This window comes from Melopsittacus undulatus, chromosome 7 (genome assembly GCF_012275295.1).
Source record: "Melopsittacus undulatus isolate bMelUnd1 chromosome 7, bMelUnd1.mat.Z, whole genome shotgun sequence".
Taxonomy (NCBI): domain Eukaryota; kingdom Metazoa; phylum Chordata; class Aves; order Psittaciformes; family Psittaculidae; genus Melopsittacus; species Melopsittacus undulatus.
In genome coordinates, this window is record NC_047533.1 from 59945938 (window position 1) to 60084359 (window position 138422).

The following is a 138422-nucleotide window of genomic DNA, read 5'->3' on the forward strand; positions in this document are numbered from 1 at the left end:
TGTGCATGCAGTGCAGAGGACGAGGGACACTGCACCCCGTGACTCTTTGCTGTTCTTCCAGCAGTCCTGGAGCTCTCTCATTCCGTTTGGAGGAGTCAAAACCGCTCCCGCAGCTTCAGCTCCCAGTTCTCCCCCGTGTGTGTGCGCTGGCTGAGGCTGCCCCAAAGCGCTCGCTCCGCTGCGGGCTGCACCCGCCCGGCTGCCCGAGCCCGCGCGGCGCCGCTTCCAGACCTCGGGCGCGCTCCGTAACGCCCGGGCACGTTCCGTACCGGCCGGGCGCGTTCTGGAAGCCCGCGGCGTGACGTAGCTGCCATTATTCGCTCCCGTTACTCGCTCCCCCTGCGGCGGTACGGGCCGGCTTTCCGCGTCAGGCCGGGGCACCGGAGCGCGGCCAGCAGCGGCCTCACGGACCTGCGAGCTAACGCGGACGGGAGCAGCTTCCGGCGCCTGCCTGCGGCTGCCGGGGACAACCCAAGGGGAAGGGCGGGGCGGGGCGGCCGGGGCCAGCAGCCCTTGGTGCTCCCCGCAGCCCATCTCGGCTGTGGGCGTCGCTCGGCGACCTGAGCTCCGCCACCTGCCGTTGGCTAAGGTAATAAGAGAACAGGTGCTTTAGAGCAAGACAGGAGCTCCTGCCTCCAGTAACCATCTAGGCCAGAAGACATCGGGGACGAAAGCTGGTGGTTACATACACAGCTGGTTTGCACAAAAGAAAAGCAAAGGCGTTTATAACTTGTTGAAATAGGTTACATCAGTAATGCCCATGCACCCTCAAATCCATGCTGCGGCAGTACGGTTGCAAAGCTGGCCCTGTCAAAGGCACCTGCAAAACCTGCATTCTTCAGGGAAATGTAGATTTTACTGCTGGACACTCACATGCTTCATAGCCCTGTTAAGGAGAAGTTGGGACAGAGCAGGCTCCCCCAACAAACAGCCTGCTTAGTCAAACATGGGCATGCATCTCTCTGCATATGTTACTGCAATGGGACATCCATGCAGCGGCTGAACCTTTGGAGACCAGCAATGGAGAATTAAACAGACATGAAAAAGAAGTTGGAATTCTTTCCAACAGGAGTGTTTATGGGAGCATTCCCAGCATTTACAAGCTTTTCCAGAAGTCAGTGTCTTGAACTGTAGGTGTGTTTGATGCAGAGATCGTGCCTCAGCCTGTCAATATTGAGGATTGTGCAGACATCTGTCAAACTAGTGAGCCTCGGAAATTCAAATGATTTCTTGACTTGGGTAAGAAAGCTGTTCTTTAGGTTACATTTAACCTTCCTGTTGTGTAGTGTTTCACACCATCATCCTGAACGTAACTGCAAGACGATTTAGACTGCTAGGGAGAATTGAGGGATTCACACACCTCTGAAATCCCTGCAGGAGAGTGCAGAGGGCTGAGTGTTGTGTATCTCTTCAAACTTTGCAGTGAAAAATAACTTTGGAGACTGTGTGCAGAGACACACACAGACAAAGGAAATAAACAGTTGGGGTTTATGTTTTGTTTGCTGTAACAGGCATTCTGGACATGGCTGTACTGTCATGAGTCGCTGCTTTGGAAACCAAAGATTTGCTCATTTGACTTTCTCTTTTTTCTCTCTGCTGACTCTGAGGAAGGACGTTCCTGCGTTGGCCTTTGAGACTGTTGAAGCAAAGCTTGAGTGACATCTACTGAGTACAATGTAAAAAAGATGTTCAATATCCTGTTTTCCTCTTCCAGTTGAAGATACTCCATTATTATTGACGTGACTCACCTGAAGGCGTCATAATGGACAAGGGCAGCAGCGATAGGTATGGACAATCTGATGTATTCCTGGCTTCCCAGGTGCTGTGACAAATTCTGAGAGGTTTGAAAACAATCGTCCCCCCCATCAACGCAAGCATCATAATGACTGAGTGGGAGAAGAAGAGTTTCCTACCTAACATTCTGTCTTTACAGAAGGCATCAGTTCTTTGGTGAACCAGAATCCGTTCCAAAACGGACACTGTTTAACACTGGATATCAAAGTGACCCTCATGTAGATGTAGCGCTTAAGCACACCTTTAAGTGATGGACATGGTAGTGCTAGTTAATGGATGGGCTGCATGATCTTCATGTCCGTTTCTAACCGAAATGATTCTGTGATTCTCACTGATGAGAGCAGTCCCTTGTTCCATGGCAACTGCTCATCACAGGGAGTTGAGTTGCTTCCTTACAACAAACTTTACCTTGATATGTAATAAGTGATATGCTTAAAAATGGGCAGCAGGTATTTCTGTGCCACAGTTTTATTGGGTCATCCTTTTGATGATTTGCAGCTTTGCAACCTCTTCAGAGCCTCAGCAGAAGTCTCTGCTCTGTGCTTTGAAGAAATTGATGGTAGGCAGTGTGAAGCAGCGTTAGACTTTTTAACTGTCTCGCAGGGTTTCATAGGCGTTGGTGAGACAAGCACTGAAATACAGAAGTTGAAAATGGCATGGAGAAATAAGAAATGTAACTGCATTCAGTATCATATTGAAAAGCCTTCTTTTCAATGGCTTCTTCAATGACTACAAGATTGATCAGGCAGGAAAACTTTCAAGCATTGACTCCTTAACAAAATGTGTGTTTAAACCTCAGACCACAGAGCAAATGCAAGACTGCTGCATACATCTGGGGGGTGTAGATACAGTTTGCTCACAGCATTGCATTGCACGTCTTAAATGCCATGATAATGGATAATGTTATGTCCACGTGTAGCATTGGAATATGCTGCAAGCCTTGTGACAAGTCACACCCCTTGAAATTCCCTAAGCAGGGTGTCTGTGTAGCCTGCACAGCAAAAGCTTTGCTGCCTTGTGCTGGGGTAGAGCCTGCAGGGGTGGCTTTGGTGAGCAGGTGCCCGAAGCTTCCCCCATGGGCAGTGTAGTCAATGCCAGCTGGCTCCAAGACAGACCCACCAAGGCCAAGCCCATCAGCAACAGTGACAGCACCTCTGGGATAATGTATGTGACAGGAAGGGGCAAAAGAAAATCCTGGCCACTTCAGCAACCTTCGGGTTTGCTGGCAGGACTGGTGACCCTATGGGGACCCCACACTGAAGCAGAGTGTTCCTGAAGGACTGCAGCCCATGGAAGGGACTGATGCTGGAGCCGCTCCTGAAGAACTGCCGCCCTCCACTGGGGGGGAGTCACACTGGACTGTCTGCCCTGGGAGGGACCCCACGCTGGAGCAGGGGAAGAGTGTGAGGAGTCCTCCCCTGAGGGATCTTTCCTTCTGGGGCAAAGATGTGGAATGGGAAGAACCCAAACATTTTCTGATTGTTTTTACATTTTAAACTATGTACTTAAGATTTTGTTTTATGCAGCTTTATGTAGAAGCATTATGTAAATGGATTTTTAAAAGTGTAATTTCTTCTTTGCTTTAAATGGGATATAAACTGTTCCCTGGTTCTCTGCCCAGTGCTTTGGTGCAAGTTGTGCTCTGAACCAGAAAATGAGGAGTGTAACCTTGTTTCAGTGTTGGTTTAAATCTCAGCTGTGCTGAAAGAAGTTGAGGGGATGTTGGGTAAATGTCTGGTTAATTACTGGTTGAAAGGAATTACAGGAGCAGTTTGGTTTTATCATTGTGCCAAGGAACACGCAGAGCAAAGGACAGGCCTTGCTGCTTTCGAGGGAGTCTACAGACCGCCACCAGGCCTAGGGCCCAGCAGCACTGGTGTGAGAGCTTTCATTTTCCCCACGTTTCTTACCCTGCAGTTTCAAGTACTTTTGCACTTGCAACTTTGGCAGCAGCCTCAGCTTTTCAGTCCCTGCATCTGCGCAGCCACGTGCTTTCTGTACTTGCTTTTGAACACGCTAAAAGCGACGGCTGCCCAGTCGAGGTACAGCGGTAAAGAGCTTGTGTCGCTGTTGGTGTGGTAATGATGCCTTCACTCCTTGCCGGGCAGCGGTTGCTGTTGGCGCAGTGTGTGTGGAGAGGCGTCCTGGCTGCATTCCCTTGATGCGTTTCGCTCACTGAAGTGCCGCTGCCTCAGCTCAGCATAAAGCTTCTTTTAGCAGGAAACCCAACCTCTTAATTCTGGCTGTCAGACCTCTTCCCACCAAGTTAACAGCACTTGGAAACTGATGTTCTCCTGCCTCGCGGCCTTGTCCGTATCTGTTTTGGTTGTTTCCTCCTGTAGCCAGCCCAGCCTCAAGAGGTTTCCGTGACTGCCCGCAGCGGTGTTTGAAGAGGTGGTAAGTGGTTTATGTTGGATTGGGTTGGAGAGCTGGCTCCCATTGGTAAATGGGAGGTTGCGTCTGTCTGTGTGCAGGTCTGCTGGGTAGGTGGGAAATGGTTGTAGAGAAGAGTAGGAAAAAGAAGGGTCCGATGCAGTTGCTGTCAGGCAGTAGAATGCCGCAGCAGTTGCGAGCTGAGGATCTTCAGATTTGTTTGCCTGTGAGTATGGTTTATGCACATTGATTTTTGAAAGCTCATCAGTTTCAGCTCTTCAGATGCTCTGTGTCTCAGAAACATTTAAATGCAAAGCTTTGGATTTGTTTTCAGGTTTTTTATTTAACCCATGGTATTCTATAACTTTAATTCTGGAAGCAAGATGAATGAGTCCCTAAATATTTAAAGGGAATGTGATGGCTCTGCTGAGGTTTTGGAACCCCATGAAAGATGTTTATCTGTTTGCAAAGCCTACCCATGTTACATGGGCTGGCTTTAGCAAACTACTAGAAGGTTTTCTTTGCTTAGCTATTTTCCTGAGGAGGCATTTTTCTCATTGCCTTCTGCATGGAAAGTGGTTGACTGAGGCCAGAAATGAAAGGACACTGAGGCCTGAAAGGTAATAGAGAAAAAAACCTCTTCTAAGTTGACTAACTTGTTAGAAATCAGGAACTCAGTGTTTCACCTTTGAAAAAAAGACTTTTGGTCATTTAGTCAGTTAGGTGCCACAAAGCTTTCCTTTGCAGTTCTCTGTTTATTTGGAACAAAAGTGGCACCAGTACTCCCAGCATTTTCTGTTAAAGCACCTGCTGATAAAGCAGTGCCTGTATGGCTTTTGTTGGCAAGCTATTGGGATAAAAATGTTGTGACATGTGAAGGAGCTGGCAGAAGTTCTTCCTAGCTGAGAAAACCCAGAGTTTGTAAGTTAGATGGCACAATGTAATGAAGAAGTGTCAAGCAAGAAAGCTGAAAGAGAACACGGATGACACTAATAATGCTGTAAAGATGTGCGATCTAGCTGAAAGAGTGTGTTTTTTTCCCATAAGTTACTTATGGAAAAGCCCCTTATTTTTAGCATATCATTCAGTAAGTTTCATTTGGGGAAATTGCTTTGCTTCCTAGGCTTTCCTAGCAGGAGCTACCAGTGTTTGTATTGAGCAGTTCTGTAGCTTACTGGGGAACCATTAATAACATAAACTCATAGGATGGTTAGGATTGGAAAGGACCATTCTGTCTTCCTACCTTAGCATGTAGCTGAGCACAGCACTGTGTGTGGCGCTGTGGTGCACAGACAGTGCAGCTCTGCACAAGCAGCACCGCAGCGGATTACAGCAGATGGATAAAGTGATCCACGGAAATGATAACGTTAAAACTTGGCTCTCAGGCTGCTTCTTCCGTTACTGAAATATGAGTCAGTCTGGTTCCTAATTATTTGGGAAGTGTGTTTCTTTCCAAGTCAGTCAAGTAAACTGGATGAACTGACCTACAGTAGATAGGTTTCTCTCCTTACACATCCCTTTTTCAGATACGGTTGGAGGGACAGACTGAATTGATGTGCAGGGAGCTTATTGCTGTTCCTTTCTCTTCCAGCATAGAGAGCTGATGTAGTCTAGCCCTGCTTTTCGCAGCCAGAACCTTCTTTCTGTAATTCTTAAACAAACAAAACATCCCAAAACAAAGAAGAAAAAACCCCACATGAGCACACACACAAAAATACCCCTATCCTGAAACGTTTCTGAAGCCAGTTGTGACCTGGGTTAATCTTGAAATCTGATGAGCTTTTAGTTGACATTCTGTCCTTTGGACTGAACCTTGATTTGTTCTGAGGCTAAATAGAGTTGTTTCAGTCCTTACCCTAAGAACCAACTTGGTATCTGTGCTGCACATGTATGGAGCACAGGGTTTCAGTCAAGAATCTTGCATTCAGTGCATTTCCACTCGGCTCCCTTAGGAATACTTATTGCTGTAGCTTTCTGATCTGGCAGTAATCCTTTTTGCTAGTAGGGAGGGGAGGAAAAGTCTCCCTTTTTTTTTTTAAGCTATAGCAAAAGAAACCCTCAAAAGTACAAATATTTAAAAAAACTCCTCCCTTGAAAACGTCTTTTTCCTCTGTTTTTTCATTCCTGTTTTCTTGCATCATTTTTCCATTACAATTTTTCAATTGCAATTACAATTTTCCAATACATTGATGTGATTGCTTTAAATGCAGCTGCATGGTTTGGCAGGTAAGCAGCTTTCAGACTGCCCATTTAAAGCAAAGACTAAGTTTTCAAGCCTGTTTATAAAGCTGGCAATGTTCAGTCTCTGAAAGTGGCAACACCATCAAAACAGTAGATTCCTTTTTACTCTTGGGTGAAGAGTAACACAGAATTGGAGAATCTTGAGGCTTGGAAGGGACCTCTGGAGATCATCTAGCCCACCCGCCCTGGCAAGGCAGGGCCACCTAGAGCAGATTACACAGGAAAGTGCCCAGGCAGGTTCTGAATGTCTCCAGAGAGGGACACACCACTCGTCTCCTGGGCAGCTTGTTCCAGTGCTCTGCCACCCTTAATGTAAGGAAGTTCTTCCTCGCACTGGGGTGAAACTTCTTGACTTTTAGTTTGTGGGCATTGGTCCTCGTCCAGTCATTGGGCACCACCGGAAGGTCTGGAACCAGTGTTTCACAATTCAGTGGATGGATAGCTTTTCCCTTCCCACTTGTCTTGGTGTATGGTATCAAGAGTAGAAACCACTGAGAAGGATGCTTGCTGTACCTTGTATGCATTATATTTCCATGGGGTAACATGACATAAGTGATTTGTCAACTCGAAGCATCCTGTTCAAAATGACTTTCATGCCGGACATACACTGTTGTCTGGAAAGCAGAGCTGGTACTTGTTGATAACAGTGGTGTAAAGTGTTAACCAACCTTTCTTTCTCTCTTTCCTAAAGCTTATACAAGGAGGTCAGAAACCTGCTGCGTGCTAGAGGGAGACTCATTGGGGACAACACAACTCCCCTCTTTGCAGCACCCTATAAGGTAATGGTGGAGAGGGAGTGTGGTGGAGGGAGAGGAGGAGAGATGGTTGGAGCATAAGGGCAGAGCTGTGGCTTCTGCATAGGGTGTAGCAGCCTTGAGTATGATACGTACAGAAGCAGCATCTTCCCATCTGAAGAACCGATACTGAGTAGAGCAGTCCCACTTGCTTTGGAGGGAGTGCACTGCAGGATCAAGATGAGCTCTCATAACTTTGCTTGTGGTGATACACGGTGATGAAATTAAGATCCTGAAGCATCTCTCTTACAGAGCTGAATCTCTTGAAGTTGAGGGTGCAAGCTTTTTCCATCTCTGCCTCTTTTGTTGCAGACTAATAAGAGAGATGACTTGTCAAACAAAATTCAGAACGTGCTGGGCAATTATGAGGATGTCATGGGGTTCATCAACTCCAAAAAACAGCGGAATTTCCTAGGGCTTCAGAGAGTTCTTCTTCCGGCCTCACATGCAGCACCTCATGTTCCACACTCCTTTGACAAAAATACCTTTGGAAAGAGCTCAGATTCGAAGGTGAACGCCAGAGCCCAACGATCCAAATCAGAAATCCCTTCTGGGCCCATAAAGGTGAGTGCCATTGTTGGGGGGCTCTGTTGCTGGCAGGGTAAGCTCAGCTATGGGAGAACAGGTCACCAAAGGGCAGAGGCTCCGAGCAGCGTTGATGGCTGGGCACACCTTATCATTTTTAGAAGGTGTATTTTGAGATTGCCTTTTGCCAGTACATCAGGGGGTGATACCTGGATGGTGAAAATGCAGCACTCACCATGATTCTGTGTCTTTTTTATCAGTGAGGCTGCAGCAGGCCTTATGGTTAGAGCGACTGCTTCTGTTGCTATGACTTCTGTTTTACCTGTCGAAATTGTTTGACAGAAGAAGGGGGGAATGATACACTGAGAAGGTCAAGGGGTGATGTGCCTACAGTCAGTGCATGCAGAGCATCAGTACTCACTCTGAGTGCTGGTGAGTAGAAGTCCTGTATCTTCGCTGGGTACTGGGACAGCTGACTGTGCAGTGAGTTCTGTGGTCACCTGGTAGGTTGAAGGTTTTGGGGGTTTTGGGTATTTGTCTGTGGACACCCCAGGGTTCTCCTAAGTGAGTTTGTAAGATGTAACTGTAGACCCTCTGGAAAGTATCTATGTAAACCAAAAATGTCCTGAAGATTTCTAGCCGATGGACTTAGCCCTTGGGAAGTATGACACCATTCTGTTTCCTGCTCCATCAGATGCTTTTTTGAGCAATTTCTTGAAGCAAATTTAGTGCAGAAGTGCAGTGTAGAAGAATTCTGAATCATAAGCAAGATCCTGTAAGCCCTGTAAAGTTCTGCATTCAGGGCAAGACTGTAGGCTCTTTCTTGTCCCGCAGCTATGAGCAAAAGGAGCAGAACTCTTTTGTGTTTGTTGTTGTCAGTCGAAGGCATCGTGGCCAGCAAGCTCGAGCATATCTCCGTTCTAGTCACTACACTTGTGCTTTCTCTGCCAAGGACTGAGACCTACGGCAGCTGAGCAAGGAGAGAGGTGGAGATAGTTTTCAGATTGTATATTGCCTTGGTCATAGAAAGGGAGAGCGTGGGAAAGTGAAAGTCTGCCTTTTGTGGAAGAGGGTGTTGATCAGCTGCAGTCGGCTGTAGGCAGTTTCTTGTGGGAAATGAGAGGAAACTGGCAAATGACATTGATGAGAAGTTGTGAAAATCCTTTAATGCAGACTTTATTTGCTTCAAAGGAGGCTTGGCAGTGCACATTCTACCTCAATGTAATAGGGGTTTTTTTGGTGAAAGCAGGTGATTTGAGAACCAAAGTGTATCCTTTGTACTCGCTTGTATTGTTAACAGGTACCTTCATGCACAGGTTCAAAACCAAACAAGTAAAAGACACCAGTAAACCCAATCAAACAGTAGCTGTGCTCAGTTTGGATCTAAGTGAATTTAGTTGCAAAATGACATTTGCTTTTAATAGGCTGATTCCTGCTGACCTCCAACAACACAGAAACCCTCAAATGGTTAAATCACTTTAGGAAGTAAAGCTAGAGCTTCTGAGAAACTTGAAACCTCACAAGTGTGTACCCCATCATTTGAATCATCTGTAAATTCTGATATGTCAGCAGAGCAGTTTTATTTGATGTATTCAGCTGACAGATATGATCAATAAGAATCTCCTGTGACATGAATTTTCTTTAGCTCTGCTACTGGTACAGCTTTCTCTGTACCAGTTAGAGTGAGCAGCTTTTTTTTCCTGGAGTAGGCAAGGAGTCAGCTGTTCAAAGCACTCTGAAAAGTATCTATCCAATGGACAATGTGGTATTAGAAAGGAGAAGGTACCTGAGATCGTGGCTTACTGCTCTCACTCAAATGCTTTTCGTACCTTCAACACTTATGTTGCAACCCCCCTTGTGCATGTTCTGAAGGGAATAAGAGGACACAGAGTCAGCCTGTTACTGACAGAATCTTTCTAGATTCACATGAAGCAGTATTAGGTATTTACTGGAGGGAGCTTAAAGGGGGCAGTAGGTAAGAATATTTTGCTGAAGTAAGGGGTCAAAATTGGGTGTTTGGGAAGGGAGTGGAACGCCTGCCTTATGAGGTTCACCTAAGTGCTTGGTGGTGCCAGATCTGAGCAAGTTGCATTCTGTTAGAAGGGGTGGGTGCTGATAAAACCTGTGGGCTGGAAATGAAAATGTGGGTTTATGCCCCTGAGAGCTGTTGAGGTTCATAAGTTCCAAGAGCATGTCCTGCACTTCAAAAACAAGTCACCACTTTCTTTTGTTTCCAGTCTGTTTAGCTATAAGCAATGAAAAACCCCTGCTCCATAGTTCAGAGTACTGAGGCAAAACCAGTGCCGTGGGCTAGGTTCATGGATGCGAGAAAATGGAGCATCATGACACAATCTTACCTGTTTGAGTGCTTTCTAGGGAAAAGACAATTTGCTGGTAGCAAAGCACACATTGGTTGCATGTTTTTCTTTGTGTCTTTTTGAAAATCTGAGCTCCCCAGTTCAGAAATGTTTTCAATGATGATGTTAATGCAGGTATATAAGAGGCACTTGAGATTTGTAAAAGGCAAAGAATTGTAACATTTTCCACTGCAGTTCGTGGGACTTTTAGCACTGCAGGAGCAGGTTTGAGCTGTGAACTGTGTCTTCCAGAGACAATTTTGCCCACAGGTGGTTGGCTCTGGGTCCAAAGGGTTGACCAACCATGGGAAGCTGTGTCAAATGAAGACCTTTGCTCCCTCGAGGTGTGCTAAGCTTTTGTGGGAATGCAGTCTCCATCCTCCTCAGCTGCACCACTTGTGGTGTTCGTGGTGCTGTGGCCAGGTGATCAAAGGAGTTGGATTGAGAGCCAAGGAATGCCCTTCTGCCAGGTTAAGTCCTGGACTGTGTGAGTGCAGGCTCAGGCCAGTGCCAGGGGAAGGGCACGGTGGCAGAGGTGTGCCTGTGGCCAGGGAGTGTGCAGTCACTTGTTCTGGCAGCCACTTAGGGCTGCATTGCCTTCCCTGTGCTGTCAGACCTCATCGTAGGGGTGAAGTGAGGCCAGGATGGTAGGTTTTGCTCTGATCCTGCCCCGCCTGTTCTTTTCAAACTAACTCTTCATTCATGCATATGCAGTTTTGTGATCCCCATTGCATTCACGTGGCAAAGGCCCATGCAGTTGGCATGGAAAAATAAATTTATAACCAAATATATATATTTAATTATAGTAGTAAATTGGAAGCAGCTGTTCCCTTGAGTCCAGGACCTGGCATTTAGGAGTCTGGCGGGTTATTCTTCCACTTACAGCCACCTTTACTTTGCCTTCTCCAAGCTTAGGGCTTTATGCTGGCTTCTTATTTATGCTGGCTTCTTATTCTGCTGAGTGCACGTGGGTGCACAGGAGAGCACAAGTTATGAAACAAGGGGAATCCTGTCAGCTGAACAAGCACCACTGTTTAATGAACTCTCTTTCACTTTGATTCTTTCTCATCTTTATTAGAATATATCTTCTACTAAAGGTTTGAAAAGAACAGGCTTTGTAGAATAAACTGCCCTTCTGATGGGGCTTTTTAGCCTTTTATTATTAATGGACTCCCATGGCATTTGCAGAACGGTTGGTAAGCAAATGTTTGATGAGTGCAGCTGTTTATCTCATGTCAGTTGGTAAACAAACAAACTCATGCTGCTTCCTTCTTTTTATTTCCTTGTAGCGAACCTTGCACTGTGATGCCCAAACCGTTAATGAAATTTTGAAGGTAGGTGCTCTTAAAGAATAGATCTACGTGTTTGTATTTTGTACACATTAAGGTAATGGGGGGGGAGGAGGAGGAATATCCCATAATGGGAAGCTCCCGAACTTTGAAAAAGCCCAGAGCTACTCATATACAGGTTTTATGTACTTTTCCCTTTGCTAAATAATCCTGCAAACATGGGAAGTATTTAGCTCCCTACAAGCTTCACTGAGATTGCTGCTAATTGGGCAATGCAAGTGTGCTTGGAGAAAAGGAGCAAGTCCTCATGATGGTCTGGCTTGCTGAGCTGAAAGAGGGCTTCATGCTGTGATATTGCCTCTTGGGTTTGTGATGGGGTCAGCTTATTTTTTGTACATGAATGTAAATCTCTTAAAGGTAAAACTTCAGCTGCCTGTATCAGCAAAATACTGTAACCCGCTTCTGTCATTCGCTCTCCAGGAAATGACCCAACCATGGCTACCTCTTCTGACAGACATTCCTTCTCCTCCTACTGCAGAGCCTTCCAAATTTCCATTCCCAACAAAGGTAAACACCCTCTTTCTGCCAAGGCTTTTGATAAACTAGAAGAGAGTTTTCCATCTCTCGCCCGTACTTTCATCTGATTTTGTCCTCCTGTCATAGGTAAGGGCTTTTAGGAGAGATTATCTTTAGAAGCCGCAATGGATTTTGAATTGTCACTTGCAGTGCATCATTTTACTTGAGTGATTTTGCTTCTGAGCAATTGTTTTGGCGTTGGCTATATGGTAGCATCGTTATCTTTAGTCTTTCTTATTTTTTGAGCAAGCTTTGTATTTTTAGACTCATAAGATGTTTCAGAGGGGACGAATAAATGATGTTTCAATGACTTAGGTAATCGTGGGCTTCAAATGTGACTGCTTGTCAGAAGTATTTGAAGCATCTCATTTTGTTACCAAACAAAGCATTTTTTGGTTCAACAGAAGTGTTTGGCAGCTCTTGTAATTTCTTTTTTTTAGTATTTCTTCAAAGATGCACATACCACTAATGGGCTAGCAGCAGCAGCACATATCATTTCTGTCCGTGCTAAGCTCCGTCAGGCCAGCTGATGATTTTTCATCGCTTGTACTTTTCCACCTATGGAGTGTAATTGAAAAGTAGTGTTTATTACCTCTCTACCTTAATGGTTCCTGCTGGAAAACACTGGCAGCAATTTTAACTGTCTCTTCAAATTTCATCTGTATCATAGTTTTGGTAATAAACCCCAAAAGCCCTGCACATCTGAATGCAGTGTTTTCCTTGCCTTTGATAAGACTTATCGAAACCCACAATTGTTTGCAGTTCATGCCTACATCAGGAGCAATCTGAATTCACTCCTGTATAATTCCTACCAAGTAGAAGAAGAAAAGCCCCTCCAGAACAGATGCAGAGCTTATTTTGAGCAACAGATGTGCCTTAATTTTCATGACTATTAGCAGCAAGAGACTGAGCAGTTCCATCTCTGCCACTAGAAAATATCCAAGCAGAAGTAGATAAAACATTATTTTAGGATACTGGTTAGTGAAGCTGAAATCTGTATCTGCTGTGGTCTGGGTTTCCCCTTTGTTGGTCCCAGTATCTTTTCAAGACTTTTACCAGGAATTGATCAGACTTGGCTGTACTGGTTTCTACTTTACATGAACTTTAAAACCCTGAGTGATTTGGTTTTCTTTCTTCCCGTTAGAGGAAAGCAGTGGACGAAGAGACAAATAGGAAGAAATTGAAATTGGAGAAAGAACAAAAATCCCTGAACTCTTCACCTAAGAAAGACTCCAAGGAATTGAAGTGAGTATACAGTGGTGGAATGGCAGAAAGATGCAGGCAAGCGAGTCTGTCCTAAAAAAGGAACTGTGCTTATACATTTGCTTATAAGGTAATGTGCTTCCTGAAGCTTCATCTGCTGAACATTTGTCTTTAACTCCTGGAATCGACCATGTGGCATTCCAAATGTAATTTGTTCACCTTTTTAATTGTTGCAGATGCGAAGTGATACTTGGGTGTCACCTGTTTCTGATCCCTTCTTAATGCTGAGGATTATGGTTCTAACCATTCAAGTATAAGCTGATGTTTCAGTGGCTGGTCATCCTCCCATTCTTGCTTTACAGTGCTGCACAAGTGTTGAATGTTGTGGCATTTGTCAGATTTCTAACCATTGAGATGGACATGATTTTAAACGCTTCTCCATCCTGCAGCTTACATTGCGGCATGCTCTGATCCATACGCGTAGCTCAGGAAATCTGTTCACACTGCAGGAAATGTAATTGCCAGTTGCGTCCATATTACTTATCCTTTTAAGGGGGTAGGCAACCATTTGCACTGCTGTCTTTTGGACCAGATGCAGGAAACAAAGTTGTGCAGAACAGATTTGCTGGTCGAGTTGCATACAGTGTGGTAGGCTGCCTACCTGCTGGGATGCAGGAGTCATTCCTCCTCTCCAAACCTCAGTGGAAGCAATCTGTCAGCAGGTGATTGCTCTAGACAATCTGGGGTGTGGCAGCTGTTCTGTGGAAACTTTGAGAAGCTGAGGAAAAGTGATGGAAATGAGCAGTTATGAAACAAGGTTTAGAGTTATTTGGTGTTGCTTAAAGCTGCCAGAGTTCCCTTGTATTCCTAACTTCCGATGATCAGAAATCTGATATGCCACCATATTATTAAATGTGATAGTCCCTGCCCTTCAAAAAGCGCTACATTTTAAATCTCTGACTTGAACCCTCTCAGTCTTGATGTCTAGTTGAGCAGGCAAGTCTTAAAGGAAGAACTCAGTTTAATTCTATCCAAGTATGTATAGGATCAAGTGTCAGGGTGAGTATCTGTAACCGTAGAAGACACCTTCTACCGTAAATGGGGAAAGAGAGGCAGTGCTGCAGTTTGTTTGCCTTGTTGGGTGATTTCTCGCAGAGAATTGACGGTCTCTGTCTTTAAGTGAAAGGGGCTGTGTTGGAGGGATGCCTTTTTGCAATATCCTGCCATCCTGGTTCTAAGTTTTCGTTCCAAGGACAACTCCCGGGGCTTAATTCTACTTGAAAAGCAACTTGCCTGCCTGTTGTTAGCAGCTGAAGATGTGGTATCTAATGCACAATGACTTTCATTTTGCTTTTGTTGGATTCTTCATGTCATTTTCGCTTCCAGAGAAGCTGAAGTGTAACTGGTGCATGTTGCAAAAAAGTTTGTAAAAAATCGCTACGTTATTGATGCACCCCAATTCATTCATCCCAATTGCTGAATTCTCTTCCCATCTCCAGAGCATCAAACTCCAGGGCTTCAACTGAATCCCAGAAGAAAGGTTTTCTATTTCCACCACTGCCACCAGTGTCTGCCATACAACCTGCACCAAAGTCAACCAAGGTGGCACAAAAGAGATGCAGAAGCGAGAGTGATGAGCTCTCTGCCATTGATTACACCATCAATAACAAGAGGGACTACAAGGATCCTTTGATTAACAAGTACCGCAAAGTGGAGAGTAGCCAACCTGAGCTGTCAAAGGCTATCAAAGTAGGTATCAATTATAAGTAGCAGGAAGTTTCCTTCAACCTGTGGGTGCTGCTTGACTCTCTTTAGAAACATGCTCTGAGGGTATTGAAAAGAAAGAAGATAAAGCAGCCACCAGCGGAAGCTCTTTGAGGCATTTTGCCCCTTTCACGGCTATCTGTAACCATACGTCACTAGCCCAGAAGCCCCCATTGTAATTCCTCTGCTGACTTGCCATCATTTGTTTTCAACTTATTTAGTGATGCATAGTGAGAAGAGGTGCCCATGTAAAAACCAAAGGCATCATGCTGATGGCAGTAACTGTTTCTGACTGTAGGCAACTGCAAGTACAAGAGTGGTGTAAAAGAAGGGTGTTTACAAAAGGGAAAAGTGGGCTGCTTAAAAATAAGAAACATACAAGCCGGGTATAAGGTTTTCATAGCATCATGGACTGGTTTGGGATGGGATGGAGCATTTACCACTTCTTTGGGCAGCCTATTTCATCCTCACAGTAAAGAAATTCTTCCATCTCTCTAACCTGAATCTCCCCTGTTGAAATTTGGTTGATAGTTTGCTTATGAAATTGTTAGTGATCCTTGCAGCTGGATCTTTGCCATTTTGGGTTGTAAAATTCAATTATCTTGGTATTTACTAGCGGTTGGGTGTGTGTGCTCTAGCATATTGTGTGAGTCATGCCCGAGTGTGCTCGCTCTATGGGCTGGCTTCTAACTGCTTGCTTTTTCCTTATGATGTAATTGGCAATGGAGAAGGAACAATTGTGTGGTTAAGCTGGAAATAAGTGTGAATGGATATTACCTATTGCTGCCTTGGTTAGTGAAAGGTTTCCTGAAACACCGTGAAAAATGTGCTGCTTGCAGCCTTACTGCTATCTTAGCCATTGTGCAAGGAAAGCTGCTACTTAATTTCCCCATGCTTGGGCAAAGTATTAATGATATGAATGCCTTACTAGCAGTCAGGTAAGAAGCCAGGTTTCCATTTCCATTATTGGAGGAGGTGCTGGGGAAGTAGGTAAGAAGACAGGTAGAGCCTGGAAGACAGACTATGCCTGGGACAAAAAAGTGTTTCCTACTGCAGTTTAGGCAAGGCAAGCTTTGGAATCGTTTTTGACATCTCTCTAACCGGATCTGTCCGTATTCTGTGATTTGTCAGGGATCTGCCGGACACGTCACAAAACTTCTCCCAGTGCCTTCTTTGCCAAATGGTGCCTCCCAGCCAAAGAGACCTCAACTCAAGTTTGAAAGGTAAAGTTTTTGTTTTTACACCCCTCTTCTGTACTTTGTAAAGCCACCAGGCCAGGCTGGCCCTGCAGCCAGCCTGGCTTCTGCTTTAGTAAGCACTTGTTTGGGGAGGAAAGAGAGAAGGAGAGGGGTCAGTGACTTGCCCTGTACTGTCTTCTCATGGCTGGGACTTACCCCACCTACCGCAAAGCAAAAGTCTAATGACAACATTTCTTGTATTAGAACCGCTACTCTACAAATCAGTTACTGTTTCACTCTGAGAGGAGGTACCTCTTGTGCCTGCCTACAAATGATAGCTTTTGATTTGCCTCATTCTTGGCAAGTGGTAAACTAGTGTGTGACAAGGTGCTGGGCAGGCAAGTAACTTTTTCTGAGAGGGCATGACCCTTTCCTTGCTCATTTTGTTAGCGCAGAAGCGGCTGTGTGCCATTGGCACGGTGAATAGATAATCCCACTGCACGGAAATGTGTGTGTTCCACGTTATCATTGTTTATATGTTGATGTGTGATATATGTTGTGTGAAACCAACCAAATGTTTTCTCTCTTTATTTCCAGAGGTTTTTGGAGAATTTGACGTGGCATCGGGGGAGCTGTCACTGACCAGCAGCTTGATCAGACTGGTCCACTATGTTAGACAGGGTTTACACTGGCTGAGACTGGAAATGGAAATGGTTTAACTGGTGCTCAAGTTAGTTAGTTAAGTTGGTTCTTCTTCTCCTTCTTAAGCAGCTGGATCAAGTTCTTCAATAATAAATGAAGTAGCCTGTTTGTTAGGAGTTGTTGCAAGCGTCTTCATGCTTCTTGTAGAGAAGTTGCCGTTGGCCTTTTCTCTCTGAATGGTCTTAGTGTTTCCCTTCTGAATGAGGTTTAAGTATGAATTCATGTACAAGAAGTCTCCGTTTCAATTGCTCCCCTGTTTGTCACCCCTTGCCCTTTCCTTTAGGAACAAGAATGTGTGCAAATCTAGGTGCTCAGAGTGGCAGGAGTGCCATGATTCAAGGCATCAGGCTCTTATCGTCCTGAACTGGATTCAGGGAAGACTGTGCCGGAGTCAGCCGCCGGCAGCCACCAGAGCCTGGCTCTAAGCATTCACTGATAGGGAGATCCCATTCCCTCAGGGAATCTCACAGAGTTCCATGCCCCATGGTAGCTCTGCTTCTCGGGGGCTGTGTGAGGTGAGCTCTTTGCAGTGGCCTTAACAGTTCTCGTTTGGGGCTTTTCCCATTATTTGGGTTTGTGTTGGTCAGTGTAACTGTGCCTTGGAAGAATGATTTCTGCATGTCCCCGTGCACTACTGTGATACAATTTGTGCATTATTCAGGTCCTTTGTGTACCAGAGACTGCGCCAAAGATGTTTGCTGACCATGCATGTGGTTTGTCTAATGTAGTCTGTAAACCGTAGAGCATCTGGTGGGAATTTTAGTTACAGGCTTAGACAGGAGGAGCTTGGTGGTGCCTTTGCTCAGGCAAGGTGGGACTGGGACTCAGTTCACTGCCATCCATCAGTGTTTCAAGTGGTGTGACAGCAGGTCTCCCCCAGGCCCACTGCAAGACACATGGAAGGTAAGAAGAAGAGCATGGGAAGGCAGCAGTGGTTGTGGCCATACATGTGTGGGTCTTGTTCTGGTTCTGGTGGGGAGCGAGGGTGAGTTGAATACAAGCTGCCCTCTCTGCTGGCCAGGGTGCAGCTGCACCTGTGTCACTCACATCCTCTGTTCTATCATTTCCCTACCCCTTGCACCCCAAAAGGTTTGTTTGCTACAATCCATGCTTAGGGCTAAAGCGAGGAGGGTTCATTTTGGAGGTGGGATGGAGATGGGCAGTGGAAGAGGAGGGATGCAGCAGGAGGAGGAGGTGTAGGGGCAACAAGAACAACTCCTATGGGTGTGTCAAGGATAAAAGGAAGCCGAGGGAAAGCGTGGCCCCCTTGCAGAAGGAAATGAAAGACCAAGTTACCTGGGGCATGGAGAAAGGACACTGAGGTACTCAATGACAGGTTTTTGCTTTGGTCTTCACCAGCAGAGGCTCCAGCCAACTGCCCAAGTCACAGAAGGCAAAGGCAGGGACTGGGAGAAATGTGCCCATGGGATGCTGTGGTAGATGCCCCATCCTTGGAGACGTTCAAGGCCAGGGTGGCTGTGGGTCTGCCTGGGCAGCCTGATCCAGTTGATGTCCCTGCTCATTGCAGGAGGGTTGGACTGGATGGGCTCTGAAGGTCCCTCCCAACCCAACCCTCCCCATCCCATCCCAACCCATCCCATCCCAATCTGTGATTCAGAAGCCAGGCAGGCAGCCGCAGGCACACATGCGTTCTCTTCAGCACAGCCCAGTGCACGAGTGTCTGATCTCTGTGAGGACACTGCTGCCCCAGCTACCATAGGTTGTGGGTACTCATTGGAAGCCTGAGTCAGTGTTCTGGTGGCAAACTAGGGCAGGTATGGATTGGCATGGGCTTTTGGCCTGGAGTGATGGAGCACCACAACCCCTGCACACCAGGCAAGTCAGATGGCAGGAATCACACAGCTTCCTGTTGGCATTTCTTGTACTGGACAGCTTTGAAATGCAACAGTCCAGAATCCAAGGAATTGTGTTGGAATGCCACGAAGTGGCAGCAACACCACCAACCTTGCTGCCAGAGCCAGAAAAGAAATGCGAATCTAAGTGTCATCTCTTGGCTAGAAGCGCTTTATTTGCTGCCAGCTCCAATCCAGAGAACATGCAAATGTTCAGAAAACAAATACAGATGTGGTAACAGCAGCCAGCAAAAAATGTAGGTGGAGCATCTGGAATAAAGTACTTGGGTTTGCACAGCTCTGCACTGCAAGCACTGCTGAGAACAGTTTTGAAAGCAGCTTCAGCCTAATTCAAGATAGAAAGCCCCATTTAATGGTGGGAGTCATGTGGAGTTAGGGGCTTCCCAGCCATTTGTTCTACTTAAGCCTGAGCAGGTTAATTGGTTGAACCCCTATCACCTGAGGACAGTCTGTAAGATGAATCTCTTCCCTTTGGTGCTCCCATCACATAAGATCACACAGAGCATCCAGCAGCTGTCTCAGCTGACAGAGCAGGCACACAGAGAAGGCTGTGTTATGTGCAGGGCTGGATCCCCCTCTACAGGAGACATTTCAGCGAGCTCATTTTCTACCAGCTGGTGTTTCACCAGGAGCAGCCTGCACTCTTTCTGATGGAACTAACAGTGCATGCATATGTTTGGTTGCCATTGTAAACTATGCAGGTGGCATGTTGTTTAAGCTCAGTCGGCAACTTGGGCACACAGACACTTGCTCACTCACCCCTCTTTCTTCCCCTGGCTCCCAGAGGGATGGGGAGGAGAATCAAAAAATGTAACTCACACGGGTTGAGATAAGAACTGTCCAGTAGCTTAGGTATAACACAAATCACTACTGCTACCACCAATAATAATAATGATAAGGGAAATAACAAGGGAAAAGAATACAACCGCTCACCACCCGCTGACTGATACACAGCCCAACCTGAGCAGTGATCTAATCCTTCCTGGTAACTGCCCCCAGTTTATACTGGGCATGATGTGCTGTGGTGTGGAATACCCCTTTGGTTAGTTTGGGTCAGGTGTCCTGTCCCTGCTTCCTCCCAGCTTCCCCTCCTCCCTAGCAGAGCATGAGACTCAGAAAGTCCTTGGTCAGACTAAACATTACTGAGCAGTAAGTAAAAGTATCGGTGTTATCGTGCTGTTCCCAGGCTGAAAGTCAAAACCACAGCACTGCACCAGCTACTGAGGAGAAAAACAACTGCTACTGCTGAACCCAGGACACACGTACATCACCTTCTGGAGTCTTTTGTCCATATCTGAACGCTGCAGCAGGATGTTTACTCCTAATAGAGCCGTGCTTGCTTTGCTTTTGGCTGGGTGGCACAGAAGATGATGCACTACCCTTGGCAGCGGTGTGGTTTGGGAGGAACTGGGGAGCCACAGTTGGAGTCCTGAGGTGAGGAGCAGTGAGTGCATGAAGGCTGCTGTGGGGCAGCAGGAAATGGAAGGGGCACATCCCAGAAGCTGGGGCAGCAGTGGGACTCTGAAGTACTGACAACTGGTGATACACAGCCAAGGGGGCTAGTCAGGAGTGGTCCAGAGCCTGGTCTTGCTCCCACTGGGAAGCCCATCATGTGGTTCAAATTGGCAGATCCTGTTCAGCTCTATACAGGGTACCTGGACCTTTTCTTACCACCTCTCTTAGTCAGATCAAGAGCCACAAGGGTGACCATGTCCTTGCACAGGGGCAGGGCAGAAGTAGGGTAGTACAGTTTGAGGATGTAACACAGGATATTCCCTACTAACAAAGGAACTAACTATTGGGAATTACAGAATCACAGAATGGTTTGGGCTGGAAGGGGCCTTACAGATCATCCAGTTCCAAACCCCTGCCACGGGCAGGGACACCTTCCACTAGGTAAAAATACTCAGTAGTCTAATGTTTCCCTGCAACAGGACACTCTGATCACACTATAAACAAGGTGCTTTGAAGTACAAACATTTATTGCAATGGTTCATTATTCACAGTACCGTTCGCTTTGTCCCTGGGTGCTACCCAAGTGCAAGCCACATGAAACAGAAAAGCTGAATGACAGTAACTGAACAGCAAAACATGCCTGTGCCTTACACTCTTGATGTCCTGCCTCTGTCATGGTACTGAATGCAGAGGAGTCTGCTGCTCTTCCTGGTCACTTGGAACAAGCTGGTAAGGTGAAAGTTTGGTCACAAAGGATTGTCAATTGTTCTGTTCAAGGTGTTGCAGGAACAGGAATCTGCTGTCTTTCCAGGTGTACTTCACTCAGAATGCAGGATTTCTGGCTTCATGCAAGACACCTTTGTACACAGGACTGCTGAGTTTCTACTTAAAATTTTTATATAAGTACTGGTTTATTTCCAGTTCTTTTTGTCGATTATTGTCTTTGGTTTATGTAAGCTTTAAGTCATCTACCTGTTTTGATGCTAAGCTTCCTGATCTAACTCCCTTAAAAGAGCCAGTACCTTTAGAGTTACAATTACTGGATACTGAAACTGGACATCTCACTGCCTGGGGTTGTATTTAAAGGTCTTAACAGAATACTGCAACTTTTAATAGGTGTTTCCAATTGTTTAAAAATTGTGATTCAGACACCACTGAGGCCTATTAAGACAAATTACACTGCTTACTTCAGGAATGATATCTAAACAGAAACTTGCCTTGGGTGGGGAGGGGCAGGAGTTACTACAAATTTGATTGAAGACTTGTGAATTCCAGTACTCCCATGGCTAAACTCAGGTCAAGGATCTTTTCAGCTTTCCAGCAAATGTATTAGCTTGAGAAAGTACTTGGAAATACAGGTTTCAGATGGAAAAGATGCAATTTCCATTGTTGCCAGCGGCCCCTTGGAAGGTGGGCAGTTACTTTAGTGTGTAATAGGGATGTCGTTACCTTCCAAAATTTGAGATGCTTTGTATTACAAAGATCTTGTAATTAGGAAATGTTTAAGACTATATTCCTGAAAATAGGTTCTATTAAATGTTACTTAAGTCCTTCAGAAAACATTTGGCAGGGCTGTTGGGTAAGGCTCAGCAGTACTACCTGCTGCCCTCTCTCCTCACTCACCCCATGCCTGGTTTACAATTACAGAGTTCCTGCAGCAGCTGCCTCAAATGATTCTAAAATTAGAGCCTCTCAAAAACAAATGATTGCAGCTCTTTGCAAGTTCTCTCCTGTGAGTCACTCTTGTATCCTATGTTTTCACAGGCTTTTCTGTATCACTGTTGGCAGACAGCCACCAAAAGCTTTACAGTTGCAGAAGGTAACATTTTCACAACAAGAATGTATTGGTTTTATTTCTTAAGCTACCATACAAAACACGGTGTTTAAAAGCTCTGCAGTGCCTCCCTGCTCGCATTCCTCTGGAATTCGGAGGAAGCAGCAGAGCTCACATGCAGTCAACAACGTTGCTGGATCCCTGGCCCACGTCCCGGATCTGGCTGCTGAAACAAGAGCACACAGCCACGCCGGCCCCTGCCCTGCAGTGCGACACGGAGCCGACGAGTTCCCACCTGAGGAAGATGGCAGAGGAAACAAGAAAAGTAAGCTCCTGTCCTTTCTGACTGTTTCTTCTCTGTATCGGAATCACAGAATAGTATGGGTTGGAAGGGACCTTCCAAAGTCATCTGAAATTCTATTATACAACCTAGCTGTTTACTCTGCACAATAATAAACCCCGCTGGTTTATTCTTATTATTTCACTAGTAAATTTAGTGTGAAATCAGACTGAAACAACCCGAAGTACATAGATTCTTACTGAATGAAGGGAAGAGGACAAGGGGTGGAGAAAGAGGTAGAAGGAGGAGGTGCTTAAGTATTTACAAGAAGAACCTAGTGGCATAAATGTAGCTAGTCATGGATATTACTCAATTACTACCAGGAAACAGCAGCTAGACTCCTGCTGCATGCTATTTCTATTATGTTATGTTTTCATTGTCTTAAGCCAAATAAAGCATTTTAAGTTACCTATTCACTATGGGATCAAATGCCTCCACTGTATTCAGGTACACGTTGCCATTATGACCTCCAACTGCAAAGATTTTACCCATCAGTGTCGCTATGCCAACACCACCCCTCGGAGTTGTAAGCTCTGCTACATATTCCCATTTGTTACTGCGTGGGTCGAACCGCTCCACTGAGCTCAGGGGAGAGTTGTCATCAAAGCCACCTGCAAAGAATCATCACATTGTCAGTTTTAAGCCACTTCTAGTGCCAGAGATATCCAGGACTGGCATTATCGAGCTTTTTTTGGCATTCAGTGGGCTAGTGTCCAGCTCCAGCTCTTTACATGAATTTCACAAGCTTCTAAAAATTAATCTAATGGCCCTCCCTCTGTCACCATGTAAGCATCACCCAGTGTGACAGTGCTCTACTCAAGCTGCAAGGACAGGTGTTTCTATTTTCCTCCTTAAATGCATTTAACACATCATTACAATGAAACAACTTCTCATTTGGAATAGAAAAAAACTAAGACAAGTAGAAGGATGGGCCTGATTTATTTGGGCTTAAGCAGCACACCCTCTTGTGGTGGTTTCAAATTACAGCATTGCTGAACACTTTAGGGAAAAATCCTCAAATTAGACTTCAGCACTGCATTCCCCTTGCTGGGGCAGGTGGCAGAGGAGCATTCTACTCAAAGCTTTTTTTAATCACTTATGATGATACACTAGGCAGAACACTGCAGCTATCACTATGGTGTATCTGCCTGGCATCTTCTTCCCTTAGGAAAGCAGGTAAATGCAATGTAGGGCAGATCAAGACAGGCCTAGGAAAACAGGCTGTGGAGTAAGTGTAATCACTTTGTGAAAAAGCTACTATTTAAGCTCAAAATAGAAATAGAGTGCTTTGAAAGTATGTGAACTTAATAATTTTCCTAAAGGAAAATCTCAAGAGGATTTCTGTATGGACATACTGTCCTGAACAGTATAGGCACCCTGAAATGTAGGTTAGGACCTGCTTTTTATTTCCTCACTAACATCCTTTCATGTAAGTGTGCCCTGGTTGTGCTTGCTTTCTTTTCCTGCCCAAGAATACAAAGTACAGGTCAGGTCTACCTATCAGTTCCTCTATCAACAACAGCCTTTTCCAAATGCCAGTACTTGGCAAAAAGAGCACTACAAAATACCACATCTCTACTCACCGACAACGTACAGGCAGCCATGGAGCTCACTGACCCCATTGCCAGCTCTTCGCTGACCCATTTCTTTCACTTCTATCCACTTATCCAAATGGGGATCATATTTCTCCACACTGGAAAGAGATGCTACGCCATCATTGCCGCCCACAGCATAAACATGGTTCTGGAAAACAGTTGTGTAATGAAAGATTATGTGTAATGTGTATCTATTTACTCAGCTTTTCATAAGCCTTGTTACAATTACAGGCAAATGTGGTATATCCATACAGCCCCAATTATTTACTTCTATGTCAGAATTCTGGCAACAAACTTAATTCTCTAACGATGCTCTCTTGCAAACAAAGAAGTGAAAAAGGTACGTAGTACTGTATTTTGCACAGTATACATAGTGGCAGGGGGATTTAAGTGCAGATGTGTTCACTACCTTTAAACATAGTAACCATGACAAATCAGTCTTCATTAGCCTGATGTTAGAATGGTCTGGCTACTTGCTCCCAGTACCTCAAATACTGCTGAAACTGGGCATGTAGATCAATTTGACATGAGTATTATCCTAAATAGCCTCACCTTGTGCACGGTTCCATAGGATTTTGATGACTGGAGGTGCTCAGACCCACCAGCTGCATTTTGGTTTGTGTTCTGCTTTGTAAAAGATTTGAAAAGCTGGTCAGCTCCTTGGTTGGCCCCACTTTGGGAGGAAAAAGTCACTTACCACAAGGGCTACAGAGCCAACTCCTCCCCTGGGAGTGTTCATTGGGGCAACTGCACTCCAGCAATCGGAATCAATGTCGTATCTTTCCACATCACTGAAGCAAGTGTTGTCATCCAAACCTCCTATTGCGTAAATGGGGCCAACCAGAGAGGCAAGTGCGATTCCTCTCCTAAGAAAACCATAGGATCAATATCTCAGTGCAAATCCTTAGAAAAAGGGAATGGAAAAGACACATGAAGTGCAATGTTACCTGACTGGCACTTGCTTCAAACAATGGAGAAAAAGTAATGAAGTTTAAAAAAGTGCAGTTTGTAATAAACTACGACCAGTCACTGTGGCAGGCACACCTGTGCCAGGCTTGCAGCTTTATCCTCAAAGTCTTTTCTGTTTGCAGCCTCTCATTGAGTTTTATCTCACCTTCACCTCAGCTTTCCCATGTCCCTGTATGTTACTGCCTGACCCATGAACAGGACTGTTGCAGCTAGAATATTTTTAGACTGCAAAGAGACAAAGCTCCTGTTTCAAAAATAATAAAAACCTAAAGGCAGGGAGGTATGGAATACTGTTTTGACTGCATGTCACTTACAGCCCAAGTCCTCTACTTATATGCTTCGATATATGAGATGTCTTAGTTACCTGGGTTTCTCTATGCTGGCAGTGAATTTGACACCTCGTATCTTTTTTTGTTGTATCTGATGGGGAACCAAAACCTGATGATTTTAACTTTGTTGGTATAGCTGCTGCTACTCTTTGGGATGATTTTTGGGGGGTGATATTGATACGTATTAAAATGCAAACCTGTGCCAGGTGTTCGATGACTGACCTTTAGCAAGATTTAATTGCAATTTCTTCCATTCTATTATTTTCCAATAGGTCTGTCTTAAAGTAGTTGTCAGATTTTTATTCTTTTTTCTACTGAATGTACCAGTAGGAGCGTACAGTCAGTGCTACAAAATTAAAAGCATGGTCTATAATGTAAGCAGGAAGTTTGCTGAAAATATGCCCTGGGTGGTGGCAGAAGGGAGGAAGTGAAGCAAGAAGCCCCTTCTAGGAGTCTGGGTCTTGTCTTTGGTCAGGTCACAGGTTTAGAACTTAGCCATGCTCGGTATTTCAATCGCGCTTTTACAAACAACAAATAATAAAATGGAATGCAGAATTAAGGAGGCTGATTTAAATGACAGCAGAAACAAAAAATTACACATCTGTGAGTCCAGTAGCTCCTTAAAAGAATCTTAAATGTCAAAAGGCAAGAAAAACCCTCAGGCTGACTTTCAATGTTTTAGTTCTTCTGGCCTTTTGTGGCAAAAGCATAGGCAGCTATTTGTTTCCTGGGCATGAAGTATCCCACTGTGCATGTTCTGCTGGCACTTGTCTTGCTCATTCTTAAAAAGAGCAAAAAACCCCCACAGAACCAGTTAGTCAGTTTTGAGTTCTTTACTGGGCATAGCAGAAAGGCCCCAGATACCAGAATGTAAGCACAGCTGGACTGCAAAGAGCTAAGTGCTCCAAAAGCCAGCCCCCCAAGAAAAGGAAAAAAGAAAAGGAAAATAGAACAATAAAAGAAAGCCAAAGCAGAAACCTATTCAGGGATTATGCAGTTTTGCACTGAAATATTTACAGTATGTTATGCACAACTTTGTGCAAATATGTGATAGATGCAAGTGTGATGCAGATTTGTGTTTGCTTTACAGCTAGTAAATCAAGCTGTGTATTAGCATGAAGCCCCAGAATAAGAAAAAAAAATCCTAAGAATAGCAAAGGTTGGAAACAAAAAGGCAGGACAGACGTGATTATTTTCAGCATCAGCAAAAAATCATCTGTCACAGACTAGGGCTTAAATTTTGGATCACGGGACCCATACCTCTTCGTGTTCATTGATGCCTTCATCATCCATTTGTTTGTGAGAGGATCGAATACTTCCATGCTTCCCAAGTGTTCATTTCCATCATGTCCACCTACTGCATAGACTTTACCTGAACACATAAACATCTTTTGAAACACATATTGCTTGGCAATGTGTCACTTCTCATTTATGTAATATCTGCCTATCTGGAGACAAAAAGCTCAAAGGTTAACGTTTTCAAATGTTTTCAGTATCAGGTTTTTAACAAGTATGGACTTTGTATTTTTAAATGTTGTATTCAACCAGAAATCTGCTCTAATGTGGACTGTTATACAAACCCTGAGGTTATGTAGACAAAAAACAAAATCTCTTGAGTACTGGAGGTCAGATCATTTTTGGACATTTTTATCAGTCTCACCAGATTTTCTAGGGGGTTGTGGAGGAGATTGCTGTTCTGCTGGAGCAGCACAGGGGCTATCGTGTACAAGGAAAAATTGCATCATAAGCCCAGCATAAGAAGGATATAGACCTGTTGGAGTGAATCCAAAGGCTATGAAGATAGTCAGAGGGCTGGAGCATCTATCCTATGAAGACAGGCTGAGCTGGGCTTGTTCAGCCTCGAGAAGGCTCAGGGGGAGACCTTAGAGCAACTTCCAGTATCTAAAGGGGGTCTTACAAAAATTCTGGAAAGGGACTTTTTACAAGGGCATGTAGTGACTGGACAAGGGAAAATGACTTCAAACTGAAAGAGGGGAGATTTAGATTAAATATCAGGAAAAAATTCTTCACTATGAAGGTGGTGAGGCACTGGCACAGGGTGCCCAGAGAAGCTCTGGCTGTCCCATCCCTGGCAGTATTCAAGGCCAGGTTGGATGGGGCTTTGACCAACCTGGTCTAGTGGAAGGTGTCCCAGTCCATGGCAGGTGGGCTGAAACTGGATGATTTTTAATGTTTCCATCCAAATTCTGCACAGTAATACACCCCACTAGTTTATTATTTCACCACTTCCAACCCAAACTATTCTGTGATTCTATGATCACAGGTGTTAAGCTGCCCTGGACTTCATGGATCTGGCTTCAGAAGATGCAGACCCGAAAATAAAGGTAGGTCTCTCCTTGGAAGAGTTATGGTCTTAGTGACTTGACTGTATAGATTTAAGTATGAAGGGAGCTAATATGGGCACTAGCAAATTCTGGGCAACTCTGCTGTGTAAGGCCATTTCTTTGTAAATGGATTTATAAAAATAAATCACATATTAAGGCAAGAGGCTGTATACAGAGGCTGTATATAGAATCACAGACTAGCTTGAGTTGGAAGGCACCTTTGAAGGCAATCTAGTCCAACCCTCCTGCAATGAGCAGGAACATAGAATCATAGAATAGTTACGGTTGGAAAGGACCTTAAGATCATCTAGTTCCAACCCCCCTGCCATAGGCAGGGACATCTTCAACTAGATCAGGTTGGTCAGAAAGCCTCACTCAGCCTGACCTTGCTACAGGGACAGAGCATCTTCTGCCTTGCAGGACAACCTGTTCCAGTGTTTCACCACACTCATTGTAAAAAAAAAATCCATCTTCCTTCAGTTTCTTTAAAAATAGGACCCCTTGTCCTATTGCTACAGGCCCTACTATGAAGCCTACCCCAATCTTTCTTGTAAGTCCCCTTTAAGAATTGAAAGGCTGCAATAAGTTCTGCCTGGAGCCCTCTACAGGCTGAACAACCCCAGCTCTCTCAGTTTACAGTAATGCTTTTTTCAGTAAGCCTGCTCTCAGACTGTTTCAGAATTAAAACCTCTTAATGGGAAGAAGCTTTACTAAATTGAGGAACATTCAAGTTAAACAAGTGAAGTAGTAGAATTTCTACAAGTACAAGTAGTAAAAGTACCAATTCCACCAAACAAGTGCCTTTTGATCAGGGTTGCTTGAATGGTTTAACTGACCTCCCACAGAGATCACACCCACATGCCTTCTCCTGCTGTTCATTTCGGGGCCGAAGAACCAGCTGTTCTTACTGACAGAGTAGCATTCAATGCTGCGAAATGGGTCGCCTGATCCACCTCTGCCACCAACACAGAACAACACACCTGAAGAAGACAAAACGGGTTTCCAGAAAACTAGCAGGAAGAAGGGGGATAAAGTTGTAGAGCAGAGTGAACTGAAAATTATGCAGTTTGGGAGGAGTTGTATTTCACTCCAAGGGGTATGGTTGCCCTCCGTAACTGGATGCTGGATTTTGGACTTTGCTTGGCATGCTCCTATGCCATTTATCTGTGCTCTTGCAAAAACAATGCATGTTTTAAACATGCTTTTTGTGATTCTGCTTAGAGAGATAAACGATTTTGTTAAACATAACAATTAGGATTTGCAGTCTAATATTCATCACTTACTTTTGCTGTAGGTTAGCCCACGAGTTTAAAAGTTAGCTCAACCTTTTCACACCAAAAGGTGTCTGTTGTTTTCAGTATAGTTTTGAGCATACTGCCTGGTCATACCATACTTAACAGTTCTGGCTTTAATGCAGATAGAGCTTATTAGGATAAATAACGATTTAAACAAAGAAAATGACTGCTAAAGTTCTGCTAGCAAAATGCAGCACATTACCTAATTACCAGAGAGGTAACCAATGGCTTTGCCAATTTTGCATTGTCATTAACAATCATTTACACCAAGCCACCTAACCCTGCACAGATGTGCTGCCTTTTTTCCATACCACTTCCTACTGGATAATCAGACACACATTTAATTACCAGCAGTCTGCTTCCTTGGTGTTGTGCGAATGGAGTACTCAAAGTCTGGCACTGCCCTGCTGCTCAGGCGAAGGTGGTAGTTTCTTGCTTCATCCAGCAAATCCCTACATTTTAGATTCTGCTTGACAATCTCTTCCTTTGCCACAACACCCATAAGGAAACAAATGGGCAAGAGAGGCAGCCGTACCTAACAGAAATGAACACAGTTGAAGTAACTGGCTGAACTGACTGAGTCTCACCATTTACAGTGACACATGCGTAACAGATGGAGCTTCTGAGTCAGCTTGCAGCCCCATGCACTTCACTAAAAAGAGAGGTTTTCATATTTTTTCCCCAGAGTAAGAGCAACAAGAACAGTTCTTTTTTAGTGACAAGCGCTTGCTACGACCATTTGCATTTAAGCAGCAGTGGAGAACTGTCCCATGGGACAGGCACCTGCCCTGGCGTGATGCAGGCAGTACCTGTGACTCTACCAGGATAGCCCGTGTCAGGTTAGTCTGCGGAGGTATTGATTTCCAGCTCATTGCTATGCCAGCAAAAGAGGCCTTCTGTTAGAATGGTTCCTTTTCCGTGGGTGGCAAGTCAAAAAGGAAACATTATCAGCATGATCTAAGTTTCTATCAAGGAGATATTGCTAGTGTAGTAACACCTTTCTCTGGTATGAACTCGACTATAGGATTTAAAAAACAAAACCAAACAAAAAGCCACCTTGAGAACTAACTTTTTGTTTCTCTGTTTCCTTCCTGTAGTTTCCCAGAAGAAACCAGGTGGAGGAATGGAAGAGTCTTTCTGGGTGCAACTACAGGTATTTACTGCCCAGAGCAATCCCCAGTGACAGGGCAGATCTGAAATAAGGTCAGCTTCTCCAAGACTGCCTTGAAATGTCCTTTTCCCTTTCCATTTATTTCAGCAAAGCTTTCATTTATCTTCACATTATCGTGTGAAAGAAACAGTGAGGACTATGAAGTACAATCAGGCACAAAGGTGGGATGTTTATTAGTAGGGGGAACTGAAGTAAACCACCATCTGACTTCCTAAGGTTTGGAGTAACTGCTGTCAAGCAGCTCCCAGTCAGTTCAGAGGCAATGGTGAAGAAATCCAGTATCTGCGGTGCTTCTCAGAACAGCAGGATAATGCTGTTATATGGCTGGCAAATGTCCCTGTCTTCAAGTAAGCAAGTGTCTATACCAGTTCTTCCTTGCCCAGTTGCTTTCATTTCCACTTCTTCATTTACTTTGGCTCAGCTTATTTTAGGCTGATTAAAAGCACCACCACAGCCCTGGTAACAGACTTGTGAGGTTAGTGGTATGGTAAGAACTCAAAGCTGACAAATTCAGAGCCTCATTATAACAGCAAAACCTGTAAGGCTGATTATGATGTGGATAATAATTGTCAAGAAACTCTGTTTTCTCCTAGCAGTAATGTTCAGATCAACTGATGGCTCCATATACTCTGGCAAATAACCCATATTTACAGAAAGGGGCTTACTTTTTCATTACTTTGTTCTAGACTCTGGTTTTCATGACTAGAATAAAGCTGTAAATTCCTTCTGCTAGCATAATCGGGTAATAAAAATTGTTATTTTTTAAGTCTAAAATTATATTGCCTGTGAACTTAATTACAGTGTACTAAAGAAAGGGTTTTTGTACAAAAAATCTTATGCTTGTCTAGATGAAACTGAAAGGCTTTGGGAGACAGTTAATATACAGCTGTGATCTTTTTATCAGGAAATGTGAAAAATGATGCATGAAGACAATGACAGCAGTACGTCAGTAGACCTCTCATTATTCATGTGGCATCAATATTAGCAATTCTGTCAAATACAAAATATTCGAGTTGGAGTTCAGTGACTCCTGAAACAGCACAGTTGATCTTACCTGCTAAGATCATAGCACATTTTGCAGCACATATCATGTACCTCCCTCTGCCCCAGCACAGGTTCTCCATACCTGTCTCAATTACTGTATTTTAAACTCCCATAACTAGCACACATAGAGCTTGAATAACTGAGGGAGTTTATGTAAGTTCAGCTGAGTGACCTTTTGATCTCCGTGTTTCTTTCAGAAGAAGCAGAATCATATCAAGTCTAGATGATTAAATTGCCAGCTCCTTTCAGATCCTACAGTTAACCAGTAGTGCTAGTCTACTGAACCCGGAAGGGTCAGGAGCACGTTTCCTAGGCTGCTCATAGGGCTAACACATCTTGGTCTTTCGTTAATTAAATATATGGAATATTCTAGAAGTAGCAAAACTTGATATGACACATCTCGATTACAGCTTTACTTTCCTAGCTATGTAAAAAACCTCAACAGCTTTGCTCTCCTCTTTTAAGTACTGATTCTTACCAGCAGAGGAAGTGAGTATTTCAGGCTGCAGTAGTATCAAACCAAGTGAAGTGATGGCTTTGCTCTCCACTATGTGTAAATCTGAGGAGTTTCTGCTCTAACAAAGAAGCAGCTTTTTGTTGGCACCCCACCTCGCAGCCATGAGCATAAAGTGAATACTCTTCTCTACAAAAACTGGAGAATACAGCTTCTTCCTGATACTCAAGAGATTTAACCTCCTTCCACTGTCAACTCACAACTGTAAATACCAGATGAGTCACCAACTGGTAAGAACATATTTAATCTTGAGATCTACCTTGGTACAAACAGTTGATTATAAATATAAACCAGTGACAAGACAGACACCAGGAACCTTGGTCTGCCTTACCTGGGCAAGTATTACATCCAGCCATGTAGCATGATGCTGTGGATTGGCTAGCAGCCACTTGATAGCAGCATTGTATACTTGCTTTTCATTTTCAATATTCAGGTCACTGGAGGACAGGAGCTTATGAAGGTGCTGTGGTGACACACTGACAAAGTCTTCGCACTCCACCACCTCTGTGAAATGTTGGCAAGCGTACTGATCTGCCATTTCCATCAAGTCAATGCGGTTGTGGCTTTCTGCAAATGCCCTGACTGCCAGGCAGTTGGAGGGATGGAAGTGCAGCTTCATGTATTCACAGCACGCCTTTGCTACCAGTTCCACCTGCAGAATGCAAGCAGCGTACAGGAGAGACTGGACGTTATCCACCGTCAGAGTAAGTCGGGAGGAGTACACAAACTTCACTAGGTCTTCTATTGCATCGCCATCAAAGTCCCTGATCTCGATCACTGTCTGCTTGGCTTCAGCCATTTCTGAAAGGAACATGGCTCTGAAGTAAGGTATAACACAAGCTAGCACCAGTTTGTGGCAGGAGATAAATTTTGAACCAACCTGAAAAAATAACACAAAACAAAACAAACCTCAGTCTTTTATGGGAATGTCAGTTTCAGCTATGAAAGCATAGACAGTTAACCTGAAATAAGAATTCTGAGTTCAATATGCATTGAGTTACTGTATTTTTTTCAAACAAATTAACTCCATTTGCCCTGTACTTCTGACACAGATCAATGTATCCCAATCTGAGTTGTAACTTGGCTGCCTGAGTAGGGCAGGGTGGTAACACAAGAAAGCAATAGCACTGATGTGCTAAACTTTTCTTTAAGAGCTGTGTCCTATTTTTTAAACTAAACATCCTTAGAAACCTTATAGATGCATCTTGGAGACAGAAGACTGCTAGGCTCTTGTTTAGTTTATGTGTATTCATAGACAGAGGGATTGTAAAGTGATATTTTTAGACTAAATTTAACCCTCCGGACTTGTATTACTGTTGAGGAATTGATAAAGCTGTTTAGAGAAGCAAATTCCTGTAAAACCACTGCAGTAACAGCTATTACAGGAATTGATGAAAGTTACCAATCACTTCAAGATTTTTAGAAGGTGTTTAGCTACAAAAGATAAGGTATTCCCCATAAAGACAATGTCTTTTTCAAAATTCTGATCAGAAAATGTGCAAATTAAGCTTTTCACTAACAAAATTATAGAATTCAGTTACACTAAAAGGGGAATGTAAACACTTAAGGTAAATGAACAATCCACTACTAACTTGTATTACAGGAGTACTTTCCTACAGCATGTCATTCTGCAGTCTGCACTAACATAAGGGGATGGGTGACTGAAGTAACCAGTTTCCCTGACAGACTTGAATTACATGCTCACTTTCAGATGAAGGTGTTACTGAGCCATCTTGCAATTTCAAAAAAAAAAAATTATGCATTATACAGGATGATCTAGAGGTTTTTTCTAGCTCTAATTCAATACACAGTAACTCTACCCTTAAAACTATATTATCACACGTGTAACCTGCCTGGTGAGTAGTAAATCGAGTACAGAAAGCAAACACATATGAAAGAATACACAGATTAAAAGAGAGGAAAAGATAGTTCAGTGTGAGTTAATCAGATCAGAAGGAGCAATTCATAGTCCTACCAAGTGAACAAAAACCCAAACCAACAAGAGAAAAGCAGATAGTATGTATCTGCCACTCTTCACCTTCTAACAGGGAGCTGTTCATATGACAGTAGCATTACAGTAGGTGAAATTCCAGTTTTTAAACCTTTGGAGAAGAGGAAGTCTCCCTGTGTGCCCCCCACAGTTCGGCACTGTTACAGGAGCACTCCAGCTAATTACAGTTCTGATGCAAAAAGATGCTAGCAGCTGGTCTGCTGTATCAGGGAAAGCTCCAAGGCCATTTTCACCTTCAGAGATTTTTATCTGCCCATCCTCCTCACTCTCTAATTAGATCTTTCCTTTGAATTTTTGAATCTGTTACATTTAAAATATCTAGCATGTTCTTGGTATTTTGAAATTGGACTTCCCCTCCAGTTAGTAACTATCTTATCAGCCAGCAGTTAAATCAATAATTGGCCTGACAACATCAATAACAGAACTGCTCACTATCAGAGGTCATGCACAAAAGCAGAAAGTTCAGTGGAGAAATAGTTATTCCTAAAACATGAGAAATGTCTGAGCACTACAGAAAGAAAAATCAAGCCCTCCAGAAAATTCTAGCTCCAGTTTTATTACTAGTTACTTGAAAATCACTGATTTCAGAAACTTTATGTAAGATGTACACAGCTGCTCTAGCCTCCATTAATCATAGGCTCCACTTGTAGACTGGAAGTCAAGTCAAGCAATCTAATTCTCTTAAATTACCGAAGTAGCTCCACACAAATAATACAAATGGACATTAATATAAGCCTAACTTAGTGAAAGTTAAAATGCAGCCACAGTAAAGTGTGTTTTACAAGGCAAGTTTCCCTAGCAGGAGCATACATTTAACTATGTTTATAAAATAAGACTTTCTACCTTTTTGGCAAGGGTGAGCGGGAAGAGAGAAAAGAGATGAGGTCAAAAAAAGGTAAGAGGGTTGTTAAGAGTTGTGACATGTACCTTCTTCCCCAAACCACCTTTTAAAATGACATATGTAAAAAGACCTGACAATGAGCAGTCAGGCCAGTTCTGTTTCATGGCTCTCATGCTGTCTGGAGCAGCTTCAGTATTGTCATTCCATGTCCTATGAGGATTATCTGAACTGTTATGAGCCACTGCACTTATTCTAGTGCCTGCCCAGTGCTTGTGACCTAATACCTGTTGCAAAGCAGAACAGAACAATGCTCTTGCTTATTCTACTCCTGTTGTCTGCTGGAGCAGGAGGGAGAGATACCCTCTTCCTCTCACATACTCCCATTGTCTCCCAAGCATTTTAGAAAGATGAGCTGACTACCAGGGGAGGACCAGGGACACACATCTGTCAAGGGTTTTCTCTGTTAATACCTAATACTAAAAGTGGCAGACAAACGATTTCTCTTGAAGGCATCTGTCATTTGCTCTTGAAGCAAATCTCCTTCATCTCTTTTTCTTAAATAACTATTTTGCACTACTAAGATGGCCAGCTAACTAGTACTTCATATTTGTAGGCACTAGCAACCACTGTTACAGATGCTAGATATACATTTATTGTGATCAGGATACAAATAACATACAGATGACTTACAAAGAATGCATTAAAGAAATGTTATGCAAGAATCATAAAACTGGTTTCCTCTTCCTCCTTTAACTCTTTCCTCAGCTGTAGAACATAATTGACTGTTGGCTTTTTTTTCCCCCCTTTGAGAATGCTGGAAGCTAGATTTGTTACAGAAATCCTCTTTGTCAGGAAAGATTTAGCAAAGCAATGCAGAATGCAAAAATAGACTTAAAATTGTGTATCAAAGTGTGTCACAGCAAGGAGGCTACAAGAAGCCGAAACTTCACAGTAAAATACTGATCAACTGTGGGAACTTGTTTAACAGGCAAATTGGGTCAAAGCCATGAACTTCCTCTCTCAGACTGTCAAGAACTTAAATGTTTACATTTCAGTTGTAAACTTCCTAAATAAGAAAAAAACCCACAAACACATCTAGAGATGCATCAGATTCAATAGGTATTCTATGGCTTCCATACCCATGCCCAAATTCACAGCCAGCTCCAGCACACTTATTCACAGCTTAATCATCAGACTGTTAAATGCAAAGAATGTATCACAGTATCACCTTCAGTGTAACATCGCAGAGCTCTCCAGCTTCAAAGAAGTGAAGAAGAGAGCTGTGAAAATCCTTCCAAGCCTCATTTGCTTCAAATACAAAGATGTCATCTTCACCATCATTGTTGGAAGACCTAGTTTGCTGCTGCTGCTGCCGCCTTTTTCCCTTTACCAGATTTTGTTTTCCCTGCTCTGGGACCACGGATTCTGAAGCCATTGGCTGTTTCTTCTTTCACTGCATGAATCTTCAAAAACTCCTGTGAAGACAAAAATCCAGCCCATCAGGAATCAAGTCCTAAAATGCAGTTAAGTTCTGCTCATTTTCCTGTTTGAAAAACCCCCACAAAACCAAAGCCAAAAAACCCACCAAAAAAAAAAGCAGATGAAACATTAGGTACTGCTGGTACCTAACACTGTAGTTACATATTACAAATATGTACCTATAATCTTACTTAGGAAGGTGGGAGAAGGGGGAAGAAGACACACAGTCAGGAATCCTATGCTTGTAGCTTTAGGAAAAGCCATTGTTTGTGAACTCATCCATGCTTCTTGAAAGAGACTATACTAAGAGTGTAAGTGACCATCAAGGAAAGTGACTGATCCCAAGGAAACTAAAGGAAGTGCCTCAATCATAACATCATCTGTTATTCCTTGCAGACAGCTGCTTGACACTTTCCATGAAGGGGCAACTGTCTGAATAAAACAACAAAGCACACATTGTTTATAGCTCACCATTGTTTGCTGAGAGCAAGCCAGCAATCTTCTTGTTCAAATTAAACATTTAGAAATATTGATATGTCTGCTGTTCCCAAAGTGCAGGTATTTCAGACGGCAGAGTTGGTGTTCTGGTCCCTAGCTATTCCTCACTATCAAACTTAGAAAAGCAAGCAGGGATGGGAGGTCAGGGCACAAGCATGTTATATCTCCAACAATTCAAACAACAGTAAAATCCTAAATGAAACAGTTTTGATTCTACCTAAATCTGAAACCGAATTACATGTAAAATTCCTCAAGTACTTATGTTCAGCTGAGGTAAAATGCTTCAAATAATTCTGAAACAAAAAGAAATAGAAGACATTAGTGGCAGGCCTGTAGGACATGAATGAACACTACTCTGTTTTCCCCTGTCATGAAATTAAACACCAGGAATCTTGGCCAAAAAGCCAACCTAGATGCTGGAGTATATGGCCTCCTCCCCTGTCAGCCACCTTGGGAGACAGTGTCCCAGAAAGAGAGGATCCTCCTTGTTCTTTCACTGACACAAAGGAGGAAGATATTTCAGTGACACAGAACAGAAACAAAACCAAGAATCCCTCTATAACCGCGACTAGGAGGTGTTCAGATAGGTAGTACGATACCTATAAATCCACTGCTTTTTACAAGCAATGGTACTGAAGTTGGAAAAAAAGAAATCAAAAACCCAGGAGAAATCAAGATACAGGTGAAGTTTCACCAACTATCCTGTATGTAATTTTGTTTACCCACCCATAAGATGAAGAAAAATCACATCATGATCTGTGCAGGGAAGGGCAGACAGTCTCACTCAGGAAATAAAAGGGCCTTTTAATTGAAGAAGATGAGATATTTGCCTTCTATAAAAGCAGAGTTTGTAGCTCTGTGAGCAGGGAGGTTTTGGAAGCGACTCTAGTACAAACAGATCGCATGCATATAAATCTATACAAGTTTGTTCATGTGACTGAGTAAAACTAACTTGTCTAATATAGAGCCTGACAAGTCTCTGAAGGTAATTATGTGCTGGTCCTGCTGACCACAAGATTAGATAAGCATATGTAGTGACAAGATCTTCTCCAATTTAATCTAGCTAACAGAACAAGTTGAGCTCTTGTCCTGTGTTGTACTAAGAAAACTTGAACATTTGAAAAGAGCGCAGCTGGCAGAGCTAAGGAATAGACAGAGGGAAGGAAGTGGGAAAGGCAGGAGGCAGCTGCACTGCAAACTGCAGCCAAGCAGCAGCTCTGGCAGGGACTGTACAAGCAGCTGTTTGCTGTTCAGTCTGGTTAGAGCTGCATCACCAAGAAGGAACATAGGGGAAAAAACTGATAGATAAAAACAATAGTGTAGAAAAAACACAGTACTCTTCCCTTCTCTGTTCTCCAATCCCATAATAGGAGTTATGGAACCCTCATGCAAAACTGCTCAGATGCCCATGAGATCAAATTAGATCAAAACAGACAAGTTTTGAAAACATGGGGAAGTTCAAGCTTCAAGCCTAAGCTGTACTTTTCAGCAGAAAGATAATTTAACAGGGAAAAAAAAATCAGAAACCACACATCTAACTACTTTAGCTTGTTTAAAACTACCAGGCTTTCTTCTGCAGAAATTAATTAAATATTTTCTTAAACAACACTAATATAAAATTTCTAGATCCTTTCAGTATTCCAAAAGCTCCTTGTAGCAAAGCCTGGTATGTATTACTGTTCCATGTTACTTGTCACACAGTTAGTTCAGAAAACAGTGAAATGGGTACTGCTGGCACCACCTTTCATCTGCTTCCATAACCAAAACCCCATCAGTGCTGTAGACATACAGTGAATGAGGACTGCTGTTTCTTGGAAAAATGCAACAGTAAAAGGACCAAAAAGGTGTTTTGTAGAGCATAAAAACCCACAGTCAGATAAAATATCAGTTTGGAAAGAATTCTGCCTGACAATCCTTTAATCCTGTTTTGGAATAGCTTCTTCCCTGCTTCCTTTGATCCAACATGGATACGCTCAACAAAATTCTGATGAGGTTTAATCCCAGTTTCCACTGAAGCGATATGGCATATATGGCATGGCTATATGTCTTCTGGACTTTATGGGATGACAGGTTGACAATTTTGATCAATTTTGCATAATCAATATCAAACTATGCCATGATTTACTTACACTTGACTTTTGCTTCAGAACAACCATCAAAAAACATCAGAAGCCCCAAAACAGTGAAGGCCTCTGCTTTACAGATAAAGGTATCACTTCACTTAAGAAGTGCTTTATTTATTTAGGGTAACCTTGAGAATATCCACAGAGTAGAACATAAAACCACTGCAATTCTAGGGAGCATAGGGAAGAGTTGATAGTTATATAATAAAACTTTTATTTATGGCTTTACATTCCTAAGAACACAGAACAGGCCCTTACCAAGGAGACGCACTGTTGTATTTTCTGAGGAACCTGATTAAAAGTAACAATAGTTTAATGGTCTCCATAGCAGTGTTTAGCTCAGCCCTTCCTGGGAAGTGTTAACAGAGTGTAAAATAATTTTTAGGTAATTTACCAGCTGCCCTTTATTCTAGACATGTAAATCAAGGCATGGTACCCATCAGAGCATCCCAGAGCTGTAGCCCAACACCTCCCACACACCAATCAGCCCCATCCTCTCAGGGCTCTCTGCCTTATTTGCCAACCATCTATGTATTCTCTCATCTAGAGTTGAGGCTGCAACCTCATGTTACATTCACAAATCAAACAACTCAAACCATGAGGCAATACCATCTTTCTTTTATCCCAGAGCTGTAAGACTCCTTAAAAATCTGTTTGAAATCAGGAGGGGGTAGAAGTAATACAAGATAAAAGGTTTCACAACCCTTTTGAAACCCTTAGAAGCAGGAAACTATTATTACAAAATCTGTTGCTGCAACCTGCTGAGGAAGAACTAAGATGTTGGCTAACATCGTGCTACGCTGCTTCACATCAAATTACTGGCAGTAATTACACAACAATTGTGTCCTCTTGTGACCACACTGATTAAACTTGTTTTTACAAATAAGTGGCCAACTTACCATTAAGGTACCAAGGTACCATAAGTTACCATGCACAAAACTGAATGCTAAGCTCCTGATATCTTATTAACCATTTATAAAATAAACCAGATCATGAGTACACTGCTAAAGACGTGCTGCACTGAAACTACAGGTACAATCTTGGCACATTTCAAAGTGGACACATCTTCTTACATAGCACAGAAAGGTTACAGGGGAATCAGCCCAAACTAACTCAAAACCCTCAGAATCAATTGTGTAAAGAAGGTGTCTGAACCTTTTGCAGTTTACTCTCTATTACAAGCAACCAAAGCCTGTGTAACACACGTTGTTATTTTAGCTTGTTAACATTTGATGAGCTCTTTAACTACTGCGGTACTTTTCTACAGTCACACATGTGAATAGTTTCTTGATTATACTGCCAAAAGCCTTTGCAATAGGCACAGAAAGTCATCTTTGAGTGTTGTAACTTTTACTACAGCAGAATACATGGGAACGACTAGGAAAAGAAGGAAATGCAGATCTATGAACTATCAGGCTGTATTTGGTTTGTGAACTACCTCCATACCCCTTATAGGTAAGAGCCTATTAACTGATACTTCCCAGCAGCCAGTAAGCAACTGGCTTGAGTGGAGATGGGTAATTGGCACCTATCAGAGCAGGAAGGAAACTCAAGCAGGCAATATAAAGAGCTGGTGGAGTTGTGCATCTGAGATTCTTATTTGAGAAGGAAGAGAGGGAAGGGGAGTTTAGGAACTCCTAAGGCTCTCCCAGGTGGCAACAGGTAATTTCTTTCTGTTTTTTCAAAACAAGGAATATTTGGCTTGGGGTAACTTAAGTAATTCTGCTACAAGATGTCAGCCGTAACTTCATCAGTGTACTAGTTTCTTGGGCTGCAGTTTCCACAGCAGTGAATTACATGCAGCATCCTGAAACATGTGGACTGGCTCGGTTTATTTGTGTGGTTTTGTCTCTGTGCTGGAATCTTACGGCAACCATACGATTCAAGAGCTCTATAAACTCAGTACTACATGTGTGCCTCCCACAGAATAAGCCCACTGATGCTGAGGAGACTAGCCTGGGCACCGTGATACTCTTGCAAGGGACATAACCCAGCCCCGGGTGCCTTGAATCAATTCTAGGTTAATTCGCAAGAACCCACGCTCGGTCTGGATCTCTGAAGCCGGTTGGGCCAATACTTGCAGCGAAAGGGGCCCGGGCCGAAAGAGCGGGGTCCGCCCAAACTACCGCGAGGAGAGATGGTGGGCGGGCAGAGGTGCTCCAGGGGGCTGTAAGCAGGAGTAGGGAAAACCATCCCGACAGCCCCCCGCGCCACTGCAAGCAGGACCGCTTCCCCCTATACCTGAGGGGCGTGAGTTACATAAAGGCAGGGGCACCCACCATGGCGGTGGTGGGCCCTGACGGAGAACGAGCAGGGTGCGACTGCGAGGGGCGGGAGCGCGGCCGCGGGGGAAGGGCTCGGGAACGTGGGGTGCAGCCCCGCCGGGTGGGACGAGAGACGCGGTTCCCTCCCGCTGCCCGCCCCGCTCACCTGCCGCGGCCGCGGGAGCCGGGTCCGGCGGAGTGCCGCCCGCCCGGGGGAGGGAGGAACGGGGACGCGGCGCGGCGTGCCGGGGCGCATGCGCGGCCGGGAGGGCGGAACGGGGGTTGGGGCTGCCGCGAGGCGGAGGGGGAGCGTTTAGACTGCGCGGTTCGGCGGCGCTCGCCGTGGCCTGTGTGGGTTTCTTGTCGGGCCTGTGAGGTTGTGGGATACCAGCGGTTCCCACACACCCCTCGCCAGCCCCGTTATGAGAATCATAGCATCAGATGGGTGGGAAAAGGCCTTTAAGATCATAAAGGCCAGGCGTTGCCCCAGGATTGCCGAGTCCACCGCTAAATCGTGTCACTAACGGCTCTGTCTGCGTAGTTTACGAGCACTTCCCTGGGACAGTGATTCCATCGTTTCCCTGGGCAGCCTGTTCCAATGCCTGATTGCCCTCTCTGTGAAGAGATTTTTCCTAATAATCCAGTCTAAACCTCCCCTGGCACAGCTCAAGGCCATTACCTCTTAGACTTGTTACCTGGGAGAAGAGACCAACCCTATCTCACTAGATCCTCCTTTCAGGTAGTTGCAGAGAGTGATAAGGTGATAAGTTGCAGAGAGTGATAAGACCTGAGCCTTCTCCAGATTGAATCCCTCAGGTCCCTCAGCCCTTCCTCATCATACTTGCACTCCAGATCCTTCACCAGCTCTCTTCTCTGGACACACTCCAGCACCTCAATGTCTCTCTTGTGTGGGGCTCAGAGCTGAACACAGGATTCAAGGTGCGGCCTCCCCAGTGCCCAGTACAGGGGATGATCCCTGCCCTGGCCCTGCTGGTCACACTATTGTTGATACAGGCCAGGACGCTGCTGCCCTTCCTGGCTGCCTGGGCACAAGCTGCTCACCTTCAGCTCTGTCAATCAGCACCCCCAGGTCCTTTTCCTTTGGGCAGCTTTGCAGCCACTCTTCCCCAAACCTGTATCATTGCATGGGGCTGTTGTGGCCCAATTGCAGGACCCGGCGCTTTGCCCTGTTGAACCTCATACCACCTACCACAGCCCACGGATCCAACCTGTCCAGATCCCTCTGCAGAGCCTTCCTATCCTGCAGCAGATCAGCACTTCTGCCCAGCTTGGTGTTGTCCACAAATTTACTGAGGGTGCGCTCAATCCCCCCAGTCCAGATCATTAATAAAGATATTAAACAACACTGGCTGTGATACCAAGCCCTGGGGGACACCACTAGTGACTGGTCACCACATAGATGTGAGAAGGAAGGGCTTGGTCTGTGTCTGAGCTGATACAGCATATCTTGTTTCTCCTGGCATTTCACTGCAGCTGTACTTTATCTGACCAGGCAGGAGTTTGGTGCTGTGAGGGCTGGAGCATGCTGTGGCACCTCTAGTTCAAGGGTTGTCTTTGAACAAATATGGGCAAAAAAACCCCACATTGAGGGAAGACAGCTGCATGTGGGTGTTTGGAGAGGGGAGAACGCAAGCTCTGCAGTGGAAACAGGAACATGCACTCCATTACTGTCTAACAGTGGGCCAGCAGCAGGGTTTATTTTGGCTCAAGCAGTTCACGGTGATGGCACAAAGCAGCTGCTGCTGCTCCAGGGAGAGGCTTTGGTGCAGCATTGCTGACAGGAGTTGTTCTGGCTGTGTTTGGTTTCATCTTGTTGGACAGAGGAGAAAAGAGGTTGGTAAGAGGTGATGGCTGCATGGGGTATCTAATCCTCTGTGCCAGCTCCACTTGTAACAAGTGCCATATGAGAATAGTTGCTCTTCTTGCTGTATTTGGTCTCTGACTATTCTCCTTCTATTAGAGAGTGGTTTCTGTGGAAAATACATTTTTCAGGCCAATTAAAAAAAAAAAAAAAAAAACAAGATTTGCACATGAGTAAAGGCACACGAATGCTGCTGGATCACACACTCTGCATCCCAGGACAGGCTCACTGTGAAAATGGGTCTGCTGGCTTGCTGTTTTCTCATAAATGTGTTTCCCTTTTCTGGTTCAATGCTATGTACCAAAGCTTATCTCCTTTCCTCTTGGCATGTGAAAAAGCTGCCATTCAGTGGCAAGCAGAGGCAGGCAGAACAGTTCCCGATAAATACCATTACCCTGACCCTTCCAAATCCAAACTAGTGCAGTTTCTTAGGTAATAAGGATCAGAGCGATCCAACTTCAGATTTTGGAGGAGCTGCTCTCTATGAGTTCAGAGAGCGAAGGATCTAGGAGAGAGGGGAAAAAGCTGTACCAGCTCCTTCCTCCCCACCTGTGCACCCAGTATCTCACACAGTGCTGCCTTACACCCCCTTCAGTGCAGGAATATATTTCCACATTAAATGCTTCCCCTCAGGTTTGTTTCAATCTCTCTTTGTTTGTAGTCTCTCTCTCTGCCTGTGGAGCAATAAAGGTAAGCCTTGGTCCACTTTTGCTTAAAGCTCAACTTAAGAACTTGAAAAGAGTTAGTTAGGAATATTTTACAGGCTGTTAGAATCAAAGAAAGACCTTATTAAAGAAAGACATGCCCTGGGAGGTACATTCTTCTTAAATAGCTGCCTTGCACAAAAGCAAGCACAGTTAACCAACTGAAAATGCCCTCTGCCTCCAGCGCCGCAGCTAAATAACTGCGTAGTTTTTCCAGCTACATACTGCAGACTTGGCAGCTGGAATCTCATGCTTCCGTGCCAAATTCACCTCTATAGATACACGTAATAATCCTAGGATTTGCTTTTTTCCCAAATACAAAACAATTCTACTGAAAAGCCGGAAGGTGTTTTATAAATCTATGCTTATCTAACAATGAGTAGACAGAGGTTTACAGTTCCAAACAGAATACACATACACTATGATTAGGAGGAGATGCACCTTTCTTTTCGAGTTTTTAAAAGCAAAAAATGTTCAATTAAATAACATTGCTATTTGAGCTGGCCTATTAGAGAAAGAACCAGAACATGATCCATGGGAAAATGGGGATAATCATTACTATCTAAACCAGAACTATTTAATGAGTTTGAGCTTTTATTCCCCCCCCCCCCTTTATGTATTTCATAGATGTCAGAGGTGGTGAAAATTCTCTAGCAAACAGGTGAAATAATTACATGATGGGCTGAACTGCCCAGAGTGCACCAGTTTTGATTAACACAAAGCATTTTAGGTTTTGCATAAATGCATCACAGAAAATTAAAGTTCAGCAATGCCTTAGGGGCTCTTTTCCTGAATACAAAACCCCAAGCAGTCCTCCCCAAACCTGTCCATGTGTTTGAAAGGTTCTAACCTGTATGCACATGGCAGAGATACTGCTAGCCATAAGCAGACAGACCTCTGGTCAGAGGTGGCTTCCCAGCAAGCCTTGGGAACCACAGGCACACAGCTGATGGTCTGGTAGGAACATCAGTTTGTCAGAGCTTTGTGTTTTCCAGTTTTCTTCTTGCCACCTATCCTAATGTAAACTATTATCTTTTATTGGCCTCATAGCTGCTACATTGTATGTCCATGATGTCCAGCCTGGCAGCTGCTTTACTTCCCCAGATTGGTTCTCTTCAAGATGAAAGCTTGACATTTAAGAAGTTGTAGGAAATCTCACCTCCCAGCTTCCTGAGATGAACACTGGGGACTGGAGCAAGGTCATTGCTGTGTTCTGTAAAAAGGTAGGAGGAAGCAGTGGGGAAACTGCTATTCTAAATGAGAAACTATTGCTTTTGTGCTCTTATTTCTGGTTAGAGTGTTAGTGATATTGCTTTGTAATGTATTGTATCTCTCATCCAGCACCCCTGGAAGTCATCAAAAAGGCTCCCATTGACTTCAGTAATAGTTTGATCAGGCCTTCATCCACAAAGACACCATTGTTTAGGTTTGCCACCCTTGAGGGCTTTGGCACAGTACTCCCCTCCTGCCCTCAGATACATCTATCTACGAAGTCCTTGCAAGTAGTGATTTACATGTGTAATGTATAATCCCAGAAGATAGAAAGAGGTTACCTTATCCTGAAAGGGGAGAGACTTTGAGGCAGGATACTGGGCGATTTGTTATGACTGTTCTGGTAAATGCTTCTCCCCTCTTTTGTTAGTAAATATAAAATAAGTTACATCATTTGGTTCTCTTAAAGACCTGAGTTTAAAATTATATGGGCTTGTTGGGTTAGCAACTGTAGAATCAGAAAACATCTTCTAGAAAATACAGTTAATGCTTATAAAATTGCACTGGCCAGAAATTACATTTTAGGAAATGGAAATCTGATTAGGGATCTAATGCATTTAAGCTTAGACAGCTGTGTCATTTGTTCTGCAACAATAATTTTAGAAATCAAAAGACTTGCTTGTGTATGCTGTGCTGCATGATGCATATTAATAGTGAAAGGGACCTCAGACTCCCAAGGTTTGGACTGTATCTGAAGCTGGGTAGTGTAGAGCCTATGGAATTTGAAGTTTCATAGCAGGATTAGTGATAATTTAAAATAATCTGCAACAAAAGAATAAAGTCTAGATGGTTACTAGGCTGCTTTGTTGGTTGGTTAGATTTTAAGAGATCTGTAAGACTTCGATACTTTATCTCCTTGCTGTAAAGGCTCACTTATTAAATTGAAAAAATCAAACACAGATTCTTAAAAATGGCCCTTATTGTGATGTATATTTCTGCCATCTATGTTTAATACATCTTGTATCCAGGATTAATGTTAACAAGCTAAGAAATAGTTTCCAACTGTGCCCAGTCAGGCAAGGGATAGAGACTGTTAATCAAACAGGGGTGCTTTAGGAACAGGAGTGCCCTCTGAAAAACTAAGTTTAAAATATTGCTGTTCTTTAATAGTTCTCACAGAGAGAGAGAGAAGCAGATACTTAAGAGTAAACTGTGAAAGCTTAAGTAGCTGGTTTTGTTGTTTGGGAATTTTGGGGGTTTGTTGTTGGGTCTGGCTTTTTGTTGTTGTCTGGTTGTTGTTTTTTTTTTCCCCCGGTGTTATGCTTGCGGGGGAAAAGGAAGTTCAGTTGGTTCAAAAGAGAAATCATGATCTGAGAGGTCGAAAACAGGACATAAGCTTGTGTGAAAAGGATCTTTGGGTGTTGAGTAACTGTGGCTTTGTGTGCTAGGCTTAGATAAATAGCATGTATCAGATATGCCTACAGGATGAGATCCCACAGGAGCATAAACACCTACCTTGAACAGGCTTTGGATACAGACTGAATGCCAGATAGTTGTATCTTGCCAAGAAGGTGTCATGCTCTGAGTATAGGTTTGCAGTGTGTCACCTGGCATCGTCCACAGATCATCAAGTTAACTGCTGAATGAAGAGCATTCCCTTTCCCAAACATGTTACCAAAGAGTTGCACTAACACAGCTGCACCACTGCTGGCCTCCAAGGCAGCAGATAAGAACAGAGCTATCTGTATGTGCAAAATATTTCATTCTCAGTACCTTTGATCACTGACTAAGCTCAGCATCACACAGCACAGACATAATCTGAAAGTGCCTTTAGAGTTTGGAGGATCATGCTTTAGGATTTGGTTGTCTGTGAGCCATTTATGTTTTTTAAGGACTTGAGGGAATCTGTGCTTCATGTAACTGTGTATGGAGCATCCTAAGTTTCATAACTTCTGAGGCTGCAGATGTAAATACAGCACTGTATGCAACAGGGCAAGATTGAAATAATCCATGGTTTGAAAAATAACTAGCTGAAAAATTTGTGCTATTGCTTTGTTATAGGTCTGGGTTATACATGAACTTGTGTCATCCTGCTAAGGGAGAATACAACTCTTTTTGGCATATGCTGCCATTTCTTCCTTTCTATCTGTTCCTTCTGAGGACAGAGAGCATGAAATGAGCTACAGCTACTCCTGCCCCTGCATAAGTTACTGATTAGCCGTATGGGTTAGGAACAAAATAATCCTTATAGAATCACAGAATCATAAAACAGTTAGGGTTGGAAAGGACCTTAAGATCATCCAGTTCCAACCCCCCTGCCATGGGCAGGGACACCTCACACTAAACCTTATCACCCAAGGCTTCATCCAACCTGATCTTGAATACTGCCAGGGATGGAGCATTCACTACCTCCCTGGGCAGCCCATTCCAGTGCCTCACCACCCTTACAGTAAAGAACTTCTTCCTTATATCAAATCTAAACCTCTGCTGTTTAAGTTTCAACCCGTTACCCCTTGTCCTGTCACTACAGTCCCTAATGAATAGTCCCTCCCCAGCATCCCTGCAGGCCCCCTTCAGGTACTGGAAAGCTGCTATGAGGTCTCCACGCAGCCTTCTCTTCTCCAGGCTGAACAGCCCCAACTTTCTCAGCCTGTCTTCATATGGGAGGTGCTCCAGTCCCCTGATCATCCTCGTGGCCTCCTCTGGACTTGTTCCAACAGTGCCATGTCCTTTTGATGTTGTAAATCAAAGACTTCAGAAAAATGCAGCAGAGGCAGTCTCTGAAGAAGTATACTCAGACTTAGCTACAGGCTCAAGTGCTGTGGAAAGTTTTAATCTATGCTATCAGAAATTCAGTAAGACTTGATGTGACTAAGGTGAGATGAAGCCACTTAGAGACTGAAAATTTCACCTATCATGATGAAGACAGTAATTGTGTTAAATATTGTCATTAAATGTTGTTTTTAAAAGCTGAATGAACCTCTCAAATTTCTGGCCAGTCATGCCTGCATATATAGTGGGCAAAGAGAAACTATCACAACTGCTCATTTATGTTATTCAGTGTTGATTTGGATGGTGTCCTTGGAAGGCTTCTGTGTCCATAAACTTCCACTCCTCTTCCAAAGCAGATGGTCTCAACCGCACTGTGTGTCCAGCAGTTCATAGCCAGGGATGCATTGCTTCCAAACTATGCCACGGCATGTACTGCCAGACACAGCATAAGGGCCCCATAAGGACCAAAACTATGCCAGGAAGCATGCTAACACTTCAACAGTATCGATGACAGCAAAGCAGTTGATGAGTGTGGTGCCTGGCCATATAGCTTACAAATACAGCAATAGGGTTTGTGATAGTATTGGTTCTGTTTCCTGCCTTCTGTGCTGAGGAACAGAGCCACTGTCAGCTATCAGGGCAGTCACAACAGTGGCAGCTGCATGCTGGGAGCTCATGGAATATGTAGTGCATCTGATACACAAAATCTCTGTGGGATCCTCTCATGCCTGTGCTTTCTGAAAAGGGAACAGCTGCAGGAGCTGGAAGGATCTCCACAGGCTTCTGGCCGATGTGCCAGTGCTTTAGTTGTGCTGTTGCTCATCTTGTCTGCAGGAGACTGGGTCAGGTCCAGCAGAGAGATTCAGAGCAAGGCACTCCCTACTTTTCTCTTGGAGCTTAGCTCTGCTCTTAATTAACACATTGGTGTTTGGGCCAGACCCCAATTGCATGGCTCAGTGGTGCTCTTGTTTTCCTGGCAGGGGGCTCCAGTCAGTGCTATGGCCAAGGCAGAGGAGGCAGAGAAGCACTGACTCCAAGAGATATCTCAGGGAGGCAGAGCACGAGGCCAGAGTCACCAACTGACTCATAACAAGTCTTAAGCCATGATGTGAGGTTCTGTTCTTCAAATCTGGGACCTAGCTGTGGGGAGCTATCTAAAGCTTACTTGCATAGGTTCCTGCTAGGCAGCCATAATGACCAGATTCTGGGATAAGCTTCAGTTGTCTGTTGTGACCAGAAAGAGAACTGAAGAGCCTAGGAGGCTTGATAATTCAGTTGTCACTGGTATTCAGGAGATGAAGGCTTAAATCCTTGCATGTCTCTGTTTCTTTGTGCCAAGCAGGAGACTGAGAGTCTCAGGCAACATTCAGAAGAGCAAGAGGCTTTCAGTTGTGACAGGCCTGACCTCTTAGCAAGAGCTTTATATATAGCTCAAATAGAAACTGCATAAAACAAGGAACTTCTTTCAGAGTAGACATTAAATCACTGCTCCTGATTTGGGAGATGCCTCTGAGGCAAGGAAAACAGACTTACAAAATAACTCACTGAGTGTGCAGGTCAATTGGTGTCCTTTATCCTTTGGGACTCAAACCATGCTTCTCTGTAATGTTTTGGGGTTTGGAGGGTCTTGGTTTTAAATACAAAACATGTCTAATACTCTTTAATTGACTTTTAATTTGTTTATTTTTTCTCATTCCCTGAAATTAGCAAAACCCTTTGCATTATTGGGTACAGGAATCTTGCACTGTAAAACAGAAGTTCCCAAGCTAGGAACCTGGGCTTTGACAAAGCCTGAATGTCCTGTTACATGAATGTTCCATGAGGAAAAAGGAACCTTTTTGTATCATTTAGCAACCGTTTGTGCTGCTGGAAGCACAAATCTCCACTTGTTGCCACCTAAGAGCAACAGGAGCTGGATGACAAGGACTCTCCCCTTCCTGAAGAACTTTGATTTACAGAACAACATGAAATTCACAGGTGAGTGGGTTGGATTCTACTGGAAGCCACCCGTCTCATCTGTGCCGAAGGTGGCAGCGTGTTGAGGCCTCCTTTGCATGGCTGTGAGCCAGCAAGTGCCTGGTGCAGCTGGGAGCTGCAAAAGTAGGTGGAATTCTAGTCTGTGCTCTGAAGAGATGTTTGACCTATGTTTTATCAGGTGCTGTTCTCTTGTACCGCAGGTCACAGACCTCTGGGGTCCTGGTCAAGGTGGGTCCTACCAGGGCAGGCCACTGGCTTGTGATGTGGAGCTGTGAAAGGGCTCATCTGGAGCCTTTCTCTGTGCTCCTCTGTCCCCAGCCTGAAACCCACGTTTAAGCCACACTGTTGGTGTGGCATGCCTGGGCCTATATCTCACTGATCCTGATGTGCCTTCTGGTGTGACAGGGGACCTGCCTGTCCCTGCAGCCTGGTAGTGTGGTGGGCAGACTCTGGCTGAGCCTTTCACCTTGTGGCTCATGCTCCACCATCCTTGATTGCGAGCAGTGGGGCAGTGCCCCATCAGTGAGGTTTCTGCCTCACCCCAACCTGTGGTACCTGATGTACCTCCTCCTGCCAAAAGTCCCTCCTCCAATGCTTCCATGCACCTGTAATGTGCAGAGCAGGGGTGGGAAGGAAAAGCTGGGGATCACAGAGGGATGTTGTTGCTATAGCATCTTTTCTAGTCAGTGAGACAGCATTTCAGGATTGGAATATATAAACCCTCTGTCTGGTGCATGCTTTTGTACATGAAAAACACATGCAATATCCAGTGTCTGTATGGGTATAGCTTTGTATTATGAGAATGTGTTAGATGAAATGAAGACGTAATCAGGCCTCTTGCACTGTACACAGACGCAAAGGCTCTGTGGACTTCAACTTACACTCAACTGTTATGTGTGAATGAAGGATTTCCTGGCTCAGCATAACCCTGTTCTTTCATAGATGAGTCTGACTTATGAATACTGAAGCAGATGGTCTGCAGAATTCTTACTAGGTTGGATTATTTGCCTTGTATTGCAAGGAGAAAAATAGTCCAAATTGGTCTGTGTTCTCATGTAAAAAATTGTATTCATTGGCATGCATGAAATGCAGGAAGGAACTTAGAAGTTTGTAGAGCAATACTGCACTGTTTTCACAGGAAGACGTTTCAAAGATGTCTGGGATTTGCAGGTGAACAGTGTGAGAAATGATACCAGGAAAGGGTGTGTTATTTCATACTGTATCTTAAGTGCACCTCCAAGACCTGGTTATGACTTTGACTGCCAAGAGACACCTTTGGGCTGGAGAACTGTATTTATTCAGAATAAGGCATATTGATGGTGCTATTGCAGAATCGATATTCAATGTAATTAGGTAGTATGTTGCAAACAATGCTGTATTAATTCATGTACTTGCTACAAAAGCACATGGAATTCAGTGTGCATTAATCGTTTCTTAAATTGAAAAAGCTAAATTGAGGTCAAACAGGCCACCCATATCCTCCATAAGCTTCTACTTCCAAGATCCCTCTGATCAGATATGAGGCCAGATGAACATACTCTAAGGCAATCCCGAGAGTGCACTGTAGTAGTGCCTTTGTGGGAATTTCTGTCTGCGTCAGCTCTAGGAAACAGAGGTGACATGATGTACAGCCAAAGCAGCCTTTACACTTCTAGAGCTGCTTTGCTTTGTTAACACTCTGAGTTACGCAGGTATGTCCTTGCTGCATGTGTGGGATAAACACTTGGGTGTGCTTGGAAGTGGTGGCCTGGAAGCATCTCTCTTAGTTCTGCTCTGAATCAATGCAGCTGAACTACACTCTCAGCCCATGTTCTGTTTTCACTGATGCCACTGGGAAGTGAGAATCAGGTTTTGCTTTTCACTCGGTGCTTCTCTGCCCAATGACTGCATCAAATTTGACAGTGGTGAGCTTTTTCAGGACAGCCAAGGCACGTTCTGGAAGCAACCTGAAAGGAGTAACAGGAAATTTAATGTAGGATAAGAAATTGTAGAAGTTAACTGAAAAATTAATTCAGTTGTTCTGATGTTAGTTCTAGCTTTAAAATGATGCTCTGGTAAAAATACTGCCTCAGTACAGCTGCTACACTGGATAGTAAAACCATGTGAAAGGACAAATTTTGCTGTATGTGGCAGAGAGAAGCAGTAGAGCCTTTTGAAGCCACTTCCCCAGTCTCTGACACCTCAGTCTTTGGTGTTTACATGAAATAACAAACACTAATAAGTAGCAGGTTCTCAGCTCTTTCTGGAACTATTTTGGGCCTCCTGGTAGATAAAGTGTTTCTGGGCAAAAGGGAAACAGCAATCTGGAAAGAAAAAGTAATCTTTTATTCTCTCCATTGCCTCCCTGTCAGCCTGCAGTGTGTTTGAGCTGTTTGGTTACATTCTGGTGCATTTTAAGCATTTTGATGTTGCATGTTTAAGGGTGGTACACTCACCAAGTGGTATTTCATACATGGTTGGGGTGTTCAGAAGAGAGGTTTTGGTGTTGTTTTTTTATTACTTACCTTTGAATAAGTAAAGCAATGTTTAGATGTGGTGGAACAAAAACCATTTTCTTGTTGGTCAGTATTCCTTCCATCAGGGCCTCGACAACTTCCTCAATCTCCAAAATCTTCCCAAGCCTGCACAGGAAAGCAAGCATGTAAGAGCTGCACTGCTAAAACAGGGGAGGTATGAGCTGATGTACGATGCTTCACATGTGCACATGCTCAGGTAATTCAAATGCAGTCGTTATGGGGGTTAAAGGCAACTGCAGCTCTTCTTTAGCTAATGCTACAGCTGTTTTTATAGTCAGGTGAAACACAAGGCCTAAAGCTGGTGCTAATGTGTAGTGTGCTGGTGCACAGAAGGCAGGGCAGGAAAGCACAGATTTGACAGTTACCTTGCAGTGGGGTTTTTGACAAATCCAGTGTTTACAAATACTGGGCAAAGACATGTAGTTTTTATTCCATCCTTTCCCAGGGTAGACAGCTCCTCTGTCAGAGCTTTATGAAATCCAACTGCAGCAAACTTGCTTGAACTGCAGGAGTGAGAAAAGCACAAATGAGAAGGCAGAAATACTATTTCTAACTTTCTATAACTGGAAATGGCCTAAAAACCTGACACAATCCTGACTAGGAGGCAACAAAATACAATCCTGAGAAACAGCTGAGAAATGGTGCAGAGTCTGCTTCTAAGTGCCCCTGGACCTGAGCATAGTGCTGGATTAGGGGCAGTAACTGGCATGCAGAGCGGTGCCTTTCAGAAGTTGCCTTTGCTGTGAGCAGACTGACAAATGTCAGGAGTTCTTAGAAAATGAGAACCAACATGCATCACTTGATGGCGTTCCTGGCTTTCCCATGTGTGGAGTTTTTTCGAAGGCATGCAGCCTAAAGCTCTGATGTTCAGAGGGATGGGCAGAGTAGAAATGGAGAACAACCCTGTTCTGCTTTTCATACCCCACAGGAGTATCTCGTGACAGTTGTAGGTGAGTGTTGGAATAGAAGAGCATTATTTGTGCCAAAGTTGAGGAACGTATTGCCACAGAAATTGGTGTAGGCCAGGAGCATGAATCAAGTCCCAGGAAAGTAAAACCAGTTTATTGACTGTTACTGATTTGGTCAGCGTAATTCCAATAAAATCCCTGGCACAGGAGTGCTCACGTTGCCAGCAGTGAATGACTCTCTAAGGAGGAGTGTTCCTAGGGGAAGATTATTCCTCCTGGAGCTGCTATCATAGAGGGCTGGGTCTGATACAGAATGACAGTATGCAGTCTAACAGGCTTGCTATTCATGCACTATGATTTTCTAGATGTTTCAAGTAGAAAACCAATTTTATCTCATAATGGCAAAATTATTTCTATAGACTAATCACTGCCACAAAGATAGAAAGATCAAAATTTACTCATTAGGAATTTTCTTGCCAACATTACAACAACTCACAGAAGCAATACATTTTCAGAAAGAGAAGGGAAGCTAAGTCAAAGCTAATAAGAAACTTGCTGTGCAGCTCCAGGTATCAGTAAGTGCTAGTAATTGGTCTTTTCTACTTAGCACAGACCTCAGGCCATACTGTATTCAGTAGTAGGATTATTTTGGTTGTTTTATGCTTTCTAACAGAGAAGATACTATTATAGGTAAATAATGAAGAGAGCTGGTTTTAAACTCACCAGTAAGTCACCATGTAAGAAATAACAAAATGACCCGCTGCTGAAGCCACCGTGACAATGTGACCGTGGTTGTTTTTGGTCATGGTTGGCAGAAAAGCTTTTGTGGTCTTGACATCAATTAAATCAAGAGAGATAATTGCAGGGGGGAGAAAAGGGAAGAAAGAACAATGTTCTCTTAGGCGTTTACAGCACTGACCTTGACTATCATTAAGTAAGTGGCAAATGCTATCACAAATACTGTGTGCTGCAGAGCATCTCAGATTCTGAGAGCCACAGACACCCCTTCCCCTTTCAGCTGGTACAAGTGGCAACCTATTTCCCAAACAGGAATGTTTCAGGAAGTTGGCTGTCAACAGGAGCTGATTCTCACATGTGTCCCAGGCTGCTTTTTTCGATTTCAGGTGACACTGACAATACTGCCAGTATCTCACTCCAGCACATACAATAAAACACTCTTCAATCTGTTGCTTCCCTTTTCTCTCACTGCTAAAAAGAAGTCCTTAACACTTGGGCCAGGCTCAGATGAGCAACATGCTAAAGTAGGTCCCCAGCAGTCAGTCCAGTAAATGCCCCTATGCTATACGTATCTGAAAGACACTTTTGTAATTCACTGGTAGTTGAAAATAACTGTAGCCTAAATATGTGTCCTGAGCAACACTCCCCCAGAAATATAGGTATGAAGTTGGTGGTGGTCCTTACCCACATGTGAGCAAGAATGTTGACTTCAAACATTCTTTCAATCTGGTGGTCCTGAGTTGAGAGGAAGTCAGCAGCTGTAATCACACCAGCGTTATTCACCAGGATGGAGACATCTCCAATTTCCTGTTTCACCTTTTAGACAGAAAAAAAACCAAAAAGTTTTGTGGCATGAGTTTTGGAATTTTTTTTATGGAGAGGACAATAGTCCCCATTTCCAAAGGTGGTAGGAACTGTTGCAGCAGTACCATGAAATAGGGTTTAGATCTGATGCTTCTCCCTTTTAATTACTGCCAGTATCTGTAGTCTTCCACACATTGCCTGCAGACACAGTATGCTCCGAGTAGTTTCAGTTGGGACTATGGACATAGAGACTGTTTTGAGCCAGCCCGTTTTATTTAACAACACAGTGCCCTCAGTGCTGTCTGCTTGCTCTTTAGGAAACTAAAAGGCAGAAGTTCCCTCAGGAGTTGGACATCTAAAGAGCAAACCTGCAATGACATGTGATATGCCAGAGCCTCACAGAAGAAGAAGAGAGTGGCTGCCATCCAGGAAACACTGATTTCACTCTCTGTACAGAAATCAACAAGTGGGCAGATTCCAGGGGCTATCATGAATTGCATACCACGCCTCTTCTCTTGATTTCCCAACCTTTCCAAAGATGAAGCATGTTTGGGTAAGCTTTTGGAAGTGCCCCTGCTCCTCTACCTTCTCTGCAGCACTGTAGATTTCCTCCCTTTTGCTGCAGTCCACCACAAAGGCTTGAACAGTGGCTCCCAGCCTTTTGCATTCTGCTGCCGTTTCCTCAATGTTGTGCTGTAAAGGCAGAAATAAAAGACGTGTAACTGTACCATTGCCCATGTATTGGTGCTTCGGCATTGTTCACACCAGCCAGAGGCTAAAGACTTCTGTCAATTGCATTACTACTCTCAAGACTCCAAACAGTTCACAGGGATCAAGTGGAAGAGCTGCAGCTGGGGTACTGTGGCAGGACCCGTATTCCAGCCTCAAATTTTGGACCTCCATAGAGTAACTGCCAGAAAGGGCATGTGGTAACAAGAGTGAGTTTGCCTTGGCAAAGCACACATATGTAGGCTGCAGGAAGGGGGCACTCGGTGGCTTTCCCACCACAGCAGGCAGACTCCACAGCTGAATTCACAGCTCTAAAAACACAGACCCTGATGACCCCTCGTGAGATGTAAAAATGGCCTTTTTGTGTTTCTGTGTTCACAGACTGGATGTGAGAGGAGTGGTTTGCTCCAAAGGGCACAGTGGAGAGAGACTTTTCTTATGAGAACAGCATTCAATACACACAACAGAAGCTCCCCCGAGTCATTTTATCAACCCACTAAGTGAGGGCAAAAGTGACTTTGCTATAGACTTGTATCCACACAGACCCAGCAGCTGGTCAAGGCTGACAGCCCGCAGGAATGGAGCCTTCCTTAAGGCTGCTGGACTGGAGAAGCATATTCCTAAAATGCTTGGGATCTCCCACCTCCTTTGGATTGTATTTCAGTGCCTGCTTACACACACCTTTACAACATATTCTCCAGCACTGTACCATTCACCAATTAAGTTTACTCCTTTTCACCCATTCCAGTTCCATGCCTCCTCCCACCCAGTCCAGACTTTGGTCTTTGCCATCACAGGTAGCAGGAACAGGCACCGATAATGTTCTACAATATCCTCCCTATTTATAAACCCCCTTACACTGGGCTTGGCTTGGGAGTTTATTTGTTTGTTTGTGGTGGGCTGTTTATTGCAGCTTCAGGATGACATGATGAACTCCTCTGCAGCTTCTAATCCACAGTGTCAGAAGCCCTCCCCACACAGAGCTGCCCACCTACTCAACCCCATGTACAGCCAGTTGCTCCTACAAACATGCCTTTGCCTTGATCCCCATCGAATGACATCCTGTATGTTTGTACCTGTCCATCCTCCACTTGCCAAGTTCTTTTTGCATTTGGGCAGATTTGGGGCTACTGTCGACGTTTAGTAAGGAACTGCCTACACATGTAACTGCGCCAGAGGGCAGCAGGGCTCATCCATAGCTCAACGTAGTGATTCCCCTCGATATGAGTGGGGAGACAAATGCAACATAATGCATAATCCAGCAACATATACAAAATATGTGAGGCCAGGGAGGCAGCGAGCAGGTGGGGAACCCACTTCTCTGTAGAAACAGGCTGCTGGTCTCACATGCCTTTTCCTGCCAGCTCAGGCAGCAGTTCCCACAGCCCCTTGCTGACCCCTGCGCTCCCTCTTGCAGGTTCTGTCTGCCGTGCTCTGGATACCACCTCGCCGATTAGCACCGAGTGACTGTGGGACCCAGACACTGACATCTCTGGTGCAATGGGGAATGTCCTGGGCTGGGGCTCAGCGTCCCCGTTCGTGAGCCTGCAGGAGCGACCGTAGCAGCAGGTGTGTGGATGCAGTCGTGTGTCGCCCTTCCCGTGCTACTAATCCCCAGTGCCTCCCTCGGGGAAGAACGAGTCAAGACGCGAGCTGTGCCATTACCTTGCTGATGTCCCACAGCACCAATCTGCTCTGACGCTTGGCAAACTCCAAGGCTGTCCCTCTCCCTATACCGTGGCCAGCACCTGTGATGAGAACGAGCTCTCCACTGACAGACTTTCTCTTCACAGGGATAAAAAGCTTCACAAACGCCTCTAAGTAGGAGTAGATGAGCGTGACCACGAACAGGAGGATTTCCACGAACAGATTCATGCTGTTGCTGACAGTCCTATGGCTGTCGGACTGGACTTCAGCCTCTCCTGCTGAGGACGCGGGTTGCTGATTCAGCAGCAGCCCTGCGGAGCACACACCGCCCCAGCGGTCAATCACACCGCGCAGCTCCCCAGGCACCCCTCGGCTCCACGTTCCAGAAGAGAGCCCGCGGCTGCCTGATCGGCTGCACCTCCCAGGGCCGCAACAGCCAATCAGAGAGCGGCGTTTGGGAGGGGGCGTGACCATCGGGAGGACAACCCAGTGGGCTGGAGGCGGTCAGGATCGGCGGCGCTCAGTCAATGAGAGGCGAGCTTGTCCTGAGGGCTGTAGTACGGATGCTGTGCTGCTCCTCTGCCGTACCCTCGTGTCAGCCGGCATCAAAGCATGTTCTGGTGTAACATTTGCTGCAGGTGGAAGAGAGACGGGAGTAGTGATGCCGTTGTTCCCTCAGTTAAATGCAAAAAACCGAGAGCTTCTGAGGCGCCCTTCACCTCTGCATTTCAACTCTATCTCAAATGCTGCTGTGTGGCTGCCCAGCTGCTCAGTCTCCTGAAGTCCTTAAGCAGTTTTCTTCAGGGTGAGTCCAACCCTTCCTTTGGAATATCTGTGCATTGTCAGTAGTTTTTGCTCCCTACCTTCCTCTTCCATGTCACTTAATGAAAGCTGAATGGCACAATCCCTTTCAACTTGGGATACTCCACATGTGAGATCTTGGCTGCCTGTTAGCTCTTTCTCTGTCTTTTAATTAGTTAGCAATCAATACCCATATCTTCTGTCTTTTGGCTGCCTAGTTTCCTCAAGTCATTTAGAAAATGATACTGACTGAATGAATTAGGTCATCCTTATTTGAGTCTGAATTGCACAACTCACATTTGAATTTATGTGTAATGGAGTATACAGAACCTTAACCAGAACAGGAATGCTTATAGGAAATAGGATAAAACTAATTTCAGGTGGTTCATCCAGCTCTAAGAACGTAACTGTATGGTCTTACTTGAAAAGGATTGATGAAAACTCCTTGGCTTTTCAGTTAGAAAGCTAAATATGCCTAGGTTGTGTTCATATTTTTACTTAAGGATATTTCCGAGATGCTTGGGAAAGAGTGAAGGATGCCTGAACATCTGTCCTCTGAACAAAATCGGACTAAAGTTAAGATCAGAGTTGTTGGAAAAGACTTTTTTTTCAATTTCCTGGTGATCTGGCTGCTGTGTTGCTCATCTTGTCTGCAGGAGACTGGGTCAGCTCCAGCAGAGAGATTCAGAGCAAGGCACTCCCTACCTTTCTCTTGGAGCTTAGCTCTGCTCTTAATTAACACATTGGTGTTTGGGCCAGACCCCAATTGCATGGCTCAGTGGTGCTCTTGTTTTCCTGACATGGAGTTCCAGTCAGTGCTATGGCCAAGGCAGAGGAGGCAGAGAAGCACTGACTCCAAGAGACACCTCAGAGGGAGGCAGAGCACGAGGCCAGAGTCACCAACTGCCTCATAACAAGTCTTAAGCCATGATGTGAGGTTCTGTTCTTCAAATCTGGGACCTAGCTGTGGTCAGCTATATGAAGATCACTTGCATAGGCTCCTGCTGTTGCTAATGTGGCAGCATGTTGAGGCCTCCTTTGCATGGCTGTGAGCCAGCAAGTGCCTGGTGCAGTTGGGAGTTGCACAAGTAGGTGGAATGATAGTCTGTGCTCCGAAGAGATCTTTAACCTGTGTTTCATCAGTTGCTGTTCTCTTGTACCACAGGCCACAGACCTCTAGGGGTACTGGTCAAGGTGGGACCTGTCAGAATAGGCCACTGGCTTGTGATGAAGAGCTGTGAGAGGGCTTGTCTGGAGCCTTCACCCATCTCCTCTGCCCCCCAATCTGGCACCTGTGTCTAAGCACTCTCTTACCCTTGCATGGGCTGCACTGTTGGTGTGGCATGCCTGGGCCTATATCTCACTGATCCTGATGTGCCTTCTGGTGTGACTGGGGACCTGCCTGTCCCTGCAGCCTGGTAGTGTGGTGGGCAGACTCTGGCTGAGCCTTTCAATGTTGTGGCTCCTGCTCCACTGTCGTTGTTTGAACCTGATTACCACTCTTATTGCCAAGAGACACCTTTAGGTTAGAGAACTGTATTTATTTGTAATGAGGAGTGTTGATGGTGCTAATGTATAACTGATATTAAATATAATTAGGTAGTATGTTACAAATAAGGCTGTGTAATTTCAATACTCACTACAAAAGCACAAAAAACAGAGTGCTTATTAGCACACAGATTTTTAAATTGAAAAAGCTAAATTGATGTCAAACAGGCCACCCATGTCCTCCATAAGCTGCTACTTCCAAGATCCCTCTGATCAGATATGAGGCCAGATGAACATACTCTAAGGCAATCCCGAGAGTGCACTGTAGTAGTGCCTTTGTGGGAATTTCTGTCTGCGTCAGCTCTAGGAAACAGAGGTGACGTGATGTACAGCCAAAGCAGCCTTTACACTTCTAGAGCTGCTTTGCTTTGTTAACACTCTGAGTTACGCAGGTATGTCCTTGCTGCATGTGTGGGATAAACACTTGGGTGTGCTTGGAAGTGGTGGCCTGGAAGCATCTCTCTTAGTTCTGCTCTGAATCAATGCAGCTGAACTACACTCTCAGCCCATGTTCTGTTTTCACTGGTACCACTGGGAAGTAAGAATCAGGTTTTGCTTTTCACTTGGTGCTTCTCTGCCCAATGACTGCATCAAACTTGGCATTGGTGAGCTTTTTCAGGACAGCCAAGGCACGTTCTGGAAGCAACCTGAAAAGAGTAACAGGAAATTTAATGTAGGATAAGAAAAATCAGGGTAAAAGTAGCACCACAGGTGATGGAAGAGCTGGTCTGGGAGTAGAAGTGTCCACGCACAGACTGAGACCAAGGCTTAAGGCGGGTGTTATTTCTGAAGAATACATAGCCTTCTTTAATCTCTGCCTAGTTTAATTCCAATCCCTGTCTTGTCCTTGACATTTCCAAATCTGGGTATCTACTTAATAGTATTTGGATTGCATTCCTGCTGCAGTACCAAAGAAGGTCAGTATTAGGTGTATATTGGATGTGTTACACCCTAAAAAGCAGCTGGCCTGTGAAAGGATGAGATGTCAAACTGAGGTGTAGTTTCCTCTCTGAGGATTTCTTCTCTTATAAGTCATGTCTCTGTGTCCTTCCTCTCCCACATTAAGACACAAAAGCAAAGTTACCCTAAGGGTTTTGACAGCATTAAGTTTGACTTGTCTATGCTTCTGCAACTTGCACTGTCAGCATACAGCTCTTGGAGATGCAAAAAGACATAAAATTTTTTTCCACTCTCTTGTGATGGGTTTTGCAAATAAGATATTACCAAGTGTCTTGTGAAATGCTGTAGGAGTTAACTGAAACATTAACTTGGTTGTTCTGATGTGATTCCAGATCTGGAATCTGTGCTCTGGCAAGAACACCTCCTCAGCAGAACAGCTACACTAGCTATTAAAATCATGTGACAGGAGAAATCTTGCTCTACGTGGCAGAGAGAAGAAGTAGAGTACTTTTGATGCAATTTTCCCAGCCTCTATGACCTCAGTCTCTGGTGTTGACATGAAGAAACAAACACTACTAAGCAGCAGCTCCTCTTTCTGAAACTACTCTGGGGCTGTTGGTTCAGAGGAACTGTTGTTCACAAGCCCAAGGGAAATGGCAGTCTATGAAGAAAAAGTGTTAACTTGTTCTCCCTCTCCTTCTGTATAAACTGGTAGAGCAGGTGAGTTCTCCACTGGGACAGTGAGCAGCAGAGAGTGGATCACCAGGGCCTATGACAGGGCTAAAAAAAACCCCTTTGTGTATGACATCTGTTGTTGTCATTCGAAAAACAACACTGCTATCTCATTACTTGTAATGTGTTTCTCATACTAAAATATTTCAGATGAGTGGTTGTTTCAAAAATAATATTCTCTTCTGCTGACAGTTACACATTATCTAGTTACTGTAGGCATAATAATATCAGATTTGGACTGGTAACTGTATAGTAATGTCAAACACTGAAGATAACAGAAAATAATTGAAACTGGTTTGAATATGAACTTTTGCTGTGCAGCTCTCATTCCACTGTTTCTCTATGTCGCCAAACCATATTTTATGTTAACACATAGGTGAAAAATGCAGTTCTCATAAAAAGTAATCTAGAATCAGATGTAACAAGTTTGATACTTGTATACTCAGGTAGTTATCACTGATATATTCCCTCCTTCCCCTCTCACCCCCTTTTTATTCCCCTTTTGCTACTTACATTTCAGAGAGTAAAGCAATGTTTAGATGTGGTGGAACAAAAACCATTTTCTTGTTGGTCAGTATTCCTTCCATCAGGGCCTCGACAACTTCCTCAATCTCCAAAATCTTCCCAAGCCTGCACAGGAAAGCAAGCATGTAAGAGCTGCACTGCTAAAACAGGGGAGGTATGAGCTGATGTACGATGCTTCACATATGCACATGCTCAGGTAATTCAAATGCAGCTGTTACAGGGGTTAAAGGCAACTGCAGCTCTTTAGCCAATGCTACAGCTGCTTTTATAGTCAGTTGAAACACAAGGCCTAAAGCTGGTGCTAATGTGTAGTGTGCTGGTGCACAGAAGGCAGGGCAGGAAAGCAGAGATTTGATAGTTACCTTGTACTGGGGTTTTTGACAAATCCAGTGTTTATAAATACTGGAGAAAGACATGTAGTTTTTATTCCATCCTTTCCCAGGGTAGACAGCTCCTCTGTCAGAGCTTTATGAAGTCCAACTGCAGCAAACTTGCTTGAACTGCAGGAGTGAGAAAAGCACAAATGAGAAGGCAGAAATACTATTTCTAACTTTCTATAACTGGAAATGGCCTAAAAACCTGACACAATCCTGACTAGGAGGCAACAAAATACAATCCTGAGAAACAGCTGAGAAACGGTGCAGAGTCTGCTTCTAAGTGCCCCTGGACCTGAGCATAGTGCTGGATTAGGGGCAGTAACTGGCATGCAGAGCGGTGCCTTTCAGAAGTTACCTTTGCTGTGAGCAGACTGACAAATGTCAGGAGTTCTTAGAAAATGAGAACCAACATGCATCACTTGATGGCGTTCCTGGCCTTCCCATGTGTGGAGTTTGTTCGAAGGCATGCAGCCTAAAGCTCTGATGTTCAGAGGGATGGGCAGAGTAGAAATGGAGAACAACCCTGTTCTGCTTTTCATACCCCACAGGAGTATCTCGTGACAGTTGTAGGTGAGTGTTGGAATAGAAGAGCATTATTTGTGCCAAAGTTGAGGAACGTATTGCCACAGAAATTGGTGTAGGCCAGGAGCATGAATCAAGTCCCAGGAAAGTAAAACCAGTTTATTGACAGCGTAATTCCAATAAAATCCCTGGCACAGGAGTGCTCACATTGCCAGCAGTGAGTGACTCTCTAAGGAGGAGTGTTCCTAGGGGAAGATTATTCCTCCTGGAGCTGCTATCATAGAGGATTGGGTCTGATACAGGATGACAGTATGCAGTCTAACAGGCTTGCTGTTCATGCACCATTTTTCGACTGCTTCTAGTAGAAACAGGCAATACACTGACCTCTCAGATTCATCAGTTAGTTTGCTCACAACACAGTAAGTATTATTAAATTTTTACTTTCTGAAAGGTAATTTTACAGTCAAAAACCATTTTATCTCATGATGGCAGAAGTATTTCTATATACTACAGTCAATGTCACAAAGGGAGAAAGATCAAAAGCTATTCATTAGGATTATACTTGACAGCACTACACAAAGTTAGAGAAGAACTACTTTCTAAGAAGAAGGGAAGAGGATACCTTTTTTTTTTGCTAAGCAAAAGTCTGGATCAGTGAGGAAAAGGAAAAAGAGGAAGCTTTCGTGAGTTGATGTGTCATTGTTTCTTAATACAAACATTGCTACTGATTCAGTCACAGCTAATAAGCAAATTAGTGAGACCCTCCAGGCATCTGTAAGTGCTGCAGTTCAGTTTTTCTCCTTATCACAGACCTCAGACCATACTTTATTCAGTAATAGGAATATTTTGGTTATTTTATGCTTTCTGATGGAGAAGATGCTATTAAAGTAAGAATAATAAAAAAGGATCCGATGATAAAGTCACTTACCAGTAAGCCACCATGAAAGAAGTTACTAAATGACCCGCTGCTGAAGCCACCGTGACAATGTGACCATGGTTATTTTTGATCATAGTTGGCAGAAAAGCTTTTGTGGTCTGGACATAAATGAAATCAAGAAAATTGCAGGGGGGAGAAAAGGGAAGAAAGAACAATGTTCTCTTAGGTGTATTCAGCACTGACCTTGACTATCATTAATTAAGTGGCAAATGCTATCACAAATACTGTGTGCTGCAGAGCATCTCAGATTCTGAGAGCCACAGAGATACCTCTTCTCTCAGCTGGTACAAGTGGCAACCTATTTCCCAAACAGGAATGTTTCAGGAAGTTGGCTGTCAACAGGAGCTGATTCTCACATATGTTCCAGGCTGCTTTTTTAGATTTTGAGTGTCAGCAGGAAGGCTGCCACTATCTCACCTCAGCACATACAATAAAACACTCTTCAATATGTTGCTTCCCTTTCTCCCACTGCAAACAAGTACTTAACAGCTGAAAACCTCCTGCTAAGTATCATTTGATGGCAGCTGCCCTGTCACTGTACTTGCAGGGTCCTGGTGCTCAACTGTGGGTGAACAAACCACCCCATGCAAAGGGAAACTCCAGCACATTTCTGATAAACACATGCTACAGATGAGGCTGTGGCCAGCTGGCTCTTGCAGAGACATGAGAAAATAGAAATCAGGGCCAGGCTCAGATTAGCAAGTGGTTAATCAAGTTTATACACATGTGAAAGATGCTTTTATAATTCACTGGTAGTTGAAAATAATTGTTAGTCTAAATACATATCCTGAACAGCACTCCCCCAGAAATATAGGTATGAAGTTGGTGGTGGTCCTTACCCACATGTGAGCAAGAATGTTGACTTCAAACATTCTTTCAATCTGGTGGTCCTGAGTTGAGAGGAAGTCAGCAGCTGTAATCACACCAGCGTTATTCACCAGGATGGAGACATCTCCAATTTCCTGTTTCACCTTTTAGACAGAAAAAAACCCAAAAAGTTTTGTGGCATGAGTTTTGGATTTTTTTTAATGGAGAGGACAATAGTCCCCCATTTCCAAAGGTGGTAGGAACTGTTGCAGCAGTACCATGAAATAGGGTTTAGATCTGATTAGATAAGATCTTTAGATCGTTTAATTACTGCCAGTATCTGTAGTCTTCCACACATTGCCTGCAGACACAGTATGCTCCGAGTAGTTTCAGTTGGGACTATGGACATAGAGACTGTTTTAAGCCAGCCCGTTTTATTTAACAACGCAGTGCCCTCAGTGCTGTCTGCTTGCTCTTTAGGAAACTAAAAGGCACAAGTTCCCTCAGGAGTTGGACATCTAAAGAGCAAACCTGCAATGACATGTGATATGCCAGAGCCTCACAGAAGAGGAAGAGAGTGGCTGCCATCCACGAAACACTGATTTCATTCTCTGTACAGAAATCAACAAGTGGGCATATTCCAGGGGCTATCATGAATTGTATACCATGCCTCTTCTCTTGATTTCCCAACCTTTCCAAAGATGAAGCATGTTTGGGTAAGCTTTTGGAAGTGCCCCTGCTCCCCTACCTTCTCTGCAGCACTGTAGATTTCCTCCCTTTTGCTGCAGTCCACCACAAAGGCTTGAACAGTGGCTCCCAGCCTTTTGCATTCTGCTGCCGTTTCTTCAACGTTGTGCTGTAAAGGCAGAAATAAAAGACATGTGTAACTGTACCATAGCCCATGTATTGATGCTTCGGCATCGTTCACACCAGCCAGAGGCTAAAGACTTCTGTCAATTGCATTACTACTCTCAAGACTCCAAACAGTTCACAGGGACCAAGTGAAAGAGCTGCAGCTGGGGTACTGTGGCAGGAACCGTATTCCAGCCTTTCTTAAGGCTGCTGGACTGGAGAAGCATATTCCTAAAATGCTTGGGATCTCCCACCTCCTTTGGATTGTATTTCAGTGCCTGCTTACACACACCTTTACAACATATTCTCCAGCACTGTATCATTCACCAATTAAGTTTACTCCTTTTCACCCATTCCAGTGCCATGCCTCCTCCCACCCAGTCCAGACTTTGGTCTTTGCCATCACAGGTAGCAGGAACAGGCACCGAAAATGTTCTACAATATCCTCCCTATTTATAACTCCCCTTACACTGGGCTTGGCTTGGGAGTTTATTTCTTTGTTTGTGGTGGGCTGTTTATTGCAGCTTCAGGATGACATGATGAACTCCTCTGCAGCTTCTAATCCACAGTGTCAGAAGCCCTCCCCACACAGAGCTGCCCACCTACTCAACCCCATGTACAGCCAGTTGCTCCTACAAACATGCCTTTGCCTTGATCCCCATCGAATGACATCCTGTCTGTTTGTACCTGTCCATCCTCCACTCGCCAAGTTCTTTTTGCATTTGGGCAGATTTGGGGCTACTGTCGACGTTTAGTAAGGAACTGCCTACACATGTAACTGCGCCAGAGGGCAGCAGGGCTCATCCATAGCTCAACGTAGTGATTCCCCTCGATATGAGTGGGGAGACAAATGCAACATAATGCATAATCCAGCAACATACACAAAATATGTGAGGCCAGGGAGGCAGCGAGCAGGTGGGGAACCCACTTCTCTGTAGAAACAGGCTGCTGGTCTCACATGTCTTTTCCTGCCAGCTCAGGCAGCAGTTCCCACAGCACCTTGCTGACCCCTGCGCTCTCTCTTGCAGGTTCTCTCTGCCGTGCTCTGGATACCACCTCGCCGATTAGCACCGAGTGACTGTGGGACCCAGACACTGACATCTCTGGTGCAATGGGGAATGTCCTGGGCTGGGGCTCAGCGTCCCCGTCCGTGAGCCTGCAGGAGCGACCGTAGCAGCAGGTGTGTGGATGCAGTCGTGTGTCGCCCTTCCCGTGCTATTAACCCCCAGTGCCTCCCTCGGGGAAGAACGAGCCAAGACGCGAGCTGTGCTATTACCTTGCTGATGTCCCACAGCACCAATCTGCTCTGACGCTTGGCAAACTCCAAGGCTGTCACTCTCCCTACACCGTGGCCAGCACCTGTGATGAGAACGAGCTCTCCACTGACAGACTTTCTCTTCACAGGGATAAAAAGCTTCACAAACGCCTCTAAGTAGGAGTAGATGAGCGTGACCACGAACAGGAGGATTTCCACAAACAGATTCATGCTGCTGCTGACAGTCCGTTTATTCCCGAACGGCGCGACGACAGCGCAGCGCCAGTGCCGATCCGTGTGCGCTGCTGTCCGGCTCAGGGCCGGCACCACAGGGGCCTTCCGGGAGTGCCCCTCTCCGGTCGCAAGGGGGCTCCCGTGGCCCGCCTGAGCTCGCTCCGCCCGTCCTGTCAGTCACAGGCAGGGACAGCTGCCTCGCCGCGGCCTGCCCGCCTTGCCCAGCCCTGTCCACCCGGACTCGGGGGTCTCCTCGCCCCGCAGGGCTCCGTGAAAAGCGAAGACCGCAACAGCCGAGGCCAGGCAGCAAGCAGGGTGTGAGGAGCAGCCGCCGCCAGCGGCCCGACAAGCCACACCTCCCAGCGGCACAGCAACCAATCAGAGAGCGGCGTTTGGGGGGCGTGTCTATGGAGGGGACGAGCCGGATGTTTGGAAGCTCTCCTGATTGGTGGCTCTCACCCAATGAGAGGTGTGCTTGTAAAGAGGGCAGCTGGCGCGGCTCGGCTCGGTACGGTACTGGGGTTCTGGCGTTGTGGCCTGGGCTGTTCGAGGCTCGGGCGGGTGTGCTGGAACCCGTGCCCGGCTGTGTGCAACCGAGGTGCGCCGGTGCCGCTGTCCATGCTGCTCCTCCACAGCGCCCTGCGTGCCCGCACGGTGCCGGGTGTGTCTCGGGCAGTAGCAGTGTTCACTTTCGCTGTTGCGCTGTCCGCCCGGCCTGCCTGGTGTGTTCTGCAGCGCCGTCCGCCCCTCAGGTACTGTGGCTTGGTAAGGCTGAACAGTGGCCAGGCTGTCGCTCCTTGGGCCCGGAGCCTACCTGAGGCCGTGGTTCTGGTGGTGTTTGGCCCTTTGAGGTGGTGCTCTGTTTCCCAGGGAGCTGCCACCCCGTCGCTGGGCCAGGACCTCAGGGTTTTGTCACCCCCTGCCAGCTGAGGGGATTTTGGCCCTAGATGTGCTGTGTAGCTGAGGGTGTCTCTTTGGGACTTGGCAGAAACAAAAATCGGGCTGTCCTTTAAATTGATGCACTCGCTGAAAAATACAGAAGCGTCTAACGTTAACCTTCATGTGGAGGTCGCACTTGATATCAAGTATGCGCTTTTCCCCATCTCTGTTAAAGATGTTGTGAGCCTCAAGTGGTTTGTGAGTTGGATTGTGCTCTTGAGAATAGTGTCTCAGCAGTGTATGTGCGAGCACGTGCATGCTGTAATTGTGACCAAGGAATTCTTGACTTCAGTGTTCTAGATGCACCTGAGGATTTCATGGCATGAGTGAGGTGTCTGAGAACTGGAACTGCTGGTTTTGAAAAAGCCTGGTCTGTTCTTATAATCCAATATTCACGTCTGGGTTTAAACAGTAGGGTTAATACTTATGTGTGAGTTGCTTTCTTCTTTTTTACATGAAATTCATCGGTCCCATCATCACCTTGCTCAGATGTCATGTTATTAAAACCTGAATGTATTTTTGAGGAGGATGTATGTTTCTTTATGTGTTGGAAGTGATTCTTTTTAAGAGCTGGTGATCAGATACTGTAACGCAATCTGCTGTTAAGTATTTTATTGTTGCCTAGTCTTTCAGCTCCCAAGACCCATGGCAGAATAAAATCACTAGAGGTATCAAGTATTATTTTTTTTCCTGTTAACTAATTTGATAGTTCTGGCCTTTTTTAAAGTTGAAGAACAAGGTATGTGTTACCCTATTTGGTATTGCACAAAGTGATATTTTGGTGGTCACAGCAATTTACAGAGCTGTGTTGCTCAGGGGTTTGGATGTTTCATTCTTGCTCTTCCCAGGCCTACCACTGGATTTGAGAGCAGGACTCTTGTAAGGCTAGGTTGGTTTGTTGATGAAATACTCACATGGGGACCTAATGTTGAAGCAAGCCTTCCTGCTGCATTTATGGTAAATATCTTTGAGGTTTTCCTTGTCTATGATTAATAACTGGTCAGTGTTCCATAATCGGGAAAGGTAGTTGTAGTTCTCAGCTTCTCCCTTATGCTATGAAATTGTCATGTGTATCTAGTAGAATACATCAAAAAGATGAAGGTAAGATTCAGAATTTGTTGGTCCAGGCATGCATTTGCATGATACCTGAAAGAATTAATAATGTATTTCTGAGAGCTGTTTTGTGGAAAAAGCCTAGTCTGTTCTGCTTGCTATGATGTACTGTGCGGGTCTGGGATTAAGGAAGAGGGTTAAAACCTAACAAATGAGATGCCTTTTTTTTCTTTATTTCAGTAATTTGTCTACAAACTGTTGGTCCCATCTTCAACCTGTTAACATGCTCAACAGTTATAATGTTAAGCTCTACCACAGCAAAGCTCTCACCTCCCCATATCCAGGGTCACACGTGGAGCGTAGCCAAGTTCCTGCAGATAAAGTGGGCTGGCTGACTGAGTGGAAAGATTATAATCCTGTGGAGTACACTGCAAAATCTGTTTTGGCTGGACCCAGTTGGGCAGATCCCCAGATCAAGTGAGTGTCATTGTCTCTTTTCTCTTGTGAACATGGAAGTGGGAAATAGTGAGCAGCTGAACTAATAAAATCCTCAGCTTAAGTGATGTGATTCTATAGTGATGTGTGAAGGTTGAGGCCTAGAAAGCTGATGGTTAGAGAACTGAATCATTTGAGTTAGCTCTTAAGGACACATGATTTTACAGAGCTAAGAATAATGTTAATTGCAATAATGGATATCTGTTGATGCTGGGTAGTGCTGCTTCTCTATCTTGTGAGCTAAGTAAAAATTTTTTCATTCTTAAGAATTTGGGAGAACATTTTCATAATACACTTGTTCACAATTGAATGCAAGATGAGAAAAGACTTAAAGTAGAATTGTGGCTCTTGAGTACTCTGATTCAGGAAATGTGACAGGTTGAATGCATGACTGATTCTTTTTTAGTGAATGTGTATATTCATTTTATTGATTCTGTGAATATGTTCTCTCAAGGAATGCTGTATGCTTCTTGCCTAGAAAGTTAGATCCATGCATCTAGTGTAGCTTGTCATAGTATGAAATGGTGATTCCTGCACATCCACATCTGTGTATAAAGATTGGAAGATTGTGGTACTTGAGGTTTCAGCTTTACCTTCCTTGTTTGTTTTGCTCTGTGAACATGTGCCTCTATTTGCTCTTAATTTTGGTTAGTATTCAGGTGGCACATAGAGAACAACCAGGTGACCAGGCCCAATCAGTAGGGGTTTTTGAAAGGCAGGTGCTGCTTGACTTACCTTGTTTTCTTCTGTGACAAGTTTTAGAAATTATTATCCTTTTCCACACAGTGATAAAGGGTTTTCTCCCAAATTCAATGAAAGAGATGGAGAAGTAGACAGGAAGAGTCTCAATGGCACATATGTGGTTGAAAATGGGAGGCCCCGGTGAGTATGCTCGTTGTTCACATTAATTTCAGTGATGTAGGGCTCTTACAGGTCTGTCAGTTTTGATACATGGCACCTGCTAGAACAAAATCAAGATAGTCATTCTTAGAGACAGAGAAAATGATACTTCAGGGCCGTGAAAGAAGATTGTGGCAGAGAGGCACTAAAGATTAGCCAGTGCCACAACGGAGCGTTGTAGTAACACTGGAGTCAGAGGAGGTCTAACCTGTTAATAGTAGGGTCTGTTGAATCGGTTGTTTCTACAGTTTGACCAGATGTTAGGCTCTGAAGCTTTTGTAACACTTCTGTGCCGTGGTAGAGCAGAAGAGTATTTCCTTCTACTGATGAATCCTGGCATAGCACAGATGGGTAATCTCACTAAAAATAACATCTTTTATTTCTGTCTTTGGAATGTAATTGAATGCTCTGTGCATTTGTCGTCTTGGAAACTAGATTCCATTTTCAGACAAGGTTGTGGGCACAATAAGAGTAATTCTTAATCAGAAGTATCTTGGGACACAAGATCTAGAAAATGACAGAGCTGTTTTGTATATTTCCTTTCCCTGTACTGTCAAAGGCAAAGAGGTTGATAAAGGTGAAAACAATGCTTTGTCTCTATTGCCCTTTAAAGCATATGGTAGCACAGAATGTATCTTGCTATCCTTTCCTTTGTTGTTTAGGCTTCTTTAAAGCTGCTTTTTAGAATACTTGGAGCATATTTTGAACATGGAGAAGTATGTGTTTAATGCACTGTGCCACTTATTTCAGAAATCCGGTGGGAAGGACTGGCCTCACAGGCAGAGGATTGTTAGGGCGCTGGGGACCAAACCATGCTGCTGATCCTGTTGTAACTAGGTAAGGGCCAGCTGACTAAGTTGCCCTGCAGTAAAGCTAAAAACCACATGCATTTTGCTTTTTCCTTGCATCTCTGGACAGGCTATTACTTATCATAGGCCTTTTATATGTGTTTATGTGTAAGCTCATTCAGATATGGGTATCTGAATGGAGAGATATGTAGACATCTGGAACAAAAATTTCCTAATTATTTTTTTTTTTTTAGCCTTGGTCTCTGAAGAAGAATAAGGACTGACTGCTAATGATAAGCAGTAGTTTCTGAAATGCTGAGGAAACAGATTTAAAGGAAAAAAACAGTGTAGGAGACTTAAATAGAAATACAATTTACAAATAATCTTTAGTAAAGAATGTAAAAACTGAAAGGATTATGTGATACTTCAATACTGTACACATAAAATCTCAAAAGGTGTTAGGTGAGGCATGTTATATTACAGGGATAGGTTTTTCTGTTACAATAACTTAACTGCAAACAAAAGCAGTGTGCCTGCTTTTGCTTTGTAAGGAATACTAACTTGGGCTAGTATATTATAGGAAGAGGTGGGGTTAGCCTCTTCCTTTTTTTTTTTTTTTTAATATATTTTTGTCAGTATATGCTCTTTTAATGGTGCTTTTGCTAGCAGGATCTGTGTGTACATACTGACTGTTATACAAAAAGAAAGCATTCAGAAAAGATTGTGTAGTTAATGCAGGTGCAAGTGAAGCAGTGCCATGCCGAAGATGGAATCATTGTGAAAATCGGCCTGATGCGTTTTCCTTTTTTCCCTTTTCAAAGCCTGTCAATGCTACCAAGTTGTTTCATTGAAAGTAAAAGAAATGATGGTTTGATTTTTGTATTTGTTTAGACAGCTATTTGCTTTAACTATTAAGTTACTTTAAGTTCTTTACTGTGAGGGTGGTGAGGCCCTGGGATGGGTTGCCCAAGAAAGCTGTGAATCCTCCATCCCTGGTGGTGTTCAAGGCCAGGTTGGACAGAGCCTTGGGTGACATGGTTTAGTGTGAGATGTCCCTGCCCATGGCAGGGGGGGTTGGAACCAGAGGATTTTGAGGTCCCTTCCAACCCTAACTATTCTATGATTCTGTTGTTAGTTCTTACCTACTATTGTCTTCAGTAAGGAATTGCTTGTGGCGTTGTGCTGGTGCTGGGCAAGCAGTTCAGAGGTGGGGTTGCAGCCTGCATGTACATTCAGTTTTAGTAGAAGGCATACTTACCCTCTCATTATGGATAGGCACCAGGCTTGAGGAGCATTGGAGCTAGTATGATGTGCTGGAGGCAGCTCTCAAAGGAGCTGCCACTATCAGTGGGGTTACAGAAATGTGGCTCTTGGGCTGTTTCTGCTCTTCTGGCTGAGGAAAACACAGTTAGTAGAGGTGTGAAGAAAACAAAGTGATTTGCCCTGGGTTGTGATTGTGTCAGACAGCATCTGTCAGCTGCCCCCCCCATGACTCTTTCTGCTTTGTTTGCTTCTGCACAGATGATAGTGCGGTTGCTTTGTTGTTGCTCTGCCAGGCCCTCATGTCAAGAGGCAGAAAAGCATGTTCTTGTTTCTCCTTTGCTGCAGGTGGAAGAGAGATGGAAGTGGCAATAAAATTGCTCATCCAGTTACTGGCAGAAACATCTTGCAGTTTGTAGCTATCAAGAGGAGAGACTGTGGGGAGTGGGCCATTCCAGGGGTAAGAACAAAGCTCTGGTAACAGTATACATTTCCCTGCTGGCAAGGACCTGAGGCCTAACTTTGTGTGCAGTAAGAGCATGCCTTCTGGTGATCAGCTTTGTGTACAGAGGTGAGGAGAAAGGCTCCTTAAACTGGCTTTGCCCAAGCATCAGGTGGGATGCCTTCTGCTGTTTCTGCATTACAAGGCGATATTTGTATTTAATTCTGACCATGTCTTTTGCTTAATGCAGTCATAATTTAATCCACTGTGGCTTTTGAAGGATGTGCATGTTCGCACTTTACAGCTAAGTGTACAGCTCCTCCCATGTCCAGAGTATGATGCAGGTGGATGTAATATACTAAGAGCCAGTTAAAGGGGATTAAGTCTAAGTGGAATCTGAGGGATAGTCACGTTTGTTTTCTCTTTTAATTTCTTCCCTCCTGTTTAAGGGGATGGTGGACCCAGGAGAGAAGATTAGTGCTACACTCAAGCGAGAATTTGAGGAGGAGGCCTTGAATTCCTTGCAGAAATCACCTGAGGAGAAAGCTGAATTAGGAAAGCAACTCCACAAGCTGTTCAGCCAGGAACACTTTGTGGTGAGTTCTGTGTCTCTTGTGATAGCCTCTTGAGCTATGCATATAATTGACAGCTGTGTGGAGCTTGGAAGAGAGTTGCTAAAATGGAAATAAGCTGTGATGCTTGGGTTGTCATGGTATAGGAAGTGACTATTGAAAACTGTGTAAGGGCAAATATTTAGGAAGGAAAGGAAAAATAATCTTAGTGATTCCACCTTGTTTGCTTGACACTGAGCTTGTTTTGGTTTGTTTGGGCCCTTAGGTATACAGAGGATATGTGGATGACCCTCGTAACACTGATAATGCCTGGATGGAGACAGAGGCTGTGAACTATCATGATGAAACTGGTGGGTGTCTCCATGTGTGCTTGTAGTTGCCTTTTGCTCTGTATGTTTGTTTGAAATTGGGATGTATGAAATACAGACGAAACATACGGACTTTGCATGAAAATTATATATGTTTGTTAGCTAGTTCTAAGCTATCGACTTTGTGCCTTGAAAAGCTCAGCCTTCATACGGAGATTGGACATTGGACAAGGGTTCTTTCTTGTCACTGTTTACCTTGAATTCATTAATTTCCTTTTTAATGAGTCTGGGGTGGGAGGATAGTCTGTTTCTCTTGATATTTTTTCTTTAGTAGCTAGTGTGTGCTTCAGGAACATTCCCTCTGGCTGCTGGCAGATTCTCACTGCATTTATTACTTTGTTGTTGTAACTGCTCTGAGACCTTTTATCTTGGTTACTGTCCCAGCGTAACAGTTAGATCTTATTTTATTTCTATAAATCAGTGGGAATGGGCATAGGGTACATTGCTAGCTCTTAGATTGCTCTGTTAACGTGGATTCTAATCTTCTGCCTTTAAGATAAGTCAACCTAGTTAGGTGAATAAGTCAGAGACTTCATCTAATGACATTTCCACTGTGTTTTTGGTAGTAAATACCTGTGAAGTTTCACATGGCCCTGGTCCATGATTTATCAGCACTCAACTGCAAAGATACTATTCCTATTTGTTTCTAATACACATTTTCTAATACCTTTAAAAGCCTTTATTTGGTTGTTGTCTGAAGTCCTTGGGATTCTTTTTGGAAACAAAGTAAGAAGTTTTGGAGAATAATTCTGAAGCTTCTCTGCATCCCTCCTTAAGTACTATTTTTGATTTTGGGGCCTTTAGTACGATTTTAATTATTCTGGTTTTCTATAAGCATGTATGTTTCAGAATTCAATTTGTCCTGTAGAACAGTGTCTGAGAAAGGAAGCAGTCAGATGTTAGCCAAACAAAGAAAGAAAAATCAAGGCAGAGGGATTAGCTAAACTTGTGGTCGTGAGTACGTATTGTCATAATGATTTCTATTAACTGAGGCTGTTGATGATACCCAGGAGTGGCGACAAGGTGTTAACACCATCTCTGCTACTCAGATTTGGTTTAAAATAGTGCAAGCATGAAAAAAGGTTTCTGGCACAGAAAGTGAGCAACTTAATTGATTGAGTAGTGGAAGATTGCTGCCTGTGAAAGAGCCATGTGGAAGGGTGGAACTGATCAGTTGTAAGAAGAAAAAGCAGGAAAGATGCAGTATTATGTCCTAACTCTTGTTCTGTGAACAGGTGAGACATTGGATAATTTGCCCCTGGAAGCAGGTGATGATGCTGGAATGGTCAAGTGGGTTGACATCAGTGAGAAGCTCAAGCTGTATGCAAGTCATAGCTACTTTGTTAAGCTTGTGACTGAGAAACGGGGAGCCCACTGGAGTGAGAATCCTGGCCCTGAGTGCCATGAGTGATGTAAATGAAGAACCAATGAACACCAAGGGGAGAATACGTTTTCCAGCTTTGAAAGAGATGACACTGTCCTTTTCAGTGACAATTCTACAAAATTCACCTGGCAAAAACACTCTGCAATGATAAATAGAGGCTTTTTCAGAGGCTTCAGATTTCTTACCTAATGTGAAATGATGTGAATGTAGAACTGTTACCTTGTTTTGCTTTGTCTTCATTATTTGCAACCATTTCATAACATCCGCCAATCTGCATGACAACACAGGGATTCTGACTGGTTGTAGCTGAGAGGCTCTCCACTGTAGCTCTCTATTTTTGTGCTCATTTCTTGTCAAGTGTATGAATCCATAAAGGATGAGGGACTTGTGGGAGGATAGCCTGAATAATAACTCGATTGAAGTGCTACATAATAAAATGACATTTCTTTTCTGAGTTTTGCTTAATGTGTCCTTTCAGTGATTTTCTGACAGATTTGTTTTCACATTTACTTGCTCTCAAGTATGGATGGTATTCACATTTGAATGTCTGACAGTGCTTCTATCTATAACAATATCTGTTGGTGGATGTAACTTGATGACTAACTTCAGGAGCTGGATTTTAAGGTTCCTCTCTTCATACTGCTTATGGCTGTTAGGAAGACTGTGTCATGAACAGGGTCGTTGGAAAGAGCAGCCTTAAAGTATAATCTTGTAAATTGAGGTGGGGGTTTTTTGCAGTTTAGATAATATGAGTCACTTGCAGTCAGGAGGCTGATGTGGGCCTTCTGTGGCATTTAAGCTGGTAACAATAGCTGCAGAGCAGTTGCTGACATGTCTCCCTATGTTTTTATGCCAGGGGTAATTGCTGTTAATTGTGTAAGTGTCAAGAGTTGGTGACAGTAACAGCTTAGTTTTGTAGTTGAGACCTGGGGAGGAGATCTTAATGAATTTTGAGCCATGTGTTGAAGTCAGATGTTGTTAAATGTCATGGTCTGGAATTACCTTCTCTAACAGTACTGTGACATGCTCATGCATTGTTGAGACTGTTGGCCACATCCTGCTTAACTAATGGATGTTTTTAGGGCTTTTTTCCTTTTCAACACCACTTCTTCCCAGTTAGCTAATGAAATCTGGAGAAGTCATATGCATTTATATGGGGAGACACTGGGAATCTTGTAGAATTAATCTATGTTACTTTCTAAGGAAAAAGTAATGCTAAGAGTTATTTTCTTTCAGTCCTTGCTCACCTCTTCCTGCACATTTGGTTTCTTCAGTGGTCTTACTAAAACATCATAAATGCTTTAATCTAGGTTCATTTAAAAGTTAATGGTAACAACCGAGTCTGCAGAAGATCAGTAAAATCATCATTATCTTACCTACTTCACAAAATGAAGAAATAATAAAGATTAAAATATTTATAAATTAAGATAGAATAATAACATAGTTAAAGTACAGATGGGGAAACTTGCTTTCATTTATCATCCTTACTTTTAGTACTCTTGTAATTTGTAGATTAAATACTGGTGGTGTTTGCCCCTTCACAGGCTACATGAGCTCACGTGAAATTTTTTCTTGTATTGTGACTGTAGGTAGAATCTATCTCTGCATACATTAGCAAATGCTCCTTTTCTGTGCCTTGCAATGGAAAAGCTGGAGTGACAGCATCACTCAGAGTTTCAAAACAGGTTGGGTGAGACAGAATACACTTTTGTACATGTAATCCAGGTTGATTTATGTACACTGCTGTGTGATGTTACAGAGTGTGAAGTGGGTGACAAACCTGGCTTATAGGAGAAGCTGTTAGTGAAACTGCTTTTGGAGAGAAATAATCTTTTTCTTTTAAGAAGTTTCTGTGTTGGAAGTAATCATGGCTTGATCCATTGTCTCCCAGGGCATCAGGCTGGAGCTGTATGGATTAGCAGTCCTTGCTGGTTCAAGAAAAAACTAGCAAGTGGCAAGCGGATTTCTGCTATTTAAGCTACCGAAACAGCATTTCTGAATTCCATTTTCTTTTCACTGAAAGGTGTTGTGCTTCAAGCGAAAGGTGTTTTCTGACCTTCCTTTGTAGGAATAGCATTTGGGGCTTCTTGCTTATAGCAGAGCATTCCTGGAGCATTTTTAGTGAAGTGCTTGGCTTAAAATCACAACGAGAATGGGATTCAGGAATAATATCATCCTGTCACGGTTTTTATGCCTAAATTGTGTCTATCTTTGGGAAAGAAGAAGCTGGGAGATGGTGAAATAAATAATTAGCATTTCTAAGGAAAAATGGTAGCAGTAGTTGCTGCTTCTCTGGGAGGCAGGAAGAATGTGCCTGCTAAGGAGAGCAGGGGGGTGTTGGAGCTGTTTATATCTTCTGTTCCTTATGATGGTGGGCCTGTTGCCTGTCTTGACACCCGTCAACATGCTCATGCAATTAGCTTATTACACAGTTTGTCAGCTGTGTGGCATTGGTACTATTACTGTTGCATTTCAGGAGGTGGGGGAAGAAGTATTGGAAAAGCTTTGGCTTTTGTTCATGCATTGTAGGAATTATGGTTTTAGGACTGGTGTTATGTATGATGTATTCTCTAGTTTCTTCACTTGCCTTAACTCTAAAATGAAATTTCCATTGAACTGTTGCCTTGATAACCTTTCCTTGACAAAGTTCTGACAAAACCCATGTTATCTAGGTAGACTTTTATTTGAGGCTTCTATGCAGAAGTTAAACTGACGATACAGTAAATAGAGGAAACAAGTCCTATTTCAAGTTAACTTTCTTATGTGTACAGTTAAATCCACATCCTATCATTCTACTGAAGGGTTTTATGAACAGCTCAGTCATCAGCTTAGTACCGTTTATTGGTTCAGAGAGAGATCATTAATACATGTGGGGGAATGCTTAGTTATCTATGAACCACTTGGAGGAGTTAATTTTTTTTCTGCTGTTACTGAATATGGTACTTTTCTGCATTGTGTTAGGTAAGAATGCAGTGAACCTTATGCCACCTGTGTCTTGAAAACTCTGCAACTGTTAATGACAGAAAGGGAATTCACCTATTTCACCGGTTTTAGTGCAGCGCTTGGATTCTACTCAGCCAGACTCAGAACAGGAGATTTTCATTTATGTCTTCTGCAACAAAGAAGAAAAGTTTATTAACATTTGATGCCAAAGAGACATTTTTATGGTGTATCACTGTCAAGGAAGTGATACACTAAAGTTTCAGAGACCTCATGTAGGGGAATGCTATCCCTAACAAAAATCCAAATATGCTTGCTGCTATCATATCCAGAAGCCATCCATTTAGACCCTTCTAGATAGGTGCTTTTTTGTTTCTAGTGTTAGGTCTCCTTGATCTGTTAGTAAGACAAGAATCCCTTCCACTCCACTCTTCACAAATGACTGACCCTAAACCCTTCTTTGGATGAACAGTCATTGACGTAGTACATGTGTATTATGATTAACTCCTCACAGTTTACTTCCATGTGTGGTTTGTGACTGGTGAATTGTTATCAGAAGACCTGGAAAAATTCTGGAAGGAGTGATGGCTCTCCATGTCTTTACTTAAAAGCAGGGAGTTGCTAGGAGGATTTTGAACACATTACTTCAGTCTGCATCTTTCACCAGAGTCTTCTGTCACATAGCTAGGATTAACCTGTGCTACTGCTACCCTTGCTGAATGACTGGCAATACTGTTCAGCTGTCACTCAGGGTTAGATCAGAAGACAGTGGATTACAAAAGAATGTACTACATTAAATGTAAATCTCAAATTGTTATCTTGCCAGCTTCTGTTCAGCTGCTGCTGAATTCCGGAGACATCGCTAGCACAGTGGTATCTAGCTTTTAACTTTTCTAGAGAAGTCTCGATGTGAATTGAGCTGAACCAAATGTATGCATAAGTGCATTTGGGATTCAGAAACTGACACTGCCTCTGCCTAAGCCTGCTGATGCTTGCAGTCTGGTGGGTGCCATCTGGGTGTGTGCTGAGGTGGAATAGGTGGTTTGGCCTGCAGCTATTGTACGATGACGGCATTTGTGTTGTATATAGCAATCTAGAGGGGAGCATAGTTACTTGATCAGTGAGAGATCTCTTATTTTCCCTGCTTGGCTTGAGATCTTTAAAGGCATTTTCAATCGGTATGTTTTGATCACTGATCTAAAAGCACATGCTCACTTTGCCTTTCCTTTTGGCACCAAGGAGTAAAATAGAGTGTTCTAAGAGACATGTGGAACATACAGGTTCTGATATCACACAGGAATTATTTGATATTTAATACAAACTACCTCCCAAATTTTTCCTCATAGAAAAGATGATTTTTCCCCTGTCTTTATATAGCAATTCAGAACCGTGAACCTCTTGCAGTCTTGCTACTCTTCCAGTTGCCTCTGTGCACAACAGTCATGAGCCTCTGGCTACAATCCCATATGCTGTGGTCTGAAAACGTGTCTAGCCTGGATAGGAACATTTTGTCCTGTGCATCTGTTCTTCTATGTTTACCTTCCTTAATCCCAAAGCAGTGGCACCATTCCTTCAAAGCAATGAGTTTATCATGGTCTCCATCGCACTCTTGAAAGAAACGGGTTATGCAATGTTCCATGGGAACAAGGGAGGCTCTCAAAGGTGCAAGCTCCGAGTGTGTTAATAATCTGAAAGAAAGAACAGGTATGTAGAGCTATATTTCATTAATAAATCAGCAGCATCATCAAAGATGATCTTGGCTTCTAGAAGATCACTGGTGGCTTTGACACAGGTGCCCTGATGGATTTTGTTGTGTTACTTCTGTAGTGAATCTGTCCCAGGTCATTACAATGATGTTCAATACCTAATGATAAAATAAAATGTTTTTACTGCTGTTTGTTTACTAACACTTCTTTTTAGAAGAAGTTGTGGAGTTTTGCTGTTAATCTTCAGGAGATCAGCTTGCAAACGTGTTTAGCTATGCTCTGAGACAGTAGGTGTGGTCAGCATGAGGTACTGGGAGCCTGCAGCCTGGAAACATGAATTCTGACAGCGAGTAGCATGCCTAAAAGCCTGAAATCTGAGTCACTCTCTCAGAAGCTGGGGGCTTCCTCTGAGCTGTGTTACCATGTGTTCCTTAAACTGTGAGACTTCCGTAGCATTATTTGAAAGCTATGGGTATGCCACTAGAGAATTCTTGCTGACAGGCCTCTGCCCTTTGTACTTAACGTGTTGCTCCTAGCTTCAGTAATAACAGAATCTTGTGAGCCTTGTTTTCTTTCGGAATCGGGGCATTAGTAGCTATGAAGACACTATAGAGCCTAAAGTGTAGTGTATGATGGTTATGAAAGGCAACAGGGCACCAGATTCTGAGCTAAGACATGAGTCCAGCAAAACAATGAGGGAGGTTCTGTGTTAGACGAATGCCTCCTTAGAAAGAGGGGAATATGGGCTTCTATCAGCTGAGGTCCTGCAGGTAGAGAATCCTTTGAGTGGTTTAGAAAAGTGAAACAGCCTGAGCTTAAACAGCAAATTAGAACTGAACCACAAAGGCCTTTTTTTACCTGTCAACAGGGTGCTGATCAAGCTGATGGAACTGCCAGTGCACAGGATACACATACATGTGATAATGTTTCTCAAAGTCGTGCAGGAGCAGCTCAACAGCATGGTTGCCAGCTATGAGGCGCTTGTCATTCTCGTAGATCTTTTTGACCTAAACACAACAGAGAAATCGGTGGGGTTTTTTATTTAAGGGTGAAGATCTGTCCTGGAGAGAACTATCCAGCAAGGAGGTGGTTTGGAGAAATGAAACTTGATAAAATACCACAGCAGAAATGGGGTTTAGTGTCTGTGACTATACACGGCATGAAAAGCTTGCCTCAGGTAATTTTTGTTGCTGTCCGTGTCAGCTTTTGTAGTAAGTAGAAAGGAAGGGAAATTCCTGTGGTCTAATTGTCAGACTTGGCTAAGCAGGGCAGTATCCTCAGGTTGGTAGGAGATGAAACCAATTTTACCAGTTCCTGATCTTCTCTCGTGAGGCAAGCAGCTCAGCTTTTGGCATTAAATAAGCCATTTCAGAAATAATCTGATTTGCAGTATTTAGTACGAGATGTTCTGAGTAGGTCAGTGTCCCTCTTGGTAACTGTGTAAGTAGGCTTTGGTGTTGCTCAAGTATATTTTGTACAAAACTCCTGCGACCTACTGCATGCATCTCCTACTGTGGATTTAGAGCAGCCCAGGTCTTGGTGTGAATTAAACTATTTCTAACACTTACAGCTTTCTAGGCAGTTATAACATCTATATCTTCAAAACCAAACTACTGTCAATTCACTTGACAAAAATCATTTTCTTTAAAACAAACAAACAAAAGCACAATGGTAATAGATGCTTACTCCATTTTAAGCCAGTGTAGCATGATGCTGCAGGTCTACTGGATGGTAGAGAGCAGCTCTTTTAAAACTGAACGTCAGACTTGTGTAATTTTATAGCCCTTAAATATCATGGTGTCGATGGTGTGGCTGGATTAAATAGTGCAAATGATACCCTTAACTGTTGAGTCTATTTTCAGGTACTTTTGTATTGATGGCCAAATACAAGGTATGTCGCAAGGATAGAAGAGGAGCTGCTTTTGGTGAGTTCAGCACAGGGATCCCCTGTCCAATGAGGCTCACCTGAACTCTCTATTGTAGTTCTGCCTTGGATCCTCCTGTGTGACTGCCCAGTCTCCTGAGATACTTGAGCAGTTTCCTTCCTGGTGAGCCTAAGTCCTTCCTTCCTTTGGAATACCTGTGCATTGTCAGCAGACTTTGTCACCTACCTTCCTTTTCCAGGTTACTTAACAAAAGCTGAATGGCACAATTTCTTTCAACTTGTGGGACTCCACATGTGAGCTTTTGGCTGGCTGTCCCCTCTTATTCTGCATTTTAATTAATTAGCTTGTCTATGCACTGGTTGATCTTTCCAATAGATCTGTTACAAAGAACGTAATTGAACAGAAGCTGTTTGGTGTCTTCTCAAGGGAGCAATGTTTATCTAGGTATGTGCTAATTCTGACTTTTCTGCCTCTTGTCGGTAGCCACTGACTTCAAAGTAATATAATTGGTTTCCATTTGCTTGGACGAAAGGAACATTCATAGCAGAAATTGTATCTCAGCTTAAATGCATGTGAGGGCACACATAAATGTATTTTGCAGCTTTTTAATCTAATTGAGTCTAAATTGCCTTAACCAGAAAGGGAATGCTCATAGGAAATGGGAGAACTCATAGAAATGGGAGAAGAGGTGAAATCACTTTTCTCATATTGTTAGTCCAGCTTTAACAATGTTACTGCATTTGAAAAAGGATTGCTGACCTTATTCCTTTGCTTTTCAGTTAGAAATCTGGAAGTACCCAGATCCCGTTCATAATATTGCATAAGAATGTTTTTGAGCCAGTCTCTCATCCGGAGGGGGAACTGATCCACTTCATAATCAGTACAGTGTGGGATGTCTGTGGCAAACAGAAAACCTTTTGTTAACAAGTGATCTGTTAAGTCCCCATTCAAGCATTTCTGAGCCAACTTAGATTTGATTCTCACTAGCAAACTTCCAGTTAAGCTTAAAACTGGTGGAGCTGTGAATGCATAAAATTAGGAAAGCAATCTGTGAGTTCAGTTATAAATCTACAGTTCTTTGGAGCACATGCTTAACCACTTGTGGATACCACAACTTTTATATATCTGTGGAGCTTCTGAGCAGAGATGTGCAATGAAACTCTCATCAGTCAGCTGTGTGAAAGCAAAGTTCTTGACAGAAAAGGAATAGTATGGCTGAGAGTGCACTTTTCTCCCAGGATATGCAGCAGTTGAACAACTTGGAAATCAGTTCTGGATTTTAGATCCTGGCTTCTGCATCTGGCATCTAAGTAGTTTTGGGATGTTTTGTTGGGTTTTTGGGGACCTGAGATTATAATTTTTTAACTGTCTGTAAATATTGGCTTTCTGGTCAAGATATTAAAAAACACCTTCAGATGCTATAGCAATGGGAGCATGTACAACAGTGCAGGGGGAAGACAGGGTTGTCAACAAATCAGTCTAAGCAAAAGTGGGATGTCCTTAATACCCTTAATTACAGAAAAGGTGACATTTTAGACATGTTTAAAGTTTGAAGGTCTTAATTAGCAGATAACTGATGCAGAAAGGGAGAGCGGAGGAAGAAAGCATGTAAGTATGGTTAGCTGGTAGTTAAGACTGCTGGCTCTTTATACCTAGGTGAACTTTTCATAGGAAAACAAGCCTTACATTTGCAGGAGCCCAAATAGTCGAGGTGCAGCTGGCGTCCCATTTTTGTCCCTTCAAGTTGACATTTGGTGCCAAAGAGTTGACATGTGCCATCATAGGTCTTATTATCTGTGCCACAAACCTAGAGGAGGAGTGAGAAAACAAACCCACCCCGCCACCACCACTGTTAAGAAAAATTTTGGTCACTCATACAGGCATTGCAATAATAGAAGTATTGTTAACCTATGGGGTAGCAGTTGGGAATACATGTGATCAGAAGTATTTGTTATAGTTGTTGTATGCCTACGTAAGGATTAGGTGTCTGTACTTACAAACGCTGTCTTGTCACACTTTGAATTTATTTCTGTGTGTTAGTAATATACTTTCTTAGGTAGTACAGGATTACTGCACTAGACATGTACTAGTGTTCTATATATGCTCTAAAATACCAAATAGATAAATAGAACTTATAGTGATAGGGGAATCTATGATCACTGAGAGACTAAATGAAGCAAATCACTTTAGGTACTAATTAGCTACATGTTTTCCTACTATTCTCAAGCTATAATCAGTGAGTTGGGTACTTTATACTTTTACAATTACTGGAATCACCCAGACCCACTGCATGCTTTTTAGGGTAGAACTATTCTAAATAATAGCAGGGGAATGTGTTATCTTTTATACATTTTAGTTATTTTTTCCCCATGCTGTGCACTGAATGAAATACTTACGTGCTCGTAGTCTTCGGTGGAAGGGCAAGCAGCAGGATCTTGGCAAATACAGCTGGGTTTCCCTTGTTTGTCCACATGGCACACTTTACCTCTTTTGCAATGGAAGTTCCTACATGGGTCTAGGGATCATAGCAAGAAGGAGGGACTGTTAGAAGGATGAAGCCAAACATTTCTGTCAGGTACTACTGACAGTCAAAGCAGAATACAGCCAATATTCACCAAGAAGTCAGGTGTTTCATAAAGTTTGTTAAAACGCAACTGGTCTTGTATTGAATAAAGCAAGCCAAACTTTAATAAGGATTTTTTTTCTTGGTGAGGCTGTGAACAGTCCCAGGTTTGATGGGGAAATAAATTTCTCAGAGAAAGCAATTTCTTCTAGAAGGACTCACATTCACTTGTGGCTTCCTTTGAAACATATCTTGTCTGTCCTTGCTGAATCTGGTACTGGGACTTGACCCACTCCAAGCTGAATTCAAGCTACTGTTCTGAAACTGAATCTTTTCAGTGCAAAATAGTTCTCACTCCTATATAACTGACACAAAAATTTGTGTGCTGTCTACAAATGGTTTTCACAAACAAATGAGTAAATCCAAGGGTGTATGGAAGGGATTCTCTCGTAACATAACTGCGATGCAGGATTATGCACAGCTCATTCATGTGAAATCACGTGCTGCCAAAGGCAGAAAAGAAATGCAGACCAGCAGATTCCCCATCTGCAGGGAGTAAGCAGTTACATGATGGCTCTGCCTGTGGCTTACCCAGGAAAGCCTTCTCACGCCTGTTGCTTGCACTTTCCATCTCACCATTGGAACCGCCTGTGGACTTAACCTGTGCAGTCACAGAGACATAAGCAGAAGTTGTGGTAAATCCTGGGAAGAAAAAAATACTTGGACAATTTTTTTTCAGGAACAAATAGAAAGCTGATTGAAGCACCATTTGCTCTGCTTGAAGCAGAAAGGGGTTGCTATGCAAAATGTGCAAGAAGTGCATAAAGCCTCTGCTAGTATTAAGGTGCTCTGTTATTTGGAGTGGGGTGAGGGAAGTAGGGGTGGACAGGAAGGAACAGGAGTATGCCATTATTTAACAGCAGTAGAAAAACTCATTCCTTTCTTTTTGAAGAGCACCCTGATAGTTCACTGGTTATCTACTTGCTGATAGGGATACAGGAGATCTGGGTGCAGCACCCTTCTTTGTCTGAGGGACAAAGCCCACATCATTCATCTTGTGTGCAAGTGCTCTAGCCACAGTAATTATTCCAGGAACTCTAGCCCTGCCTTTCCAGGCTGTTCACTTCTGTGTGGTAGTGTTCAGAATCTTTAGGAGACAGGAGTGAATAGTCTTTCCTAGTCATAGAATTACAGAATGGTTTGGGTTGGAGGAGACCTTAAAGCTCATTCCCTGCCATGGGCAGGGACATCTTCCACTAGACTGGGTTCCTCAAAGCCCCATCCAACCTGGTCTCAACACTGCCAGGGATGGGACAGCCAGAGCTTCTCTGGGTACCCTGTGCCAGTGTCTCACCACCTTCATAGTGAAGAATTTCTTCCTAATACCTAACTTCAATCTCCTCTCTTTCAGTTTAAAGCCATTATCCCTTGTCCTGTTGCTACATGTTCTTGTAGATGGCTTGAGACTGAGTTCCAGGTTTTATATCTGTGTATCCATATTTATTTGTATATTTTGTCACACAGCCCATCAGGTCTGGAGCTTTTACATGAGCTGTGGTTGCTTCCTTCCTGGTGCAATTCATCTGAATGTTGCATGTGAAGTAACATGAGCTAGTTGAATAGTGAATTAGAGGAGAGATGAGACTTCTGTATATCAATTATTACACCTGTTTTTATCCAAAATATCCTTTAAATCATCAGGAATTTAAATTTGGGAGTGTCATTCCCCTCTCCTTGTAGTACTCAAACTTTATTTTAAAGGGAATTTACCTTATCTTCACTTTCCATTGAATTCATGCTCTGAACAGAGCTAGTTATTTCTAGTTGTTGATTGCTGTCAGAATTAGGTGGCTCATGATCATAATCATCTTGTTCAGAGTGAATAAGGTCTTTAATCTTGACATCTTTGTAATCCTCAGTCTCTATATGAACTGCAGTGTCATCTTTGGTGGTTTCTTCCGCTTCATGCTCAGTACTGGTGGCCTCCTGCTCATTACTCTGGATTCTCTCCTCTTCCTCATAGGCTGCTTCTTTCCAGGTATTGCTGAGATATTCCTCACTATCAACATCACCACTGTCATGACCATCATCATCAACATTATCGCCCTCTGTATCTTGTCGTTTCACTACTGTGTAGTGATCACTCTGATAGTTTACTTTAATATTGTCTTTCCTCTCTTGGCTTTGCCATTTGTCATCCTGATCTTCATTGCTTGTTTTTTGAGAGAGGATTTCTTCTTTATAGTGCTTCTTCTGGTTGTTCTTCTCTTCTTCCTCTAGGTCAAATTTCTCACCATGTCTCTTGGCTATCTGGCTTGGTTGACTGGTATCTCTCAGGCTTTCATCAGATTGCATGCTGTTTTCATTTTGCTGTATTTTGTATTGGTTACCTTGATTTGTCTGGTAGCCTTTGTAATTTGTATCTCTGTAATCAGTTTCTTCACCCCATTCCTCCTCCTCCTCTTCCACATGTTCTTCCTCATCACTTTCACTGTTTTTTTCAGATAGCCCAACTGTATTTTTATTATATTTCCATGTGTTATGCTCATGATCAAGACTGAGGGCATCCACTGGATTTTCTGCATTGCCCAGAACATGCGGTTTAGCTGTATTGCTGTGTTTCTCTTGCCTCCTGAACTGGTAATGCTCAGAGCTGGACTGTTGTCTGCTGCTGCTTCCGGAGTCACTATCCTGCTTATTGGAAGCCAAGCCTGGTTTATTGTACATCACAAGGAAGTTGATGCTTTTTAGGCCATTTTTCACTTGATGCTCACTCCCTGTTCTTCCTTGTTTTCCAGTGGCCTGGAGCTCACCTATGTTCTCAGCATCTGGTACTGATACTTCTGGATTTTGAGCCCTTTTCAGGCTGGACAGCAAATCACCATTGTTAGCATACCCTGTGATTGCTTCCTTTGAGGCTTCAAGGTGAATATCTTCAGCCTTAAACAAACAAACAAAAAAAACCCAAGTAAATGAATAAATCTTGGAACTTATTATTATTAAGTCCATGCAGTTTCATTTTTGCCTTGTGTTTCAAAGCATGACACTGACTTTGTTTTCCTTATAAAAGCTCCTTTTAAGCTAGCCCAGAGCATGAAATTCACAGCTGATGTCACTTCCATTTCTCAGCAAATTTGGTTATCTGTCACTTCTTTGACTGATGGAGTTCCTAAAGTGGGCTATGCAACTCTGTTTAAGATCACTTAGAAGATGGATGCATATGGGTGTCTTGTGAAATCTCAAAACGCTTACTAATACAGTAATTTACTGTTATTACTTCAGCCACTTTGAGGCTGTAATTATTAGTTACCCCAGAGAAAGATGATGTGATGCTAGTCTTTCTGCACAAATACACAGGAAAGAGGATCAGGGAGAGAGACCACCTTGCACAAGGTGTCATGGTAACAATTCCAGAGGATTGCACTTCATCTTAACTATTAATCAGTGCATTAATCTACTTTGAGCCTGACACATAATTGCTTCCTAGTTGAATTCATCAGGAACTATTTTATTTGGTGGCAACTACTGCATCATAAACTCACTAAGCTCATTTCTCCATGCTGTCAAGCCAATGGCACAACTAGTAACTTCAGTGGAAAAGGTTCAAATGCTCAAGGAAAGAACGGCTATTAAAGTGACTCGTAACTCTTGCTGCAGCAATTGGCTTTCTGATGTTAGCATTACAGCAGCTGCTGGGTGAGTATAGGCACTTCCAATAGCAGCAATACCAGATATATTTCTGCATAACATGTGGATATTTAGTGTTGCTTATTGCTTACTCCAGTATGGCACCTGATGCTGATATTCCTTAAAGCTTTGAGAGGGTGGGTGTCTTATTTATGAAGATGAGACCCTCCCAGTGCCCAGGTTGCTGGAATAACATTGTCTTTACTGTGGGCAGAGTCATGACTGCTTGGAAATGAACACTAACAAATAATTACAGAAATCTAAAAAGTTGTGGGGTTAGACACATTAGTATGGCCCTTGGCAGATTGGTTGCATCCTATTTCCTAAGGTGAAGGTGGTATCTCAGTGTTCTACAATTTTATGTTTGCAATGTGTATTCACTCTCATTTCCCACTCTAAATTTTCAGGGAAAGATTGCATGTTTGCTCAGATCTAACAGAAATTCATTGAAGAGCTTTTTCAGATTAAATGCACGTTTCTTGAAGACCTGACAAAAAGTGATCTGTGTGTTACCAAGCATCTAAAGCTGATGTAAAAACACTTGAAAATTAAGTTTCAGATTAGTTTTTGGTCTTTTTACATGTGTTTTGTAACTGCTGCTATGTGAGTTTACATGAGTTTGGAGCACTTCTTTGTACAACTCTTATATGTCTTTATATTTAAGCCAAAACCAGTCTTCTGTGAAGGGCTTCCAGTTCTATAGAATTAGAAGCTTTATGGACAAGAGGTCATTAAGATTGTCTGTTATGTGTGTCTGTATTTATAGCAGAAGCTTGAGGAAGATGTGGCTCATGTCTTGACAGGAAGCATCCTCATGTGCTACAGCCTCAAGGCAGAGCTGTGCCTAGATGTGGCTTTCAGCTGCCAGTTTTTGTTAGACCTTTGTCCCCAGGGTATAATAAACTTTTAGAGCTCGATTGCCTGTGAAGATACTTGAGTCTTAATAGGATGGTAAAATTCAGTCAATCTATCTGTAATTAGCTACTGTTAGGGGACAGCTGGCCTTTGGTAGATGTTGTATATTGGAACTGATGATTTCTTCAGTATTGCAGTATTTTGTTTTGATGCAGGTGCCTGATGTGTGAGTTGTTTCTGGGAGACAGCTGTGGGCTGCGCACTAGTGTATGTATCTTAATTTGCTCTGCTGAATACTTCATTAAAGAAAGTGAATTTTTGTTTTTTTAAAATGCAGAGCATCATCTGGATTGCCATGCAATGCATCTGGAAAGCTGCCCAGAGTGGGATATAATTGATAATTAAAGAAAAAGGTGAACATGGGAGCTGGAATTTTGCATTTCTTACTACAGAGCATGCTCTTAATATTGTTGTTCCAAAACATTCATTGGCTTGGAGTCAAGGTCCGTTGTGTCTGAACCAGAAATGCTCGCTAGAATGGTGCAATAAAAAGGAATTTTAATTTGAGTTAACCATGAATACAAAAGCTCTGTCGTTAGGATGCATATGTAGCATAGGACTGCTGAAATCATTTCTCTCATTACCATCAGGGCTGTGTATCTGGCTTGTCAGCCACAGTGTACTTTTCCAGGATGAGCTGTATCTAATGCTCTGTGTTGTAAATAATTAAGGTGGATAAAATTATGTGTTTGGGACTATTTGATCACTTGATGTAATAAAGAGAGGATCACAACCTCCTTGTTCACTGAAGCAGTGATAGCCACAAGTTCGACTGCCAGTGGAGCTCATAGTTTGTACAAATATGAGTGTAATGATTATATGTGAGGATTCATTAAAGGTAACTTTTTCAAATTAGTGAAACTTCTATTGTGAGCTTTAGATTTTGGCCTACTCTGTTTCCCACTATGTAGTACATGAGACATGAGTTGCTTGGTACTCATTCGTGAGGTGAGGGCCCTACATTTTTTTTTACCTAAAATTTGCGATCGCTCCATATGTGCTAACGAGTTTTAGATATTTGAGATTGGTTATACAGGCTGCCCCTTAATGTTTAAAGAACAAGAGGAGTACCTTTTCTGGAGTCTTCTGTCCATGGGTTCTGAGTTTGTAGTTTAAGGGATGGCTCTACAATAGACAAATATATTCAATATCTACACTTAAGTAAGAATTTTGTATAAGTCAATGGGATGACACAGAATATTCACAGAATGGGAAACTAAGTGCCTAGTAGTAATAGCATGATGAGAACTTACTGGAATAGCAAAAGCTGGTCCTACAAGAAAAATGAAGAGAGCTACAGCCTTCATGCTTTTCAGATCTCGTAGAGGACAATAGTCAATGGTACAGTGGTAGGGTTTACAGGTTTCCTTTCTGCGAATAACATGAGAAGAAATAAAGTTAGGATTTAGATATAATGGTCTATAAATGACTGGTGAAGGTAATGTAGTGGCTGCTTTAACTTGCTTAGTCTGAAGACCTACAGAATTTCCAAGCAGTGTTCAGTTGTGTGTAAACTCAGGTATTAGACCAGCTTATCTAAAGGATACTCTGGTCTTAGTTCTTGTACAGGGCTTAAGCTGTATGCTGTGTTCACAAACTCTAGTGGTGGTACTGGAAGGCAGAGTTATGAATGTACACAGATTCAGCCCTGTAAATCCTTATGTACCCTTTTCAGAAGCTCTTTTGTGAAGAATGTCTCTTTTTATTTAGTTCTGAGACAATACCTGTTTGGGGCTTCTCTGTGGCCAGTGTCTCCTGACTGCTCTCCTTTGTGGCTGCAGTAGGAAGAACTGAGTGCTGAAGTCCCACTCAGCAGGTCTCAAAGCCCAGAAATGCTGTCCAGGCTGCTGAATGGATGAGTGCTGTCCTGCTTTGGAAGCAGCAAACCCAACTCTGCTCTACGGCAGTCTGCAAGATGGGTGGCTGAAAGAACACTCAGTGCACTAGGAATTCCTTCAGTCTATGCTAATATTCTCATGTGAGTGAAAGACAAGCACCTCATTTTTATCTTGGATGTTACCACCAAATTTTCTCTTCTCTTGCAATGCACATGAACTGAAAGAGTCTATGGCTGTAACTGTAGGACTGAGAAAAGCAAAAATAAACAAGTCTTATTGTTTCTGTCCCCTGCCCCCCTCCCCTTTTGTTTTTAACTGTATTGCTTTCTTATTCTTTGTAATTTCCTCCTTTTTTTCTGTATTCAGATGGAATCGGTAGGATTTTCACTCTGCTTCTGTTTCTTCTATCATTCTACTGCCTGTGCTTCCTTGGAAATTGTCTTCTCAGTCTTCACGCCCCACCCTTGCCCTCTGAAATATATTCACTTCCCACGTACCATATGTCCTTGTTCATTGCTTCTGCCTTTCATAATGAAATGGGTATTGCTGTGTCCTTACTTGAAGAGCATCGTGTGTTTTGCTGGTTAAACTCCCTGGCATATGAATAAGCTGACAGTGGTTTGAGTTTTCTAGGTCAACCTTATTCAAACACAGGAGGCTCAAAGTATGGTTTTAAAATGTTTTTTCTTGGGGATGGCAAGGAACCCTAAGCCCCAAAAGGAGAATTCCAGGGGAACTTGTGTGTGTGGGAGCCAGATTGGTGAAGCAAGAAGCAAGGACTTTAAACATTACATTAAATTGTGGCGTAGAAGCTTGCAAAAGCATCCTGGCTACTGCTGTGCTTAGATTTGAAAGGTCCCTGTGTTATAGATGATTTAATGTCAGTATCTTTTAGTTAATGAAGAGCAAAATACTTCATTAGTGAGGCATATGTGGTATGCAGACCATTATCCTTGCAGTTAACTGATTTAGTCCTCAAATTGTCTCTTATCTAATTATCTATTCTCTCTTTGGCATCCACAATTAGTTGTTTAAGATGTTTTCAGAGGGAAAGACAGAACACAACAAAGCCATTAATGAGAATATGCAAAATGCCTCCCTGGACTGTTGCATATGGGCAGTCATTTCAGCTCAAGGCAAGTTTTGTTAGACTGAGGGTCATGCAGGCAACTTGCCAGAAATGCAGGGGCATAATCCCCATGGAAGGGACCTGCACTAGAGGAGTTCATGAGGAACTGCAGCCCATGGGATGGGCCCATGTTGGAGAAGTTCATGGAGAATGGTCTCCTGTGGGAGGGACTCCAGGCTGGAGCAGGGGAAGAGTGTGAGGAGTCCTCCCGTGAGGAGGGAGGAGTGGTAGAGACAGTGGGTGATGAACTGACCACAACCACATCCCCTGTCTGCCTGTGCTACTGGAAGAGAGGGGAGAAAACTGGAAGTAAAATGTTGAGCACAGGAAGAAGGGAAGGGTGGGAGAAGGTGTTGTTAAGATTTGGGTTTATATCTCATTATCCTACTCTGATTGATAACAAATTTCCGAAAGTTGAGTCTGTTTTGCTCGTGATGGTGACAGATGAGTGATCTGTCCCTGTCCTTATCTTGACACACGAGCTTTTTGTTGTATTTTCTCTCTCCTGTCTCTCTAGAAGAGGAATAATAGAGCAAATTCAGTGGGCACTTGGTTCTAGCCAGGGTCAGCCCACCACACTATGCCCTCCACACCACTTTTAGGGTTAGAAAGAAGAATATGTTTTGCCTGAAACTTGGAGAAGGCAAAAGCTTGGAGTTGTTTATTCCATTGCAGTGGGTTCCTAGCAGGGATAAAAGTAGCTCAGCTTAAAATAGTAGGAGAAGCAAGCTGCTTGATGTGGATGTGATAATTTCTCTGAGTAAACAACCCCTGAATGACCCTGTTTCAGAGGACAGTGCACAGATACTGAGTTGAGATGGTTCTAAGAGAGCTCTAGTGAACTCAAGTCTTACTTAACACAGATGCAGTGGGCCATGTTAAACAGCCTTCATGTACAGTCTGCCTCCTGAAGACAGACTTCATGTATAGTGAAGTACATCCAGCTTGTGAGAACTTCTGCCAGAACTTGAGTGGAGTTGCTTTATGAAGGGGAGTTGCCTCTCTGATTATGGGCTACATACAGCAGCCCTGCACTGTCATCTCTCTATGCATCTGAGCGCCTGCTGACCATTGTGAATGTCAGTCCCAGCCTGTGATCAGGCACGCAAAAGTCTGCAAACAGTGAAGTTACTGAATGATTATCCATCTATGTGGTTTGCTGAGCTTGCAAATACTCACATTTTCCCCTCCAGTAAGGAGAGCTGGAAACACAGCTCACAGATTTATTGTTAGTTTAGGTAAGTGCTTTTAAAAAAAAGTCCCATTTAAAGATTCATGATTTTGTGTCTCCTCTTTGGAAACGCAAAGGTTAGAACTCATCGGCTCAAGTTTTCACTGAGAAGACTGCTTGTGTCCTTCAGCCTTCAGCTGTGGAGACTGCTGCTCAGACTTTGTGTCACTCCTCACGGTCCTGCAGTTGCTGGTATCTTTGCTGAAACTCAGGCAACATTGGAGATCAAAGAGATTACTTCCCTAACAGGGTGACAGCACAAGGACTGCCATTCTAACAGTGTGTCAGCAGGCACTTGAAATACTCATCAGTGACATTATTTTTGTCTAGAGGGCTTGGAGTACTGGCATCTGGCATGCCTTTTAGTCTTGCCATCCTTCTTATCTGTGCTCGATCACATGTATTTTATATAGCAGTCTAGCTCAGTCACTCGGGAATGTCACCAAGGTCTACTGCTTCTCATTGCTCATAGCAGGGAGTCTGCATCTTTAATTGAAAATTAGAGAGAATTTCAGGAATAGGTGAGATGCCAAATGCAGTCTTCCCTGCTGCTTCTGTATTCTGTTTCTGATTCAGCATTGCTGTCAGCCACCAGGGTAGCATGCCTAATGCAACTGTGATCTAATAGGGTCTCTCACTTTTGGAAATGCCACCCAGAAATGATTAGCTTGCAAAGGCTGTGCCTGAAAGTGACAAATGCCTCATGTTTAACAGAAGAAATCACACAGACTGACCTAATTTCAGTTCTAGTTTTGGCAGAAAAACTGCAGAGGCTTTTGTCATTAGACCTAACTCTAGAAGATGAAGCGCCCAATCCCCTGCCATATAATGTGATTTTTCTTATATTTATTTATTTAATTTTAATTACTTCATTGAAATTTTCTGAACTGCAGTAAATTGGGTATCTTAGAATTATTGCAAACAGCCTCTGCTTGGTGCTATGTCAAGCTTGTTAGCAAGAAAGGCTGATGCCCACAGCCTCACTGATAAATGCTATGAAGGTCTAGTCCTCATAGCCAGGTGATGATCACCACATTAATACTCTGAGTGGATGGAGTTTATGTACAAGGGAAAATTAATGAGTGTGGAAATGGAGAATTCTCCGTGCAACACCTGTTCTTTCTATAACCAAGATGTACAAATGATACTCTGAATTGTGACTGGTACAGTACATTCTTATATCTAGGTCTGTTTCAAAAGCCCTTGTGGGAGCATGTGTGTGCATACATGTTATTTGTGTGTATAAGCTGGCTCATGGGTGTACATATCTAAAATAAAAGGCAGAGTTTGAGGCAGAAATCTGATCTGAGTACAAGAAGAGATTGTAATTAGAAAATAAATACTGAAGCATGAAACTACTCCAGTCATTTTGTACCAGCACATAGCTGCTAATGAATATTAATCCCTCTGTGATGCTACCAGTTTTACAGCTGCAAAAGCTGGATGCACAAAACCCCAAAGCAAAGTGTTTCAGGACATGTTAAAACAGTTTTAAAATGAATGACTCACATTAACTTAATGTAATGTTTGATTTGTTACTTCCCTTCTGCTGTTTGAATTTATTTTCTACATGTTGAGATCTGAGGTTTTTCCAGATGTAGGTGTTTTTCAGAGCCCTGTGTAATTTAAATCCAGCTCAAGCCAAAAGAGCTGCTTTGATTTAATTAGAAAAAGGCTCAGAATGAGACCTCTTTAGTGGCCAGAAGTATTTTCTATAACTGATATCTATTGGTGGGTTTTGTCGTATCCCAGAATCTGCATTTCTTTCCTGGATGCCCTGTTCACTACAGGTTTTTACCAGTTCTAACAACACTCTTTGTGAAAGGCTTCTCCAAAACCAGCCACAGTTTCTCTCTCTCCTCTCCATTATGGGAAAAGAGAAGGATGAATCTGCTTTTTGTGGCCTTGTTAATTCGATTAAGATTCCTGAACTGATATTACATGAGACTGTAGCAAGTGTTGGGAAAGCAGGTTTCACAGTGGCTTTCAGGTGGATGGTTGTATGCTTCTGCACAAGGCATGTATTTTGTTTGACTCTTGATCATTGCATAATGCTTTATGGCCTTGCAGGATCACAGGGGAAGTAATGGTCCCAGCAGTAAGACAAAAGACGTGTCCCTCAACACAATAACTGCACAGTTGGTGTTTTATCTTATAAAGAACATTTCTTCCTGTTCTAGATGTAAATATCTGAAATGATTTATCCTTAAAACAAGCAACAGTATTCTATGAAATAGAGCATTCAGCTGTTTCACAGTAAGTGAAAAAAGCTTGCTGAGGGTTAGGTACAAGGCATTCTAAGGGTTTAATTAAAAATAAAGAATAAACAGTACCATAGCAGTAGATGAGGTGCTCCTTCTTGGTTAGCCACTGATGAACTGGAAATCCTTGAGCCCTGTAAAATCTTGCTGCTTTTCTTGTGATGAATTTTGGTGTCTGGTATGGAGTGTGTTGTGCTGTGAGCTTCAATGAAGGAAGATAGTACTCTATGGGTCTTGGTAGGACTAGAGGAAACAGTCTCCTAGACTTCCATGGGTTGAGGGTAATGAGCTAGTGTGATTCTGCTGAATTAATTGGATCAGAGGAACCATTCAGTGTTCACAGGCTCCAGGCCAGCAGAGCTCAGCCGTTGTGTGGGAAGGATGTATCTAGTCTTTTGTGGAGAGGGAAGCCAACGGGAGTGGGTGCAATAGTTTCTGCTGCATTGGCTGGCCCCAGAAGAGCTGAACTAAGGGATCAGCTGAGGCAGTCATATTGTGGGCCTGAGGGAAAGTAAAGTACAGAGAGTGCTGCCTTTGCCAGACTTTTCAGTGTTGTTTTGATGTACTGTAGCTGGAAGTGTAAGCCTCTAAAGAGGAAGAAGGTGAGAAGTGAAGAGCCAAGCTGTAAACTAAAAATGTAAGAAAATAGGATTGGTTGGTGTGTCTTGCATAAGTCTTAGGAGTTAGCTATTTTGAAGCTGTTGCCATGGCTGTGCTGCTGTTTGATAGCGATGGTGTAGAGCAAGTTGGTGTAAGCGTGAAAACTTCTACAAGTGATCCCTGCCTGCAACAGATGCTTTGTGGCTCTTGGGTTTGTAATGATTCAGTAGCAATGAATTTAATCTTACTTTTTTGTTTCCTATTTCATTATTCCATGAAATGCACCTCCCAGACTGGAAAATTTTCTGGGAAGTTCTCAGATCAGAAATAGGGGATTGGATGCACCAGTGTAAGAACAGAGGCACTTCCAGTGGCATGTGCAGTAAAGTCAGCAGATAGGTCTCCAGTTTCCCGTTCTGCCAGTATCATGTCTTACTAATGAGAATGCTTTGCATACTGACACAATTGTAAGAGACATCAAAGTAAAATGAAATGAAGTGTATGAATGGTAACAACAATAATGCAAATGCTGAAAAGTCACTCATTTTAGATAATGTTTTAACTTTTTATTTTAAGGCTACAGTTTTAATAGCTTGTACTCTGTTCATCCCCAAAGACAATAGACATTGTGAAGATGGCTAGATGAGATAAACAAGTTACAATGAGGAATGTATGAAGATTTACCATATTTTGTGTGGCCAGTAGCAAAGTGTATTGTTAATGAAATAATTAAAAGAAAAAAAAGACCTGAAATCACAGCTGAGCTCTCTCTCTGTAGACCAAGCACAAAACAAAACTGACAAAACCCCATAAGAAATTCTTTAAATCCTTTACTCTTTTATCTCTGCTTCTTTGCCTGGAAACTAATTCATGTCTATTGGAGTTGAAACTGTGCTGGTCTGTCAGCCCGTCAGCGTCTGAAAGAGCAGTGATATTTCAGAACTTCCTGTTTGTTTTTTCTTTTGTTGTGCATTACTAGAAGATGATTGGTTTTATCTATTCAAAACTTTGCGGAGTGCCAGGAGCATCTCTCTTTGTACCATCAGATTAGCTTTACTGGAGCAGCAAAGATAAGTGGGTTTCTGTGATTTTTAAATATTCCAGTTATGGACAGATACTTAGCTAATAGAAGAAAGATATTCAGGTAGCTCAGCAGAAATTCGGACAGTCTTACACTAGCTAAGTATTTAGCTCTTTTTCTGATAAGATTTTCACATAATGGCTATTAACATTGCTTTGAAATTGTTAATTCATAAAAGAAGTGCCAGACTGCCAAGAGCTGTGCAAGAACTTGAACCTGAAATTTGTTGGGTTTGAAGGTTATTATTGGAAAATGTGTATGTGATTTCTAAGCTTTGCCTGTTTCTGTGTTGAAACAGCTTTCTTGGGGCTTATAGGATGGTAGGGGAGGAAGTGTTTCGGTTTTGAGAACATTGAAGGATTATACATTTTTTATCAGCTTTGTTGCACGTTTCTTAAATGTTTCATTGAATTAAAATTTCTGGATTTGCCTTTGGTGACAAAATGCTTTGTCCAAGAAAAGATGCCTGGTTGTCTTCTGGGTGTCATCAAGCAGCTTGAGCCTGTCTCAGAGCTATCAGTACTAGCAAGGAAGTCTGTAGCCGCTCCCACTGTGTCAGGTAGTGTAACTCTTGGAAACCCTTTCATGTGATGCATTAATAGTTCTCTCACCAGAAAGAGGTGCTGTACCATCATAGTAAAGTATAGGGGTGAGGGGGAAGCCAAATTGTTGCTGTGCAGGAAAGCTACAACCTATAAATTATTGTTGTGACTCATTAGATGATTCAATGTGGAAATAGAATAATTATATCCTGTCCTCACCTCTGTTTTACTTGTGTGTTTGACAGCTAAATAGCCTTTTAGTGAGGTATATGGCTGCATCAGTTTTGGCTTAACAATAGAAGGGCATGAATTCTTTTAATACCAGTGTTACAGCAGAGGTCCTGGCTTGATCTTTGCTTTGGTTTCTATTTATGCTTGTGCTGTGCTTGTAGCCTGTCTGCTAGACACAAAAATGTGGGACACATCTTAGCACCTGTGTCAGTGGAGAGACACTTTCTTATTTTGTTAGACTTTGGCCTAAACCCCAGTTTAATGAGTTAAGACTGGATTCTTCCCCAAATTGCCTGATCCATGCATTGCAGCTAGCAGTGAATATGAGAGCTTCTGTCAATATGTGCTAGAGATGTATTGATGTATCACTGTGATTGGTGCATCAGTGGGTCCCATTTTGGTTGTCTGCTGTACTGTGCAATTATTGATGTATCTCACATGAAATGCTGGTTCCAGTTTAGACTTGGCTCTTCAGTTGCAGCTGTCATGGTTTAAGCTGAACCCAGGACAGCAGCCTACTCTGTTAGGGTGAAGCTATGCATTATCCAGCAGGAGGGTGGCAAAACTGGACATGTGGGGCTCTCTTTAAAGAGTATTTCCTGGCAATATGAGTGCTTACTGGTGAATATTAGTAAGTCTAACCTGTAGTGAGGAGGAGTATGGCCATTGGAAGGAAAAAAATTGCATGTACAGGAAATCAAGAAGGAGAATATGCAGAAAACACCACAGAAAGATTAAACATGGAAGAAAGAAGACAAGTGAGTCCAGGGAGGTGAAAAAAATTGATTTCTCAGTGTCTCACTGTGACAGCTGCTAAATGGACACTTGAAACAACGGGTGAAGGAAAAGCTCTGAGAAGTTTGTGTTGCATTTATTAATATATCTGTCTTGCCTTGTATTCCCTGGCAGAACAGGTCTGTGGGCATGACTGACTACGGGGAAGAAGAAGTTAGACTGAAAAGACATTTGTTTTTATTAGAGCCATCTGCACATCTACATGCTTGGCACAGCCACAGGCCTTCAGATCTCTGCCCACAAGAGAGTGGTGTTGAGCTGTCCACTTCCATACCAGGTACAAGAGTTCAATTTATGTTACTTTAAAATGTAAAGTATGTTTTGCCCTTGGTGCTAGTTCTCATTCACAAGTAAAATTTGACATTTCCATCAAAAATTCTTTACCCTGAAATGAAAAAATACAAGCAAATTGAAATTCAAGTGGGACTTCTACGGTAGATAAAGAAACTGCATGTACACTGGCAGTTTTATCCGTGATACCCTGCTTACCTTATGTGTCCCTGGTTTTTCTTTTATTGAAGGGGTTTAAGAAGAGCCACAAAACAAGAGATAGACATGAAACAGAGTCTGATTACAGCCAGAGTTGATCATGCAGTGCTGCTGTGTGTGTAGTCTGCCAAATGGTGTTGATAGGGCTCTAAGGACTTCTGTGGTTGTCTGTTAGTTATGAATTAACAGGTGATTAGGGAATGAAGGGAAACCTTTGTGTAACTTCCTTACCAAATGGTGCACCTTAAGCCTTTTGTGAGCCTATGAAGAGGCCTTCATTTTGGATACCTATACAAATAGTTTAGATTCTCAAAAGACCACAGCCTGTAGCAGCTCCAACAGGAAATGTTGACAGCTACGGCTCATCCTTTCGTATTGGAAGTCATTGCTTGCATTGGTGTGAAACATAAGGGCATTTTATGCAGAGTTTAGTTTTCTTGAGAGCCAGCCAGGTAGAAAAACTGCTTGGAGACAGTGCTAGGAAAAGGAGGCAGCTGGTGCCTCTGACCAGCTCTGTTCCACTTCGGTTCAGTTGTGCTGCACCAAAGGAATAGCAAGAGAGGTTTCCTGAGCTTTACTCTTGAGGAGGCAGGAGAGTGTCTAGATATGTCAGTGTATTGCTAGTTGTGGCTCTTTAGGTATCTTATGATGGACATTCTGATAGGAAACCTTAGCCAAGTATTTTGCATGCAGTACTTTCTAAATTATCTACTGAAAATAAATCACTGATAATGATAGTGCTTATACAATATATATGTGTGTGTGTATATATGCATATATATTACATCCTCTGGACTAAGTAATAGTAGTACATTATTTCTTCCTTCTATTTTACCTCAAGAGAAAGAAAACTTGATGGCCTTTGGAAGGCTCCTTTTGCTGAATTTGGACTGAAATATTTATACTATGAAAAACTAAATTTCAGCGCAGCTTGTTTTACTCTAGAAGCTACCTTCTCAATTAGAGATAACAATGTCTTGGGTCCTTTCAAGATTAACAAGCATCTCTTAAGATGGAGTATAATAATAAATATGCATAAGCTGATGATATTTTGAAATTGAGCTACCTCTTAAGAGGTCTGCAGTGAAAAATCTCAACAAGTGTAGTATATCATTAAAAACATTAAGAAAACCACAGAGAGACTAATTTAAAAATCCTCTTGTGTGTTCTTAACCTGTTTTTTGGTAAGTTCTGCATCTCAAAACAGGCTCCAGAGCTGTACAGAATAAGTGGTTTCACGGTTTATCTTATGCACAAGTCCAGGAGCTCTCCATCATCAATGTTTTTTTTCCATATAGCAGGAGTTCTGTCTTCTTGCACATTATAATTTCATTGGTTTTTTTTTTTGTTACATGGTGTTTTCCAGTCCTTCAGCAATCCCGATTTGTCAAAACCATATATTGCTTTTTGCAATATTATTGCGCTTTATTTCTTGATCTATCTTTATTAAATGCTGTACTGAATGTATTTCTGTGTATGACTTTCACAATGCCTGAGATAAGAACAAGCAGCAGCCAGGACTCTTGTTGCCTGAATGTGCGGACACAAGTTGCATTTATAATGAGTGGGAACTGACTCCAAAACAGGAGAAGGCTCTGATGAGGCTGCCCATGTAATGCTGCTAAATCAGGCTTTTGTCTTTTGAGGCGTGATGCAGTGACTGTATTAGAGACTCTCGTCCTGTCTCCTGTGAGCTGCTGCGCTGGACTGTGTCATGTTTGACCACATTGCCTACATAAGCTGAAATTAAATGTTTAAAAAAGCGGGAGAGCAATAAACATCTGTCCCAGCCAGGGAACATTTGACTCCCATTGGGGAGGAGCTATTTTGAAGCTCAGACTGAGGGATGGCTATTTTTGCCTTTCAGACAGACAGACTCAGCTAATGATCTATATTGTTCAAAATGGTGGGGGTTATTTTGACCAAATTCTTAAAAAGAAGAAAAAAAAGAACAGAAAAAGTCCTTAAACCATCAAGAGGTAGTCATGGCTCCAAACTGTAAAGCTCTTTTCTGTACATTGCTGTAATAATGACACATACAGATAGGAGGTATTTTAAGAGCAATTCTGCTGAAAGCACTCATGTTGTACAATCTTCAGGTGTGGCTTGGGAGGTGGTGGTTATTTCACTTAATGGTTGCAGACACAAGTGCAGTTAGAGGCTTTTGGGGAAGGGTGATGCGGAAGCAGGGAGTTACACAGTGGAGACTGCTGTCCAAACAGGATCAGGTGTTGTTGTGGCTCATCTACCTTGCTGCTGCTGTTTCACTGAGTAAAAGCCTTAAGTCTGTCTGTGTAGAGGAATTTAAGTCTCAGCGCAAGGGGGTCAAATGCTTTTCATATTACAGATGGATGCCATTTCATTCAGTATGGAACCTGACTGCTGCATGAAGCAGCTCTACAGCTGTTTGGCACCGCCATGAAAGAAATGTGAGTAGAGAAAAAAAACATATCTGCTTGTGAAAGGGAAGCTGATGTAAAAAGCATGTCAAGACTCACAAAGGAATTTGTCAAGACTGTTTGTTTAATAAGTGCTGTGATCTTTGGTGATGACAAGCAGCAGACTTTGTAAAGAGACATGAAAATTGTGTAACATTCCACTGAATCTGCTCCTCGTTGATTCAGGAACAGCATGGCCTTAGCCTGGACTATCAACATCTTCTGCTGTGGTCCTGGTTGTACTGCTAATATTCCATATAGCCTGCAAGTGGCTTATTTCAGCTCAAATGCTGCCTCCCTTTCACTCAGGAATTGACAAAAGCCAAACGTGGTTTTGTATAGCTAAAGTAGCCAGGCCCTGCTCTTGGGCTGCTCTTACCCTGCCTCCAAGGTAGCATGTCAGGGAGCTCTGGGGTGGCATCTCTTGGGGGTTTTTCACTTGGCTGAAGGCAGCCTGGTGTGCCCTGGAGCAGGCAGCTGTTCTCAGGGGTCTGCAGGACACAGGAGGGTTTCAGTACCCCCCTATGGCATGGTGGCCCCAGCTTCTGCTCTGGGTAACTGCCGCTGTCTTCCCTCAGGTTGTTTCCCTGTCATGTGCATCCTCGACTTGGCACAATTGCCTTTTTCTCAAATAGAAATGAATACTGAGGAGGGTGTGTTGTTCATGACAGCCTGAAGGTCAGGGTCCTTGCAAATGTGCCATCTGCGTGTGTGATGTCTCGCTGCCTACAGCCTCTCGCAAGACAAAGAAGTGTCTGTGGGTGGGTGGGTTAATGTCTGTGTTTCGGTGAGAGATGGATGTAAAAATACCACTTGTGAATTACCTGATGGGAGCAGTTTTAGAAGGCAGTCCACACCCTGCACGTTTTAGTTCTCTGGTGGGAAATGTTTATTTCAAAACAAAATTAACTATACATGAAGGGAACAGGATGCGAGAGAAGATAAATATCTTTCAGACTCGGGCAGTATCATTATGTTACACAGTCTGGTGGTTTTCATTGCAGTCCCAATGCCTCTTTGGAGTAGCTCAGGTCCCTGGATTAGTATCAGGGAGAGGGGAGCAAAGGGGAGAAGGGGTGAGCTGGGAGTGGAATAAGTAGATGACAAGGACATTCTGGTGGAAAAGGAGGAATGAGGAGAGAAAAACACTCTTGCCATAAGATGTCCATTATCTCTAGTTCCCCCAGCATCAGAAATACAGAAGAGATTTATGTGGGCCTATTTTCCCTTTAGGCAAAGTTTCAGGGTTAGGGAAGTCTCAATGTAGTTGAGCTGCTTTAAGATGTGTGTCTGACTGGTCCTCAGTCAAGTCCTTGGATTCTTAAAAACCATCTCACCTCTTTTGTATGGATTCTAACTTATTTTTTGTGTGAAGGCTTTGTGGATAACTCCAGATGGTTGTGTTTTCCCTGCATATATTCAAGATATGTCTCACATTGTAGAACTTAGATTTCTATTGATATCTTTTTCTTGTTATTTTCTTTTATTTAAAAAGCTTCAATCATTCCCTTGCCATTACAGAAAGCCCTTGGTAAATTATACAGTACTGTTATAAAAGTGGTTTCATTGCCTTTTGCCTAAATGAAGTCAAGATAAAGGATTAAAGGATTAAAGCATTCTTTTGATAGGCTTTTCTTATATGTCTGTTTAGGTATGTTTTATTAAAAGGGTTTTAGGTGTCTGTCTTTTAATCAAAGACCAGTGTTCATTTCCAATTACCCTTCTCTAGTGTTATAGCAACAACTTCCTGTCTGAACAAGTCATACTAATTTCAGTGCTGAAAAGCCAAAAATAGGTGTTGGGAGAGGAGTCAAATTATAGTTTTAGCATGTGATGAGGTGGTGGGAAGGAGAAGGATGCTGCACCTTCTCCCTGTGTGGGCAGGGGTGACCGTCTCCCTGTGCTCAGGACCGGAATGGGGAGCAAAAAGAGCTCTGTGCAGGCGCCACCTTCACTATGCTGCATCCCTGTGTTGGAATTGTGGCCATAAGCACTTGTTCAGCTAAAGAAATGGCCATCACAGCTAAACCTAGCTCAACACACACTGAAGGCACGTCAGGGAAGGCTCAGCCAGAGCAAGCCTGGCTGGTGTTGGTCCCCAGCCCATGCTAGCTCAGCAGAAAGCTGATGGCTGGCACTGGTGGTGCTGTGCAGCCAGTCTGCCCCTGTAGAGCACACAGCCATCATGGGCTGGGTTTACTAATGGATCTACACTAGGAAGTGGGTTTTCTTGGGAAGTTCACTAAAGTGAGTGTTTTTCGATGGTGCCTGTTCGAGCATACTGTTTGCATTTATGCTCAACTAGCTCTCATTAGCATTATTTTGGGTTTTAGTTTCATTAAAAGTTAAAATTTGGAGGAGACTCAAACTGAAACCCTTTATTCCAGCTGTTTTTCAGTTGTGCAAGTTGTTGGAGGGAATGGAAAGTCTTGAGCTTACCTGCTGGACTTGGAGCGCATTAGTCATATGAAGAGATGAAAGCAGTGGGCATGGGCAAGGTTTGAATGTGGGCTGTGTAGTGAAGTGCTTAAGCCCACAATGCTGAGAGGACTATGGATAAAATGAATCAGTTTTTATTTCTTCAGTGAGCAGTGAGTTGTGCCCAGACCCTGCTGAAGGCAGAGGATGCCCTGGTACATGAGCTGAGGTGATGTTTCCAGGGATCCACCCTGCATGGCTGGGAGGACAGAGGAAGTCCTTACATGGCTCTGCATTCCCATTTGGGCTGCCTCTGGAGAGGTGCCTGCCGGAAGACAAGAGGTGATGATGCCACTTCCTTATAGAAAGCCACAAAGTGTACCATGTAATTACATCTGGGCAGAGCAGCACAGGCGCCTTACAGTTAGCATACGTGACTTGAGAAGGCAGACAGTGCCTGGGCTTGCAGGCATTTCAGGAGGCACAAATAGTAGAAACCCTCAGGAAAGCTGTTGTCAATGACTTGAGTCCTGAAGTTACTAAAAAAGTAATAAATTGTGGTGTTGTGTACCTGCTCCAGCTGTGGGATCTCATAAGGTGGGAACAGGCAGCAGTTCTTGACCCTGCTTCCCAGCCAAGACTGGTTTGCATCAGTCTTTCTTGCTTGCTTATCAGATCTCCATATCTTTTTGTTTGTGAGTGACTATGCAAAAGTGTTACTTATGTGCACAAGGGTAATTGCTTATCGAGTATTCATTTCTACCAGCATTTTTAACATTTCTGCTTGCCTTATCTCTTGTGTGGTATTATTCCATGTACTCAGCATGCAGAAAAAAACCATTGTGTGATAAGAGGAGTCTCCAGTGGGAATAGTGAAGAGGAAATAGCCTGAGTCAAAAGGTTGCCATCAGCATGTGCAATCACATGTGTGTAACTCCTTGGAGGTGTACCATTGAATTCAGCTGGAAGCTTAACAGAGTGTGAATATATTTGTCTAGCAGAATTAGTCTGTTGTATAAGACTTCAGTCTGTCATTTACAGTGTGCTCAGTTAAGCTGATTGGTACAGAAAAACTGAGGGGTGGAGGGAAGCTTTCTTCATGAATAGGTCAAACAAGGAAGAGTGTTAAAGTCACCATGTTGTTGAGAGTGAATGGTTGGTCCAGTCCTATAACCAGCATCTGAATTGGGTGAACTGATTGCTGGGGTGAATAAATAGCATGTCTTCTGAATCTGGGTCATAAAAACAGCAAGATTCAATTCCTCCTGCAGTCTGTGTGAATGTGGAGCAGAAATGCAGATTCCTGTCTCAGGATTGGGGATAGCTGCTGTCAAGTGCTGGAGCAATGTTCCTGAGCTGCCTTTAAGTATGCTGGTAGTGCAATGTGCACAGGCCCCCTGGAACATGCACGCCAGCACTTTGGCTGCTGGTGGAGTGCTCATATGGCTTTGTCATTTGTAACCTACAACCTCACACGCTTTTTTCAGAAGTATTTCCAATTAACCATTCCAGGTTTTCCTTTGTCCCTCTGACATGCAAAACACTGTTTCCCCACCCCACCAGTATTTAGACACTCTTTTAGGAACTAAGGAAAACCAAGAAACACCTAATTGGATTTAATACTTGTTTCTTACTGAAAGTGGTTTAACATAGGCGGATACATTCCTACGTAATGTAGAATAATTTCTGTGGGCTTTTTCTTGTATAGACCCTTGTACAATATGGAATATCAGGAAAGATCTTGGCTACAGGAGCTCTGTAATAATAGTTAGTAAGAAGTTAGATCATGAACTAAGCATCTTTGCATTGGAAATGAGGCTGTTCCTGATGAATCAAATAGAAGAAACACTGTGCCTTTCTGGTGGAGTGGGCAGAGGGGCAACAATGGGGTTCCTTAGCTATTGGAAAGCTGTAGGCTTTACACCTGCATAGGGTGCTTGTGGGTAAGTAAGGAAACATCTGGGTTCCTCCTTCCTCCCCCTCCTCTGTCCTTCACACTCCAAGGAAGCAGGCAGCTTTGGACTTCTCCTGCCTCTTCTGCCCTGACCATCTTTCCTGGAAGGTTTGGCTCCCATCTTTGTTGTGGGACAAGCAGTTTGGCTGTGAACTGTGTGGGCGCTGTGCTGAATGAGCTCAGCTCAAAGGGAAACTCACTCAATGCATGATGTGGTCCTATAGCTGGGCTTGGGCTGGGTTTTGAACAATGAGGGTTCAATCACTTTGTAAGCACAGGAGAAAATTTGCATATGAAGTAATAGGCCTTTTTGAGTGTTGGAAAGTGCTTCTGCTGTCTTGCTTTTATTTTCTATGGCTGTATTTAAGTTGAGAATTCTCTGCTCTCTGTGGGGAGGTTGGGCTCTTTGGGTTTTGATAGTGGATTTTTTGTTTTGGTTTTTTTTTGTTCTTTTTTGATCCTTTTAAAAAGTTATTAACATTTTGAAGATTAAAGGGAGATGAGTAAGGAAAATGATGTTGTCAGCATTAGGGGAGAAAATCTCAGCTCAAGCACTTCAGGGATTTAGCTCATTGCAAACTGGACAAATTTGGAAACATGTCTTTTCGTTCCCAGCCACAGTAAGGATCTGGTAACCTTTCCAATGGGGCATGGCACAGGACACATATGCAAGGAGGACACAGGCTTTGTCAACAGACAATGCTTTGATTATGAAGCAGGCTTTCTGCTCACATGATTAGTCATTGATGGGGACCATGTTTCTCTATTGTTCTCTCTTAGAGTTTTGTGTACTGTGTACCCAGAAGCCTGGCTGAAGGCTGGGCTGCCCCAGCTCACAGCTGCTCAGCAGCTTCATGTGGTGAAGCTTATAGTGAGGAAAATGCTACAAACTGGCTTCTGTCCATTGGAGGTATGAGCCAAATTGCTGGTCTCTTACTCAGGCCTGCATTGATGGTGTCTATCCAGCTTTTCCAGGCTCCCAGGGGATTGTGGTAATGCTTCCTGTCCAGCTACACCAAGCAGTGATAAATTTAGACCAAGTGAGCCATAATGACAGTACAGGAACCAAAGGAGTGCTGACTGCCCTCCCAGGAGGAGGGTCAGGCTGTCCATACAGATGTCTTCATCCCTCGAGCTGCCAACCCTGACCTGACCTCTCTGCCCAGTCTGGGCAGCCTGTGCCTCCGCGTCACCCATTTGCACTCGTGCTGTCCCCGTTTCATGCAATCATATCAATCAGTCGTTTCCTTCTGATGTATTTTCCCCTTCCAACAAGAGATCAGGGTACTGTGAAGCTACAGACCTCTGATAAGCACACAGAGTGCAGCTAGCCGTATCCCAAACCTGCAGCGCAGAGCAGGTCACCCCAGCTGCCAGCTGATGTGAGGGCAAACCTGCCCCAGCTCATTGCTGTGTTATTTCCCAAGAGCACTCTCACTGTGCTGCTTTGCCGGAGTCTGGCACAGATATCTGCAGTTCCAGTTGGAGTGGGGGCGAGTGCAGGGAGATGCTTGGAGAGGGATTTTCACATTAAGGTTCTGTTATTGTTCCATTTCCAGCTTGTGATTGACAAGTACACACTGCTCCCACCTCCCAGTGGACTGACATCTGAGCAGGGAATGACTGTAGAAGATATTGTACGCTGAATGAAATTTTAGGAGCCATAATTACCCATTGCTGTCACTATGATTACTGGTGTCTGTGCTGAGCTATTGAGAGCCCAGCCACACTAAGCTGCCTGGTACCTGTGCCAGCAGTGTTGATGGGAAGTGGGGAGAGATGGGGCTTCGGGAACTTGCCTTCTATGTGTATTGGGCGACAGCATGGTGCATCTTCTTGGTAAAACAAGACCAGCATGCTGGTCACCTTCCTTTGACATTGTCACGGAGACCTCAAACAGTCTGTGGTGCATTTCAGTCTGAAATAGGTGCCTGAAATAGGGCAAATGATGGGTGACTTTAAAGTGCTTGTTTTCTCTTCCTGTAAAGGAAGCTCCATGGTGACACCCGAGGGTGGGTTTATGGTCCTACCCTTGTGTAGAAGGCTGCGAGTCTTGTGCAGGGTCTAGCATTAGTGAGGCTCTGTGTGTGTCTGTAATTCAGAGCTTCAAGACTCAAGCACCTAAGATGTGTTTTTCTAGCAGTGAGAAGAAATGGCAGATTTTAAAGACTTAGCATAAACCAGTGTTGTTGTTGACTCCACTCTGTGAAAAACATGGTGTTAACTTCCATCTGCCATGTACCAGTGTGTGTGTAGCTTTGAGGCTTGCTGCTGGGGGGAGCTGAAATATCAATGCTGTTCTTCAAACACCTAAAATGTTACCATTATCTACCGCATTGTGTGTTACATTAATGCTGTGAAACACAGGTAATATTTACTCAGACTTCAGGGAATAGGCATGATGCCTTTGCTCAGATCCCTTGCATGTGCAGAGGAGCCACAGCCAGGCTGCTTCTTCCCCTTGTACCCACAGCCACCAGCTACGGTCTGTCCACCTGCAAAGCAGGTTGTGACATGAGAATCTGGATGCTTTGCAAAGTGTGGGAATCCGACCCTTGGGATTGGGCACTGGGTAATTCCTGGTGCTAATGTGGCATGTACAGGGAAAATGAATAGGATGCATTCCTGCCTGCTCCCAGTTGAAAACACAGCCCTGCACTGTAGTAACTGTCACCAGCAAGTGCTTGATAGAGGGATTTGGCTTTAAGCATAAGGCAGGAGCTGGTGTTGAGTGTCTGGGAAAGGAACAAAGATGCGTGTTTGCATTGTGCTCTCATCCTGGTCTCTCCCCCTCCAGTTCACTCATTGATCCTTTTCCTTTTGATGCTGCTGTCAAAACCCATGGGTATCAAGAGAGAAATGCACCAGCAACATAAACACTATGAAAATACCTTGGACTGAAAAAAGAGGGAACAGTGGTTTTGGTTTTTGGGTTTTGGCATTTTTTTTAAATACTAATTTATTGAGTTTTCAAGGCTGACATGGCTCAGTTGGTGGAAGAGAGCAGCAGTTACATGCCTCCATTGTCAGTTCACTCTCTGCAGTGCCAACTTCTGTCTTGGTTTTGCATCTCTAATCTGTCTTGCTGTCTGTGCTCATATCTTATCTCTGCCTTATGAACACTACACAGTCCCACTTGTCAAACAGCACAGTGATATTCCTGTGTCTTCTCATCAGCCCTGCCAGTCCTCTTGTCTCTGAATTAGCCACCTCCTCCTCAGCAGCCTGAGGGTGCCAGCTTTAGCCTGGCCAGGTTTCCCTATGTTCCTTGCCCTGCTTCTCGTCCTGGCTACCTCCAGGGACCAAGCGTCTCAGGAGAGTGGGACTTGGGGAAACGCACAGTAGCATTTATAACACTGTTCAGGCAGCCACTTCTCCCAACCCCAGCCCATTTCTCACCTATGGTGTAGCAAACAATAATCCTCAATATTATTAGTTTGGGGGCTGAGGTTTTTTAAGCCTTTCTGTAAGGTTACAGTGTGTGGGCTGGGTTTTCCTTTCCTTGCAGAACAAAGGCAGAACTGCTTGAACATTCTGGCTGATGATATGGGATGCTCTCTGGAAGGGACTTAGGGGACAGACCTTGGTCTTTCAACCCAGGGCTATTGGAGGACACAAGGACTTGGGGTCTGGTCAGGGTTCTGGCAGTGAGTGCTGTTGGGTGCACTGGTGCCAGTTTTGGGGCCACTGGAGAGGAGGAAGTTGACTCAGGGATGGGTGGCCAGAAGGGTAAGCAAGAGACCCGTGGTATAAAAAATCCAGGTATGCACAGCTTAGTGTTTATCCCCTTCTTGCACAGCTTGGACATGAGGCAGCACCAGGGCTTTGGGGGCTGAGTTAAATGTAGGTTTGACATAAAAAACCCAGCACAACAAAACACAGTAATTGTTGAAGGTACCTAAAAAAGGTTGGCAACATGAACTCATATCTGGCTGGGGACAGGGGTATAATTTTGTCACAGGTCAAGAGGAAAATATATCCCACAGTATCTGCAGTAGGGGTTGGGTAGGGAAGAAGAGGGAAAACATCTGCTGAAGGTGTACGCATGCGTGAGAGCGAGCGGTTTGGCATTGCCCATCTTGAGGCCGAGGGGCGATGGGGAGAGCAATAGGGCTAGGTCAGCACTGGGACCTCCTTGTGTGGGGAGCAGGAGGAAGGAAAAAAAGGCATTTGTTGCATTTGGCAGCTCTGTGGTCCCTGCAAGGTCCTCACAGGGCAGGTATGCAAGTTCCCCTGGCAGATAATGATAGGGGTGGGAAAAGCAGATCTTCAAGAATGAAATTAATCAGGCAGCCACAACAGCAGACCGACATGTCTGCTTTCACAAGGTGCTCTGTTGAGCCATGGTGGTGTCATAGCACGGAGGATGCTTCCTGGATGCTCTTATCTGCAGATGATACATAGAATCATAGAATAATTATGGTTAGAAAGCACCTTATCATTGAGTTCCAAGCCCCCTGCCATGGGACAGCCCAGATAAATTCAGGTAATCTGCAGTTCGCAGAGCCCAGGCTCAATCCAGACCCTGCTCAGGTTTCATTCATTCATTTCCTTTGCAGTGCCAGCATCTCCTGTAAACCTCCAGCACTTGCCCAGGGCAGCAGAAACACCTCCTCCTACCTGGAGGACGTGCAAACCCTCCTCACAGAGTATCAATGCTGTCATTTACACTTCCTTCCCAATAAAACACCTGTAGGAGCTCTCCTCCTGGCCCCTTGCCCTGTGGTTATGCCCATAATCTGCAGCTTGGTTTGTGGGAGAGCCCAGCTTGCAGAGCAGAGAAGCACTGACTGCTTCAGAGCAATCTATTTGCACTTGTGGTGCGTTTTTATTAGCAGAGAGAGGGTACTGTGGGCACAGAGGATTTAGCAATGGCCAAATACAGGCAAGGAAGTTGCCTTCCTCCTGCCCAGACTGGGTCAGAGGGAAAAGCCAGGTGTAAGGCTGAGGTGTGCTGGTCCTGACCTAAACCGCACGGTCAGAGAGGTGCATTTGCACTGTGTCAGCGTGTGTGTGTGTGTGTGTGCACATGTGGGGGTTTGCAAACTCCCCCTCACACTGCGAGCAAGTAGAGGATATCTGCACTGCTGGGTTACTGCATTGTTTGGAGTAGGTGATCATCGAATCTGAATGGTTTGGGATGGAGAGGACCTTAAAGACCATCCAGTTCCAAACCCTGTTCTATGGCCAGGGACACCTTCCACTAGACCAGGTTTCTCCAAAGCCCCGTCCAGCCTGGCCTTGAACACTTCCAGGAATGGGGTAAACATGGCTTCTCTGGGCAACCTGCGCCAGTGCCTCACCATTCTCATAGTGAACAATTATTTCCTAATATCTCGTTTAAACCTTCCCTCTTTCAGCTTAAAGCCACCCTGCCTCGTCCTGTCATTATGTGCCCATAATCCATGCTGCACCAAATGGTATATGTGGTGTGTGTGTATGTGTATCTTTACATGTACATGCCCATGTATGTACATGCCCATACACATGTGCGTGTATTGTTGCCTGTGTTTTCCAGAGCAGAGATTTCATCCCCTGGTCAGCAGCTGGAAGAAGCTCTGGGGGTGCTGCAGCCCCCTGAGCAGGGGGTGGGATCCTCCCTGTGCACCTAGTTAGTATTTCCTTTCTCCCTTGCACGGGTTCAAATGTGGGCAGGAAATAAGCATGTCCTCTCCTTCTGCCTCAGTGTTTTGTGCTTCTGCTCCAGGGTGCAGGGGGGGCTGAGTGGGAATGGTTCCCCATAGGTTTCAGCACCATGGCACAGGGCACACGCTGCTCCCAAGTGCATGCCTTAGGAGGATGCCATCCCTGGGACAGGGTCTGGTGCTCGGCGTGGGCCAGGCCATAGTTGTTTGTGTGTCACAGCGGGAAGTGTGTGAACAGGACAAATTTAGCAGTGGAACCAGAGGCCGGAGCAGTCGGTCATTAACTGCTGGCCCCGCTCGTCATCCTGCAACCACAAACAGCTTTTTTGGGGCCGGCGTCCCAGCGGAGGCTGGAGGAAGTGTGGGAGGCCAGTTCCCGGTGACACCTCCACGCGTGGCCGAGCTGCCTGCCAGTGCCATTGGCTACCCTCTGCCCGGGGCCGGCACCGGGCAGCACTTAAATGCCTGCAGAGCCACGCCAGGGCACACAGCACAGGGCATCCCAGCACAGGCAGCCAGCCCATCCCGTCCCAAGCACTGAGGAGACACCACTCGCACAGCCCTCAAGGTAAAGGTTTTGGTTTCTTTGGGTTGCTTCAGCATTGCCTGGGGAGAAAAGGGTGATGTTTGGGCAAGAGGGGTTGTAGATTTCCTTGTAAGTTTTGGTAGAAAGCAGGACACTTGTAAGCTGGGGTGCTGGTGTTGCTTTTAAGGGAAGAATGTGGGAGCTCTTTGCTCCAGTGTGTTTTGGGTGCAGGATGATCATAGAATTATAGAATCTGTGAGATTGGAAAAGACCTTTAAGCTCATCAAGTCCAACCTTTACTCCAGGACTGCCAAGTCCGTCACTAAACCATGTCACTAAGGGCCTGATGAGCAGTGCAGTCAGTATCCCCTGTGGGGAGGCATTGATGGGCTGCTTGTGCAACTTGGAAAATGGTAGCAGAGCTGGAAGAAAGCCGCTTGCTGCTTCACCTGCCAGACCGAGCCAGTGGCCACAGGGGATGCAGTTCTCCATGTGGTTGTCTTACAGGGACTCCACTTTGGACAGCAGGGGGTTTATGGTCTGCAGGAATCACACTAGGTAGGAGGCATAGCTCTATAGCTCACTGTCCTATGGTGCTGCCCATCTGTGGTGCCTGCTCCCATCACTGCCCCTGATCTCAGCTGGGTGGCTGGTGACATTTCTGTGGGAACAGGGAATTTGGATGAACTTTTCCACTCTTTAATGATGCTTAGACAAAGTATCTGCAGGAACATGGCCAGTTACTCAAAATCCCAAACTGAAAGGAGGTTTCTGCACAGAAAATGCCAGGAGGTGGCACAAGGACAAATCCTTGGCTTGTTTGATGACACACCAGGCTGAGCACCACATGCAAGGTTGGCAAGGCTGTATCAGCTGGAAGGGCTTTGTAGGGCCAAGTTGCAACCAGGGGCATGTGCCAGTGTTTTGCTCTTGTGTGCTAATACTTAGCTCCCTGTTGCAGCCAAGGGGACCACAACTGACATGAGGGCTGCATTCGTGGTGCTGCTCCTCTGGCCCATAGCCTGCGCTCACCCTGTAAGTATCCATGGACAGGTACTCAAACCCCAAACCCTGGTGGTTTGCCCATCCAAGGCATACCGGTCACTGATGAGATGTCTCCTGGATGTGTTTAGGTGCCTGGCCATGAGCCCGCCCGCTCCCGCCGCAGTGCCCAGCAGGAGGTAAGCCATGGGGTGCTCTGGTCCCATAAGCAGCATGCTCGTAGGGCAAGGGAGGGGGAGCCTGCCCCAGGCAGGCATCTTGAAGCAGCCACCTGGGGGAAGACCTGCTGCTTCTGTGGGTCTTTGAGCTTTGCTCATCTGCTCAGTCTTCTCTAGTCTTGGTTGATTTTACCTCATTTTGCCTTGTTTCCTTGTGCACATTCCTAATTCACATTGTGCGTTCCGTGTGCTGGTCCTGAAACAGCAGTTTCTCTGCTCTGAACTGTCATGGTTTGGGCTTTTCTGTGTTACCCTTTTGTTGGTGGCTTCTTTTGTTTTTGCATCAGCAGAAACAACTGAAGCGTTGGGGTGGAAGCAATAAAAAGAAGCTTGAGTACTTGCATGGCTTAGGAGTGATATATCATCCCATAGCAGTAGCAGTAAATGTGCAGTGGTGTTCAATAACCCAAAGCACTGTGTCATGTTTTGTATTCAGGACACAGCAAATGAAGATTACATCAACAAGCTGGGCAACCTCCTGGATGGTGAAGATGGCAGACATCCTCCTGTCACTGGAGAGATGGGGGACAATGCCCTTGCCGATTACACAGCAGTTGGGAATGCTGTGGGTGAGGAGCTGGGCGAGCATGGTGGCCAAGACAAGGGAGGCAGAGCTGGGGAGCCTCAGCATCTGAACCAGGTGGACCACGAGGATGCAAGTGCCCGGGATGGGAACAGCCTGGGTTTCCTGGTGAGTGAGCAGAGAGGGGTGTTTTGCTCTGCCAGGAAAGTGCACATAGCACCAAGTCTGTGTTGGTCAGGATAGAAGCTGGCCTGCATGTTGAGCAGTGCTGGTGCCTGTGACCCGCAAGCCTTTGCATTCATTTCCATTTGTCATCTCCATAGGAGGAGGATGCACGTGATACTGATGATGGTGACAATGGAGAGCACCATGGCACTGGAGTCAGTGGGCTTCCTTCCCATGCTGGCAGGCTCCTGGATGAGGAGGATGACAGTGGGGATGACACCTTCGATGAGAATGGGGCAGAGGATGGGGGCGAAGGTCCTACCTACGTGGCAGTTCCTGATGGGGAAGGCGAACATGACCATGACGCTGGCCATGGGGACACTGGGGCTGGCGGAGGGCACAGTGACAGCAGCAGCAGTAGCAGCAGTGAAAGCATGGGAGCAGACCACCGGCAGTACAGGAACTACCCTGGCAACCGGTATGAGTGGACCTACAGGCATGGAGGGGGCAGCAGCAGCAGCCAGGAGGAGGAGAGCTACAACTTCGAGGATGAAGCCATGCAGGGTGATGACCCCTCTGTCTTCGACGGCCCAGTCAGCAGCTATAAGGGGCATCGTGCTGGCCCTCATGCCCTGGGCAGCAGCTGGGGGGCTGGCTCCCACCAATGGGAGGAGGGTGACAGCAGGTCCCCGGAGGTGGAGGATGGTGACTCAGGAGAAGACAGCCCATCCACAGAGGAAAACAGTCAGTCAGAAGAGCCTGACACCAGCCAGTCAGAGGAGAACACTTCAAGCCGCTCCAGGGAGGATGGGGATGGGGAGGACAGCCCATCCAGGGAGGATGAGGACAGTGAGTCCAAGGAGAGCACCGCTGAACAGTCAGATGAAGAGCCAGGGGAGTCCCCAGAAGACATGTCCAAGGAGGTGGTGAGCACATCAGTTGAGCACAGCAGCAGCCAGTCCCGGGAAGAGCAGGAGGACCAGGAGTCTGCTGAGGACAAGAGTGCACCATCCACACCTGACACGGAGTCCAGGGAAGATGATGGTGACCAGAGTCTATCCACAGAGGACACTACAGAGGAGTCAAAGGAGGATGAGAATGATTCCAACTCTGATGGGGATGAGCCAAGCACATCAACCGAGAGCCAGAGCTCATCACCAGAGGATGACGGCAGCCAAGAGGATGATGCAGGTGAGGACAGCAGATCCACAGAGAGCAACATCAGTGAGTCCCAGGAGGATGATGATGATGAAAGCCACTCCCAGGAGGATGCCACCCGTGAGTCCAGCAGCCGTGGGGACAACAGCTCACCACAGAGCCTGGAGAGCGGGAGCCGCAAGCGGCGGCTGGGTGCCTACCGCAACAAGCCTGCTGCTGACTACGATGACAATGACTGCCAGGATGGGTACTGACACGTGTCACACAGGCTCACTGGTGCTGGGGAGTGCGGGGGGGAGGAGGGTTTAATTTATTTGCTATATAGCCTGGCTGACTTCTTCCTGAGGAGATGCTGTGGGTAAACAGAGACAGGTTTGCCATGGCTCACCCAGCGCACACTACACAGGGTGTGAAGTGGGAGGTGATGCCAGGCACAGGGAAAATGGCAAACTGCAGTGAGAAAAACCATTTCCTTAACCAAGAGCTCTGAGTGCCATCAGGGTGATGCTGCCCACTTGCCACACAGGCACAGTGGCAGCTCAGCACTCTGGGAGCTGTGCCTGGGCATGCTGGGCAGGAAGGTCCCTGTGTTCACCCCTTGTATTTGCCTACCACTGCCCTAAAAGCTCCAGTGGGAGCTTTCTGTTGGATCCATGTCCTGCACATAAGGAGGGAAAGAAGAAAAGTACAGCTGGTGTACATGCGTGGTGCGTGGGGTCAGCAGTGTGTGAAGTACCACTTCAGGATGGAATGTATGTAATATTTTGTAAGAAATGTACAGAAAACACTATATTGTATCCTTTTTGCACTTGTATTTCAAGGCTGAAATGTACCCTGTTGATTTCTCTAATTACCATTAAAACCATCACACTCCACAGTGGCATGGTCTGAAGTGGTGTTGGTTTTCTTTCTGGGGGGAGCTGGGTGCTGAGATTTGGGGTTGGACTGGAGCAAGCAAGGAGCAAGGGCCAGTCTGTTTGCACAGGGAGCCACAGCATGCTGGGGTGAAGGGGAAAGCAGAGGTTGAGACATGCTCCCAACCCTGATTTCCAGGCACCCCAAGGGCCACCCTGCCCTGAGGTAACCCAGCAGTGGGGTGGAAAAGCTGGGAAAAGGTGAGAAAAGACCCTAACGAGCTGGGTCTGTGGCTTTGCTATATCAAGGCCATCAACCTGCTGCAATGTGAGCAGGGGTTGTTCTGTTCTTCCTGAGGCACTAGGAAAGAAATGCTCCAGGGCACCACTGACTGGGTGCTCACGGTGTCTCCTGGTGCCAGGTCTCCTGCAGCACAGACCTGGTGAGTGAGGATAAAGGGGTTGTTGTGGGCTTGTAGGTCATGGGTAAAGCTTCTTTTAGTCAGTGTGTTTCTTTTTTTCTCATGCAAGTAAACAACATGTTATTTGTTCAGAATCCCACCCAGCCCCGGCTGACGTGTGTATGATGAGTTGTACAGTCATCAGTGGGTATCGATGCTGGGGGAGGAAGCTGTGGGCTGTTGCGTAGCAGCACGATTTTGCAGGATGGAGTTGTGGCTCTGCAGGGGACAGTCTCCAATGTCTTTCAGCTGCCTTGGATGTCACTGCTGAGCATGCAATGCCAAATTCAAGAGCCAGTAAAGAAATATTTTTTACTACTTCTAGCAAAACTGCACTTAATTTGTACGCTCTTTCCAGCACTAGAAAAGCTGAGACGAACAGCTCCTGGGTTTAGTGGAATTTGGATTCATTTCACCCTGTGTAAGCCCTTCCCACTTCCGTATGAGACCAGCTCTGAAACATACAGCTTCTCCACACTGCTGCCTCTTTCCTGAGCCTCTCTCCTCTATCTCCCTGGTCTCCACTTCACAGTGGCTGCCTCAGCTGTGTCTTGCCCTTTATTTCTTGGATCCTTTGCATTAGATGTATAAGGAGCTTGGTACGCTGTGAAGTTGATGATGCCTGTCAGGGTCGTGGGTACCAAAATGCTCGTGCTGTGCACCATCGCTGGGGTGGAAGACAGCAAGCACAGGTTTGGCTGCAGCCCAGAAGTGCGAAAAGAGCTGTCTGACAGCTGCTGCTTTGTTTTCAGATTGTGGCAATGATGTGTTTGCTGGCCTCTCCGCGCAGCGGCCTGGGGTAGTGCTGCTGTGAAGTCTTCCGTGTCCAGCAAGCGGTGCTGCCGTGCCGGCAGTGGGGACGTTCCGGGCGCTGGCCAGGTCACATCAGAGGTGGGGTTTGCATGGGGACAGCTGCTGGGAACAGGCGCTGGGAGGGGTTTTTGGCGATGGATGCCGTGCTGCTCTGCGGTGAGCAGGATGGCTGAGATGTCGCAAGGGTGAACGGAACAAGCTTCTGGAGCGCTGTGTGTAACTCTCTGCTTGTCCTCACCCTTGAGTGAGCAGTGCTGGGAAGGGTGAGGACAAGTGAAGGGGAGGCGAGGAGCGCTCGTCCTCCTCTTGGCTAATGCATGGAGAGAAACACTGGGTTGATTTGCTCCAGCTTGAGTGGGAGGAGTACGTGCCCAGCAAACAGCCACGCAGCACCCGGGTACCCTGTGCTGGGGGTAGCCGGCTGTCCTTCCCAGGGCTCTGCTGTGCTTACACGCACGGCCCCACCAGCAGCGCTAGGATTTGCCTCCCGCTGTCTGGCTCCCCAGAGGCCGGGGTTGCTCAAAGCCACGTCCAACCTGGCCTTGAACACTGCCAGGGAAGGGGCACCTGCACCTGTGCCACTGCCTCACCCCTCTCATAGTAAAATAGAAAGATACTTGCTTTGAGGATTATTTCTTAACAGCACCCCATGTGTTTGGTTTTTGCAGTGTTTGCCTGTATGCAGTATGTATCTGAGGGGAGTGTTCCCACTCTCTGCTGTCAGGAAGGCAGGAGAAGAGACTGAGAAGGTCAGCTGCAGGCTCTGCCGTCACTGGAGGTGTTCTTGCATCCAGTTTTGGGCTGATTGTGCAATGAAATCACAAGGATCAGCAAGCCGGGTGGGTTAGGCAAGGACAAAAAATGCCCACATAAATGTATGCATTTTCTTTATCCACCCACATGCCATTTTTTGTGCATTGGGGGTGGCCTCTAAAGAGGAACACAGTGATTTTGCCCAGGAATCAGCACTGGGGTTTAAAGCAGGTATTTTTGGTCACATTTGGTTTGTGAAAACACCAGTCTGCACCACGGTAAAAGGAAAAATCTTGTTTGGTTTTTTTCTTGTCCTTTCCTAGAAGAAAAAATTCTATTTTTAATAAGTAGCTGGTGTGGCTGAGGTGGTGGGAGGCAGCAGCGCTGAGCCCTGCATGGCTGCTCCACGTGGGGTGGCCATGGCATGCAAACTGAATGCGTTCAACCCCCCGATTTTCCTGGCTTGGATGGGAGAGAGGTCCTTAGGACCCACAGAGCACCTCTCCATCCAGTAGCGGCTCTTCCAACAGCACAGCCAAGTGCCCTGGGCTTCCCATGGCAGGCTGAGTGATGCAGCTGGCTGCATGGCTCCTCCTTGGCCCCTGTTTGCACCTACTGAAATGGGAATATCTGTGGAAGAAACAATCAGATGGGATTGTGTCTTCTGTGCCCCCTGGATATATTTCTGTGATACTTTTCTGCACCTCTTCTGTGAAGTCAGGCTGAGAGACCTGGGTTAGAGAAGGCTCCAGAGAGATTTTAAAGCAGTCTTATACTTAGAGGTCAATAAGAAAGCCAGAGAAGGACTTTAAACAAGGACACATAGGGACAGGACAAGGGGGAATGGCTTTAAGCTGAAGTGAACCCACACTCTGTGAGTGTGGTGAGGCACTGGAACAGGCTGCCCAGAGAAGCTGTGTCTGCCCTATCCCTGGCATTGTTCTAGGCCAGGTAGGATGCAGCTTTGAGCAACCTGGTCTAGTGGAAGGTGTCCCTGCCTGTGGCAGGAGTTGGAACTGGATGAGAACTGCTGCTCACCAACTGAGGCCAGGAGAGTTTGTGTTTCTCTGCCCTTTTCAATGGGGAGGAAAAACCTCTGATGGAATAGCTGCTGCTGTCAATCTGAACAAAAGAAATGTCTCAGCTGTGGGAAAACAGCCTCTGACCTCAGTGAAGCCCCAAAATGTTACAAATCTTTTGAATGCTCTAAGGAATTTTTGATTCCAGATCCTTTATTGCCATGCACTTCAATAGCAAATAACTTCCCCCCACTCTCCCAGCACAGCCATGTCCTGGGAGTTTTATGGTCCTCCCAGCACTGCCCCAGCACTGAGTTGGGCACATAAAGTGCAAGCATTGGCATCCACCTCCATGGCACCCCCAGAACTCTCTATGGAGACATTAAAGAGCGAGCAAATGGTTTGCAGTTCAGCTTTTTCTGTTTTCACACCCTGAAATACAAAGCTGCAAGAGCTGGTGTTTTGTTTTAGTAGGAGGTATCAGGTGTCTGAAGACAAGAGCTGAACCTGCACCTGGGGAACAGAGGTAGTACCTACCTTTCCTCTTGCAGACTTGATGCTGTTTCATTAGGTTCATTATACCATAACAACTTTCAAAACCTTCTTTTTCAGAGTGCCTGAGTGCTAAGGTGCAACAGGCATGTACTTGTTTGTGTGTATGTGGATACATATGCAAGTGTTTTACAGCTCATGTATGTACACAACAACAAATACCCAGTGCAAGCCAGTGGTTCCCTGCGATACAGACCCCTGCTGCAAGTGGCAGCTTTTTAAGCCCAAATGCAGGGATCTTTGAGAAGGGCCTGCCTGGGTGGGAGGTAGGCAGCCACCACTGGTGCCTTCACACCAGCCAGATGCCTGAGTGTTCAGGGACACTGATTTGACTTGCAGACTGCTCAGCTCCTGAGCTGGATGTGCAGGTTATCAGTGGGTACCTCTGCAGTGGACCTGTGCTGTCTGCCTGCTCTCCTCCTGAAAATGGGGGCCTTTGGAGGGTTTATTTGGGCTGGTTTCCTCCTGTTTCTGTCATGTGGCTGTGTTCGAGGGCACTCATACATAGATGGAGGCAGCAGCCCAGTGGTGAGACCAGTCCTCACCACCTTGCCACCAGTCCTCACCACCAGGTAACTCGCTCTGTCTGGTGCGTGGTTTCTTCCTCCTGAAAAAAACAAGCCAAGCGAAAAGCTAGAGGGAATATGATATACAGGTATTGCTCAGACACGTGAGCACCTGGGTGGTGGCAAGTGCTGGGATTTGCGATAATGCTGTGACCTTGCTGAGTTTCTGTACTCCAGAGTTCAGGCCCCCTCAGAGTGCTTGCGTTACAGAGATACTTGTGGCCAACATTTTGCCTGGCATGTGAATAGAATTAATTTCCTTTATCTGGTTTCTTGCCTCAGGAAAAAAAAAGGAATTAGATGTTTAGTTGCAGAGGGCCAATATGCAAAGGTTGTGTGCTGATGCCTGAGGTAGATACATGGTGCGTTTTAGGTGCTTTCTCCTCCTGCTTTTATTCTAAAATTGACTGCTTGCAAAAAAATAACAAGCCCTATGCCCAGCTGATGTTGGTTTGTGTTTAAGTTTATGCCATGAAAGGTAAGGGAGGATAAGAGCTGTTGCTGAGGCATTCTCTCCTAGCTCATCACTTCGCTCCCTAGTTTGTTATCCTGGCATGCAATGCTTCTGTCTCTAACAGCACACGGGGAGAGGTGGGAGCTGGGACAAGCTCTGCCTCTGGTGCTTTCTCCCTCAGTTTTGGAGGTGCTATGGCCGCTGTGCTGCATGGCAGGGGTGCTCCTTTCACTGGCTGCAGCAGCACCTTGGCCTCCACGCTCAATGTGTCTTTCTGGCTTTGTTTTTCTTTACTTATTTTTGGCCCTGAGGTTTCCTTCCAGAATAGCTCCAGGGTGTGGAAATAGGCTGGTGCAGCCCCAACCACAGCCTCGGCCCTGCAGCGGGCCTGGGCAAGACGGGAGCACGCTGCTCCAGCACTTACTGCCCTGCAATAATAACAGTGACATTTGGACATAGGAGCCGTGTCAGCCTGCACCAGGCAGGGACGCGCTGACCAAGAGGGCTCCATGGGCTCCAGCTCCTACATCAAAGCCACAGGGGCCATGCTGGGTGCAAGCCCACCCAGTGGCAGCACTGAGCTGGTGTCAGCGGCTGGCACAAACCCCACCAGCGCTGGGACACGGGGTTGTCATCGCCTGCTGTGCGAGGGGAGCGATGTGCCTGTACAGGGCTTAGGGAGCAGGCTGCCAGCCTGACCCTTGCTCACCCACCAAAGCGTGTAATGAGCAACATGGTGTACTTGTACACAGTGGAAACTGATGGGGGTGAGGAAGGGAAGCCATTGCATTTGCACACATGTGCTGCGTATAGCACACCCGCCTTGTCATGGAATCACAGAATCACCTGGGTTGGTAAACACCTGTAAGAGCATTAAGTCCAACTTAAGGTCCTTTCCAACCCTAACTATTCTATGATTCTATGATTACTTCAGGACTGCCATGTCCACTACTAAACCATGTCACTGAGGGCCTCATTTTTTAACACTTCTAGATACGGTATTCCACCACTTCCTTGGGCAGCATGTTCCAATGCCTGATCACCTTTCCAGTGAAGAAATGGTTCCAAATATCCAGTCTAAACCTCCCTTGGCACAGCTTGAGGCCATTCCCTTTTGTCCTATCACTTGTTACTTGGGAGAAGAGACCAACCCCCCACCTTTCTCCATCCTCCTTTCAGGTAGAGAGTGATAAGGTTCCCTCTGAGCCTTCTCCTCTCCAGACTGAACCTGCCCACTTCCCTCAGCCATTCCTCATCAGACTTGTGCTTCAGGCCCTTCACCAGCTCTGTCATCCTCTGGCCCCCTCCAGCACCTCAATGTCTCTCTTGTAGTGAGGGGCCCAGAGCTGAACACAGGATTCAAGGTGCGGCCTCCCTAGTGCCCAGTACAGGGGATGATCCCTGCCCTGGCCCTGCTGGTCACACTATTGCTGATACAGGCCAGGACGCTGCTGCCCTTCCTGGCTGCCTGGGCACAAGCTGCTCACCTTCAGCTCTGTCAATCAGCACCCCCAGGTCCTTTTCCTTTGGGCAGCTTTGCAGCCACCTTTCCCCAAGCCTGTATCATTGCATGGGGCTGTTGTGGCCCAGGTGCAGGACCCGGCGCTTTGCCCTGTTGAACCTCATACTACTGACCACAGCCCATGGATCCAACCTGTCCAGATCCCTCTGCAGAGGCTCCCTGTCCTGCAGCAGATCAACACTCCTGCCTGTCATCTCAGTGTGGCCCTGAAAAATGGGGTATTTCTACTGGCGTTTTGCACATCCCCTGGAGGCAGGTGAGCTGTTCCATGTTCTGTTTCTACCTGCAAAGGCAAGTTTATTTTCATGAAGCTGCTCCAATCCTGAGATGTGATGCCTTTTAAAATGTATTTATTATTATTCTTTCAAACAGGAACATTTTAGATGTGTTTGTCCAACTTCCCTGCTGCTGTCCCTGCATGGTGCTGTGAGGTTGCTGCTGCCAGTAGCCTGCACAGGCAGCACACATTCCCTGGCCCAGGGGCTAAACATAGGTGCTGGCCGCGGGAGCACTTCAGCACACATTAATTATCCTTTTTAGGTGCTTTTTAGGGATCTTGGGCGAAATACACATTTTTTTATAGTTAGTTTGCTTTTTTTTAAGCAGCCTACAGCAGCAGCCCTTTAATTACATTAGAAATTGCCTCCCACCAGCACTCTCTGTTCCTCAGCCCTGATGAAATTCAACCTCAAAGCTGGGCACATGTTCGCTGCTCTGCTGCACAGGGCAGCCCACAGGCTGTCTCTGTCCTCTACACCCCATCACCCCTCCAGCCACCCCAGCTCCATGGCAATGGGGGATGCTGAGCCCCTCGCGATGCTGGTGCCTGTCTTTACCGTAGGCTGCTGCGTTGGCACAGGAAAACTGCACAGCTCCTTTTTTTCCCCTTTTCTCTTTTTCCTGGTGTGTGTGGGTTTTCCTGGCCTGAGGCACCAGCCTAAAGCCACAGCCAGCTCCAGGCCTCCCTTGTAATTAAGGTTCCTCACAGTGACACAATGGGCTTTGAAGCCCCTGGAGCCCTGCACCCCCAGGGGTTTTGTAGTAGGCACATGGCCTGGCTTGATGCACCCCCAAGGGGGCTCAAGGGACCTCTCGATCCCCAAAAGCATGTAATGTGTATGGTGTTTAGTCAGCAGTTAGCAACTTCCCACCATGTACCCATTGATGTGGTGATGAGCAAAATAAGACAAAATAACAACAAAAAAAACTCCACTTCGTCTTTCTGGTCGTGACCTGGGAATTTGATTAACTAAAAATTCTTTGTTTCCTAATCGAATTCAGACTCAAACTGGGCTCCCCTGGATGTGGGTGAGGCTTTCAGCCTCTGATTTTGAACGTAAACATGAGTGTTAGGGTCTTCCACTGCAAAGAGGATTTTTCTGCCCTAAATAACCAGGGTTTGATCACTGGCAAACCTGATTATTAATCGACCTGCATTTTCCAGCACTGCTGTTCCCTCTCTGCGGGTTGTAAGGCTGAAGGCATCAGAAGGGATTTGCAGTTCTCCTTGCCACTGTGGTAAGCAAAGCTGCGTTTGATGAGGAGTCATTTCCCTGAGCTTCTGCAGCCTGGGCACATGCATGAGCAGGAAGGGGCCTTTGCCATCATCAGCACATCACTCACACAAGAAAAATCTGGGAAAGAGGGAGCAGAAGTGCACTGGAGAGATAAATGCCTAAAAAACCAGCAGGATACAGTAAATATAGGGAAAGGATGTCCCTGCAGAAGTGAGTGCCAGGGGGCACTGCAGCATCCATGTGCCCCCATCCCCTGCCATGGAGGGGGTAGGAGGCAGCAGGGCAGGAGCTCTCCAGTCACTGGCTGTATCCTGCCACCAAGGTCCCTGCTGAGCTTCCGGCGGCCATGAGGGTGGAGTTTTTGCATCTTTTTTGCCCCAGGCAGTTATTCTGCTTTGCTGGGGACATGTACAGAGCCACCAGGTTTCAGATGGGCAACACCTGACTATGCAGAGCCGGGCGGCCCCTGCATGTGTCTGTGTGGTTCAGGGGGCATGAGAAATGAAGCAGACCTGCATTCTGTAGCATCACTGTGCAGAAATGGCTCTCAAAGGGGGACTGCTAACACCTGTATCCGAGTCCGCTTTTCTTTCCCTGCACTTCCTGAGGCCCATTTCACCTCTGCAGACAGCCTGGAAAGTAATATGTTTGGATTTAGCCTTTTTTTGTCTTTAATGGCTATGCCCAAGTGCCTGTGGAGCCAGGCCTTTGAGGTTGGTCTTTTTTGTCTGCTTGAAAAAACAGTGACAGAATTTCCCAAAAAGGGAGGCAGACACCCCCTGAGAACAGATTTCCCAATATTCATTTTCACTTAAACCCAGGGTGTTATTATACCCTCCGGCCTCCTCTGGCCGTTGCTCTCAGGCCAGACCCTCAATTAAGCGGCACAGTGCAAACCTCCACAGGTTTGGCAGCAGTGCGGCCACTATGTTTGTGCACCAAATCTGCCAGCGCTCAAGTTTGGGGGTTTTCTGGTGCACATGGAGGGCTGGCGTCACTCTGGACAGGGCGGTGACTGCCTGGGGGGAGGGGGCAAAAATAGACCTTATATCCCAGTGGGAAGCAGTGCAAGGAAATCAGTGCTGACTGACTCCACAGGTAGCCATCGGTGCTGGGGCTGGGTAAGCTTGTTGCTCTTTTTCCCATCCGGATTGTGCATTGCTGCCTGCTTTCTGTGGGGGACAGAGGGACTCGGCTTGCTGGTGGGGCTGGACACTGCTTTTAGCCTTTTCCTGCGTCTGTGCCTTCATGGAGCACTTGGGTGGAGGGGATGATCATCCAGAGCCTCGCTGCATGGCCAGGGAAGGTGGCATGTGGCCAGCCGTTTTCTAGCCTGAGTTAAACAAAGACAGGGAAAATTCAAGTGCAGATAAATATAACAACTCCCCTGCCACCCCCCAAAATCCTCAGCACAACTGATGGTGGGTTTAGCTGGAGGAAGAGTAGGAAAAGGAAAGGTTACTGTGTCTGACTGGTGCTGGGAGCACCCCTCCCTGGGGTGCTGGCGAAGAGATCAAACGTGTTCCTTGCTGGGGCCATGATGAAGGCAAGCAGGCTGGGTTTTGGTGGGGCTTAGGGAGTGCAGAACAGACCTGACTAGAGCCAAGCCTCCCCGCCCAGCTATGCCTGTAGCAGGCTTCTTGCCTTTGTGCCTTGCCAGTGCTATTTTTGTCAACGCAGCCTGTAGAAGCAATTGTATTAATTTCTTTGCTTGCGTATTTATTTTTCCTCCATGAGGTTAGCTCTCTGTGGTGTAATTCCCATGAGCATCGCTCCCTGGGCAGACTCTGAGCAGGTTGCACGGCTGTGGGAGGGCGGTCACAGTGGGCAGCGCTCCCGCTGGCTGCTCCTGTTCCATCTCCAATGGGGATTGGCATTTCCCACTCACTTGGAGGCAATGGGGAAGCAGGAGAGACTGGTCCTGCCCGGGGAAAGCAAGACATCCACTACTGGGTGAAACTTACTCTTCTGGCTTCTTTCAAAAGTAAAATGTAGATTTGTTCAAATACAAAAAGAAGTCTTGGATCTCTGGAGGGGTTGGGTGACCCCATCAAGAGGTTGCTGGAGCCTTTCTTCTCCCCAGTCACCCATGTGGATACAGACACTTGTATGGTTTGGGGTAGCTGGAAAGCAAGTCCTTGCCATGTTTTGCTGTTCCTAGAGAAAGCAGCCATGAGGACTGCCCTGGTCTTCGCCTGCCTGGTGGGGATAGCATGTGCCTTTTCGGTGAGTGCCAGGCAGTTGGGGGGACACCCTGGCACCCCCTGGCCTCGGTGGGGCTGGTGTGGGACATGTGCCAACCCACCCTTTCCCCCAGGTCAAGAGCTGGTTGCGGCGAGCCAAGTTGGATGACTCAGAAGAAAACGCGGTAGGATGTCCCCCACCCCACATACCCAGCCCCACACAGTGCTGCCCTTGAGGATGGGGACATTTCAGTCACTCAAGCCCCAGCCTACTGGGATTTACCCCCTTCTTCTCTCGATAGGTGCTCAAGAGCAGGCACCGGTATTACCTGTACAGATATGCCTACCTGCATCCCCCGCAGCAACGGTACCAGGTGGGTGCTTCAGAGAGGCTGCTGATGCTTCGCTGCCCACAGAATGTGGAGATTCTGACCCAGATGAGCTGGGGGCACGGTCTGCCACTGCCTTGCCGGGCAAGCGTCACAGCTGTGATGCTAATGGAGATCCTCCAGTCTGGCTACCTACGGCTTGGTTTTCCATCTCCTTAGGTCAGTGACTCATCAGAGGAAGAGGGGGACGGCTCAGATGAGGAAGAGGAGGAAAGGGGGGTGAGTACAGCAAACCAACAGCCTGCAAAACAAATACGGGAATTTTGGGACTTTCTTTGGTTTTGTAGTCTCTGCTCATCATCTTTTGTGGCTGCTGACCGCCCACAGCCTTGCGCTCTGGATGAGACTGGATTTGCTACTCTAGGCTTTATTTGATTGTGTTTTGTATGTTTTCTCTTTTTATTTCTTTTCTAAAGAGGATAGGCACAGGATGCATCAACAACTGAGACAAACTTTCTGGGTTTCCATTTTCAGTGGCTCTGAAAGGAGCGTGACAATCCAAAGGGCAGAAACAGGGAGGTTCACACAGGCAAAAGGCACTGCTGGGGACTCCTCTTACCTTTGCTTTTCAGGGTGCATTGGCCCCATAGTGCTGATGCTATTGCTGTGGGAAATAGTTATGCTTTGCACGTGTCTGTGTGAAGGGAAACAAACTGTTGTTATATTGGGAAATGCACATCTGTACCAGCCCAGCTGGAAATGCTGCTCCTGTCTGCTGGGTCAACATGAGATTGGGACGTCTGCATTTGAGAGAGTCACTCAGACCCAGAATTAAAAGTCAGGGATCAAAAAGGTGTCTTGTGCCCTACCAGGCTGTGAATGCTCACAGTAGTCTCAGCCATACAAGTGCTCTGAGACAGGGATCCAGCATCCTCAGAAACCTACGTGTCAGGTGTAATCACCTCTTTTCTCTTTCCCCCCCAACTTTTTTTAGTGATTTGAATGCCAGTTTCAGGGGTCTTTTAACAGCAATGTAAGCCTGGGCATCTGGTCTCGAACCCCCCTTTGCAGGCCTGCCTGGGGCTGGGGTGCAGCATGAGGTGGCCTCTGCAGCTCCCTGCAATTTGCCCCTTTCTGCCTGTTGCTCTTTCCTACCACTGGGATCATTAGGGATAATTTCAGGCAGTGAGATGAGACAGCCAAAGGGGGAATTTCATTCCTGAGGAAGGAATTAAGTGATACACGTGAATGCAGCTGCATCTGGGGAATGCAGCCTGCTGTTCTGGGCAGCCCCTTTTGTGGCAAGGGCAGCAGAGCAGTGGCTGTTCTGGTGCAGGGATGCAGGGGATAGTCAGCATGATAAATTACGATTAAAGGCCCCAAGGTCTTTACAAACCCCTTAGGTATATAAAGAGCACGATTATATTGGCTATTAGATGGGGGGCATCCCTCCTGCAGACTCACTACAGCTGGCTTCACCATGCAATCTGGTGGCTCCCCAGTGGAGAGGAAAACAGCCTGGGTTTTTTTCTGGCTTCAGATACACCCATATTTTAAGTGTCTGAGTTGGCCCAAAACACCAGGGTGAGCATCCTTGGTCTTGGCACATGAGCAATGGGAATTGCCCTGGGCAGGGATGGCAGTGACCCTGTGTCTCCCTGCCATGCCTGGGTACATTTGCTGGTGGCAAGGTGCTCCAAGGGCTATGAAGAGGGTGAGCTGTTCTGCAGTGGTTGCTCCAGGCTGTGCTTGAATTTGGGTTATTCATTGCCTCTTTTAGCAGCATGGACTGCTGTGCACCTTGCTGAGGGACCCGCTCTGCTGTGTGGTCCCTTGGGCTGAGTGGTGCTGAGGGCTTACTGCTGGTGGGGCTGGGGCTCATGCCTCGCTGTCATGATCTTGCCATCTATCTACACCTTGTGTATAGTGTGTTTGCAAGTAGTGTGCCTGTGGCTTTCTTTGTTGGAAGCTGGGAGAGGCAACTTCAAAAGCAAACCTTTAGATGCTTCTTAAAGCAAAATGTAGTCAGAATGGGAACACCCAGCTCCAGCCACCACCACTTAATTGCATGGCTGGGGTTGCCCTGCTGCAGCTTCTCAATTTCAGCCTAGGGCGAGACTCGTGGGAAAGAAGGAAACTCAGAGCAGTGCCAAACACCATGCAGGGATGCTGTGTGCCCCTGTCACTGCTGGGAGGGCTGTGCTACGCTCCCACTGCTGACTACCCACCCTGTTCTCTCCCTGTCCTTGCAGAAGCCATCCCATGCTGGCACCAAGGCAGATGGCCACCTCATAGGAGCAGCCCCTGGAGACAGCAAGGGTGGGCTGGGAGGAGACCTTACATGTCCCCAGCAGGTATGTTTTGGGGGCTGGAGAGGAGCCCATGGGCGGGGGTTAAGTTCAATGCATGTTTGCTTGCACCCATGGGATGCCCTTCATCCCTTTTCTGCTTGAGGGTCTGCTGTGCAAGATACCCATAGCTGGACCAAGCTGTGACCATTAACTTGTCAGGAGGGTTGGAAGGGGCACCCCAAAAAGGCAGTCTTGTCTTTCAAGGGATGGGAGTGATGCTCAGCTCTGCCCACACCTGTCCCATATCATGTGGCACCAAAAAGCTGTAACCTTCTAGCACCCAACTCAAACTGTGTTATTTTCCCCTGCCAGGGCAAGGGCTGCCAAGGGCCCCTGAGGGTGGGCAGGAACGGCACTGTGGGCAAGGGGGATGACTCTGAAAATGAAGACAGTGATGAGAATGAAGAGGAAGAGGAGGAAGAGGAGGAAGAGGAAGAGATAGCTGAGAATGAGAATGGCATCAATGGCACAAGCACCAACACCACTGAGGGAGCAGATGGACCTCATGGCAATGGCACTGCAGTGGCTGAGGAGGGCACTGGTGCAGCGGAGGAGGAGGAGGAGGAGGAGGAGGAAGAGGAAGAAGAAGAAGAAGAGGAGGAGGAAGAGGAGGAGGAAACTGAAGCCACCACCGTTGCCAGCACCACCAACGAGGAAGGGCTGACCCAGGCAACCACCACAGGAGATGTGGCACCCACATATGCCACCACAGCTGGGGAACAGTGGGAGTACGAGGTGACGATCGAGAGCCATGGCCGGGGGGATGAGGGTACCACCGACGGCAGCTATGGGGAGCAGGATGAGTATGCCCGTGGGGACAGCTACCGGGCCTACGAGGATGAGTACGGTTACTACAAGGGGCATGGCTACGATGTGTATGGCCAGGATTACTACTACAGCCAGTGAGCAGGGAGTGAGGGGCAGCCCCAGTGCTGGCCCCTCCTGCTCCATCCCACTCAGGAACATCCATCCGCATGCTCCCTGCAGCTGCCACCTGCCAGAGGGGATGCTGGGCAGCTTGTGGTGTGCACTGGCTCTGTCCCGTCCTTCTTTTGTATTTTACAAGCAAAACGAAATAAAGCAACAGAACTGAGCTTGTTGGTGACGAGAGCTTTGCTGCCAAATTCGCTGGGGTCAGCGGGACAGCACAACGCTTGGTGGATTTGAGGGGCTGCAGGTGCTCATTGCTGCTCAGGGTTAAATGTCTTTATTGCAGCCCAGGTGCACACAAAAGGAGGGAAAAGCAGAAAGACTAACTAGGAATGCCTCTGTAGAGTCCCCTCCAAAAAATGAAAGGGCATTTTCAGGGTCACTGCTATGGGATTACTGCCATGTCTTGCGCAGAGTTGGCATGAATTTGCAATATGTAGGTGATGATAACTTTACATCTTCCATTCCTTGGTAGCATGCCTCCCGTAGCCTGACCACACACCAGGCAATATTAATAAGGGTAATGACGTTAATTTCTCTTTTTGTGCATCACTAGTTGTAAATGCACATCCCTGTAATGACAGCTTTGCTCCTGCAGCTCTGAGCCAGGCATGTGGGTCACACCAAATCCAGGCACCTTGGATGTGTGTTTGGGACATGAGTGCTGCAGCCCAAAACAATCCAAATCTCTCTCCACCACACAGTCTCATCCCCAGAGCAAGGTAGGTGTGTCACAGTGGCAGTGGTGCCTCTACTTGCCCCCTGTATCAGGGATGGGGATGCCTGGCTTGTGGTCCCCAGATCTCTACCCAGAGTCACCTCCACATGTGAGCATGGGCCCAGTCAACTGAGGATCAGCACCAGGGATGGGGAAGGACCAAATTCCTCTGGGTTCCAGGCAGGTGCCCCCGTTTATGAGAAGTGATGAGTTACAGCAGGTACCGCGCTGGCCTCAACACTCCTGGAAGTGAAACCTGTGTTCAGGTCCCAGTAGAGCTCAAACTGTAGATCGAGTTTCTATTCTCCACTGCTGGCCGCTGTACAAAACCACCTCCATGTGCCAAAGCTGGGCTGCAGCAGCCAGAGTGGCAGGGGGTGCTGCCTGCAGGATGGGAGCCCGGAGCCAGATACCTGTGGTGGCACTAGGGAGCCCTGCAAGCTCTTGTGGTAGGGGAGTCCCATTGTCCACATCCCCAGGGGTGCCCAAAGACGTCAGGCAACCAGCAGGGACAAAGATCCCTGGCACTGCCAAGGGCCAGGTCTCACTCCCACGGGGCACATGGCCCAATCCCATGTGCGTCAGTCCCCACAGGCACCTCGCCAAAGCTCTGCCTCCCTGAGCCAAAGTGCGCTGGCGAGTGCTCCATCATCCACAGGGCTGCATCTGACCGCAGCTCCCTGGCTTGGTGGAAAGGGCAAGTTTCCTCCTGGCCCTGAGATTTGCTCCCACCTGAGGCTGGATGCTGATGTCTTGAGTATTTCTGGTGTTAGTTCAATGGCTGTGCCCACTCCCAGTGTTCAGTTTGAGGCAGGGTGTCAGGCGGGATGGAAGCTGTTGTCACCATCACCACAGTGCCACCTAGCCATGTTACCCACAGCATGGGCAACCCCCCTTGGCATATGTGTAGGTGATCAGCAAGACCACCAAAGATAGAAGGTGAAGAAGTTGACTACATATGTCGTGCACATCCCTGTAGCATCTTCCTACAGCAAAGGTGGGCTTGCAGGGACCTGTGCAAACCCTACATGAAAAGAAATCCTTTGTTTTTAAACCACTTTTCTATTTTTCATTTTCACCAGGCTAAGGTGCTCAGCCTCAGGGGGGGTTGAGCTTGAAACCCCAAAAGCAAGCATCAGAAGCTATGGTGTGGTGGCAGCTCTCAGCTTGGCCAGCACTGTCCCACAATGCCTGTCGTGGCTGTGACCAGGACAAGCTCATTGTATCACCCTTCTGCTCCTGCAACCCTGTCAGGCTTTCCCATGCCAGTCACAGTGAGCATGTTACAACCCCCTGCACCACATCTTATCAATAACCAGGCTGGACGTGTGCCACACTAAGATCTGTGCTAATCATCGAGCAATTTCGCCTTCAGAACAGATATTTATAACCTATGCTTTCTGTTTATCCAGCCAGGTGGAACATTTGATAGCTGTCTTCCACCACAAACACATTTTTAGCTGGAAATTACTCCCCCTGGTTATCTGCGGGTGCTGCCAGCCCTGACAAATGTCCCTGGGCAGGAGCTGATTGGCTCTGCACACCCAGGGCCAACTTTAAATTTCAGGAAAGTGGACACAGCCTCCACGGTCTGCTGCTGGGACCTGCCTCCGACAGCAAAAGGTAATCCCCTTACCTGCTTTGCCTGGCCTGTCTCTCCACAGCCCTTCGGCTCTGCTCTCTCTGAGCAGGGCATCTTCTGCTTTCACTCTGCGCAAGCCTTGGCGGGAACAGGGTGATGGCCCCTGCCTCAGCTATGCATATCTCTGCATTAAGCTCTCTTGAACCTACGTTGCTTTGTACTGCTGATCCTTATGGAAACATAGAATCCTTGTACATGAATTTCATTCTGATGTTTTCTGTAGCAGCTCTTGCACGGTTGAATATAATTTCTGGGCTAGACCTGTGGGCCCAAGCCATGGTGGATGGCTGAAATGAGAATTATTAGCCAAAAGAGCTATTGTCTTCTGCCATTTATCTGTGCTGTTAAAGACAGTGTGCAAGTGTCTTAATCCAGGCTTATGACTGTATGGCTTAGCCCAAAGTGGTTGTGGTGGTCATTTATTGCAAATATCCACCCAAGGTGTTTTGAAATGGCATGTTAAGAAGCTTTAACAGCTAGCGTTAAAGTACCCAGTCAGTGCTGCTGGCCATGGATGTGTCCTCACCTTGCTGCTGCATGCACATGGTAAGAGCATCACCTTTGCTGCAAGGAGTGCAGAGAGGCACAGTGATGCTGAGGGCCACTGCAAAGGCTGGGGAAAGCCAGGGTCACTGGATAACCCTGTGCTGTGAGAGGTTTTGGGTTGCTGCTGACTGGGACTGTTTGGTACCATAAGTTCCAGGAAGACAAACTTCAGTGATGCTTTCCTTTGTGACTCCAGGAGCTGCCCAAGATGCAAACAGCCCTTGTGTGCCTGTGCCTGTGCCTGCTCAGCACGTCTCTCTCGATACCTGTGAGTATGGCTCTCCCCAGCTTCCCAATGTGCTGCTGAAAGCATGGAGTGTGCCATCCAGTGTGCCCCATCACGCTTTCAGCAACAGGAAAGCATGAGTTGTGCTTCCACATAGCACCTCTGGGGCTTGGGGTGGGGGATTTAAGGTGCTGGCACAAAGTTGAACACAGCAAGAAAAATATATGTTAGTATGAGGAATATTAGTACTGAGGTGCCTGAGCTTTTGGCCTGGGAACAGCCTGAGTAGAGCAATGGGAAGGGAGGCACAGGGAGGATTCTCAGTTTATGTATGTGAGTAACAGTGGTCAGAGGGGTGCCTGCAATTATATTTCAGCTCTCCTAAAGTGAAATTCTGACAGACATAACTGAAACAAAGGGCACACTAAGATAAATATAATAGCAGTCATTTTTCTCTCAGTAACTGCTTCTCAATGTATTAAATACACAGCTAGAGTGAAAATCTGCTCCTAGTGAAGGCATGTTTTTCTGGCATGATAAGGAGGAGGGAAGCCACATCTTCCCTGAGGGCTGGGCCCCAGTTGTGTGTCCTTTAGCCCCCACAGCAAGCTAGCACAAGCACATCTCTTGTAGGGTAGCATGGGGGGGAGGCAATAAATCAGCACAGATTTGCTTTTCAGATACGGGCACAAAAAAGAGCCAGGTTGTGTAACCAGGGCTGTAATCCAGCCTTTGACATTGTTCACAAGCAATAGAATAACTCCAGAATATTTAATGCTCCTGGGTGCATTTCTGCCCCTTTCAGCTGTGCTCAAGGTACTTCAGTGGTTGATTTTGCTGAGATTGGAGGTGGCTCAGGGCCACATTCTCATGTAGAGAATGGCTTGGTGAGGCTCACAGGATGCTCCCACCTCCAGGTTCCCCACCCCTGAGGGGTACACTGGCCAATACATCCCAAAATATGCCAGGATAACTAGAGGAAGCAAGAAGCTTGTGCAGAAACGTGGTTGTGGGGGCACAGCTGTTGCTGCTGGGTTTGCCCACTAAACACTGGGAATCACTATCAGTCAAACTAGCTTCAGGCTCTCATTGCAGCCAGATCCCAGACATAAGCTGCAACTTACTGTGGTGTGAGCAGTGCTCTGCAACGAAAATACCCTGCAGCATAATCCAGGGTATTTGCAGAGCAGCAATATCCCATTAAAAGCAGCTGTATCATATTAAAAGCATGCTGTAGCAGGATTTCCAATACTTTTCAGCCCCTCAGAATGGTGTTCTGACTTTTCCTACTACTTCTGGCTTTGAGCTAGTACCCCAGGTAGTGCCTTAGGATTTATGGGCTTATCAACAGTTTTCCCACCCTTCCCTGGACACCATGGCATGCCCATCACAGCGGGCAGGGAGAGTGGCTAGTAGCAAGTGCTGGAAGCTGCCTTCACACCAGGGCAGCCTTTGACACCTCAGCTCTCATTTGTGTTTTGCTGCCCACAGGTACCACCGCCACCATCTGGGAGAGCTGCTGGGAACTGTGCAGGACAGCACCGGGTATGTCCCCCCTGCCCCATCTGGACCCTATAGGAGAAAACCCCATTTTTGGAGGGCAGCCCTAGTGAGCCACAGAAAAAGAGACCGGCTGTTTTCTTGCATCTGAGCAGCCCTTATGAAGAGCAGGGGAGAGGAAAGGTGCTATGCACTCAGGCAGAAGAAGGGCTTCTTTCAGCACCAACTGCTGCTCTGCCCCTGCCCAGCCCCAGAGCATAAATGCTTGATGTACCCTCAGGTGAGGTTGCAGAAGTCCCAGGCCCACTAAAACCCTGCTATAGGGTTTTTTTTTTTAATCAAAGTGTATTAATATAAAATGCATCAGTAGCAAAATTCAGAGGAGCAGTGTGAGAGAAAATGTCTGGTTTTGCCTCTTGGAAGCCAGCTGCTGTCTTTCCAGCACTTTAGTCACCATCAGTCGCATCACTTAATGTCTGATGGGACCATCAACCAGGTTGTTTATTCAAACCATAAACTACCCTGTAGAAATGAACCCAAGGGAAAGCCAAACCCTGGAGATCGGGAGGCAAGCACCTGAATCCTACCCAGGTCCCTGCCCACAATGGCAGCTATAAGGCAGTGAGAGCTACCTTCTCAGGGCTCCAGTGGATGCTGGTAGGACCCTACTGCAGTGCCAGGTACAGCAAAGCAAGCTCTTGCCATCACATTTACTAAGAAAAATGTGGGGTTTGCTTCTTTTCTTCTCCACCAGATACTGCTGAAAGGCTGCAATGCCAAGCATGGCTTCTACGTCTTCAAATACGTCTACTCGTTTTCAACGCGGAGGAACCAGACACAGATAAAGGTGAGGAGGCATCTGGGTGGCACTGCAGGATCCCAGCATGGCTGCAGTGCCCCATGCAGCTGGCAGGCACTGGGGCTGGCCCTGATCTCTCCCTTGTTGTACTGCACAGAAGGAAGAAGCCGACAGCCAGAGTGCCATCCCGGGCCGTCAGCTGGGTGAGGATGATGCCAGGCAGGGGCTGACGGATGACGGGACAGCCCCAGAGCATGGTGGCAACGGCATCATGGTTGTGATAGAGAACGGGACCAGCCCCAGGCCTGGAAACCGCAGCACTGCAGGCACTGGCAGGGATGCTCACAGACCTCGCCCGGGCACTGGCACACGAGCACGCGGTGGTGTCGGCATCGCAGGTCCCACCCCAGCCAGCTCAGAGGGCAGCGGTGACCTGGATTTGGTGCTTGAAGTTGATGGTGGTGTTTCTATTGTCCCCCAGGAGGGTGGACACTCCGGTGAGGCTGTGGCAGGGAACAGGTCCAGTGTCAGGAGTGAGGACAGGGATGTTGGTGCTCCTGCGGGTGTTCCAGTGGAGGGGGCCATGACAGCTGGCAGGGAGAGGGCCCCTGTCACAGGAGGGGCTGTGGATGAGGGCAGCGGTGAGGCCATCATCCCTGTCCAAGGGCAGGAGGGTGCCATTCAGGGCCCAGGGACAGGAGGAGCTGCTCTTGCTTCTGTCACTGAGAAGATGGAGGACGTCCAAATTGATGCCAAAGGTGTGGATGAATATGCTTACATCCCTGACTCGAGCAGCATCACCATCACTCATGGGAAGGTAGGCAGCACACCAAGGACCACCAGCTTCACCCAGATCTCTCCAGACAAGGATGACGAGGTCAACATCTTCATTGGGAGGGCCAATATCCATGTGGGAGAGCAAGAAACCACCCACGCCGGTGCCACTGTTGGCAGGGAGGACAATGGCATCCACACTGCAGCAACCAGAAGCCCCCTGCCCAGGCTGGGTGTCACTGTGGCACATGATGGCAATGATGATGATGGCATCCCTTCTCACAGGCAGCCTGAAGGACTGACCACCACAGCCACCCCAAGCCATGGGTACAGCATCACCAGCAGCCCCAGGTATGGGCGTCCTACAGGAGACGATGAGGATGGTGCCACCACCATTGGTGTTGGAGAAGGATCAGTGACCCCCGGCCCCTTGGGGTTTGCTGGTGGTGACGTTACTGTCCCTGCGGGTGCTGGCATCCATAGGAATGATGATGATGATGGGAGAGATGGGGGGCAGAGGTCTGATGGGAGGCCAGGCCTCCTGGTTGTCACCACCCCACAGCCAGAGGGCAACAAGGAAGCTGATGGCACCATCCAAGCTGAGGGAGCTGGCATCCGCCTGGGCACCACCGTGGCCTCCCCTGGGGTGAGCGAGAAGGACTGCACCACCGCCCTGGAGACGGCTGGTGGCAGTGAGGCAGGGGAGAGCACCGCAGCAGGGCGAGAGGGGAGCAGGGAAGTGGGGTCAGCCACCCCACAGCCCCGCAGGGAGGGACAGCCCGGGGCAGGGGTGAAGGTCTGGCCGGGGGGGGCAGGGCTGGACAAGACCCCCAGGACGGACAAGGCACCATCCTCACGCGGCAAAGCTGGTGGCCAGGCACTGAGCAGGACCCAGCTGAGGGCTGGCAGCCATGGCAGTGATGACGGGGACAGGACACGTCCCACTGCAGAGAGGGGCAGCGCCGCTCTGCCGGCAGGGCAAGGCAAGGGCAGTGTGGCAGCAGGAGGCCAGCAGAGAGAGAAGGGTGTGAAGGCAGGATCGGCGGCGGCGGGCGCCGGGGCAGGCCGCCTGCCCGTGCGCCATGGCAGGAGGCTGGGGGCCGGGGCGCCGGGCACGTTCGCAGCGCTGGGCCGCAGCAGGCAGCTGGACCAGATGAAGCGTGCCGACGAGCTCCATGTCCGCGAGCAGGCCTTCTATGCCCTTGGCGGGGCGGGGGGCGGTCCCCACGGCCCCTACGCCAGCCTGGGGAGTGCTGACAGCAGCCAGTCCTCCGAGGGGGAGCGGGGCAGCCGCAGCGACAGCCGGCAGGCGGGGCTGCAGCCCGCAGAGTGGGGAGCTCCCCATGACCATTGGAGCCGGGGGACCCTCTGAGGGGCTGCTGGTATTGCCCCCAGGGCTCCAGCAGTGGAGCTGTGTTGTCCCCCCTCCAGCATCCCCACTGTGGGCACTGCTCTTGCCTGGGTGAGGGGCACCCTGCACGTCGCTGTGTGGTGCTTCGCAGTTCAGGAGCCAAAAATCACTGGTTCATGCAATCCTGCTGTTAACTGGAGGGGGACTGCATCCAGCGCTGTGACAGCAATGTATGGGTTTGCTGTGCTAGACAGCCATGTAACAGCAATCGTGCTACACGGCATAGGGTAGCGTTGTTCATGCACTGATGCGAAGCAATAAACGGTGAGGAAATGCCTCTATCCTTGCGGTTTCATTTCCAGCCTAATGGAGAAATAAAGGCATTTCTGTAACTAAGGCTCTGATGACTTTGGTGTTTGCAGCAGGACTTCGGGCAAATGCTTTGCCACAAGCAACATGGTGCAAGGGGTCTGGTCCTTGGCACAAGGGGATTTCTAGCCCCAGCACATCCCCTCACCCTCACTTCTGTGGCAGCAATTTGGCCAACTAGACCCACACATCCATCCTCATCAAATCCCCCAAACTGAGGGGAACAGTTTGTCCTTGCTGGGGAGCCACACAGAGCATCACCCACCCCTCTGCTCATGACCTCCTGCAGCAAGAACTCCCCATTGCACCCTCCAGCACCCTGCCAGGGCACTTGCCAGCTCTGCCACTCTTCTAGCACCACCATAATACCCTGTCCATGCTGCCGCCATTCCCACCACTGTCCCCAGCACGTGAGCCAGGCTGGGCTTCGACACACTGGAGCCGTGCTGCCAGTGCCCAGAGTTAATCACTGTTTATGCAATTGCAGGTTGCTTTTTCTGTCTGAGAAGCTACTAAAATGGGTGTGATCGGCAGCGAACTGCACAGTGGGAGCAGCATTCAAGCCTAGCTGGGATAGGTACCACTCTCAGCACGAGCAGGAGGAGACTCCCCATAGGCACGTCACCCTGCAGAGAGAAGATGTGGGAGCAGCCTCGATGCTAGCAATGTACAGTAGAACATCTGCTCCCCTGCCCTCTGCACAGCCACACGTGGTGAAGTGTTATGTCCTGTTTCACGCCATAGACTTAGTTCCTGGGCATCATGCATGATTGACTGATGCTGAGACCACCAGGACAAGGATAACATTGCACATCTCTGGTGTTACCAGTAGTACCAACCGTCAGAGCTCTGGCTTGCCAGAAAGGGGCAAAAACTGCATGTGCCCACTATGCCCCACACCAGGGGATCAGGCTGCAGTGGCCCCAGGGATGGTGTGCCAGGCACCCTGGTTTAAGGTTTAAGCAGTCTGGGGCCAGGAGCTTGCCTGCAGCTTCCCAGGTGTGCAGCAGCATCCATAAGACCACCAAAGGCTCCGGGACCTCCTGTGTCGGCCCACCAGGGTCAAAGTGAAAAGGGATACAGGGCTACTCCCAGCCTGGGCTGGAAACTTGCATCCAGAATTGTCACAGCATGTCACATCTGACAGGCCACAGCAATGCTCCAGGGAGCTGGGGCTCAATGTATGTTTCATTTGCATGGCAAAGGAAAGGGGTGGGTTTTGGGGTCTCACCGCTGTCAGTGTTGGGACTAGTGGCTTTGCAGCCCCATGGAGACCCCAGCGTGGTACCCAGCCGCCTCCTTCACCAGCCGGGAACTCATCCTTGTCTACGCCATTAAGCAACATCCATAAGCAAGGTGTGCGCACCATCTAGTGGAGTAAAGAGCCTGCTGCTGGGAACATTGTGTGCCTGTTGAATGATGCCCCCCTCTGCCTGATGCCGGGATAGGCACTGCTTCCCTCTTGCTCCTCTGCTTCCCCGACCTCAGGGGAGCCCTGCCTGAGAGGCAATGGCAGGTATAAAACTGCCTGGTTCGGGTGTACATTTATAAACCAGCACTACCTCCCTGCACAGCTGCTGTTAAAGCATCTGGAATTTTCGTGCAGTGACTGGCGTCGCATCCTGAGGCACATTAGCATCCTGGAGTGCTCACTCCAAGCCTCCTCCTCACCACCACTGTGGTGCCTCTGCTCTTCCAAAACTTGCTTGCCAAATAGCACAAGAGGCCACTGAATGGGAAAAGTGCTAGTTTCCTGAGGAAAGGGTTTTCCTGGAGTACTGGAACAAACTGGGGAGCTGCTTTTTCTTTGTAGCAAGGGCTGGTCTGATGAGTGCTGATGAGCTACAAAATCCCAGCTTGCTTTGCAAATACTAATTGTGAGGATGCGTCCAGGTGAGTATGGTTGTTTATCCAGGTGAATGTCGTGCTTAGAGGCAACATCTGCTATTGTGGGC

The 138422-nt window shown here is 45.5% G+C and overlaps 9 protein-coding genes and 1 long non-coding RNA gene across 16 annotated transcripts; 6 read left to right on the forward strand and 4 right to left on the reverse strand.

Annotated features, from left to right (window-relative positions):
• Window positions 1–4109: 4109 nt before the first annotated feature.
• Window positions 4110–16710, forward strand: LOC115946107 (AF4/FMR2 family member 1). Its single transcript, XM_034064458.1, has 9 exons — window positions 4110–4191; window positions 7100–7187; window positions 7515–7766; window positions 11374–11418; window positions 11854–11940; window positions 13094–13194; window positions 14652–14901; window positions 16048–16139; window positions 16692–16710. The coding sequence occupies exons 3-9, from the start codon at window positions 7578–7580 to the stop codon at window positions 16708–16710; spliced, it is 783 nt and encodes a 260-aa protein (XP_033920349.1). The 5' UTR covers window positions 4110–4191; window positions 7100–7187; window positions 7515–7577.
• A 3921-nt stretch (window positions 16711–20631) lies between these two features.
• On the reverse strand, window positions 20632–40937 carry KLHL8 (kelch like family member 8). Of its 3 annotated transcripts, none has more exons than XM_005146584.3 (10): window positions 40884–40937; window positions 35582–35828; window positions 31833–32381; window positions 29121–29307; window positions 28314–28457; window positions 26393–26504; window positions 24532–24700; window positions 23823–23982; window positions 22649–22850; window positions 20632–22194 (listed from the first exon to the last, which is right to left on the reverse strand). In XM_005146584.3, the coding sequence occupies exons 2-10, from the start codon at window positions 35786–35788 to the stop codon at window positions 22071–22073; spliced, it is 1854 nt and encodes a 617-aa protein (XP_005146641.2). In that variant the 5' UTR covers window positions 35789–35828; window positions 40884–40937; the 3' UTR covers window positions 20632–22070. The 3 variants fall into 3 exon arrangements, with proteins under 3 accessions (XP_005146641.2, XP_030902650.2, XP_030902649.2); XM_031046790.2 differs by lacking the exon at window positions 40884–40937 and adding an exon at window positions 40733–40754; XM_031046789.2 differs by lacking the exon at window positions 40884–40937 and adding an exon at window positions 36304–36372.
• On the forward strand, window positions 40055–56487 carry LOC115946108 (uncharacterized). The gene is made up of 4 exons (XR_004549883.1): window positions 40055–40115; window positions 44354–44526; window positions 54548–54783; window positions 56377–56487. It is a non-coding gene; the product is annotated as an uncharacterized lncRNA (long non-coding RNA).
• On the reverse strand, window positions 50578–56999 carry LOC101879240 (17-beta-hydroxysteroid dehydrogenase 13). The gene is made up of 7 exons (XM_034065044.1): window positions 56625–56999; window positions 54816–54923; window positions 54111–54242; window positions 53412–53518; window positions 52146–52283; window positions 51769–51885; window positions 50578–51210 (listed from the first exon to the last, which is right to left on the reverse strand). Exons 1-7 carry the CDS (start codon window positions 56832–56834, stop codon window positions 51123–51125), a joined length of 900 nt encoding a protein of 299 aa, XP_033920935.1. The 5' UTR covers window positions 56835–56999; the 3' UTR covers window positions 50578–51122.
• NUDT9 (nudix hydrolase 9) lies at window positions 56498–74751 on the forward strand. Of its 5 annotated transcripts, none has more exons than XM_034065041.1 (11): window positions 56498–56528; window positions 56753–57411; window positions 64236–64471; window positions 65636–66565; window positions 68329–68565; window positions 69370–69465; window positions 70234–70320; window positions 71880–71991; window positions 72423–72569; window positions 72811–72895; window positions 74149–74751. In XM_034065041.1, the coding sequence occupies exons 4-11, from the start codon at window positions 66504–66506 to the stop codon at window positions 74322–74324; spliced, it is 1002 nt and encodes a 333-aa protein (XP_033920932.1). In that variant the 5' UTR covers window positions 56498–56528; window positions 56753–57411; window positions 64236–64471; window positions 65636–66503; the 3' UTR covers window positions 74325–74751. The 5 variants fall into 5 exon arrangements, with proteins under 5 accessions (XP_033920932.1, XP_033920933.1, XP_030902651.2 ...); XM_034065042.1 differs by lacking the exon at window positions 56498–56528 and adding an exon at window positions 60248–60575 and having other exon boundaries at window positions 56578–57411; XM_031046791.2 differs by lacking the exon at window positions 56498–56528 and having other exon boundaries at window positions 56578–57411; window positions 65636–65787; window positions 66012–66565.
• LOC101879069 (estradiol 17-beta-dehydrogenase 11) lies at window positions 58960–66428 on the reverse strand. The gene is made up of 7 exons (XM_005146582.4): window positions 65884–66428; window positions 64504–64611; window positions 63788–63919; window positions 62940–63046; window positions 61475–61612; window positions 61101–61217; window positions 58960–59602 (listed from the first exon to the last, which is right to left on the reverse strand). The coding sequence occupies exons 1-7, from the start codon at window positions 66091–66093 to the stop codon at window positions 59515–59517; spliced, it is 900 nt and encodes a 299-aa protein (XP_005146639.2). The 5' UTR covers window positions 66094–66428; the 3' UTR covers window positions 58960–59514.
• A 2629-nt stretch (window positions 74752–77380) lies between the features above and the next one.
• Window positions 77381–89301, reverse strand: SPARCL1 (SPARC like 1). Its single transcript, XM_031046781.2, has 10 exons — window positions 89248–89301; window positions 89066–89119; window positions 85163–86332; window positions 83977–84053; window positions 83226–83346; window positions 82516–82636; window positions 81589–81725; window positions 79802–79950; window positions 78777–78925; window positions 77381–77409 (listed from the first exon to the last, which is right to left on the reverse strand). The coding sequence occupies exons 1-10, from the start codon at window positions 89299–89301 to the stop codon at window positions 77381–77383; spliced, it is 2061 nt and encodes a 686-aa protein (XP_030902641.2).
• Window positions 89302–110731: 21430 nt separating this feature from the next.
• Window positions 110732–115083, forward strand: LOC101870933 (dentin matrix acidic phosphoprotein 1). The gene is made up of 4 exons (XM_034064791.1): window positions 110732–112207; window positions 112306–112353; window positions 112829–113083; window positions 113239–115083. The coding sequence occupies exons 1-4, from the start codon at window positions 112154–112156 to the stop codon at window positions 114490–114492; spliced, it is 1611 nt and encodes a 536-aa protein (XP_033920682.1). The 5' UTR covers window positions 110732–112153; the 3' UTR covers window positions 114493–115083.
• Window positions 115084–123841: 8758 nt separating this feature from the next.
• Window positions 123842–128650, forward strand: IBSP (integrin binding sialoprotein). The gene is made up of 7 exons (XM_031046822.2): window positions 123842–123870; window positions 124911–124975; window positions 125067–125117; window positions 125235–125306; window positions 125481–125540; window positions 127514–127615; window positions 127925–128650. The coding sequence occupies exons 2-7, from the start codon at window positions 124922–124924 to the stop codon at window positions 128516–128518; spliced, it is 933 nt and encodes a 310-aa protein (XP_030902682.2). The 5' UTR covers window positions 123842–123870; window positions 124911–124921; the 3' UTR covers window positions 128519–128650.
• A 3006-nt stretch (window positions 128651–131656) lies between these two features.
• MEPE (matrix extracellular phosphoglycoprotein) lies at window positions 131657–136119 on the forward strand. Its single transcript, XM_034064459.1, has 4 exons — window positions 131657–131716; window positions 133166–133219; window positions 133929–134021; window positions 134131–136119. The coding sequence occupies exons 1-4, from the start codon at window positions 131657–131659 to the stop codon at window positions 136117–136119; spliced, it is 2196 nt and encodes a 731-aa protein (XP_033920350.1).
• The last annotated feature ends 2303 nt before the right edge of the window (window positions 136120–138422 follow it).

Excerpts from the sequence above, each read along its gene's own strand:
- MEPE (XM_034064459.1), top strand. The coding sequence starts at position 131,657 with ATGCAAACAGCCCTTGTGTGCCTGTGCCTGTGCCTGCTCAGCACGTCT. Across the intron at positions 131,717-133,165 it reads GCACGTCTCTCTCGATACCT|GTACCACCGCCACCATCTGG; the intron begins GTGAGTATGGCT and ends TGCTGCCCACAG. Across the intron at positions 134,022-134,130 it reads GGAACCAGACACAGATAAAG|AAGGAAGAAGCCGACAGCCA; the intron begins GTGAGGAGGCAT and ends TGTACTGCACAG.
- LOC101870933 (XM_034064791.1), top strand. The coding sequence starts at position 112,154 with ATGAGGGCTGCATTCGTGGTGCTGCTCCTCTGGCCCATAGCCTGCGCT. Across the intron at positions 112,208-112,305 it reads CCATAGCCTGCGCTCACCCT|GTGCCTGGCCATGAGCCCGC; the intron begins GTAAGTATCCAT and ends GGATGTGTTTAG. Across the intron at positions 113,084-113,238 it reads GGAACAGCCTGGGTTTCCTG|GAGGAGGATGCACGTGATAC; the intron begins GTGAGTGAGCAG and ends TCATCTCCATAG.
- LOC115946107 (XM_034064458.1), top strand. The coding sequence starts at position 7,578 with ATGGGGTTCATCAACTCCAAAAAACAGCGGAATTTCCTAGGGCTTCAG. Across the intron at positions 11,419-11,853 it reads CCGTTAATGAAATTTTGAAG|GAAATGACCCAACCATGGCT; the intron begins GTAGGTGCTCTT and ends TTCGCTCTCCAG. Across the intron at positions 13,195-14,651 it reads AAAGACTCCAAGGAATTGAA|AGCATCAAACTCCAGGGCTT; the intron begins GTGAGTATACAG and ends TCCCATCTCCAG.
- KLHL8 (XM_005146584.3), bottom strand. The coding sequence starts at position 35,788 with ATGGCTTCAGAATCCGTGGTCCCAGAGCAGGGAAAACAAAATCTGGTA. Across the intron at positions 29,308-31,832 it reads TGGATGTAATACTTGCCCAG|GTACGGCTGCCTCTCTTGCC; the intron begins GTAAGGCAGACC and ends CATTTCTGTTAG. Across the intron at positions 26,505-28,313 it reads GGGTGTGATCTCTGTGGGAG|GTAAAGTCTATGCAGTAGGT; the intron begins GTCAGTTAAACC and ends TTATGTGTTCAG.
- NUDT9 (XM_005146581.4), top strand. The coding sequence starts at position 66,715 with ATGCTGCTCCTCCACAGCGCCCTGCGTGCCCGCACGGTGCCGGGTGTG. Across the intron at positions 66,849-68,328 it reads CAGCGCCGTCCGCCCCTCAG|TAATTTGTCTACAAACTGTT; the intron begins GTACTGTGGCTT and ends TCTTTATTTCAG. Across the intron at positions 71,992-72,422 it reads GGGAGTGGGCCATTCCAGGG|GGGATGGTGGACCCAGGAGA; the intron begins GTAAGAACAAAG and ends CTCCTGTTTAAG.
- LOC101879240 (XM_034065044.1), bottom strand. The coding sequence starts at position 56,834 with ATGAATCTGTTCGTGGAAATCCTCCTGTTCGTGGTCACGCTCATCTAC. Across the intron at positions 53,519-54,110 it reads ACATTCTTGCTCACATGTGG|ACCACAAAAGCTTTTCTGCC; the intron begins GTAAGGACCACC and ends ATTGATGTCAAG. Across the intron at positions 51,886-52,145 it reads GTCAAAAACCCCACTGCAAG|GCTTGGGAAGATTTTGGAGA; the intron begins GTAACTGTCAAA and ends TTTCCTGTGCAG.
- LOC101879069 (XM_005146582.4), bottom strand. The coding sequence starts at position 66,093 with ATGAATCTGTTTGTGGAAATCCTCCTGTTCGTGGTCACGCTCATCTAC. Across the intron at positions 63,920-64,503 it reads TCTACAGTGCTGCAGAGAAG|GTGAAACAGGAAATTGGAGA; the intron begins GTAGGGGAGCAG and ends TCTGTCTAAAAG. Across the intron at positions 61,613-62,939 it reads TCTTTCATGGTGGCTTACTG|TTCAAGCAAGTTTGCTGCAG; the intron begins GTAAGTGACTTT and ends TCACTCCTGCAG.
- SPARCL1 (XM_031046781.2), bottom strand. The coding sequence starts at position 89,301 with ATGAAGGCTGTAGCTCTCTTCATTTTTCTTGTAGGACCAGCTTTTGCT. Across the intron at positions 82,637-83,225 it reads CCACCGAAGACTACGAGCAC|GTTTGTGGCACAGATAATAA; the intron begins GTAAGTATTTCA and ends CTCCTCCTCTAG. Across the intron at positions 81,726-82,515 it reads CTATTTGGGCTCCTGCAAAT|ACATCCCACACTGTACTGAT; the intron begins GTAAGGCTTGTT and ends TGTTTGCCACAG.
- IBSP (XM_031046822.2), top strand. The coding sequence starts at position 124,922 with ATGAGGACTGCCCTGGTCTTCGCCTGCCTGGTGGGGATAGCATGTGCC. Across the intron at positions 125,541-127,513 it reads AGGAAGAGGAGGAAAGGGGG|AAGCCATCCCATGCTGGCAC; the intron begins GTGAGTACAGCA and ends CTGTCCTTGCAG. Across the intron at positions 127,616-127,924 it reads ACCTTACATGTCCCCAGCAG|GGCAAGGGCTGCCAAGGGCC; the intron begins GTATGTTTTGGG and ends TTCCCCTGCCAG.